This window comes from Tauraco erythrolophus, chromosome 3 (assembly GCF_009769465.1).
Source record: "Tauraco erythrolophus isolate bTauEry1 chromosome 3, bTauEry1.pri, whole genome shotgun sequence".
Taxonomy (NCBI): Eukaryota; Metazoa; Chordata; class Aves; order Musophagiformes; family Musophagidae; genus Tauraco; species Tauraco erythrolophus.
Genome location: NC_141467.1, coordinates 77,205,804 through 77,327,699, shown reverse-complemented (window position 1 = coordinate 77,327,699; position 121,896 = coordinate 77,205,804). Strand labels below are relative to the sequence as shown.

Genomic DNA, 121,896 nt, shown 5'->3' with positions numbered 1-121,896 from the left:
AGAAGACAGCAGCATTTAGTAACAATTGTTTATTAACGTAAGACTAAAACTTTTCACAAATATTTAGTTATACCAATCAAGACACGTTTTTTGGGACAGTTTGGACTGAGTATCCACATTAAACAGTTTAGCATAGGTGTCTTATTTCAGCTTTTAGAATGCATCATTTCACTGATCTAGTCACAAGAAGAGAAGGCAATAAATGTGCAGTTTTCCATATTTTAAAATGGAAAAGATAACATCCATAATAACAAACAGTATCATATCATAAATTCATAACCCAGCGCACCTCTACACTGCCATATGAATGTTCTTGTAGTGAAAAACAATGCAACATTAACATGACTTGGAACCACAGCTTCTAGTTGTTATTGAGGACCCACCACGATGCTGAAAGAGAGGAGATTTATTTGTTAACATAAGCTGTGTTTCTTTTTCTACCACTTGTAAAAATGCTAAATAAAATAGCTGTAATGTATATAAAGAAAAATTAATTTATATATGCAGCTAATACTGCTTTATTTGAAAGCTGCACACTTTCAAGGACAAAACCTATCCAAGCAGGGGAAGAATACTTAAAATACTAGGAGGGCCGAGTATAACTGGTGAGGGGGTGGCTTTAGCACAAGAATTTATATCTCTTTTGATAACAATCCAAAGAAGCATTAATGTGTCATAGGTGTGGTTGCATAGAATTAAGCACTCAGATCCCAGAGAGCAAACCACATAAATCCTCACTCCTGTTCTGCTGCACGTGTCAGCATTTTAGCTAAGCACTGTGTCCCCTGGGTAGCTGTGCTGCCTCTAATGACTTTCTATCCCAGTGACATTATTCAAACCTGATGTTCTTTTTACACAGCTCTAGGAATTAGAGCGTTTTGCCCCAAAGTAAGAGAAGTGATGGACTTGTAAAATGTCATTCCCTTAGAAGATCTGTAATCACCAGATTATAGACAGGGCTGGAGTAAAACACATTTGTACTTCTTCCCCTTTGTCATTTGAAATGAACCTTATGCAGAGAGGACCCCAAGATCTACGGAGAGACAGAGGAAGGAAGGGAAGGAATGTGACTGTATCTGAGTTGCCAACTCGCCTTAGCAGAGGGGTGTTTCTAGGTTCAGTAGGTTTTATACCACACAATTTGAGGATTAAATTTATTAACAACGCTTGTTACTGTGAATGTGTCCATCAATCCTTCAATTTATGGCATTTTTCTGAAAAAATGTTTTCTTGAAGAGTATTGAGAAGATACTTAAGAATCTTACCTGAATTTGGGCTATGAAACCTAACAGTCTCTGACACATCAGTGGATTAATGAATTTTGCCAAAAAATTGCCAATTTAACAGTTTATTTCATAGATTATAATGTTGTAATTGGTTCAACTGTTTCCCCTAGCTTTTGTTTTCTTCACCAAAAGGTTCTCCAGTGTCCTCAAGTCCAGATCTTTTATATAAAGATGAGGCATTCACTGAAGCTGAACTGAGTGATTGATGCCACCCTGGTAGATCGGCCTGAAGCAACTTGGTGGTTTAACAGATGTGCAAGTGATTATAATAGGTTGTGGTTCCTATTAACTCATGGTAAATGAACTTACTTTTAAGAATACACTGGATGTAACAGTCCTGAAATGCCATGTCTTCCTGAATCATTCTAGCCAGGTGAGTGTATCCTTACTAATTTTAGTTAACCTGCTGAGTGAAGACTCTTGGGTTGTAATCTTTGAATCAGATTCAGATGAGCGATTTAGAATTGTTTCAGCTCTTATTTAACTATATGTGTAAAAAACTGTAGGTTTGTCTGAGCTAGGGTAGATTTGTTTTTAAAATAGAGCCTATGTATGTGCTAGGTGCAGAAAGGGTTAGGTTTTTCTCTGATTTTACAGCGATATCACTTTACAGTGTCTAAAATTGTTTTGTAAAGTATACTGGTAGCATGGCAGCCATCATATTTACTTCATGAACATTTTCTGTCTTTCAAATACAAATCTGATTGAATAGATCAAACATGGGAAATACTTTCTGTGGACAAAAGTTCAAATCTCTGCACGGATTTCTAAATTACAGATAATCTATAAAAGTGTAAATATATCTGTGAATGCGTTACTTCCCGTTGCTCCCCGCCCCCTGCCCCAGCAAGGACTGCACAGCTGAGAAATGTTGTTTTCTATAGCAACTGTCTGCCAGGATAGAGTGCTGCAGACTGAAATCCTTCTTAGCAGGCAGAGCAGATGCTTTAACGAGCAGTTTGAATCCAGTTTCAGACACTTCTATATTTAGGTGTTATGAATGGTGTTTACATGTTATTTTATGTAGTTGTACTTCAGCTGTGAGGTAAACCACCCCTGGAACACTCTGGGTCATACCCAGCCTAGCTCTTGGACACAAAGTTTGTGAAAAGGCCATGTTGTTTCCTACAGCCAAGTTGTCTTAAATCCAGTAATTTCCAGGAAGACAGAAGATTTGAAGGGATTCTTGGTTAATTAAGTGCAATCTCCTGATACTGCGGGATCTCTGGCATATAATTGCATGTTCAGATCAGGCTCCTGAAGTCTCTGAAAATGTCTTGGCTGGTTTCTTTTAAGGAGAAGCTCCAGGTATAGGACTATTTTTTTTTTTTTTTTTTTTTCCTACTAGATGGGGTTTTAATATTTTAAATTTAGTCTGTACTCAGACATAGAGGAAATTAGGGTTTCATTGTAATAGATTTGTGTTGCCTAAAATGAAAATGTTGCTGTCCTCCCTCTGTAAATATGGGAGCAGCACTTGCTTTGCTTCATCCTGCACTATCTCTTCTAACTGGTTTCTCTGAGAAAGAAGATGTTGCATGCTCATTAGTTTGAACTAGAAATAGTAACTTGGAATCATTAACATCTTGCTTTTTTGAAGCCGTTTGTTTTTTCCCTATTCTAACATGGCAGGAAGCATATACAATAAATTGGTTAGTAAATAGGTTAGTAAATATCAATTATTAGTAATTAAGACTCGTGTCAGTCGGTGTAAATATGATTACATTGAAGTCCTCCTCAGCAAGCAAGTTTTTGCCTGGAAATCTTGAACACGTCTATTTACTATTCACAAGTAGTCTTGTTTATTCTACACAGTTTCTTAAATAGTATACGCTAGCATGACTTTGTACCATATAAAATAAAGCGTTCTGGGTCTTATTCTTGCTGATGCAGTTTACATTTTTGTGCTTAAAACAAAAACATTTGGAGCCCCTTTCTCCTCCATACTTTACCAAAGAAGATCTGACTAAGGGTGATATTATGCAGTGGTCCTGTGTATGGCATACACTAAATATAGCAGAACTCTTCACATGGAACAAACAACATACTGTGAAAAATTGGTATTTACCAGGGACTAGCATTGTTGTGATGAGCTCTGGAGTTTCCAAGAAGTCCACATTACTTCTTTGGAAGGTCTTGCTGTAATTCATTTGAAGGTGACTAAATAATTGTGAAAAATAAGAATATATTAAGTTTTTTAAAGGGGCTAATTTTTTTTTATGAGCGTCAGAAATTGTAATTACAAGCAATGCTGTAACAGAGATTTTGTGCTTCAAAACTTGTGCAACGATGATAGTGAGAGAGGAGACTTGATAAGCTGTGAAGTGCTTGCATGTTATATTAAACATAGATTTTTTTCTGTATGGCTAACTGTTCCTCTGATGCTCATCTCTTGGCTGTCACTAAGCATAGTGTTAACATGTGTTACAAGTGTTCTTGAGTCTTTCTGAAAGTAAACTTTGAACTGGCGTTTTGTTCAAAGGGAAAGAAGCTGAGCTTCAAGAGGCTTCTCCATCTTCCTTCAGAATGGTTTCTGTCTATAGATTTAGGGTCATTGTAGGGTTTTTTTAGTTGGTTTTTTTTTTTTTTTTTTTTTAATAGTAAATGCAGCTAAGGAAAATGTTTTTGTCTCTACTCAGTCTCTTAGCCATCTGCCTGCTGCAGGCTAGAATTCAGCTGGTAGGACTTCTGATGAGTGTAACTTCTATTTTGGACCCAAAGGAGACATTCTGGGAATCTGTTGGGTGTGGTTTTGTGATGTGGATTTGAAAAGCTTTGGGAGAGCTCTCCATGACTGCATGCATGCTTAAGTGTGTTGCTGGATGACACACCTCCTGTCTCACTCATTGCCTCCTTTTGTTTCTTTCATTATCATTAAACTGGGATAATAATCCCGTTTCCCTATTCTTTTGTCTCTAATCAACTGACATCCATCTGATGCCATACCTTTCTGTACTCACTTTCAGACTTTTTATGTTCTGTTCGAATTAGCCTTGTCTTTCTGACATTTTTATTTATACGTTTCAGTATATTTTAGTCTTTAGCAATTGAAGTATTGTTCTGAAGCATTGTGATATATTTAGCAAGAGATCGATTAGCATTATTTAAAGTAATTTGTATTCAGTCTTTCTACACAACTGCTTTCTAACCTTCAAACCTTTCTGTGTTACACAACAAAAAACGAACAAACCAAAAACCTGAAACTTACCTATTCCAGGCATTGCTGTTCTCCCAGAACTCATAAACAATGAAGCGGGAATCACTTGGAAGCTTCTGTATGGAAACACTAAGAATTGTAGGATAGAACTAATTTGATCAAACATGACAAAGTTACTGGACATACACATCTTCTTCCAAGTTACTTATGAGTAGGAACAAAATGCAGTGATTTTTGAAAAAAAACAAGCTAAAACAAAAAAACGACCCAAATAATACATTTAACAAATAAGTGATCACATACTACAAATTATCTGAACTTTTTTTTTTTTAAAACAAACTCTTGAAGTATTTTGATGGCTTTTTATTTATTAATATTTTATATTACTACAGTTATGATGGACTCTTATTTATGAAACTAATTATTCATATTTCTCAATGTCATTTATCTAAAGAAATTATAATCAGTAATACAGAAAATCAATCAAACAACTGTGGCTCGGGGAAAATCGGCTGATACAGCATATTGCACATAGAGAACAAGTTTATAGAGTAGTTTGTACTGTTTCATTGAAGAATTACACTGTGAGAAGTCATCCTTTTGTATGACAGATGTATCAAAGTGGCATAGAGTTTAGGTGCTTTGAGAGAAAATATGATGAAGTATAAAGCCAGACAGGCTGATATCTGCAGCAGATACACTTTAAAAATAATACTTTTAGGTACTATTTATTTGTCTGTATGCCATTCAGCTAGGATTTATCCTGAGTGAAAAATGACCACAGAGTATCTGCTGATCCTCTGTGCAGAATCGCCCTGCTTATTATCCTGAGCGTAACGGCTCTGTGGCATGTAGGGTACTTATGCATTTGGGTACTCAAATTGATGTTTAGATGTATAGCACAAAAACAATATATCCCTAGTTTCTCTCAGTGCCCAAGGGTTAGATGCTGATCTTACTGCTGACGTGCTTGCTGTAATAAGCAATAAGTCATATGATTTATTGGTTTTCTCCTGCTGTATGTGAAGGTACATTGTAAAATAGCAAAATATCAAGAACTGTTGGAAAAGACAAGTCAACGTCATAAACAGCTACAGTAAAAACCACCGGTAGGTGGCATCAGAGACTTACCAAATGCCTGTAAACTTGGGAAAGAAACTTTTTGCCATTGTTTGTTAAGTTGCATTCTGAAGTCATGTGGGCCCTGTCCCCCGGCAAGGTTGCAGTCACTGCAGCGTTCTGCTGGACGTTTGTTTTTGGCATTGCGCTGGGGGGCTTCTCTTCTTTGTTTGTTTGGTTTTTTTCCCCAGGTCTTGACCCACAGGAGAATTTTATTTTCCTCATCAGTCTGCCTTTTCAAGTGAACCACTGCAAAAAAGTCACTCTCTCCTTCTTCCAGCTTAATTTACTTTTTCTGGTCTGTGTGACCGCTATTGATATGATCATAAGAGTGACGATCTCATAGCAATAAGATTGATAAATTAGGGATGTGATGGGCAGTCTTTGAAGTCTTTGAATATTAGGAAGATCCTGTATTTGTACACATTATACAAATATTTCTGTGTGGTAGTAGCTTTCTCAAGTATGTTAAATTAAGAATCAGTACAATGGTGAGTCACTAAAATGTATTCTTAACCCAGTTCTAGTGTTTTATTTAATTCTAAAAGACCAAAACGGCAATATACTGTTTCACTGAAATTTTGCTTTTTAATTTTCCCCATTCTTTATTAAGACTGAAAATTTTAAAATTAAATCCTGCAGGGAAGATTTTGAAAGATTTCAAGCAGAGAAACTGGCAAACCAGTTGATAAGTTGCTCACTTGCCAGGTGAGCACAAATGAAGGATGGTAAGAGGATTTCCCTGCCCATGGCAGGGGGTTGGAACTAGATGATCTTTGAGGTCCCTTCCAACCCTAACCATTCTATGATTCTATGTGTTTTCCAATAGTGTCAGCCTAGGAGCATTCAGAAGCCATGAATTGATGACCTGCAGAGCTGAGAAGCCTTGAAAGATTGTTTGTCATCTTTGGGATAGCCTGTATTGTCATTTTGTGATACTACTTAAAGTCTGCACATATACTTTGACATCTCTTTCTGGTTTGAGTTGTCTTTGAAAAGCTCTGTCTTACACACGTGCATAACCAGCCAGAAAAGATGTTGTTACAGGTTCTCTCTTCATAATAATCCAGCCTCCACTTAAAAGTTATTAAAGAAATTAGACTACGTTCCTTCCTTCAGCCCAAAGACAACAGCATTTTACTTACTGCAAGCAGCCTCCCTGAGCAGAAGCAGATTCCACATACTGCTTCAGAGCAAGCCGGAATCCCTCAATTTCTTCTTCTATCACAGACATTTGACGTTGAACAATCATTATGTGCTGTTACAAAAACATGATAATATTACTGCCATATCATCCTCTGAATTCCTCGTTTAAACTCAGAAAAGTCTATCATAAAACAACAAAAACCTCAATCATGAAAGAAAACCCACAGAAGTTCCTTCGAAGTTTGCCATCCCCATTTTTGTGCTGTGGAATGGAGAAGTAAGTAGAAATGCTCAAGTGTGGATTTTATGTCTAGGCAGGCTGAGGCATAGAATGGAAACACCGAAAATGAGTGTTCATCTTAGACAAAGTGAGAGTTATCGGAAGCCAGGATGAGAGAGTCTTTTTGGGAGAGTGTGAAGCAAATTTTGATCTTGGAAATGTTCAGTAATAAAAGTCAGTGTGTTTCCTTGGATGAATTTGTATGTGAGCCGGTGCGAGGTTTGAGATAAGAGCATATTCCTCCAATCTGCACTGAATGCAGTGTTTTATTTGATTGAGGTCCTCTCGTGGCCTTTTACCTTTAGGAGCTCAGACTCACACCTGAATGAGATGCTTAAGGTAGCCCATGTTAAATGAGAAATAGAGAGGGGTTTTTTTCCTACACCTTTCTGCAAAAAATAAACAACCTTTATAAACAAGTCTACAGAAACACTTGGCAGTACAGAAGACCTATTTATCCTGAATTATTCCGATTATCATTTTAGCTAATGTAGGTAGTTTACATATTGATGCATCCATTGAAGCTTGTCAACTTTACTAATGCAATATTTAAAGAAACACCATATGCTTCTTAATTAATACAAATTAATCTCTTGTACAGGTTTTTGACTCATTTCTGCCTTGATTATTGATATTATTATCTCATGGATTATCCCTCCATCATAAGTAGCCTGTCTAGCAGTGTTGTATAATCTCATTTAAAAAAAAGAAAAAAAATCTAATGAAATTCCTGTGCTGAAATAAGGAATTTGATGGATCATCTATTTGGGTTATTTTTTAATGTGTATTTGATTTGGATTTTGTTAGATTGAAAGCCCTGAATTTAGGAATGCTAGTGTATTTGAAAAATTGAGCTCAATCTTGGGACGTAAACTTACTTAACAGTACGTGTATTTCTGGTCATGATTTTGTTTTTTTTTAAGTTGTAATATTGATTATTGCTTAGCACTAGATGCTCTCCCAGCAGTTTTGGGAGGGAGGGGGAGGGAGGCTGTACAACTATGATTTAAAGCATGCATGCAACATTAGGGGATTGGGAGCAGAGAAGCTACCACCTCATGAACATTGCTGCCAAATTTGGTAAATCTATTAATGACACCTTTTCCTCCTTATATGAGTTGAGTTTTTGGCTCACTTTATCCTTTGAAAACAATGCAAAAATTAATATACAAGTTTTGCCCACATATTCTAAGTTTTGTTTTGTTGCTTCTTGCACAATGGATTCTCCTAACTAAAACTGATTCTCGTCACTGGAAAAAGGATTTTTTAAATTATTTTTTAACAAAAGAGGTCAGGTGAGATTGTTGTCTCAATAACTGGCATTCAAAATCAGATGTCAAAATCATTATCTTGAAAAGCACTTACAGATCTTGCGTTTTCTTCCAAAACTTCCTCTTTAAATGGCTCAAGCTTTAAGTCCTTTGAGGCAGTAGAAAAGAAAACAGAAATATAAAAGGCAATATTACAGCTGTATTCTGCTTTTATCTTTTTGACAAAGTATTCCAATAGGTAGTTTCTGTTTTATCTCCAGAAGTTATAATTCAATTGCTTCTTTATTAGCTGTAAGTCAAGTCAAACACAAGCATCGTTTGCAGAATCTTGCACGTTTTGGGGGTTAAGTCCAACCCAGGCTGTTCTGTAAAGTTTTATTTGTAATGCTGAGCAGGTTATTTTTCATTTGTAACAAATCTGCTTGTTCACAAATATGTTGGACTTAAAAGGCAGGTAACCTTCTCAAATTGTCACGTGGACTATGGAGATAAGCAAGGATGGTAATTTGAAATGAACTATTAGCTACTATTATGCAATCATAGAACTTTACACAGAATAAACTTGTCTAGGGGGGGTTATGGTTGCAAGGGACTGTTCTCTAGCATTGAAAAAGCTGTGCATCATGTTCAAGTCAGGTTTCTGAAATGATGCACTTGCTTCTGAGGACAGGCTGGGCAGCAGCAAAGAGATGCATCTGTGAGGCAGCAGTGCGCTTGCTTGGCACGCAAACTAGATGTGCACTTCGTGAATCGGTGATTCATGCAAGCACCATCTAGTAATGCACACAAAATTATCGTTTACGTGCTAGGCACATGCAGTACCTTCTAACCCAGTGCCATATGGATGTTCTGAAAAATACTCATATGCCTAAAAAAAAGCAAATCAATTTGCAAAAAGCAGCTGGAGCAAAACGCGCCCTTCGTTAGTGATGCTTCGCTTCTCATTGCACACAATTCTTGTGTAACAAAGATAAAAAAAATTTCTTCTACTTGCAACTGGCTGAGAATTGATTAAGCTCAGGTAGTAGGTGTTTTACCAGCACAAATACTGAACTCTCTGAAAAGCCAACAAGAGGTGTGCAGGCAGAATTCAAATGAGGAGGGGAGCTCCACCAGCCGCAGGTCGCAGAGCAGAGCGGCGATGAAGCAGCAGGAGCGCAGTCACTGCTGCGTAGCTGCACCTCTCCTGCAGACTGCGCGGAGAAAGGCGTGAGATGGTATGTGGGGGACGGAACTCCCAGCTTTAATAGCTCATTTGTCAGTGCAGACACTTCAGATAAAAACCCTGAGGAAAAGGCATATTCCTGTGATTCTCCTATACTTTCAGTGCAATTTTTTTCTAGGGAAATGTGTGGAAAAAGAGAGGAAAGAAATGACTCAAGTTGTATTGCAAACTTTCTCTTAAGGTAGCAAGAAAATAATTCTACTTTTTACAGTAAATATAACTTTAGAATTTGAGGAAAAAAAAAAAAAGACAGTTTATGAGATTGATTCCTGGTTAAATTCACCTTTGACAGAAGACAGCAGAAGAGTTAGACAACACTAAATCAACCATTCACCAGGTGGTTTCCCAATAGGAACCACTGACAGATAACTTGCTGGCCCCCTCAAGAAGTTAAAAACAATTGATACAAGTTCTTCAGTAATATTACGTCCTTAGACAGGGCATGACTACACAGATGAGGTAAGCCTACACAGACTGCTTGCTGTGACCTCGGAGCATGCAAGCACTGGCACATAGTCCTCATCCATGTGGAAAGAGCGCTCAGGCATTGGCTGGCTCAACATGGAGCATGGGTGAAGTAGCCCAGCATGGAGATGAGAGCTCCTGCCAGACAGTAACCATGCAGCCTGGAAATGAAAACTGACCAAGACTGCAGCTCAGAGCTGAGGCTTTCCCATGCCACCTCAGTCCTACCTCACCTCAGCTGAGGCATGGTAGCTTCTGAAATCGCCTCTTAGTGTGATTGTGTGATTCTTCTCGTCTGCTTCAGGGCAAAGTCAAAAAGAAGAGCTTTGGTAGCTGCTGAAACACAGCAGCTGGATTGGATGTGGTGAGTTAACCTGGAACATCATCTGGGCTAAAAACGATTAAGTTACTGCTGAGAGACGGCGTATGTAGCGGCCTCATCCCAGGTGGGAAGTGGTGACCAAGTGGTCACTTGACGTTTCTGTCTAATTCATTTCAGTCTGAACTCAATGGTCATTCAAGCGATCAGCTTTGCTTTTTCTTGACTTTGCTTTGGAACAGAGTAGATGGGCTCACAGTCTCCTCACCCTCCAGTAAGAGGGACCGACATCCTTTTTGCTATATGTGCCTGTCCCAGTCATGACCCAGACACTCTTTTGCTAGATGCTATTTAAACATGGATCACAGGGAGCTCCTCCTACTCTAATGAAGTGTAAGATCTAATAAATGGAAGACGAGGGAATGTCATTAATGCAAAAGAATTCTCACAATTTTTTTTATATGCCTTAGAATACTTTACAGGACCAGAAGTTTTATGATTTCTAAGTTACATGCCTAGTAAATTGGGTTTTTTAGTTCATAGAGGCCAGAAAGAAGTGCCAAGAGAAGAACAATGAAAGTAAGTGGTCCTGGAGAAGCTGCAGAAATGGTAAACTTCTCACCTCTAGGCTCAGTTAGACCTAGCTGTGAGATACAAAGTCAAGCAGATGCGAAGTCAGGCAAAGGTGGATATAGTCTGTCTATTGGCAAAAGTAGGTTTGTCCAATTGCTATGTTTTATTAATCAAGTTTTATATTGGTAAGGAGGTAACTAGGAAGGTCTGAGCCCTGCCACTGTTTCCCTTTGGCATTGAGCTTCTTTCAAACTGAGGTTCTCTGTCATTTATCTATAGCAGATTTGAACATTTTATAACATCCTTTTTGTAAGTTTATTTACTACAAAATGGTCGTCTGTTTTCTGTAATATTCACATTGCATTATTGCTGTCTGCCAGATTTCTTTTTTCAGTAACATTCCTTTAATGTTAAGTTTCCTTAAACTCCTCTTGGCAGTCCTCAGTCCGTGTCGGGACGTCACTGTGGCATGCTAGCGAGCTGCTGCTTCCAAAGCAGAGCTGAGAGTAAAGCTGGCCCAAAAGCAAGAGTTACATTTCATGACGGACTTCGACATTTCAAAATCCAATTTATAGCTATTCAGAAAAAAATCAAGTTGCTACTAAAATGTCATTAACGTGGCAACTGCTGTGTAATTGCTTTTCTCATGCAGAAATGACCTCTAGGAGGAAGCTGTTGTGCGCAGGCAGATGAGTATGCCCTGGCCGGAGGCTTAATGGACTGAGCAGACCATGAGGAGCTGCTGAGCATAGCAAGGAACAGAGTGAGAAGCTGACAGAAGTTACAGACAGTGCCACAAGGAATGGCAGAATTTCACAGCTGGTTAAGGAGAAGCGATTGCGAGAGACTGTCAGACCTCAGGAATAACCTAAGGGAGTAGTGGGCTCCTTTTTGGGAGCAGAGTCTTGCAAGGTCAGCAGCACTGGGGGCGACTGTATCGGTAACGCAGCTGATCAGTAATAAGACTGAGATAACAGAAGTACCAAATTTTGGTCCCAAACTAGGACCGAAGGGGAAAAGTAATTAGGGATGTTTTGTTCATTTGGGAGGGAGCACTGGCACAGAAGCGACAGCATGCTTGTCTTGCTGAGCCTTGTGCCGAATCACCACCGTTTGTCTTCTTGTTAAATCTCTTAAATATTTTCTAGGTACATGATTTGCTACTGAACTCAAGTTGGACTAGCGGGTGAGTAGGAGGAGACACTTGTCTGCCAGGATCCAAGGTCTGAGCCAATGCCTAGGTATGGGACTTCGGCCCAGACACAAATTCTAGGTGGACTTGAAGCCCATGATAACATTCATGGGGGAACGTCCATCCTGATCAGCTAGAAAGAAGGAATAGGATTAGGCTGTTGCATGTTCATGTTTCCATGCGTGCTGCCTGTCTTTTTGCAGGTGCTGATGAAAGCACTCATGCTGGTGTGTGTGAACTCTCGTCTTGGAGAACATGCACAGCCTCACCACCGCGTGAACACTGAGCTGCAGGGAGGGACAGCAGCAGCTGCACTGGGACTGGGGCAACTCCTGAGTCTCACAGTGCTTCAGCCAAAAAACCTCGCCTCTAGTGGACGAGGAAGATGAAATCCTCATCTGGAAGTCCCCAAATCCGCTTAACTCAGCCCCACTTCCTTAGCACCTATCTGAAATTGTCTTGTTTGTCCTTCAATAGGGACACTTTATGTAGAGAACAACACAGGAATTTATACCTTCCTTTTTCTTCTGCTCTTCCTTCTCAAAAAAAAAAAAACCAACATAGCACACACAGACATAAAGCAACTTTTAAAACCTAGGATATCAATAAATATGATTGGAAAAAAAAATATTTTCTGTACAGACAGATGTTACTGAGGTTTTTGCAAGCCGTGGGAAGCCTTGGTATTGTTGGATCAGACTCCATTTGTCACCCTCCCGGGGGTTGTGCTTTGGTGTGGGAACCACAGTCTCAGGGCTGTGAAGGCTGGTGCAGTCCTGGAGCTGGAGCAGCTCTCACAGCTCCCAGGAGGGATGGTGGGATTTGCATCAGCTTTTGGTTGAACTATACTTACTAGGAAAGCAAGTAGTAATCTTTATAAATCAGTGTTCTCTGATGGGGAAGGAGGAAACAAAACTTTCTGTCAAGCTTTAGTGGGAAAGTTTGGAGAGGCAGAGAAAAAAATCAGATCCTAAAAAGAGGGGCTTGTTCCATGGTCCCCAAAACAAGCATAAGTACATACAGTAACATCCTCCAGTCGTAGAATAACATGACTTTTCCAATCTTAATGAAAAGTAGAATCTGTAGTGATGGGAAGGGGAAAAGAGATCTTGGGAAAACCATGTCATGCTCTCATGAAATGGGAAAGAAGGTGATGAAAGTAGTATGTAGGCATTTAATGAGTGTTAGCTCTCTTAGATGATGTTGAAGTTTCACTCATTACTGATTGGAAAGACTGAGACTGGGACATTGAAAGCATTTGTGGTTTAAGGATTGCTTTACTGAAAATGAGAGAACAACAGGTGAAAAGGAATACACACCTTCTTTTCCAGCCTGTCAATCAGCTTTTGGAGTCTGTTTATCTGGGTCATCCACTGGCTGTCTTCCTCAGTCCAACCTTTGGAAAACATAAATAATGAACATTTATTAAATGTTGCTAAATGCTGGAACATAGTGTATTCATTTATTGTATAAAAAAGTTTAGCTTAGCTTGCAATTGATTTTGCTTCTTGAAGCTTGTGCTGCAACTAGTTTGATGTTATTTAGGAGTAACTAAAGGAAAGCACAATTTGACTATATGAATTACTTCCTTTCTTTCAAAGACAGAATAGAAATTCAATACAGAATGAAGCTACATTCTAGATGAATGCCAGTGCTTTTGAAATCATGCTAATACCTGAAGAAAGAAATGTTCTCCTCTGCAGATGGAACCAGCTCATAAACTGAGCACCTTCTGCTCAAACGCAAAATCAGCTTGGGAGGGTGTGTATGTGTATGTGTATGTTAAAGCTTTCTCTGTCTTAATATTCTTCTTAGTTTGCCATTTCCTAATCTTCTTTATGTGAAAGTTTCTGTCAGAGTATGAGTCAGTTCTGCTGCGTAGCAAGCCTGTCTTTGGGATTCCTTTCAAATACATCCCATGGAGGGACCATGTGCTGTGTCTTTTCTGCAGTTCCTCTTTCCCTTGAGGGCACTGGTCAAGGTGAAAGAAATGCAGTCAAGACTGTCTTAAATATCCTGGCATGACCAATACAGCTTAGGCAACAAGATCTTTTTTTCTCCTGCAGAGAGGAAAGCCGACCTGCCGTAGGGCGCCGACTACAAGGGCATTGCTGTGGTCGACCTGTTGCTGTTCTTAGGGTCCTGACATGGTGCTTCCATCAGAATTCCAGGATTATTCAAAGGTTAAGAGTATATATATTCCTTTCCAATAAAAAAAACACATTCTTATCAACAACAGAAAGGAACTAATTGTGTGTTGTGTGCAGCTAAATTATCTAGGTTTCTGGCATGGCATGTTGAGGAATCCTGATACTGAGGGTTTCCTGAAGAAGCCTCCTAACATAGTCATAGAATATCTCATATGCATTGGGAATAAGGGGCTTTCTCTTCATTTGGAAAAGGTTCATTTAGCTGTAACAGCTGTTTTTATACTTACACTCTGAGGGATTTTCAGCTTTGTACACTCATCTGCAATAAGCTGTCTTAGAGGTTTTCGTGTGTTTGTCCACTAATTATGGATATAATCTTACAGTGGACTCTGTAGCTGATTTAATAATGTTAACTGGGTGTCCTTTGCAGCTAATGATCCTTCTTTACCTTTCCAACCAAACAGCATTCCTAGGTGCTTGACAAATGCAGCAATATGGTTATTAGGATTGATCTGTCCTACACTAGATTTTTCTAGAATGAGATTTTGATTTTGAGATGTGTAATTTATGCCTGTGATGACCGCAAATTTTGACCAATTCAAGATGGATTATGTTTCATCATAATAACTTTCCTGTATTTATTTTTTCTCCCAAGTCATGGAATTCAGCAGCAGAGGAAAACCGGATGTTAATCGTGTCTTGTCTCTTTATATGGATAGGACATGACCCTGTCAGAAGACTTCCTGGCTCTCCATCTCTACTGCAGTCATACTCGTGACTGTATAATGACCTGACGTCATATAGCAAAGGCGAAGCTAGAAAATGTTTTCTACAAAGGCACAAGCATCTCTGAGCCTCTCTAAAGTCTCTGGAAAATTTTGCTTTGCTAAAGTCTCCAGGAAATTGCCTATCAGATAGAAAGGATAACACTCAAGGAAACAGATACATTCATTATGAGAGCAGTTCCTGGCATCACTGACAGTGTGAATGTGTATGTAAGTGATTGCTCTAGGGAGAGAGGAATGTTGTTTATCAGAAACTGAAGATTTTTCAACACATGCTCTTGATACGTGCATTCATTCACCTGCTCATTTTCCAGATGAGAGTTCTTGTGGCACTTGGACTATATTCTGACCAAACAAGGTGTGATGGTTTGATGTAAAGGGGTTCTGGTGGCAGGAGAGGGGATTTGCTCCCTGTGACTTCGCTGGTTTTTGGAACTGGGTCAAACCCAGTTCTGGCCACCAGATCGGACACCCATCCTCCTCAGGGTTCAGCCAATTGGCGCCTCTGCAAATTGCCCTATTTAAGTTGGGACAAAGGAACTGGAAAGGTGTGCCTTTTGCCCAGGAGCGAGGAGAGGGGAGGAGGGCACTGCCCCCGCTCCCTGGCTCCCGGCCGGGCGGCGGCCTGCGCCAGGCCGGCGCCACCCACTGAGGATGGCGGTGGCGGAGCCGCTTGGGGAACTCGGGGAGCGCCCCACTCCCAGGGTGCCCGCTGGGCCGAGTTCACCCAGAGAGGACTGAGATCTGAGAGAAACGGCCACACCGACACCAGGTCAGTGAGATGGAACGGGACGAGGTGAGTTTCCCCTGCAACCAGTGGTGAGACGGCAGGCGGCCCCCTGCAGCCAGGACAGACTCAGTGGAGCAGAGACCCACTTGCAGCCCGTGGAGAAGCCACGTTGGAGAAGAGATGCCTGAGCCTGAGGACGGTCGTGGAGCACGGGACGCACGACAAGGTAGAGAGGCATCTAGAGTCCAGGGAGTGGCAACAACTCCCTAAGAATCTGTGACTGTGGTAAAAGCCCGCATGGGAGCAATCTGATGGGGAAGGATTGCATCCTGTGGGTAGGACTCACGCTGGAGAAGTCTGTGGATTTTTCCTCGTGAGTAGGGGATCCACTGGAGCACGGGAAAAGGGTGTAAGGAGTCCTCTTCCTTTAAGAAAAGGAGTGTCAGTAACAACATGAGATGAACTGACCTGCACTCCCCCATTCCCTGGGGTAGGAGGTAGAGCCAGGAAGAAAAGGAAAGGGGGGTGGGGAGGTGTTGTTTTTTAAGATCTGGCTTTGTTTCTTTTTATCCTCTCAAGTAACTGGTTTTGTTTCCCTTTATCCTTTTAAGTAACTGTTAATAAAATTAATTGCTTTATTCCCAAGCCAAGTCTGTTTTGCCCGGGACCATGGTTGGTGGGTGCTCCCCCTCTGTTCTTATCTCGACCCTCAGTCCTTTTATTTTTTTTTTTTTTTTTTTCTCCTCTCCACTTCACTGGGGAAGGAGTGAGAGAGCGGCTGTGTGGAGTTTAGTTGCCGGATCGGCCTAAACCACGACACAAGGAAATCCTAATGCCAGAGACGTACCACAGATGTGATATATACAGGAGGCAGCGTGTGGCTTTACCTGAACAAGTACAAAGGCGAATGAAGCGCTGGCTTGAGCGTTGAGTGCATATAGACCTACACTGTTACTGTGCATGTGGGCAGCAGGCAGCAAGGAGGAAGATCAAGTGCCAAGACAAACACAGATCTTGTCTAGGAAATTAGACAGCTGTTAGATAGCTCTTAGAATAACTGTGGAGAAAGATGTTAATTAATATTATTAATACAGTAAGTGGATACAGCTTGCATATGTTTGGGTTCCTTCTGAACTCTGTGAACTAGAAGTGTGTCAACAACGCTATGTGACCTTCCTTGTTACGAACACCAGCAACTCACAGCAAGGGACCAAACACCATCCTGCATCATTGCGCTGGATGAACAGCATCATCTGGTGAGTGGCAGAAAGTGAGTCATGAATGTGAGTGACAGAAGGGTCGTCAAAAGAGGGTTAAAAAGGAAGAAGTAAGCATGTGGCAGCAAGCAGAGAGATCTGCATGACTGGTCAAGAAGTGGGCTTGACCCATCATGTACTTTGGTGTTTCAGTCATCTTCAAGCCTTGATCTAAGAGATATCACTAAGCCTGGAGATTCCTTCATTGCAGCCTCATGCTTAATGCCACTGCTTCCAAAGAATCCAAAGTTTACCAAAGTACCCTCTCACATTTTCCAAAACAGAAATGCTCTTTCTTTTTTTTTTTGTATCATCTTAAAGGGAATACTTTTTCCCTTCAGCTTTTGTATTATCCCTTTCTATTTCTTGTTTGTTTCCCTCAGATGGTATGTAAATCACGACAGAGAACTTGGTTTCTGTGTAAGTTACAGCCTTCACCTTTTCATTCTTATCTGCAGGCTACAAATATTACCTAAGAAAAGTTGAATCAACCCACAGCCTCAAAACAATTCTTTTATTATTTATTATTTTTTTATCAATTCAGATCTATGGGTGCATATTTATTTCCTTACAGTTTGAACTAATACCTTCTATATTAAATTGAAGATGAATTTCTGTCAGTAAAGTATCTTAGTTACCATGTCTAAGTTAAATTTTTGAGAGGAAGATAAATGTATATTTTTCTGTATAAATATGTGTATGCCCATGTTTTGAATACTTTTGAAATATGAAATACCATACCTGTGCTAAAATGAGGGCTATTAGGCAACAGACTGTTGTTCCTCTGAAGCCTTCGAGCTGAGCGTTTTCCTGGCCATTGAATTGAGAGCACTTCTGGTTTTGTTGGGCCTTGTCTGCATAGAAACACAGAGACTTCGTAAGGTAAAACATGTAAGAGAGCTCTCCTCTCTCTGTTCTCAAAATACGTGCTTGTATGTTGCCTTTTGAATTATAAAAGGAGATACATCTATTGAGACCACTGAGTTATTTTCCAGATTTTCACTATTACTAATAAGTTGTGTTTAGGTTGCTAGTAAACTTGTCTTTTAAGGAGAGAAAGCTCAAGGTCAGCAGCAGTCTGTGATACGGTTCTGACCTGGTTTAAGGAACCATTCAACCATTCACATCGTTTCTTCATTCACAGGAGTTTCGTAGCATCTCTGCAGGGGAGCTGGGGTCACAAGAACAGCTAAAAGTGAGAGATGAACTTTAAATATTGACCCCTTCAGCTTAAAGACTGAAAAGATAAACAGCAACATGTACCTGTTAATCAGGAAGGAAAACGGATGAGAATTAGCTAATATTGGTTGGAGGACAGATACACCTCTGGGACCAGTATTGAAACATAGCAGATACAGGAATGACTTATGTGTGTACTGTGATGACAGAGTCATTGAAGCTTGAGAGTTTGTGTGAGGACTGAAGACTGTCTCTACATGGTTCTTCTTCATCATCCGGCTAGAGGGCAGTGAAGGACCAGAACTATGTTTAGTTTTGAACAGTTAGTTGGATGAGTGGTTGCAAAGAATATTAAACAGTAGTTTAAAACAGTTCAGTAAATAATTCCCAGGTCACTGCTTTGGAAAGCTCTCTGGTCTCCTGAAGCAAGGAATGAAGGCTCATCAAAAGCTCATACACTATGTTAAGGAGATGTTTTAGGATGGTATTTTCTGCAGCATAAAATCCCTTCACAGTAAGCCAAATTATGGCAGTTCCCTACTGTGAGCGCTCTTGAATTAGTTAGGAGTGTCTTAATGGGATTCTGATTCAGACAGTTCACCCCTGAGTTAAGTTAAACATAAATGAAGATGATTTTACCTAGGGACTGAGGCATCTGCACTAGGAACTAACTCTTTTTCTCCAAAATAGCTATAGTAAAAGTACTGAGTTTTCCTGGCTTTTCCCTTGCTACCTCAGAAAATGGTGAAGATGGTATTTGGCCAAACAGTGTTGCACCTCTTTCAATTTCTTTGCCATAAACCAAATTCACAATCCAAGTGGATATTTCTGAACAGCTGTATGATAAAACTGGAGAAAGAGGTCTCCCACAATGCCCTACCAGACAGTCAATGCAGAGGAGAAAGCTGGCAGCAAAAGGGATGTTTATATCACCCAATTCTACACACCCAAGCGAGTAGTTTGAGTTACTCAGATGGTCTTTCTAGACCATAATTCTAGAGAGGCTGTCCTAAAAGGAAAGTCAGAGAAGAAGTCAATGATTACTCCAGAGGATGTAAGAGCACCTAAGTTAGGCTCCAGCTCTGAACAGGCCATGCAAGACTTATGCATGAATGGAGGAGTATATATACTGTGCATACTCAGCACACCCTCAGCCTTTCCAAACCCGCTTGATTCCTGTGGTCAAGCTGCTGGCACAAACCCCCAGTGTATTATTGATGTATTTCAGAGATCTCAAAGCCAACAGCAAACAAACAAGAAAATGACATTTCCAAAAGAAGAATGATAAAGCAATGCATTTCAAAACACACGAAGTGTTGAGATCTTCTTTGTCCATGAAACACAACAGCTTGTATTTTGCTTTCCCTAATAACATAGAGGAAAACGAATCCATAAAGCCAGGTACCTTTTCAAAAACGTTTTGATCCTTGATCTTACAAACTCTCATCTCCAAGGTCATGGTATTAAATTCAGCTAAACCCCTTGGACAGATATAGGTTACTCAGGTGATTGAGAGTTTATGGAGTTAGTTGTTAAACAAAACTATGGCCTTATGTTCTAGGAAGAAGTTGTAACGAATAAGAGCCTGGCTATTTCTCCTCTTAACATTGGCATCATTGTGCAACCAAGAACGAAAAAAAAAATCATTAAGCTGGAAGAAAGAAGCAAGGAGACAGTCAATGGTCTTAGTAACTATTTCAGAGCTCTTTACATTGCAGTGGTCTGGTTTCTGTATTTTATATTAAATAGTCCGTGGATTTAAAAAGAATTCAAAGGAGCAGAGCCTAGGATGTAACAAAATGGTCCTCCTACATGCAACCCACCACTGGATCAGATTGGAACCTGCTTGTATTCAATTTCAGGAAAACTCCTATTAGTGAGTTCCTATATGGAATAAAAAGTGTATCCTTACTTCTCCTCTAATTCCCTACATCAGGTTGTTGGGTGAAATGTAAAATGGTCTTGGAGGTTCACTATGATCCCACTCCTCACCCCCTTCACTGCAGCTGGGCAGAAGGTTTGCTCACCTCTCCTGCCGAGTCTGCTCCTCTGTGGTTTCCATGGCACACTCCAGGGAGCTCTGGAGGGACTGAAGCTGGTTCAGTGTTTCCTTCAAAAGAAAGCGAGTCACAAACTGCTCCAAATTAGAAGCTTCTTGATAGTCCTAAAATTTACATGAGAAAAAAAGGGTAAGGGTTTGCCTGCTAGGTTAGAAATATGAGAGGGAAGATTCAGACTTAATTCAGAAAAGAAGCGGTGTGGGTGTTTTTGTGCTTATACATGCAAACGACATAAGCAACCTTTATGTTTCTGGACAAAAAGACCTCTGAATTTCCAGGTATAGACACTGATCACACCCAGGCTGAGAGAGGCCCAGGTACACAGTGGCACAGCATAGTTTCTACTCAAAAAGCCCCTTTTCCTTACGTTTCTTAACTCCAGTTGATGGCAGTACCATATTACTTCCGAAGTATGGAAAAGCCAAGATACGATTGACAACAGCAGAAATGAATTTAAAGTTTTTATTCAGATCCACTCTTGGGAAAAGATGTTTATCCAGCCCACTGGCCTCTCTCTGACATCGATTATGGGAATAGTCTTTGAGCAAGGCACATACTTAGTGATACTGCCCTGGAAAATTCCACCAGCAGTTTGGCTGAAGGACTGCCTGTACCAGAGAGGTTGCCTTCTGAATTTAACTGTCTTCAACTGATTTTTGTTCCTTTAATTTGTTTAATTGCTTTTGAAACCATACATCTATATATTTCACAATTACATGAAATGCATCTAAATATTCTTTGAGTTAGAGCTTGGTTATTAGAAAGGTTTGCACCTATAGTTAGCAGTCTGTAATGGTTCTTTGTGCAATGACATTTCCAATATATTTCATGTGTTAAAAAATATTTATGCCTATCTTGTGTAGATAATTTCAGAAATATATTCTTATACCTTCTCTCTCCCTGGCCCAATGAATCATATTTCCATGGATGGGGTCAACTTTAATGTTTCTGGCAAGCCCAGATCTGCAAAACCCAGTTCTGCAGTGACATGCAAGTAATGCTGTGTGAGGAGAGTCACCCATACAATAATATAAACACCCTCCCTGTTGTTTTGTCATTAATAAATGTAATAGGGAGGACAGAGCAGACCCCTAGAGCTTCTGCTTACCATGTAGAGCTCTCATCAGGAACAGAGAAGGAAAATAGACTTCTATCTCTTAAACTCTGAATGAATGTTGGCTCCTACTCTGATGAAAGTGCACTGGTATCCATTTTTCGTATGCCCTAAGTCTGCCTATCTGTTCAGAAAACCCACTCAGCTGCTCTCGAAAGCCTTTGGGGTTTTGTAAAATATGAGGTGCATTGAATGAAGGATTTCTTTAGTCTCCACATCTGAAGATAGATGATGGTGTGTTATTTCCAGGCTTTAAAGAAAACTTGTCATTTGCATGGTGTTAACTCCTACTCTAGCTAAAAAACCATTTGAGTATTTTTGGCAATGCATATCAATATTTTTAAGTTGTTGCCTGTTGTTCCCAATGTGAATTACAGCTGAAATGCCCTTTCGACTTTCAGACTTCTCTTAGAATTTTTGCATGCACATGTTTGTAATTAGAATACAAATACGTGATGCTTTTAAATTTAAATGTAAAATAAAAGATTGTAAGATAATAGCTTTGAATTTATTTTGCTCTCAAATGAGAGCAATCTATTCACAATATAGAAGTTAATTCTTGTTAGAAGACTTCTACTACAGAAATCTCAGATGTTAAACCACCCATGAATCATCAGAAGTTACTTATGTAGCCAGGAGCTTCACAGTCTTCTATATTTACTTCTTCTGTCTTCAGATTAATCAGGTGTGAGCCACTCTCCAGCAGATAATTTCTTATTTATACATTTTTAAAATAGATAGCAAATAATTTCTTATTTATACATTTTAAAAATAGATACTGATGGGAGATTGTCTGTCTACATTTTGAGTGAATACCTGAGACTCACATCAGTCCTATAAATAACATTTATGGCAACCTTTGTGAATACTAAGTCTTATGCAATAGGAAAGCTGATTTGTTTTTTCTTCCTCTAACTTGTCTGCACTGTAAATGATGTAACACTTTGGTGCACCTGACAGAGATAATTTAATTTCTAAAAATTTTGATTCTCTGTGGCATGTTAGAACAACGTGTGTGAATCTGAGTAGCGTGGGCAGCTAAATAAAACCCTGCAGCAGAAATCCAGGATATGTGTTCATTTTTCAGCTTTTGCCAGTGCTCTTGGAAATAAGTGAACAAAACATGACAGAATTGACCATTTCTTCTAAGTTTTTGGATACTAAAGTGATCTCACAAGAGGAGGATAATAAAAGTGTTTTAAAATTCTGGGCATCCAAAAAGTAAACACTACAGATACCTCCATATAGCTTTCTGCTCATAGTCATGGTAAATCTGATACTGGCATGCTGAATTACAACTTAAAATGTGCATCAATACTGTTTCATTTTGCAAACTGTTCAGGTGGGCTCTCGCTGGTGGGGGATCATATAAACATTAACTATGTAATACTTGCTACTGTCTGAGGCTGACTGCTTTTTGACTCCTTCAGAAATGCTTTCCTGCATCTGAAAGTTATTAAGTTGTTGTTTGTTTGTTTGTTTGTTTTTTTTTTTTTATCAGAACTACTGCAGGTTTGTGCACTGCACCAGGATTTAGAATTTTTTCTACCTGTTCTGTTGTCCCCTAAGTCCTATAAAGTCTTCCCTGTGGAAAAGATTCTTGTGATCTTTAAATATGTCTTAGAGCTACCTTATCAGGTACACAGAGCTTTTTTGTAAAGATGGGCAAGCCAGGCAGGATGATAACATCATCTAGGAGAGCCTAGAATTACCAAAGACTCTTTCCTTACATATATTTTACCCAAATATAGATGCTTACAATTGTTCTGTGAGGAATTATTAGTTCTCTTAATACACTCAGTTGGGCAAATGGCTACTCAATTTTTTTTTCTTAAATAATGGCTCTGAGGCCAGCAATTCTGAGCTCACAGCAATGTTGAATTGCCCGCTGAAAAATAACTACTACTCGTCCTTCTAAAATTATTTGAAGATCACAGAAGAAGGTATTCTGCATATATAAATTATGATCATTATTTTAATTTAAGTCATGGAGGGAAAAAGATTGTCCGTTACAGTTCAATTTAAACTTCAATTCCAGCTCTCAGCAATGAGGTATTACCAGCCACTTTGTTATTGTTCCAGCAGTCTACTGCCTACAGAAAAGTGTCTTCATTTGCATTTTGCTAAAGGCACATTAGTACAAGACTTCACTTGAAGAAAGAAAATGTTAATTCTGAATTAAGAATAATGTGTATCAATTTATTAAGTGCATATTGTGGTAGAATCAGCTTAACAGTTGTGTCCAGCATTTGTATTGTCAGTATACTGCAGCATCAATTAATAATGGGACCCACTGATGGCATCTGTACATAAACTAGAAAAATGTCCTGTTTCTTGAATGTCATTAGCTTTAAATTACCATTCATTAGCATATACATTATACTGCACAGCAATTTGGGCAGTCCAGATGAAATAAGTCTATGTTAACATATCATTCTGCTTGTTAGTTTTACTGATTGTGAGTGAATGAGGGTAATTTTCCACATCTTCCTCATCAAGAGACAACTGCGACCTTTGTGAGCAGCTAAGATTTGAATTTCCATTAATGCAACTGAAAGTACACGTAATTAGTGATTTCCCCGTGGAAAAGGTCACTGTGGTCTTAAACTGTCTTATGGCTATCTTAAAAGGTGCAGAGGAGGTTCTCCTTTTATAGAGGTGGAGGAGGCAGGGCTTAGTTATCTCCTACAAGAGTCCATATCTCATGCTACCACAGGTTCAGCCACTCTCTTGATCCTTTCGAGCCCTGATGCCAGCCCTGATCCTCTCCCTTTGGGGCACCTGACACCGTGTTAATCCACTTATCAGAAGAGCAGCTCCTTGAGATGAGGAAGGAGGGAGATACCTGTGTTCACTTGCTTGGGGCAAGAAAACTAAACCTGACTGGGACAAAAAATAACTCAGAAATCTCTCAGAAGGGCTGGGAGCTTAGGGAAGAGCTCCATGAGAATCAAGACCCCTACTTACTGTAATGGAAGGAGATACAATATATGTCCAATTAAACTAGTGCAATAGAGTTAACTGTCATTAAGAGACAGCCTGAAGCAATCAAATACACAGGAAGAATTAACCATATGCAGTTAAGAAATATATTAGATTTCAGTACTTTTGTCAGTTGGCTTACAATATTAAGTATCAATCATTGCATACTGTAGTATGTACCTCTGGTGCTGTTTATCTCTTGAACTTCATCTGTCTGCCTTCAGTGTTTTATGTAATCTTCATCCTGAAGAGATTTCTATTTCTTTATAAGGAATAATAAATGAAAAACTCCTTTTTGTTCTGGCTTTTAATTTCCAGTGGAATCTGGATATTTTGTCCACTTTAAAACATCAAGATGGGAGATGGCTATGGTATTTTCGACTGATGATGACCTGAAAAACACTTAGTGATGAATTGCAAGGAATAAATGGACTGGATTCAAAGCCAATGCATGAAAATTAATAATCAGGATAGACTGAGTAATTCTTTGGCAGCAGCTATTCATTACACTCATTCTGCAAAAGGTGGATTGTAAAGGTGCGATTTCAAACAGAACAAAACTAGAATCTGTGGAAACTGTTAATAAACTCTAATCATGTGCAAAAGGTTGTGCTAGCCAATTTAACACTAATTTTGAGAAAACAACAACAAAAACGTAATTTAAAGCTTCATTTTTGCTCAAATAGAATGTTAGTTGTGGAACTCTGATGTTGACATATGCTTGTCTAGCTTTTTTTTCAGTTATTTTGTTTTGCAATATAATTTACATAATCACTACTGTTGCTATTACTCAAATACGCAATTAAAAAAAATTAGATATTCTGGTTTATAATGAGAATCAACCTTCCAGAGTGCAGTGATTTACATAATTACTATAAATGCACCATCAGTAACTAAATCACATGTCCCTGTGTTCCTCTTTCAGCTCCCGTATTCTTCTCTCTTATTTTGACTGGCTCCTATTTTTAGGAGCTATTCAAGAAGTTTTCCAGTAATAACAAGGCTGCATTGACTTCACTTAGCTTTGGGTTTGTTTTTTTTTTTAGCAAAGCAGAAAAATGAATGATTTCTTAGGAGCAAAGAATTAGACATGCTGTGTCAGTCACTGAATCCAGCATGTTGCTGATGCACACCACGTGCTCCCCTTTCCATGTCTTTGCAACCAACATGTAAAAAGCAGTTAGGCTTTTTTAGCTCCTGAATGCTTGGAAGGGTATTCCAGAACTTGATTGCTCTATTGAATACGAATTATCTTTCGTTTCCATCCTAAACTTACTGTGTTTATGTTTTGTGTATTTAAATGCTGGGTATAAACCAGTCGTGGTTACTGCTGCTTAAGTAGTGTTTGCTAGCTCACCAAGTATGGTCCCAGCTATCACAGACAGATCATTTGACGTTCCTCATAAAATAGTTGCAAAGGAGGGAAGAAAGTCCCTCCAAAGCAAAGAACATGAGACTTTACAGAGTTTGAAAAGGAGAAATCTTGCAGTGTCCCATCCGTCATTTCCCATGTTTGCCTGACATTCTTCTCCATGGAAGTGTACAGTATTTTTGTCTCCAAAAGAAGAACTGTGCCCCTCTATTTACAGGAGAACCGTGAACTCAGAGGTCATCTCTCTCTTGATTCAATTTTGAAAAAAAGTGTACATTAACTATTTTAGTCGAAGCACTTTCTGGCTTTCATCTACAGAAGTGGGATTGAGTGCACCCTCAGCAAGTTTGCAGATGACACCAAGTTGTGTGGTGTTGTGGACACACTGGAGGGAAGGGGTGCCATCCAGAGGGACCTTGACAGGCTGGAGAGATGGGCCTGTGAGAACCTAATGAAGTTCAACAAGGCCAAGTGCAAGGTCCTGCACGTGGGTCGGGGCAATCCCATGCACAAGTACAGCCTGGGCGGAGAATGGATTGAGAGCAGCCCTGAGGAAAAGGACTTGGGAGTGCTGGTGGATGAGAAGCTCAACATGAGCTGGCAATGTGTGCTGGCAGCCCAGAAAGCCAACCGTATCCTGGGCTATATCAAAAGGAGTGTGGCCAGCAGGTCGAGGGAGATGATTCTGCCCCTCTACTCTGCTCTCATGAGACCCCACCTGGAATACTGCATTCAGCTCTGGAGTCCCCAACAAAAGAAGGACATGGAGCTACTGGAACGAGTCCAGAGGAGGGCCACGAAGATGATCCGAGGGCTGGAGCACCTCTGCTATGAAGACAGGCTGAGAGAGTTGGGGCTGTTCAGCCTGGAGAAGAGAAGGCTCCGGGAAGACCTTCTAGCAGCCTTCCAGTACCTAAAGGGGGCCTACAGGAAAGCTGGAGAGGGACTTTTTACAAGGTCGTGTAGTGATAGGACAAGGGGCAATGGCTTTAAACTGAGAGAGGGCAGATTTAGATTAGATATAAGAAAAAAATTCTTTACATTGAGGGTGGTGAGGTACTGGAACAGGTTGCCCAGAGAAGTTGTGGATGCCTCATCCCTGGAAGTGTTCAAGGCCAGGTTGGATGAGGCTTTGGGTAACCTGGTGTAGTGGAAGATTTCCCTGCCAATGGCAGGGGGATTGGAACTAGATGATCTTTGAGGTCCCTTCCAACCCTACCCATTCTATGATTCTATGATTCTATGAAGAAAGATCTTGCTGTACTTTTGAGGAAGAAGAGATGTGAGGAAATGGAATGAGAACAATGAAATAAGGATGATGAATAGATGACATAGAGGAACAGATTAAGGGAGGATCTTCAATATTTGTTTAAACAATATCCTACTGTGCTGACAGTCCTTGGTTATTTTGATGTTCCCTTTAGATTTAGATTTCTCATTTTGCTCTTCATAAATGCTTTCTATTGGCTGCACAAAAGTCCTACTCAGGTCCATCCAGGAGGCTGCTGTTGTGTTATAGTTATTGGATTTATGCTTCAGATATAAAGTTATATAGGGTCATGCTCCACTCTTACTCAGTGATCAAAGTTTCTTCTTATAAGCACTGTTAACTATAAAAGCGAGTTTCATTTTACTTTTTTCAAACAAAAAAGAATAGAATCTTTTGCATTATTTCCTCTTGAAATTAAGATATATGATCTAATAAATATAATCAATGCAACCTAAGAAGAAAATTAGATTTGAAGCTTTTCTGTTGCCGCAGTTCAGATCACTTTTGTAACAGGTATGGTGGTCTTGAGTCACTTTTGAGACAGCTCACAGGGTGGCCTCCATTTGCAAGGAAAAAGAAACAACTTCATGGGCCCTTGATGCCATTCTCCTGAGGGAGCATCTGTGCCAGGCTCAGTTGCTCTCAGCCAATCCCAATTCCCATCATTTCGCCGATGTGCCAGCTCAAAAAGTCTGAATTTTAGTTGTCGCTCCAGTAAGAGTAACGTAGGCTCTATGTCAAGACCATTGTCAGCTCTGTGACAGTCTAATGGTCCAGGTGAGCCTCAACCCAACAGTCACTGAAACCATGGAGAGAGCAGGAAGCATGGCCCATCCTGAAATCTCCCTGGCACCATCACTTGGCCACCAGCCAGCTGTGGTTAGACTTTCCCCAACGCTGCAGCATAAACTGCCCTGGGATGCAGGGGATTTAAAATAATCCGAAATGGTCCCTGCTTCCCTCCCAGCCCTCTGCCGTCAGCTTTCACTCTGTGGGTGCCAGTGATGGTGCCGGTGGGGACACGTGAGGATCAGTCCTGGCTGGAAAATGACACCGTGCTGTTGGCAAAAGGGAAGGCAAGAGGCAGGAGGAGAGGGGAGTGCTATGGCTTTGATAAGAGGCACTGTCGGATCAGAGTAAGCCATTGCCAACTCTTCCTCTGTGAGACTGTTCCTTGGGAAAAACCTTTCAGAGACCTCAGAACTATTCAGGTACCTAAACTGAAGTCTGGTGCCCTACAGAGACCCAGCTGGTTTCCAACTTCTGCCCCAGAAGCGGGGGGTCTCCTCCTGCCCCTGGGTCTCCTGGAGGTCCTATGGGCTATCTGTCAGGCCTATGCAGACATCTTGGACATCCTTGAACACTCCAGGTTTTCTAAAATACCACTAGATGCCTCTTTAAACCCCTGAATACTTCTGTATTGCCAACCTCTTTTCATATGAAGATTACATTTTTGGTGATTAAACGAGTTTTTGAAAGTTTACTGGGTACAGAATAGTTCACCACCACGAGCAGGTTGTATCTGCAATAAACTATAGCAATACCAGAAATAAAAATGATAGACCAAAACTTGTTCTTACTGAATGGCTGACAAATTTTACGGCTTGATAACTTACGGAAGACATGTTCTTTAGTCTGTAAACAGTTTCTGATTTTCAGTATTTACAAGTCAATAGAACCAAGATGTCAATCACCTTAAAAAACCTCATCTATTTTTATCTATCTATATCATTACTCAGTGACATTTTATTTTCTGTGCTGCAGGTTGCAAAGTTTCTCCTCGTTGTATTTATATGTGACTATGAGCTACAGAATGTAATAAAAATGCAGCTTGCTGAAAATGTTATGTTTATTTGGGTAATAAAAAAGTTAAGATTAAATATTCTAATGAAATGTGCTTCTGTGTTTCGTTATAAAAGATGTCAGGGAGAAGAAACAAGCCTTCTGATACATTTGTAAAGTTTTGTTGAGTCTTGAATTTTTAATGCTTCTTGTATATAAGGTGAAGAAGAAACAAGATAAACAGAACTATCCCAGCTTGTACTTTGATTAGGAAAATATCAACCTGGCAGGTACAAGAAAAACAACTGACATCAATGAATTATCTGTCCTAACCATTCCTGTAAAAGCAGCTCGTGCAGATTCTCCATCCTAAAGATAGAAATTATCAGATAGCAAATGCCACAAGTCCCTCTAAAAGTCCTCAGATATGTGTTTCCCATCCTTGTTTATGGATACAACACAAGAGTCCAGCACCAAAACAGAAGGGCTGTAGCTTCCCCAGCATCCTTTGGTAAGATGTCTTTTGTATAAAAACTATGTTGCTCGCAAATGCAACTCAGTCTTTTCCCTGCTGAACGATGTTCCTTGCTATAATCTATTTTTCTGTATTTTTAGCTCGGCACCTTCCCTTCAAGCAACAGAGCATGAACCACTCCTACACCACTGAGGGCTTTCTCAGTTCAGGAAAGCTGTACTGGCAGCCCTTTCAAACCACAAAGGGCAATAAAAGACACAGAAATTATGCTGCAATTAACTTGCAGAAGTCAGTTAACTGCTAATCTGTTGGGTTAAAAATATCTACATGTGGAAATAATTTGGAGTGATGGAGACAATTTGGTTGATCTTGATTTAAATCTAGGAGTATGTTGCCAAGCCAAACTCCAGTAGCTCTGGATGAGAGATCTTTCTGACTGCAGGATGAACAGGTTTGGAACATTTGTAAACAAAACTCAAGGTATTTTTTCATTAATGCATGTGATTTTCAAAACTGAAACAAGATAGCACGAAGAGTCAAATCTATTTCATGTACAAAAGCTACTTGGGGCACACTTTTGTACTAGATTTACAGATATGAGTCAAATAATGCCACACACTTTGGTGTTATCCAACTTAGATTGATGTACACCAAAAAGTAAAGGAAAGTACATTAAACTAAATTTAGGGGGTTTTAGATTTCTGGTTGTGTTTATATCTGGGATAAGGAAGGTTTACAGATTAGGTATTTAGATTTTTCAGACATTTTGATCCACTGTTCAGCTTTTCGTTGAAGATTGACATTTCTTCCCTCTCTGAGGTTTCCTTGGAAACTGAAGCTGAACAATTTTTCTAGGACTCCAATTCCGCAGCTGCCTCTCATGCAAAGTACCTACCGAACATGGGCAGCATGAATTGGTAGGAAAGCAGGGATTTTCTATAGGAAGAACTGAGTGGTGATTGTTTATCTGACTCTAAACTGGATAAATAAAATGAGTGGAGTACCAAGTTGCTCCTTTTCCCACCCAAATATCTAAGATTGAATGAGCTGCCTACCTGAAGTGGCATGCACTCTGGCAAAGTTTAGCAGAGACTGATAGTTAGAGGCCCTGAGTTTTCTTAAATCCACAAAAAGTTAGAGAGGATGGAAAGCTCACAGCAACTCTGAGGACTGGGTCCGTAATGAGCCCCATGCTCTGCAGAGTAGAGTTCAGGTTCAATCTGAGAATCTTTTACTTTCGTTTTTTAACAGAAGAATCTGGTCCTTGGAAATTTGGTCCTGGTCATTGGAAGCTGGCTCAGCCACTGTAGATACACCATGTCTTTGTAGCTGTCAAAGTGTAGGTCTTCAATTCTGAGCTTTTTTTCTCTATATATGAATTTTCCAACTAGATGATGGCTTGGGAGATAGTAATAAATGCTCCCATTACTCAGTGACTACTCAAGGGACCAGGTGGCTGCAAAGGCAGAGCAGTGACAAAGTTTTATTCCGTACTAGGAGGAGAAACCCAAGCCTTGCTCTGCATACATGCTAAAGGCGATTCATAACCAGACCATCTTTTCTGAGTACTTGCTTATTTGAGCTGAGGAGTCAAATTGAGCTAGGAGTTACATCACATCTAGTGTGTGTCACTGGCAATGAACATCATTCATCCATGCTGTCTCAAACTCTAACTAGCTTTTCCTGCACCCCCAGCTCTGAATTTAGGTGGATATATTCCACATTTTAGACTTCAGTAAAGCTTGGACTATCTAAGATGGAAATTCTACTGTTTGCACTCCAAGGATTTGTCAGGTAGTCAGGTCACATAACCCATCTGTTTCCTGAGAACTGAGCTCCTGTTGCGAAAAATCCCAAGTTTGAATTGAGAATTTGATTTCCATACAAAGCTGTAGTTGCTGGGCATACCCTGGTAGAACGCTCTATTTCAGAATACTTAAGGACACATTTTTGTTTGACTGCATTCACACAGTGTGTATATTAATTGGAACTAAAAGTATTTTTTCCAGTGTTAGCCTTGCTCTAGTTCTGCCACCTCTAACGAATAATAAGCTGTGATATTCCTGAAAGAGAGAAAATCCATTAAGCTTGAATCTTGACCACGACACAGTGGAGTTCAAGATCCATGGGGCAGCAAGGAAACCATTCAGCAAGCTCTGTACCCTAGACTTCAAGAAGGCGGACTTCGACCTCTTCAAGGACCTGATGGGCAAAGTGCCGTGGGAGGCGGCCCTGGAGGGACTAGGGGCCCAGGAAAGTTGGTCTACATTCAAGGAGCACCTCCTCCAAGCTCAGCAGAGGTGCATCCCGACGAAGAACAAGTCGGGCAAAAAGACCAGGAAGCCCGCGTGGATGAGCAAGGAGCTCCTGGACCAACTGAAAATGAAGAGGTTAGCCTATAGAGGGTGGAAGCGGAGACAGATAGCCTGGGAGGAATACAGAGAAGCTGTATGAGTGACCAGGGATCAGGTGAGGAAGGCTAAAGCCCTGAAGGAATTGAATTTGGCAAGGGATATAAAAAGCAATAAGAAATGCTTCTATAGGTATGTAGGGGACAAAAGGAAGTCCAAAGAGAATGTAGGCCCCCTCCGGAAGGATACTGGTGCTCTGGTTACCTGGGACCTAGAGAAGGCTGAGGTACTCAATGAATTTTTTGCCTCAGTCTTCACTGATAAAGCCTCTTGTCTTACCACCCAAGCTGTGGAAAGAACTAGCAGGGACTGTGAGGATGAACCACCGCCCACTGTACTTGAAGAGCAGGTTCGGGAACATCTGAGGAACTTGAAGGTGCACAAGTCCTGATGGGACCTGATGAGATCCATCCGCGGGTCCTGAAGGAACTGGCGGATGAAGTTGCCAAGCCGCTGGCCATTGTATTTGAGAAGTCGTGGCGGTCTGGCGAGGTCCCCGATGACTGGAAGAGAGGGAACATAACCCCCATTTTTAAAAAGGGAAACAAGGAGGACCCGGGCAACTACAGGCCGGTCAGCCTCACCTCTGTGCCTGGCAAGGTCATGGAGCAGATTCTCCTGGGAACCATGCTAAGGCACATGGAGAGCAAGGAGGTGGTGGGTGACAGCCAACATGGCTTCACCAAAGGCAGATCGTGCCTGACCAACTTGGTGGCCTTTTACGATGGGGTGACAGCATCGGTGGACAAGGGTCGACCAACAGATATCATCTACCTGGACTTGTGCAAAGCTTTTGACACTGTCCTGCACGACATTCTTCTCTCTAGAGAGGCATGGGTTTGATGGATGGACCACTCGATGGATAAGGAATTGGCTCAATGGCCGCACTCAGAGAGTAGTGGTCAACGGCTCGATGTCCAAGTGGAGACCGGTCACGAGTGGCGTCCCTCAGGGGTCCGTGTTGGGCCCGGCCCTCTTCAACATCTTTGTCAGTGACGTGGACAGTGGCATGGAGTGCACCCTCAGCAAGTTTGCCGATGACACCAAGCTGTGTGGTGCTGTCGACACGCTGGAAGGGAGGGATGCCATCCAGAGGGACCTCGACAGGCTGGAGAGGTGGGCCCGTACCAACCTCATGAAGTTTAACCAGGCCAAGTGCAAGGTCCTACATCTGGGTCATGGCAATCCCAGGCACAAATACAGACTGGGCGGAGAATGGATCGAGAGCAGCCCTGAGGAGAAGGACTTGGGAGTACTGGTGGACGAGAAGCTCAATATGAGCCAGCAATGTGCTCTTGTGGCCCAGAAGGCCAACCGCGTCCTGGGCTGCATCAAGAGGAGCGTGGCCAGCAGGTCGAGGGAGGTGATTCTCCCCCTCTACTCTGCCCTCGTGAGACCTCACTTGGAGTATTGCGTCCAGTTCTGGAGTCCCCAACATAAGAAGGACATGGACCAATTGGAGAGGGTCCAGAGGAGGGCCACGAAGATGATAAGAGGGCTGGAGCACCTTTCCTATGAGGACAGGCTGAAAGAGTTGGGGCTGTTCAGCCTGGAGAAAAGGAGGCTCCGGGGTGACCTTATAGCGGTCTTCCAGTACCTCAAGGGGGCCTACAAGAAAGATGGGGAGAGGCTGTTCAGGAGGGCCAGTTGTGATAGGGCAAGGGGTAATGGTTTTAAAATAGAGGGAGGTAGATTCAGGTTGGATATTAGGAAAAATTTTTTTACCACGAGAGTTGTAGAACACTGGAACAGGTTGCCCAGAGAGGTGGTGGATGCTCCATCCCTGGAGACGTTCAAGGCCAGGTTGGATGAGGCCCTGAGCAACCTGATCTAGTTGGAGATATCCCTGTTCCTTGCAGGGGGGTTGGACTAGATGACCTTTGAAGGTCCCTTCCAGCCCTAACGATTCTATGATTCTATGATCTTCAGTCAGAAAAATAAGACTCAAAGAAATCGTGGGAGGTTTTTTTGTTTGTTTTTGGGTGGGGGTTTTTTTTTAGATGGCTTCTTCAAGCAGACAAATGAAACACTTAATAATATTCCAGATTTTCTTATCCATTTTCTAGTCAGGCCAATGCTTCCTTCTCACAACTCTGATTAGTTTACTGGGATTCCTCTTCTGTAATTAACTTCTGAAGTAATTCTTAAATGTTGTGTTCTATTTACATCTGGTAGTTATCAGACAACATGTCCTGCCCTTTAGCAGTAGTTTATACACATGGCTATTTTTTTTTTAAATTATGCATAGCTAGAATAAATGAATCTGTTGCTTTTCAGCATCCAGCCCAATGAGGCAGTGAGTCAGTGCACATTCACTTCATTAGGAGTGGAAGATGCACAGCATGAACAGAGAAACATTCAGCTTACTGGCTCAGGCTCTAAATAAATAAGCTACACTTTCAGGTTCTTATTTTGGCAGTTTATGTAAGACGTATAAGTATTGCACTCTTGGAAACACCTGAATGCCAAATATAACAGCTTCGCTAGGGAAGAACAGCTTTCTCCCCATTGATTGACTGAAAAAATCAGGTTTTCCCCCCCACAGGATCTCACTAAATACTTCTGGCTGAAATTTCCATTGTTGATGGCTCGCCTTCCGGTGAAGAGCCTTGTGGTATGGGACAGGAGCTGAGTTTGGAGGATCTAGGTTCACCTCCATCCCTGGTTTGTGCTTTCCCTTTTGAAGCTGTTCCACCTTACACTGAATATTTAACTGCACAGCCAGGGATAAGGGGCATATCACCCAGTGTCTTGATGCACTTTTGATCAGACATCTAGCTAGGATGGGGGATGAACAAGCAGGTCTGAACATCCAAGCAGGTATGACCATAATGAATCGAGTGCCAAGTGGGCTCTCCACCTGACATGTCCTGAAGCACGGTTACATCCCCTTGTCAGACAGATAGATGGAGAAACTGAGCTTCTCCTCCTGAGAAACCTCTCCTCCCTCCAGAGTGAATGTCCTCCACTTGCTGCGCTGGTGGGCAACAGCCCAAACACCTCCTCTTCACTGACTCTGTGGGCACTGCTTTTGTTTAAAATGCCTGAAAAGGAAATGAAATCTTCTCGGTCAGGAGGTTTCAGTCAACCCAAATTTCTATGTCTTCTATTGTTACTATCAGAAATATTTCCAAGTGATTTACATTGGCCAGCTATATTTTGGGACTAAGTAGTTGGGTCACACTGCTGCTGCCTACAGGATGGTTTTATAATCATGAAAGTACTGGGGTTCAGCTTCAGGGAACATGGGGAGAGATATTACAGCCCTTTTTCATCTTTTTAAACTATCCTGGAATCTACATTTAGCAATAACATAAAGACAACTCCCCAGTATGTCTCCAGATGACTCTTGCCTACCTAATTTAATGGTTGTCATTAATATAGTTTAAGTCATTAGCATCTTTTACTAACACGTTTTCTACTTCAAAAACTCAGATTATTTTTTCAAAGTCAGACTATTTCCAAATGTTGATATAATGATAATACTTACGGATGTTTGGCATGGGACATGGAACCCTCTCTTGGTACGACAATATGAAGAACATTTTTCAGATCATTTTAAAGGACAATTTTGGTTATATCCAAATTGTAATACTTTGCAGACAGAAATTTACCACTTCGATACTCAAACATTTTGACAAGACTTTTCCTACTGGACTATTGCTACAATCATGTATGTGTGGAATAACTTAAATATGAATCAATAACTCTAGATAAGAAAAATTATGGATACATGTTCAAACAAACAAAATATACAATGTAAAGAAAATGACAATATTTTTACATACTTTCTTTGTTTTGTCCATTGCCTTCAGTATGGTTATGTTTAAGTCTTCCAAGACAGATAGAACATTTTCATACTCTCCCAAGTGCTGGGAAAAATATTCTAAAAGAAGAAAAAAACCCATGTCACCCGTTAACGACCTGGAAAATCAATATTTCATTAAATATAATTTTTATCGAGTCTGAATTCAGTTATGGTATGATTAACTATCTAAATATATAAAATGAACAAGAGTTATAATGAGAAGGATTCTTTTATTTTAAAATTTTGTATTATTTCCCTTCAAAATCATTCCTGGAGAACTTAAAATAGCAATTCAAAACATTTTCTTTCACTAAATGATTTGCCAAATTGACAAAAATTTAAAATATCAGTTTGAGATCTGAAACATGTATTTTCAAATCATCTACAATTTTTTTCCAAACTGGATTTTCAGTGTAATGGTTTACTGTACAGGTACTAGCAGGAAATGAAGTTTTTATGTGTATATACTAAATCTGATTATATTGATACAAAAATGAATGATTCTGGTAAAGCCCTCATAGGAGATAAGATCAAGCGGGGACTAGTGTGAGTCAGGGTCAGCTGAGACCAGTTATTTCTCTCTGAGAAATGATGAGACCATGAGTTGGCCAGATAAACTTCTAGTCCCAGGTACTGTGATTATATTTTCGGCAAATGCAATGCATGCAAAATACTTTTAACAAAAATCATGGAAATAACATCAACTGCAGTATGTCCTTGCTCAAAGCAAAGGATGTTTTAACAGAAAGAGCTGCTGTAAAATCAGGGGGCATAACTCAATCGGAGGGATTACAGCGAGAGGAGGAGACAAACCTGGAAAACCGTGACCAAAGAAAGAAAGAAAGAAAGAGATTATGTTAAAGTTAGAGACTGTGTTAGACAAGACATTTAGACATCAGATCACTTGAAAAACAACATCTAAATGGCAGACAGGAAGAACAAGATTAGATAGGAGCTTTTTGAAATAATAAATAGCAATACTCTGAGGCTTTTAAGAGGTCAGCATGAACTTCTCAGAGCAATCATGAAAGCCTAAGGTTTCTGGAGCACTGAGACATAACCTGGTGCGGTGAGAGGCTGAGTGAAATGTTTTAGAATGAAAATATATTGTTAATTAGTATCCTGGAAGTGAAGCATCTTTTCTGAGGAGAACTGAGATAACTCAGAAATAGCTGTATAATCACAAGCTTAAACATGTGTCGAGTAAACTCAGTATCAGATTCACTGATGAGAAACACATTAGCAGCAATGTATGAAAGATTTCAAAGGCAGCTGAAGCAGCCCATGTCTAATCAAAACAGATTGTAAACAGAGCCAGTCCTGGGCTGAGACCCCCTCAGCCCTCTGGCTAGCCTGAGATGACTGGTGGGTGAGCAACCCTGTAAGCCTCCAGTGCAACACCAACAGCACTAAATCCTTTGTGGAACAAAATCCTCTGTCTTCCTTGGCCAGTTTTCGATAATTTTGGCCAGATTCTCAACTAGCCCAATTCACTTCAGCTGAGTGTCTTGTCATGTATTTATAAGCCACAGTGGGCTCTTAGCCTGCAGGTGAATAAATGAGCTGGCATTCAAGTTGGTAGTATTTTAAGCTTTTATAGGTCTTCAGCATTGTTGACCATTGGAAAATTTATCAGGCTACTATCTTTCCCTCAGAAATAGGCTGGTTTTGACAAGCATAACTGTTTTTTGACATTTTGTGGGAGGATTTGCATAAATTTTCTGTGGGTTGTTTTCTGCTGCAAGCAGTGCTCCTAAATGAGGTGCTGTAAGATCAGCTGGAGAGCAAACACGGTTTTGGGGAAATGACTCACAGCTCAGAATGGGGCACAGAAATGGGTAACTGGGCCAAACTTTAGGCCTTGCAGGAGTTTTTTTTGTGATGAAGGATGACAGAACTTGTCAAACTACTGTTCTTGCTGGATCAAGTTAGAGCCAAGTAATGAACTTTCCTCCAGTGGTATACCAAAATTACAATCTTTTTCAAAATTGCCAGAACACTCCTACCTTTGAAAGTGATGAACTAGCTAGAAAAAATATATCTCACATGAAAGGGAAATAAGATAAAAGTTATCTATCTTTACATCAGAACAGATTTTGAAGCTCACAGAATGTGAAGTATTGATGAGGAAAAATATTTTCAAAGTAATTTCTGCATGTAATGTATGTCAGAGTCTGAAAAGATTATAAGCCATCTGCATTCTCCCAAGAGTTCTTTCAATGGAAATTCTTTTCTGTTTGAGCTACAAAGATTAAACAGGAAAAAAAAAATCATATCACACAATATGTTCGCTTGCACAGGGCTGCTGCAGGCATAGATTATATTCTTGCCCAAAAAGGAACTTACCGCAGAGTTCTTCTGTGTCAAGATTGCTGGAAAGATAAGAGGATAGAAGGTTAGTGAGCTTAGTTATGCTTTCTGTTGGATAGTAGGACTCAAAGGTTAGCCTGCCTGGGCTCTGAAGACTCCCTGGTGGGGCTGTAGCAGGAGTTGTGAGTGCCTGGCCCTCGCTGGCCTTACTCTGCTGCCCGAGCGACCCTTCTCCTAAGTCAAAGGCCGTAGCTGTGCCACAGCCTTGCTGCAGGTCACTGCAGGAACAGCCTCCCTTCCGAATCATGTTCCCACCGACACCTTCCTACTGACTGAAAGCCCCCTTCGAAGCTCCTTGCCTAGCCTTTGTGCATCGTGATGCAGTCATTGCTCCTCAGGCTTTAGATGCTTGTTTCTAGCACTGGCAGAAACCATCTAAACACCAGAAATTGGTTTTTCCCACCTTTCTGCCTGTGTTCCTCTTCTGTGGCTGTCATGCTGGATAGCATGGCTCAGACTGCTCAGCTCTCCACAGTAAATGAGTGGAAAACCCCAAAAGATTTCTCCTGTTTGCAATCTGCGCCAGGCAGTAGTACTCCATAGGAGAGACAGTACAGCAGGAGAATAAAACCAGACATAGACATTAGCATAAATGAGTTCTAAGTCTTTCTGGCCATACAAACAGTTTCACAAGTACTAACTTCAGTAAAATTAGTGGCATGAAAAGAATAGCTGTGTTGCTGTACTCCCATGCAAATATTACATAAATACATAAGTGTCTGCAAGTATTCTATACAATTAAAAATTGATCGTTTCAAACAGATTTCATCTCGATCAACTCTTGAGCAACATTTTCCCTCCAAGGTTTTAATATTCAGAAGACAAACCATTTGACCTACAGCTCAATTCTGAAAGTTAGCATATTGACTTCCTTCCAAGGAGGAGAAGAAACTGATTATTAAGGAAACTTAAAAGCATGAATGTCCTTTTTGAATCTTGCTGAGGGGTGAATATTGAATGGCTGATTGCACTTCGGATTTTTTCACTTATCTTTTTAATGGGCTTTTTTAATTGACCTTTTAATAAAATGATGACACAGTATTACCTTAAAGTCACTTTCACCAATGTTAACTTCCATATGTCTGGCTTTTATTTCATGAGAGTGAGAGGCAGACAGAAATTTTGTGCCATAGTCATCAAGGGTATTTGCCCTTATCAGGATGCTCCCTGAAAAATGCAGATAAATGGAAGCATAATAAAATAAAATCACTCTCATGCAGACACGTGGTACACATGAGGAAATCCAAAGCCATAGGAATGAGTCTTTGGCTCTGAAACGAGTCTTTGACTCTGGCTTAAAAATTTGTGTGAAGGCCCTTAATCTGCTAAACAAATTCCTATGGTGTTCTAAGAAGAACGGGATTCATTTTACCAGGATTAGGTAGACTGCATGCATTGTATTTGTTCAAGATCATACTTGTTTCTCAGTCTTTGCCACTGATTTTAAGAAACCTGTAGAAGTTAAAATGTTACACTTATTTCTTCTGTACACAGTACCTACTTATTTAGCAGTATTTCTGTAACCTTCTGCTTTGAATTTATAGAATATAAGTACTTTTGACAAATTATGGAAATATGGGAAATCAGGGAAATAATGAAAGTCATCTCTTCTTTTCTTATGATAAGAGATAACCTGTTTATATTGGTGCTTCTCTTGTGTTGTCTGATATAGACAGCAATATTCTGTTTCTCTATTTTTGTTGCATCCTAGTACCAAGAGCTTCAACACTGGATGGTTAGCTGGATGGTTTAGGATGGCCTTGGGATTAGGAATGCAATTCCTTGCTTCCATTTTGTGCTGGCTTAAATCTAATGATTCTGGGGAGGTCATGCCTGATTTACGGAAACATAAGTGAGATCAGAGCTAAAAAACAAATTCACAGAGTTATTTAGGCATTTATTCCTAGGAGATATATTCCTCTGTTTATATGAATTAGGTGCCTATGTGAATGCTTTCAGAACTGCAGAGATCAGATCTACAAGAAAATTCCTAACTGCAGGCATTTCATGGCTCCATGTAATCACACAGGCAATACTGCTCATGAAAAGTACTTCACACACCTTTACAAAAAACAACCAAGCTCTTAAGACAGCAAAGAAATGTGGTCCTGCATATAGAGTGTATGTTTAAATGCCTTGAAATAAGCAACAGTTTGAATAGTTAATATCTGAATTAATTTAATTGTTGATTTTTTTACAAAAAATATTTGTATGTTGGCTAATGAAAACCTAGAAAATTTTAAAAAACTTCTCTGTTTATCATCCTGAAAGATGTTAATAAATGATCATAAACTCACATACATGTTCCCTAGCATACACTTGTACAATATTGATCAGATTTCAGACTTCAATTGATTTCTTTTTTCACAATTTCTGGAAAAGTTGAAATGGTTTAATAATTCCACCTAGATTGGAGATAGGCAAAATTTGCAAGGAGAGAGAATATACTGGTTAGACTAGCCGATAAGGGTGGAAAAAAATCGACAAGCTTCCAAGCACTCAAGGCCTTCAGAGAGGCTCCTTCAGAAGAATGAATTTTGAGATGGTTCCCAAAAAAGCCCTCATCTGGACTTCCAGGCCTTCTGCTGCAAGGACAGTTGTCGTGTCAATGGCCAGCATCATGCCTGGTCATCGGCAGGCCTCCAGGGTGATGAGCTTGGGCTCAGGACAGTGTTTGGGGCTGATGATACACAACTGTCATGAGAACTGGGTGTTAGTGGAAGAGGAGCAGTAGAAGCTGAGGAAGAGGGGAACAGGGAGGGGTGCGATGCTGTGACACAGATATCCAAGGGAGAAAAAGCCATAGGAGAGTCAGTTTCAGAAATAACTGGCCAAGGGGAAAGGCCTGCTTAGAGCTAACTGGGCTAATGGGTGAGTCCTAAAGTAATAAGGTGATGGCCAAATTCATGTGTCAGAGGAACAAGGCTGCTAATATCTTACTGTGAGTTGGTGTCTGGATGTTTACGAAGTAGGTGAAATACAAAATCACGGCGTGTTGGTTTTTTTCCCTGTGGGAGGTAAAAAACCCCAGAGACACAATGGAGTTTGGCATTGGATGAAATAAGATCCTGTTACACGGCGCCTACCTGGGAGCAAGGCTGTGATAGCATCTTAATACTTATTGCTCCACTGTATGCAGTTGAGAAAAGCAATCCTTGACTTACTGTGCTCTTGCTCCTTGTAAACAGAATCACAACCCACACCATGATTGATACGTGATGTCTTCATAACCTCTTAGCAAGAGCAATAAACAGCCTCTCCTCAGAACCTTGTCTACGCCAGGAATACTCCAATTTAAAAACCACTAGCTTAGTAACACCCTCCTAACTAACAGTAAATGGGAGATCTGCTGTGAATAATTGCTGATGGCCAGAAAGAAAATAAAAAGGAAATTCATTCTCTTCTTCAGTCTTAGAATCAGAGAATGGCTGAGGTTGGAAGGGACCTCTGAAGGTCATCTGGTCCAAACCCTCCTGCTCAAGCAGGACCACCTGGACCCAGTTGCCCAGGACCATGTCCGGATGGCTTTTCAATATTTCCAAGGATGGAGACTCCATGATCTCTCTGGGCTACCTGTGGCAGTGCTCAGTCACGGTGAAAAAGTGTTTCCTGATGCTCAGAAAGAACCTCTTGTGTTTCAGTTTGTGCCCATTGCCCCTGATCCTGTCACTGGGCATAACTGAAAAAAGCCTGGTTCTGTCCTCTTTGCATGTTGAACTTGGTATCTACCAGAACCCCTGTGTCCTTTTCTGCCAAGCTGCTTTCCAGCTGGGTGGGCCCCAGTACATATTTGTGCATGGGATTGTTCTTCCCCAGGTGCAGGACTTTGCACCTTTTGTTGAAATTCATGAAGCTCATGTTAGCTCATTTCCCCAGTTTACTCTGGATGGCAGCATGACCTTCAGACACTCCTTCCAGTTTTGTGTCATCAGTAAACTTGCTGAGGCACACTGTGCCACATCATCCACATCATTAATGAAGATGTTAAGTAGGACTGGACCCAGCATTGACTCCCGGGGTACAGCACTAGTTACTGGCCTCCAACTAGACTTCGTGTCACTGATCACCACACTCTGGGACTGGCCTCATCCAGTTTTCTATCCACCTTAATGAATGTAGATAAGGAAAAGCTAGCTTAAGAGAGCACGCAATGGCACAAGTTTGGCTCTATTGAAAGCAGCAAGTAAGGTTCTTCACACTCTCGACCTGTGGCCTTGTTAAGCCCAACTGTAATGAGGATGTCCAAAGAGCCTAAGTGACAACATCAACACAATTACCATACCAGAACCAGACAGGATGACTTTTTCTGCAATTTGCTCTGATTGCTTCATTTACTTTTTCCCTGCTCAGCATCTTCTCCAAGTGTTCGTCTCAGGCAGTGAATGAGTGAAGAGGAGTCATGAATTGAGGATCTCGTATTTAAGCCTCAAGAAAGCCACAGACTTTTCCTTACTAGCCTGGGTGGGGAACAGAGAAGGTATCCAGTTTCCACCCTATGTTCTCAGTACTCAAATCATATTTATTAGAACATGCAGGTATTTCTACAAGGTTTAGAAACACTTCGCTTGTACAGTTTAGCACCATTTCACAGAGTCTAGCTTCCGTGAAGCAGCTTTCTTCTTAGATTTGTTTTCTAAAGTCAACCTGATGTCTTTTTTTCCATTCTCAGATACAGAAAGCAGCACTCTGATTGTAAGAAGAGGACACTTACTCAGTATTGTGTGTATCAATCGTGTGAAAAAGTTCATGCAGCTCTTCTCCACTCAGAACTCCATCAGCAAAGTAAGCTTTGAATTCATCAAAGGACAGTTTTCCATCATCTGAAACAATGAAGAAATGAAAATGACTTAGTTTCATTCATGGTTTTGCATGTTTACTTCACACAGTAGAAGAGGATACTATTAAAAAACCCTAGCTCTTCAGATTAAATGTAGAAACTTTACATACTTGATCAAGACATGTAAAAAACATGATGTCAAATGCATCAGCTGTTATATCGGAGTTCTCAGTTTGCCTGGTGACTGTTATTCTTCCTTCTTCTCATCTTTCAAGCCAAGATAGTTTGCATTTGGTAAGTTTCTATTACAAATACATCAATACAATCCTGTCTTTGCTCTGACTTCATTCACTGCAGCTTCTTCCTGTAGTGCCCCACGCTCCTCCTACTTGCTCCCTGCTCATGTCCTCACCTCTGCATGGAAGATCAGTGACCCTGAGACTGAGGGGTACAGAGAAAATCCAGGGAAATGCAAAACCAAACATTTGTTGAAGGAACACATTGATTCAATGAAAATGTCTTCAGCTATCTAAAGCCATCTTCTCATTTCCCTTTCCTTTTCCTCCTCTTTCTTTCCTCTGCTCCCTGCCTCCTACATGGGAGACTGATGTTCAGGTGCACAATTCAACAGCAGCAGGGGTCTGACACTGGCTCCCTTCTAAGGACACGAATCAATATATTGCACTGGTTTGCAGCATTTTGATTCTCTCTTTCTTTATAAAACACATCTTTCTCAAAAGGTCTATATTTGGTGTGGAATTAACAAAATAAGTTTTAAAAAGTTCAACTTTCATGGACTAGCTAGACAGCTTTGTGTCCTCTTCCACTGGAAAGAATTTCAGTTCATTTTCTTACCACAGAAAATAATGCATTTCTGTTTGCCCGCATGTAATTTGTCTGGAGATTACACCAAAATTTAGCAACAAGAAAACTGTTTTGGACATATACAAGAGGTCAGCCAAAATTCGCAGATGGATTTTCAGATGGAGTTTGAATTGGCCATGCAATATATAGTGAAGCCTACTATGAAGAATTTGACTTTTTATTTTCTAAGTATCTGGTCTTCTCATTTGTTTAAGACAAAAACAATCATCACCACATGCATCCTGATCTTCATCAATAACATGCCCATGTAGTTAGGAAGTGTCTACAGGACTAATGGACTCAGAGGGAGGGTAAGTACCATATGATAACATTTAAAAGAACAGTAATGAGACGTACATTAATTCAAGAGTAGAGAGTCCTTAATACAATCTCTGATACATTATTTAATGGAGTCTGTTTCATCTGTTTCTTAATTTAGCTTTAATGGTAGCAAGCCCTTGACTACCTGAGGCAAAATCCTTGAGCTGAGATGTGTTATGCAGAGACTAATTAATCTGGTATTTTCAGGGTGTTACTACCTCAAATTGAGGCTCTGCTCTCCTTTTGCTAGATCAAACTCTGCAAAACTACGAATGCTTTCTAAAGGGTATTCCAGTAAAGACTACAGCATTTTGTTGAAGCAGGGATCGTATTTGTATCTCGCCTCATTTACGTGTGTCTGAAAATCCCAGAGAAGGTGCTATACTGCAGATTTTCTGTGCTTTTTGGGGGGGATTAGTGATGTCAGAAATGGATAAAATGTGTCACAGTTGGGACAGCCTGTCCCACCCACGGGATAGTCGTGGCTGCAGTGACAGCAGTAGCAGACCGAAGCTGTCTTTTTAAAAACCAGGACTCTGAGTTGCAAGGAGTATTAGACTCTCTTAACTCTGGCCTCTGATCACATCACAGTGACGATTTAAATGACATATGATGATCAGCACAACTAATTTTTTCACAAGTATATGATTCAAAGCTGAGGAGAGGAATCAATTAAAGGAAGACATGTAGGATAATTCTGGTTGCTGAAATGAACTAGATCCTTGCTGGAGCTTTGAATGACGTTGTATAGAAGGTGATGCAAGAAACCAATCAATGTCAAAAAAGTGAAAGAAAAGTTTATAAATGGAAAGCTGACCCCACAGAAGTCTGTGAGATTTCATCAGGGTTCCCTCAGCAGCAGCTGACATTTGCATCTGTCCTGGAGAATAGGTTTCCTCTTTTCTTTGCTGTACAGGCATGACTTCAGAAGAAGTGCATGGGTCAGGATAAGGCACATCCATAACTCCCTTAAAACAATTATAGCAACTTGCTCCTCATTGACTAGTGTATTTGAGTGAGTTTTAAATGCAAGATTGATAATCAGCAAAGAAAAGCCAAAGAAAGTAGATCCACCTCTTGTTTTTACTTAGAAGAAGCTGGAATGATTAAACAGTAGTTAAGTAATAATTCAGCTAAATTGATGGAGGCTTTGCACGACGCATAGAGAATATTTTCAGAGATTGACACTTTTCAACTCTGTTTTGGGTAGCACTAAATTTAAGTACACGTGGCTCTTTCTCCTCCTTCAGTAACATACTGAATCACTCCTAGGATACTAAACAACTGTAAAAGGTAAGACTAAGATGTCCTAAGCACCAGACAAATCTACAACATAGTGCCACCTAATTTCATAGTGGTGAGGAATCTATTATAAAGGCAGTATATGAATCCTGTAACGACATGTTGTACTACAGCATGTAGATTTGAAGAGTAGAGCTGAGGAGTTTTCTTACTCTTTTATGTGCTCTTATTTCATAATTTCTTTGACTTGAATATGTCTTCAAATATGTAATCTTCAAGAGTTTTCAAAATTGGACAAATTGAATGTCTGCTTCAACAAAAACATTTTGAAACATTTAATAAGAAAAGACAGATTGTAGCTGGAGATAATCATCATTACAATCAAAATAAAATGTCAGCATGTACTAAAAACCAAGATGGCACAATACTGTGTTGAAGGTAGGCAATTTTCTTTGACAGAACATGATTCTATGATTCTATGATTCTAACTGCCATGATTATCTAATTGAGAATCTAAATACATCTGCCATTTGGCACTGGTTACAGAGAAGGAATATCAAATATCGAGTGTGTTGAAACAAGCTTCTTTTCACAGCTGTTTCCTTTGGCTCATATAGATCATATAGATACAATATCATATAGATACAATAGATTGTTTAATCGAACTGCCGCTGCAGCTTTAACCTTTGCTGGGAGGGTGATTTGCATGCAAGTTATACACATACTCGAGAAACTAGTGATTTTTGGCAACTTTTCTGAGATAAACATATTATGAGTTTACTCATAGAACAGTCTAGGTAGGACACAAAACTTGAAACATCTGTCCATTTATCTCTGTTCTTCAGGATCATTTGTTTTACATCAATCTGGAAAATCAATGATCTGCCAACAGCCAGATTGGGCACTTTAGCTATTTTCTTTAAATTTTATCATCCAAGAGCAGACATTGCTTTTTACTTCATCGCTATTTATTCTCCATAACATTTTGAATGCTATTGACATTGACTGACACATCACTGAGCTTGTTGCTGGCAAAACCCAAGCAAGTTTGAAACTATTCGGTTACTTATAGACTTCATACAGTTATGTTTACTGGAAAAAGTTCTGATTTTCCAGGGCATTTCTCTGACTTTGTATGAGCGTAACTGCTTTGCTAGTGCAGCTGGGGACTCAGACACTCCTGTGCTTCCTCAGTGCCCAGGTGAAGCTCAGATCCAACCCCTAACAAGTGCTCCTTGTGCTCTTTAATTGAAGACATGTTTGCCTAGCCAGTTGTTTTTTTTTCAAGTGTCAAGAATGGGTTTTATTTTAAAGGCTGCATTATGTTATCTTCAGCAGTGCCTCCCTGGGGCACACCTCACTGCCCTCGGAGTGCCCAGGTAGATACTGCCTGGTTTAAGTGCTTCAGAGCAGCTGAGCAGAAGCTTTTATGATAGACGCTTCAATCCTCGTCACTGGCAAAGCAACAGGGGCTGGATGATTCACGAAAGAGAAACTTCTCTGAAGCCGTACATCCCTCAGACAAATCAACCTTCAGCAGCGTTTGCCTTGGCAACGTTATCTCAAAGAAGCTGTTCTGCAAGCCTTGCTTGCTTTTGTGTATTTTCTCTGATGTCTTTCAAAAGCAGGGTTTCTTCAAAACCAGGCGCAGTTGCCTGTCCTCCTTGGAGCCAAAACACTCCTGACTGGCAGACAAAAATATAAATAATAAAATGAATCTTCCCATGTAGCACTTGCACATTTAGAAATACATTTACATGGTGTTTTAGAGAAGCCTTCCTTCAGGTGACAATTGCATTCCTACATTTATGCCAGTAAAATTCACCTCTCTATTGAATAAATGGTTTTTATGTGTAAAATAGGCCCAAGGGATATCCCCCAGCCCGTTCGCTCCAAAAACACTAGTAATCTCCAGGATACATTTTGGATAACTTATGACTTCAATAGACAACAGCATATCTGATGAAGGAAAGCCACACACATACCCTCTTTTTGAGTTGAATAGTTACTTCAGTGAGTGAAAAGATATCACATAAATAGTGAACAATGACACGTATATATTCGGAGCCTACATGCCCAAAGACAATGGCAAATGGTGAGTCTGCAGCCTGTGAAAGAAGTTGCTGTGATGCAGAAGAGGAGCATGTCTTGCAGAGTTGCCAGCAAATGCTGGAGGGCAACAAAAGAGCTTCCACTCCCACCAATTTCAGGCTTCTTGTTAGGACTGTGAGCCTTTCCTAGCAGTTAAACATGCCTGTGGGCTCCATGGAGGAACACCAAAGCAGTCTTTCCATAGCAGGAGCCACATCAGATGGAGTTTGTACATCTGAATGGCTGCCCTAGGGCTTACGGCAATCGGAAGAGTCACAGGGAAGAGCTTATAGCAATAGGAGGGAAAAACCCCATTGGGCTAAAGCTCATCCCTGTGTTCACCTTGGTGAGATGGGATTTGGAAAGCAGAGCCCATGGCACTGTCCCAGCCCAACCAGACAGTGCCTAGCCTAGCCTCTGGGCTGGCAACGTGCACACTGCCAGGGCACTCGGGTTATTTAGGGTCTGGGGCTCTACAAGCACAGTCTTCTGCCCTTGTAGGGCAAAAATTAGCAAAGGAAGAACAAATGAAACTAATAAATGGAAAAATCCCCTGTGACAGAAAGTGTCTTTCCAAAGGAAGGTACAACAGGGACTAGGAAATGATGATCAAAATGAAGCAGTCACTTCTGCCATGGGAAATGCAAAGGCCAAATCCACAACCCTCTCCAGGCCCTCACAGTTCTCAATGGGAGCTGACTTCCTAAATCTCTCATGGGAGCTGTGACAGCCCTTTAAGGCTTTTAGAAATCTGGCTGCCTTTGAGGAACTGAAAGCCTTAAAGTGCCTCAGTCAGTCCACAGTCCCCTGCATGGCTGAAGCAAACACAGCGGGAAGGTAGCGTGAACATGGGTCCTCCTCCCAGCTCACTTGCTCCTGGGGACCTGCGGTATGACTTAACTTTTTGGAAGTAATTTATAGTCCATGCCTGCTGTTTACAGGTTCAGATCAGAGCACATGAGTGCTAAAAGAGAGGAGGAGGTAGTGGGGGGACACATGATGACAGACACGAATTAACTGAAACAGATGCAAAAAGCTGAAAAACATCTGATACATTGACATACAGCACATAGGCTGGAATCAGAGCAAGGAGGAGCTGCCAAAATAATACATTTCAGTCTGCCAAAGTGTATGCTGATAATATCCACTAGGTCTCAGGCGTAAGGGGTTGCATCAGAAAAAGCACAGACATAGGATGAACCTTTAAAGATTTTGGGCAAAAGCATTAAGCTTTCATTGAATCTGATCTGTATCAAGTGTTGATATAACCAGAAATAATGATTTTGAGCCATTATTCCAGCTGTTATGCTGGAAAAGCGTAGCACATGTAACCAAGTGGTCTCAAGGGGACTAGGCTAACAGGGAGAGGATTTTGGTTTAAAAGTAGGTATTTTGTCTTTATAGAAATAATGTTTGGAATATGTAGCACAGAGTGCAGCCCTGCAGCACCTGAAGGACCCAGGGAGGTGGGAATCCCACTCCAGGTAGAGCCTAGGCTCTGAAACAGGAGCAAGGGCGGTGTCTAGAGTGGATCCAGATGGTCAGGAAGCAACCAGCAGTGTGGTGAGAGTCTCTGGAGGCTGTGCTACAAGGGCTTTGCCTTACAAATCTGTTTTACTGGTACCAATTCAATAATTTGGGAGCTCACATTGGTGATGCTGCAGTTCAGAGAATTTCTGTGCTCTGGCTCCCATTCAGAATAAATATTCTGTAAAGTCATCCAGTAAATGTAGAGCTCGAACGCGGTCACTACGGTCACTGAAACCTGGCCCTCCTGGGTACCATGGCACATAGAGCTTCCCCAAGGGATTCCTGCACGTAGCTGTTTTTGTCAAGGAAGGGCACACAAGAGATGGGTCACCCTGTCATGCTGTGACGTATCTGGCCAGTCCATGTGTACAGAGGGGAGAGCCCTTGCACTGCTGCAGCTGCCACCAAGCAGCGCTGCTGTGACCAGTCTCTGGGCTAGCTGAAGACCTCATGAGGTGCCAGGATGTTGTGGCCCCAGAATAGGAGATAGTGGCCTAGGAAAAAATGCTGAATTCAGGGACTTGGTATGACTTCCTTTGGCATAACTATAAAATTTCCTTGAAAAATACTTTAATCCTCTAAGTGGCAATCTTCAGAGAGCCTCCAGGCCAACTCTGACAGTTCACTTTGAAGTGATTCAACAGATCCCCTTCCTGAGGTGCTTCCCCTGCCTCTTGCAGACACATTCACTCAGTCCTCTGAGACGGCACAAATTAGCACTCTGGGCTACAAGCTGAAGCCACTGAGAAGTAACTGTCTGAGGATTGCTGTAGTGAGGCAGATATTATCCTGCCAGAGCTCACCAGGAGACACATGAGCAGATGCAGCTGGTAGAAGACTCACCTCAAAGTCAGTGTTTGCCCTGCAATGGTGCTATCAATAAATAATGAATATAAACCCACCTATTTTGATCTTTGCGAAACTGATTCTAGAGCCTTTGTTGTGAGATTTCCTCTGGATCATCGTACAGGTGCAGCTCAGAGGCTTTTTGGTTGTTCTATGGAAATCTTGTTGGGTGACTCAAAAGCGTATGTTCTATGAATCAGTCCCTTTTGTCATTATCACCAGTTGAAGATACAGGATGCTGCACTCTGCTGCCTTATTTTAAAGAGTCCTTTGTTTATGACCCACAGTTTTTTGTCAGGCTAATCATAGAATTGTAGAATGGTTAGCATTGGAAGGGACCTTGAAGATCATCTAGTTCCAACCCCTCTGCCATGGGCAGGGACACCCTCCACTACACCAGATTGCCCAAAGCCTCATCCAACCTGGCTTTGAACACTTCCAGAGATGGGGCATCTACAACTTCTCTGGGCAACCCGTTCCAGTGCCTCACCACCCTCAGAGTGAAAAACTTCTTCCTTATATCTAATCTAAATCTACCCTCTTTCAGTTTAAAGCCATTGCCCCTTGTCTTGTCACTACGTGCCCTTGTAAAAAGTCCCTCTCCAGCTTTCCTGTAGGCCCCCTTGAAGTACTGGAAGGCTGCAATAAGATCACTACGGAACCTTCTCTTTTCCAGGTTGAACAGCCCCAACTCTCTCAGCCTGTCTTCATAGGAGAGGTGCTCCAGCCCTCGGATCATCTCCGTGGCCCTCCTCTGGACTTGCTTCAGCAGCTCCATGTCCTTGTTCGCATGGTTTTAGAGCTGGGCTGGAATCCGCAGGCCACTGCCATCCACCACCATTTTGCTTCTGCTGGAGTGCTGTGTGTTTTACAGAGGGCACTGGGGGACTTCTCATATATAATTTCTTACGTTAAAGGAAGGTGAGAAGATACTGTTAGTATTACCATGCTATTTTCCACAGTTTTAGAATTCTAGGTTTAAAAATAAGTTGTCCCTATTCTGTACCATGGACATCAGGAGGTACTGAATGAAGACATATGACAGAGTGAGAAGATTAGTCTCATCTGACTGTATTTTCCATTTTTCAGATTCCAGTTCAATGACATTATAAAAAATGCATTTTGAGGGGAATAAAAAAAGCTTTCAGCGAGTGCTTGTTTGAAATGTCAGAGAAAAATATTAAATCAGACATAAATGTGCTGGTTCTGACATTAATAACATTTTATTGCTGGGTGCTTGATGTTCAGGTTTGGCCATCTCTGGAGCTCTAGTATCACTTTGTTTAGTCCATTTTTAAATTTTCCCTCATTTGGTTGCAGTCATCCTTGACTACCTGCAGCATACTCTTTACTGTGCTCCTATGGTTAAGGCTGTTTGTGATCGGATTTCTTGAATACACTCTATACTTGAATTTCCATTCCTCTGCTAACAGCAGGAAATTACAGCATGAGGCTATGCTGATAGGGCACATCTCTATACCGCATGGTCAGGAAAGGCCCCATGGTGACCTTTACCAACAACTGATATTGTTTCATTTGATTGCAAATCCCTGCAAGGCTCATGGGGTGCCCCATGTCCCTCTTAGCATATCAGAAGGTAAGAGAAATACCTCATGCAGCCAGGCAGGAGGATAAGCACATATAGGTGCTGCAGTCACGTGTGTGTGGGGCAACCACTGTTCCCTGTGAGATGAGGGAAGTAAAAAATTTTCTTCGTTAGGAACAACTGCATTTGGCAGTTTCAGTTTCCCATCCCTCTTTACTCCCTGCTCTGCAGGTTAGGGACAAGATTTTACTTCTTGAGAGGAATTTAATGAGTTGCATTTTGTTTTAACTAGCAAAAGGAATGAAATGAATGAAGAACATTCATTTTAGCTGGAATTTTTACTAATTAGTTCTGTGTTGAATCCAAATGCTTTCCTTTAAACACATGGAGTTTTGTAAGGTAAACCTGACCAAAACTTCATTTCGACATGTAAACATGAAACTTTTCCTTTCCAAAAAGGTCAATGTGCAATATCTCACCTTTATGAAATTGCTTTTTTTTTCCTCAGGGTTTTCCATTGCTTTTGTCAACATTATGAACCATATATTTCTTAGAAACATGATGTTCCTTCCTTATGCCTTGCTCTCCCTCTAAGAAAATCACATGACCTTTTCAGTTACAGGAAGAGTGTGGATTTCATCCAAGCAGATGGAAGCTGCTCAGCCATGAAATAAGAACTAGAGATAGAGTTTATGAAGCTGATCCTCTTGTGGAATCTGGGCATTGCTGATATTTCCAGAAACGAGAGGGTGACAGAATATGCATCTGGGCTAGCAAAGAAAGTCACCACCACGAAAGAAACAACATTTGTATGGCTTCGTTTGAATTGGGGAATGACTGTTTGACAAAGGAGTTTCTCAGTTAAATCCAGCTGTCATAAATCATTGTAGTATTTTTCATAGAATCATAGAACGATTTTGGTTGGAAGGGATGAGGCTTTGAGCTAGCTGATCTAGGGGAAGGTGTCCCAGCCCATGGCAGGGGGCTGCAACTAGATGATTTTTGAGGTCCCCTCCAATCCAAACCATTCTATGATTCTATGATTCATACATAGGTATGAAATTCAGTGACCAAAATGTCTAGGGCTGATGTGGCTTTGTATTGTTCTGGAACAAGCAAGTTTGCCACTGATCATGTGAGCTGTTTCCTCTATTTTAATAGTGGTGTGGATCCACCAGGGCTTGGACAAAGCATGAGTTCATGGTCCAGGACAAGGACATGAAGCTGCAGGGGCTCTTTTTGTCTCCAGGGGAATGATGACTGCTGCTCTGCACCTTGCCCTCTGACTCTCATCAGTCTTCAGGGTAGACACATAAACATCTATTGCAAACACCGCAAGGAGGTCTGTGGGGGATGGCAGCAGAGCTTGGCTGTGGTTGGCATGCAGCTAAGCTGGAAAGGCATTGCTGAAGGGGAAGGTCCTTCTCCTCCCCATCCCAGTCCTCATCTTGGGGTTCAACTCGCACCGTCACCGCCCTTGCAAGCCACTGGCAAACTGACCAAGGGAGATAACAAAACCACTACCAAAACAGTCTCAGTGATGGATTTTGTGGTCTCTGAGCTCTCTGAAGGAGCCTGCCATGGTTTTGTGGGAAGTGCCAGTTGCACACACAAGCTGGGTCAGGAATAGCAGACGGAGGTGGGCTGTAGGGTGAGGTTGCCCTCTCAGCAACAGTAAATGGCTATTCAATAGGCTCAGTTATATGCCCAAGCTGTACAGTAGCCCCTTTCTGTCAAATAGTCCTTCCTTGAAAGTTATGTTGCCTGATTTTCTCATTTGCCTACAGGTACACTTCATCAAACCTGCACAATACCTGCTTTCTGAGGATTGAGTGGGAATTGCTTGTCAGGGTTAAACCTGTCTGAACCGTGGGTTTGGCACAGTTCAATGCTTTCAGGAAAAGACCAGAGCCTGGCCTGTGCTTCTGCAAGAAGTTGCATTTCCCTTCTTCCTGTACTTTGGTATTACAGTGCTAAATAATTGCGAGCTTGTGTTGCCTTCTCATCCTGTAAGACCTAACTTTGGTTGTCTGAGTTGTGTATAAATACTGTTGTGTATACATACTGTTATGTATAAATACAAAGAGCTACAGAAGCTCTTCACAGCCTCAAACATACGAATCTCACACTCTGTGACGCAGGGATGTCGTAGTGGCTTCATTTCTCTGCTGGGGTATGTGGCATAAAAACAGCAATGTGACTTGTTCAAAATTGTGCAGCAATTCTGAGATGGGAAAAGGAGTTAAAGTCAGGTTCAAGACCATGACTGTGTATACCAGCAAAAACATCCAGTGACTACCCTTGTGGCCTTTGTAGCAAAGCCCTTCCCCTGATGCAGCCAAAATGGGAGTGTTTGTGAAGCCTCGCAGTGTTATGCTCCAACTTACTGAATTTAAACATAGGAAAAAATATGGGTGAGAGGAAAATCAGGCAGTAGCATGATAGCAAAATTTTTGATTAAGAACATAACAAAAACCTCATAACTTTTGTGTTATAAATATATGAAATGGATTTAAGGCTTTATTCTGCCTACTGACATGCTGAACAAATACAAAACTTAAAAATGTAGGAAACAAGTCTGATTGTTTGATATAGCCTGTGGTGTTTTTAAAAAGTAATACAATGGAGCTACTAACAAGTATTCCAAAGCTTCTTGTGAGCATAATGTCACTAAGAGAACACCCACGTGCCCCCAAAGTGCAAATCAAACACACATGCCAAATTGTGAAAGCACAAGATCTGCCCCTAACTAACCTGTAGGGAGGATCAGCGCACAACAAAATACATTGCATTGAACATGCAGAAAACATGTAGAAAATGACATGAGGGATGGCTGGTTTTCCTATTAGGATGCTTAAAGTATGAGTTAAAATGCTGAATACACAATGGATTTTTTTTTCCAAAGGGAGGAAGGGGAAAGACACGTAACTGGTCTTACCATTCTTGTCCGCTCTTCTTAATATCTACACAAAAAGAGAGAGAGAGAACAGAATTACTCTTTTTTTTTTTTTTAAATGGGTTAATGGCACACAACGATGTATTCAGTGGGTATTTACAGTTTGAGCTGTAAATCATTTCACAAGGCTACATAAAATGGAAAAGCCTTTAGTGTGCCTCTATCCTTCCCTCAGAGCATTGCTTCATTTAACTCCTCCTGTGTTAAGGAGGAGTTAATGGCCAAGACCATAATAAGAACCAGCTTTATTTTCTAGTTTGTGCATGTCTCATAAGGATGATGCTCAGGCAAAAAACCTGATACTGTATGGCTACCATGATATCGGATTTGGGGTTGAGAGAAGTGGTTTAAAGAAGCAGTGCAAGGATGATAGCTGAGAGGATGTTCTGAGCAGCTGAGATGGTGAGAAAGACTCAGGGTTTGTGTGGGTGGAGGAAGCAAAGGGATAAGTCAGGAGAGAAGCCAGGTAGCATGGAGGGATCAGGCTGGGTGTGGGAGGCAGTGAGATCAGGCGTGTGGGAGCAAATTTGAGGATTGTTCTGATAGCAAGGAGAAACCAGATACAGAAGAAAGGGGAGAGGCAAAGATAGAGGTTTATAGGCTGGGGAGGCAAGGGCAGCGCAAAGTGCCTGCTGCAGGTCCTTCGCTGCAACACTTGTGCCGTGCAACTTGTACGTGACTCCAGCTCACCCTCACAGTGTAGGTCTTCCTTTTCTCCCCGCTGTGAATGGCACCTACTGGAGAAGCTGTTTAAATACAGAGAGTCTGTAACTCCTTGTGTAAAGTCTGAGAAGAGGATCCCTGGGGGTGCATCCCATGAGGAGAGTTGGCAGAGCCTTCCAGGACCAGCCCTGCCATCAGTGGGAAGACACAGCACCAACCTACCTGGGGCTGTATGCGGGTGCACTGGTCCTGTCTTACCACCAGTGACACGCTGGTGTGATCATCTGTCCCTGCTGGAGTCCCACCACAGGTACCACCATGTTAGTCCACGGTTTGGAGATGGGATCAGGGACAGGGTGTGGAGGCCACAGAGGGGGTCTCCTCCAGGTTCTTTGCTCCCTGCTCTCCAGATGAGGTGGTTTCGCTGTGGCATGGGTCGCCATATGACACTTCAGTTAAGTGCAATTGCCATCCATTGTGACCCTGCTACGTTTCCAGACATAGTCCTCATCACTCCTGCAGCCTGAGCAGCAACAAGGAGTCGTCTGGGCAACATTATAAAGAATTTTAGACAAGGGAAGAAAGCACATCTTCCAAATACAGTTTCTGTTGCTGCTATGAATATCATTAAAGGAAAGAGCTTCAAAATAGGCACATACATTTTTGAGAGCTGAAGGCAATGGAAATATTCTCCAGTTTGATAAACTGACAGTACTCTTTCAAGAGCTTCTCCAGCACGAGCCTTAACTGCTCTGCTCCTAAAGGTGAAACTGAACGAGAAACCCCAGGATGCAGGTGCCAAGCTCTGTCAGAGCATCTTCGTGACTGTATTCTGTTGCATGGGGTTGCCAGGGAGCTAACAAAATTGTGACCCACGTCCAGGACATTACTTATGGTCTCTAAGTTGAACTTTGCATTGGATCAAGCTTACAGCACATGAAGCATGAAATAAACTTAGTAAGATGACATATTCCCTCCCTATATATCCAAATAAATCATATATTGCAACTCAATTTTCAGTATGAGGATTAGACTGTTTAGAGGGTTTAAATTTTTACTCTTAAACTGGGAATTTTCTCCTAAAGAGAACCAAAAGACTAAATGCAGAGCAAAGGAAAGATCACTAAAAGCATTATTAGAATAAAATAAAAACTCTTTATACAATTCTTAACAGGTAAACTACAGTCCTAGATTCCTGGCAGGTTTGGCTGGATTTTTCAGAGAACTGTTATTAGTCTTTCTCCTATCTCACTGGCAAGTAGCCTTGTTTCCTTTCTGTGTCACCTGAAGGAACAGTCAGCCTGCTTGTCGAGGTACCCACCACCCTGCTGCCTGTAGGACCTGCTGCTCTGGAGTTAGTAACTACACATTAACAGAGATGGCAAAGCCAGCGTGCCAAAAGGTTTTGCAGATTTTCATCTGGAAACTGAGAGATTTTTAAAATTTGAGGATGGTAGAGAAACACGATGCTTTGAGATCCATTGGCTTTCTTCTGCCCAGCTTCACCTGAGAAAAGGGAGCCGTGGGTGCCCTCAAGCAGACACATACCAAAGGGGCTAGTGCTGAAACCCCCTCCTCGCCTCGCAGGTGCCGAGGGTGTCCGATGGCAAACAGCAAGGTGTGCTTTGGCGAGGCGGCAAACATGCCCAGTATGGACCCAAGCAGTATTAACAGATGACAGTGACTTGTGCCACGAGCAGCAGGAGCCCGTGCAGAGCCACACGCGTGCTACAGCCCACCCCTTGTGCGAGACTTCTATGCGAGCAAGAGCGCCGGCTGCTCAGGCTTGGCTTATGGATGTATAGGAGGGGGACAGCTGTAGTAGGGGAGTTTCAATCAACCAGAAATGCCCTGTAAATAAGGCACAAGGGCAGCAAAAGTTTCTGCATAAGTAATTTTTCTTTTTTTCTTTTGAAACTAATTTAAATTAACTTTAAGCGTTTGTTTTTTTTTTTTCTTAATTAATTTCATTTACTAAAAAACAAACAAGCACTAACCTTAAGGAAATGTTAAAATCCTTTGGACACTTGATAGGACTTCAACACAAAACCAGGGAGGAGGTTGCATTAGAAATCGTGTCTCACTCACACTAGGTCTCTGCCTGTCCCCCAGTGGGACCAGGACCCCAGTGCCTGCCCTTTCTGTGCAGCCTTACAGCCAGGCTCTTGCTGCCTGGTCTCATCTACAGTTAAGCGTTTATACAAGTGGAGGTACTTCGCTGAGGGGTAACCACAGAGCTGCACACTCCCAAATATCTATTGCATGAGTGTACTCTCACAGGAGGAAGGGCCCCCAGGGTCCAGCCCCTGTGTTGAAGCAGGCAGAGACTAGATTTTAATTTAAGGTTTTCCTCCGGATGTAAGAGCAGAAGTACAGCAGCAGCCCCCTCTCCCTCCTCTTCACCAGTTTTGTGAAAGGTGTCTGCTTTTCTGTAAATATGAACCTGACACTGGTTTAAGAAATTGCTGAAAATAAAACAAATAATTTTCATTTGAATAATTTTTCTTTTTTTACTTTGGGTGGAATCAGAAGTTTTCAGTTTATCAGATATTTTTACCATGTGCAGTTTCCTAAGCCATTGTGCTGAGTCAAATTGGGAAGTTGACTCCATTTAATAATATTTAACACTTCCCTGGCAACTTATGTTTCTCTTCTGTCTTTGTGATGTATGCCTGCAATTCTCCTGTTTCTCTTATAAGTGGTATTTATAAGACAAAAAAAGCTGCATTTTCATTATACACTTGAATGGAAATAATAAAAGTCAACAAAAAGTCTAATTTAAATGATTTCTCATGGAGGCTAGAGAAATCAGGAGATGAGCAGATGGAGGCTGCTTGTAATAATTTAGGGAAAAGGTTTGGGAATTTAATGTGGGCACATTAGAGAAAACATCTAGATAAAGGGTCTTTTAATACAGAACATGTAATTTCCAGATGATATTGTGGACTAACTGGGGTATAAGAGTTGGTCTGAAGTGGATCAGAGTTGGCAGCAGAGTTGGTCTGAAGATTCGTAGGTCTCATCAAGGACGGGATATTTTGGAGATATTTGGATGGGAGTTTGCCTTTTATCAGGACTTTTCTCAGACCAAAGAAACGCTCTGTGCTGGGCAAGTTTAGATAAAAAACTTTACAACTGCCATCTGGTGAGATGCTGAGCCCTTGGTGATGGTCTAGCACAGCACCCCTGAGGGGCAGGATGGCTGAGCGCTCAGGAGGGGGCTGAGGGGCTCAGGGTTGCTCTGCACGTCACCTCCGGGCACCTCAAACCCATCAAGGTCTAATGGGATGGGAGGGAGCCTGCACACTTTGGGAAAAAAACTTTTGCAGGGTGAGAAACTCTTCAGTGAAAAGCCCGGAAAAAAAAAATAAAATAATGAAAATCCAAGCAATGTGTTTTGAAAAGTGTCAGCGTTCTCACTCAACACTTCTCCTAACCACCCCCAGCTGCTAAACTGCTTTCCTTGCACATGCACACCATTGCAAGCAAACTAATTCCTCTCATTAACATTTTAAACGGTAAAAATATTTTAAAAGAAAGGAAAGGGGAAGGGGGAGAGAAAAGCAAAGGAGAACAAAAAGGGAAGGGAAAAGGAAAGAGGAAAGAGGGAAAGGAAAGAGGGAAAGGAAAGAGGGAAAGGAAAGAGGGAAAGGAGAAAAGAAAGGGGAAAGGGGAAAAGGAAAAGAGGAAGGGAAAAGAGGAAGGGAAAAGAGAAAGGGAAAAGAGAAAGGGAAAAGAGAAAGGGAAAAGAGAAAGGGAAAAGAGAAAGGGAAAAGAGAAAGGGAAAACAGAAAGGGAAAACAGAAAGGGAAAACAGAAAGGCAAAGGGGAAAAAAGGGAAAAGAGAAAGGGAAAAGGGAAAGGGAAAAGAGGGAAAGGGGAAAAAAGGGAAAAGGGAAACGGAAAAGGGAAAGGGAAAAGGGAAAGGGAAAAGGGAAAGGGAAAGGGAAAAGGGAAAGGGAAAAGGGAAAGGGAAAAGGGAAAGGGAAAAGGGAAAGGGAAAGGGAAAAGGGAAAGGGAAAGGGAAAGGGAAAGGGAAAAAGGGAAGGGAAAGGAAAGGGAAAGGGAAAGGGAAAAGGGGAAAAAGGGAAAGGGGAAAAAAGGGAAAAGGGAAAAAGGGAAAAGGGAAAAAGGGAAAAGGGAAAGGGAAAAGGGAAAGGGAAAGGGAAAAGGGAAAGGGAAAGAGGAAAGGGAAAGGGAGAAAAGGGAAAGGGAAAAGGAAAGGGAAAAGGGAAAGGGAAAGGGAAAAGGGAAAAAACCCTTTGCAATTGCTTGCCTGTGCTGGAGGGACGGGTTCGCGTCAAGGATGCCGCGTACTCACATCGCGGAAGATGCGCAGCCCCGCTCCCGGCTCCGCCGCCATCCGCCCGTCGCAGCCGCCGATACCGCCCGGAGCGGGGGGCGGTGGCGGGGCCGGGGGGCGGATGGCGGCGGAGCCGGCGGGTCGGACCGCCCCCCACCCCGGCCCCGCCGCCATCCGCACCCCGGCCCCCGGCATGATTGCTTTGCCTGAGGGCTGAGCTTCCTCTCCGGGAAAGAAACTTGTGGGGTTTTTTGCAATCTGTGGGGTTTTTTTTGTTTGTTTGTTTTGGTTTGTTTTTTTTTAAGGTGGTTTTCCTCACCATTTTGGCTGCTTCCCCCTTCCATAAGGTCACCTGAGAGGGGCACAGAGAGAGAGGATTGCCCAGAAAGGAAAGACAAGGCATTTCACAGGGTGAGAAATTTTTATCTCACTTCCTAAAGATGGCTTGCAAAAGAGATGGAAAATAATCTCTAGGCTAATTTTGCTTTTTCGTAATACTGAAAGGCTTTTGTTTCATCTGATTTTTATGATGGAAGTTTGGGGATGTAGTTCTTTCCAGAGAGCGAAAAGAAGAAAAAACTCCACAAGGTTGTCTCAAGAGCCAGGATAGTGAGGGAAGATAAGGAAAAACTTCTTTAGACTGTACAGGGGCTTGTTTTTGTTAACCCTTATAAGGATAACAACAATAAATTACATATTTAACTTTATTTACTACTTACTGTCTTGGAATGAAAAGACTTTCGTTGAAGAGCCAATATCTTTCTCCTTTGATTAGTCTTAACATTCACTGTGAATATTTTAAGTTTGTCTTGAGAAATCTTCTTTAAAAACAGTGAGAAAGAAATGTGTAATCCTGGTATTTTTAGGGCAAAAATTAAAGCATAAGAAGCAAAAATAACTCATAGGCCTTTTATTATATAAGGAAACATTATTGCCATTATTAAAAAGCTTACTTGCAAATCACCTTTGCATGACAAAGAAAGGGGAAAGTACTGCTTAAGCAATCATTTTTAGAAAGTTTGGTTTTCAGGTTTAGATGAGCAAGCAAACCTGTGAGTAGAGTAGGTGCGTAACTTACTGGTGATATTTTTTATACCACTTCAAAATTTTCTGAAATAATATCTGAATCTTAACAACATGAGCTGGATGAAAGCTGTGAATTTTACCAGTTTCCCTATTCATTGGACGATTTCCCTCTGTCTCTAAGCAAGAGGTGGTGACGGGGAGGAGAAGAGAACGCAGCTATGTGGTTCCCTGTGACATGGGAATACAGGTATGGTACTGGCTGCCTTAATGGGAGGATGACAGCTTTGTGAAACGCCCAGGTGAGGTTAGCAGAGGTCAGCACACAGCGACACGCTCACTTCTGCAGCCACAGAGCTCTGCTGCTCATAACCAGGGTGATCTTATAGCAGTCTTCCAGTATCTGAAGGTACCTACAAGAAAGCTGGAAAGGGACTTTTTACAAGGGTATATGGCGATAAAACAAGAGAAAATGGCTTTAAACTGAAAGAGGGGAGATTTCGATTAGATATATAAGAAGCTCAGCATGAGCCGGCAATGTGCACTTGCAGCCCAGAAAGCCAGCCGTATCCTGGGGTGCATCAAAAGAAGCGTGGCCAGCAGGTAAAGGGAGGTGATTCTGCCCCTCTGCTCTGCTCTCGTGAGACCCCACCTGGAATACTGCATTCAGCTCTGGAGTCCCCAACACAAGAAGGACATGGAGCTGCTGGAGCGAGTCCAGAGGAGGGCAACAGAGATGATCCGAGGGCTGGAGCACCTCTGCTATGAGGACAGGCTGAGAGGGATGGGGCTGTTCAGCCTGGAGAAGAGAAGGCTCTGGGGTGATCTTATTGCAGCCTTCCAGTACTTCAAGGGGGCCTACAGGAAAGCTGGAGGTGGACTTTTTACAAGGGCATGTAGTGATAAGACAAGGGGCCATGGCTTTAAACTGAAAGAGGGTAGATTTAGGTTAGATATAAGGAAGAAATTCTTCACTCAGAGGGTGGTGAGGCACTGGAACAGGTTCCTAGAGAAGCTGCGAATGCCCCATCCCTGGAAGTGTTCAAGGCCAGGTTGGATGAGGCTTTGGGAAACCTGGTGTAGTGGAGGGTGTCCCTGCCCGTGGCAGGGGGGTTGGAACTAGATGATCTTTGAGATCCCTTCCAACCCAAACCATTCTATGATTCTATGATAACCTATTACAAGAAATAAAGTTGTTTCCTGTGCAAGTGAGGATAAAACCTAAACCTTCCTGTGCTTTTTCTTGCTGTGTGTCACATCATGAAACTTTTCTTTAGAAAGCAGTCTACTGTACCAACATCTTCGCTCAAGTGAAATTAAGTGGTCAGCCAGTATTTAATGATTTTGCCCTTTTATCCGGGAAAAACAAAGAAATGAAAACTGTTGGCAACAGCTACCTTACCTTCACTGTGCAGCGGGCTGCGCAACAAGAGCCACCAGCGCTGAACTAGACAGACAGCAAAGCTTTCCTTTTACTGAGGCAAGCTGCCTAGCTGTCTAATCAAGTTTCTAAATCACTCCATGATGGGCAGCAATGTGTGGGGCCTCTAAATGACAGGAAAAACACTATCCAATGCTTATGTCAAAATATAACCTTTCCAGCAGGAGTTTGCACACTCATGTACCCCATGATCTGTAGTGAAAAGTACTATTTGCCATTGGCTAAGGAAATGGATCTGCTTTATCGTCCTTTTTTGGCCACAAGAGTGGATTGGTACCTATCTAAAGCATTGAGATCACATAATAAGATGTCTCTCTTCAGCTCTCAAAACATGTAGTTTTGTCTCGGTTTGAATATCTGCTCTGGTTGCTCTGCAGGCCAACCCCAAAACTGCCTGTGGTTTGAGTACCCAAGCGCCGTCCCCTGTAACAGCTCCCTCATTACTTTTCTTGATCATAAGCTGCAACAACAGAGAAATTTCAGACTTGGTATGTGTGTGGCCATGGCTTGTTATATGAGCAGTTACATGTTGCTAGAGGTCATGGTTTTTTTCCCTTACCTTGTGTCTTGCACATGGAGTAATCTGACCTGAGGCAGTATCTTTACACCTCCATGTTTCCATGAATGGGACTGTGAGGATGGAAAAGTGAGTCCCCTTCCATATGGTATCTGTGCCAGTGACAGCAAGGACAGATGTACTAAATCCCAAAAGGAGTGATGGTATGCCTGGAAAAACATTAGGTTAACCACCTACATCTAGTTCATCGGATGAAAACCACCTCAAAGTTCCCAGCTCCGGAAGCTCACTTCACCATCAGCCTGGTTCCTCCTGGGGCACGACTGAAGGCTGCCCCCATGCCCTTTCCTTCTGGTCCCATACCCACTCTTTGGTGGAAAAGAAACCCAGACACAGGTTGGACTGGAGCCACGGCACGCTCCAACAGCAATCCAGCACAGATGACATGGATGTGGGTTGTACATCAGCAGGTGAACCTGGTTGCAGTCTGTGGGTACTGGAGCTCTTTTCTAAATCATCAGGAAAAGACATGTAAGGTAAAGCCATAATTACACATGAGGAATTCAGGGAGATGCTGGTGTCTATGTTGGCAAGAGTTGCCACAGGAGGAAACCATACAGCTTGCACTACAATATGATTTTGTTCTATTTATTTGCATGCTGTTCCTAGAAATATTTGGGAAAAACAGCTGAAGACCTACTTATTCAATCCAATTTTCATGTAGGTTCCCAAGCCTGATTTTTCTTAATAATTTGGTGCCTTTGACAGACCCTCCCCAGCCAGTGGGGAATGCCAGGCCTGGGCTCTCCTGGCATCTAAGACAGGCTTTAGACCAGCAGCTATGAACCTCAGTCTCTCTTTACCAGTCCCCTTTCTGTCTGTAGGGAACACATATTGCTCCTGGGATAGAAAAGTATCATTGTAAAGACATAGTAAAGATGGAGCAGTTCTGGGTCAGTAATGCAGAGCGTTGCATTAGAAGGGCCTCAGTAAACTACATGCACATCACTGTACATGGAATATCAGTTGTTCCTTGCAAGACGTAAGACACGTTTTTTTACATGCTCTTTCACGCAGATCCAGACAATTCGGTAGATTTTAGGACAACATTTCAGGGACATGTGAAATGCATAAGATGTGTGATGATAATTAATATACTGTGTAGACTCTCCTATGCACACCAGCGCTGCAGGAGCATTTGGAAGCAAGCACTGTAATAAAAATGACTGTAATGGGACATCCAGCGGAGACTGTGGTCATGTTGAGAAAAAGCCTGCTGTGTGGCTGGAGGGCTGTGCCAGCTTTGTGTGGTGGGGTTTTGGCAGCAAGGAAGGGGCTACAGGGATATCCCCTGTAAGGAGCTACAAGAAGCTTCCTGGGCTTCAAGTCAGAACCCTGGCTGGCTGGGGCCAATCAGCACCTCTGTGAATGACATGTTTAAGAAAGGGACAAAGGAACCCACATCGTGCAGGACCTGCAGTGAAGAGCAGGAGGAGGCAGGAGGGCCCTGATCCCTCAGCCTTCCAGGTGGGTGGCTGCCTGTGCTGGGCCAGCACCACTCAACTGGAGATCGTCATGGTGGTGTGGCCTGAAGAGCTTTGAAGTGCCCTGCTCCTGAGGTGCCCGCTGGGCAGATTTTGTTCCTGCCGGGACCAACGAGGTTCGTCGGGCTGGTTGGGCTCAGCATGGCTGCAGCAGAGAGAGGACTGAGACCTGAGAGAAACGGCCACACAGACACCAGGTCAGTACAGATGGAGCGGGAGGAGGTGTGCCAGAGCTGAGATTCCCCTGCAGCCCATGGTGAAACAGCGGCGGCCACCCTGCCGCCCGTGGACATTAATGGTGGAGCAGAGATCCACCCGTAGCCCATGGAGCAGAGATGCCTGTGCCAGAAGGGGTTTGTAGGGGACTGTCTCAGTGGGAAAGGACCCCATACTGCTGGAGATTAATGGAGGAGCAGAGATGGATCTGCAGCCCATGGAGGACCCCACGTTGGTGCAGTTGGCTGCATCCTAAGAAGCCGTGACTCCGTGGGAAATCCTGCACTGGACCAGTTTGTGTAAGGATTGCATCCTGTGGGAAGGACTCATGTTGGAGAAGTTCACGGAGAACTGTCTCCCACGGGAAGGGCCCCAAGTTGGAGCAGGGGAAGCACATGAGGAGTCCTCCCCCTGAAGAGGAAGGAGCAGCAGAAACAGCATGTGACGAACTGACCTGCAGCCCCCATTCCCCATCCCCCTGTGCTGCTGGAGGGAGGAGGTAGAGCCGGGAAGAGGGGAGGGGTGGGAGGAAGGTATTTTTTAAGATCTGACTTTGTTTTCTCATTATCCTCTCTAATATGAGTAGTAATGAATTAAATTGATTTGTTCCCAAGTCAAGTCTGTTTTGCCCGTGACCATAATTAGTGACCTCTCCCTGTCCTTGTCTCACCTCTCGAGCCTATTGTTATATTTTTCTCCTCTCCATCCCACTGGAGGGGAGGAGAGAGTGAGCAGCTGCGTGGTGCTTAGTTACCAGCTGGGGCTAAACCATGACAATGACTAATTCAGATATTTACTTATAAGATCTAAGAAAAGAAGCAAAGGAAAAGATCAAAACATGACAGAACCAGAAGTCTAACAACATTAAAGCACAGTTAAAGAGAAGTATTTTAATTCCTTGCATTTGCAACATTTCCAGAAAAAAAGGTAGAAGGAAATAGCTATTGTTAGTCTGCAACTAAAAATAATTTTGCATTTAATCCCAACCCAAAGAGGTCCAGTTCACAGTACCCGTCAGACTCAGATATAACCAATGGTCCTGAGCAGTCCACACGCCCCAGCTCCTTTCCCCTTCAGAAGGGCGATCATAAAGTTATTTGTATTGCAAAGCTTTAGTTGCTAATTATTTGTCAAATATTTATCAGACTGGGAGAACAGGGTTCCATACAGCTGAAGAAGGGAGTGAGGCTCCACCAAAGATTAAGTCCAGTCTTTAGGGTCCTGGTCTAGATTTGCTCTGAAGAAGCCATTGAGTACAGAGTAATTTTAGGAGCCTAGTTAGTTACTTAAGCGTTTGAGGCTTGTTGGAGTGTGTAAATAATTACTGTTTCCTTCCTCTTCCACGTCTATGTACCCTCACACCAAGGCCAACCTATAAGTAACATGTTTTGAATTAAAAAGTGTTTGAGGACTGCCATTGAGAAAAATGCCAAAGGCTTTCTGTCTCTCAACTGAGCCAGAAGTAAGCACCTGTATACATTTAATAGACAGTACAGCAATCTGGGAGAGTATCTGAGACCTACGACATGGAGTCATGGTTTTGGACTTTGGCAAAGTTTCGATGCTTAAGCTCTGCTTTAGGTGCCCAAATATTTTTGCAGGCCATCACCCTTCTTATGGAATAAGGATTTAATTATATGAATCCAATAACAAGATCATGGATCTGAGTATATCAAATTCATTTCAATGGCTGGATTTGAGAAAATAGGAAATATTTTTAGAAAAATTGTATTATTCCAATGGTTTTGTGAAATGAAGAATTTTCACTCTATGCTTTCCAGGCTGCCGCTGCTCCTGAGGTACCCAGCTCCTATGAAATAGTACCTGATGTGATGATGCCAGCTCTTTTCCTTGCTTTTAAGTTTGAAAACCCTTGGCAGTTGTTGAAATTCTTCTCTCAGAAACAGGCACCTGCCTTATTCCATCTCAGTGATTTAACCACTTACAGCCACGCTGACAGCTCAGAGTCTGCGGGCAACCCCCTGTTCCCACGATGAGCAACACTCACAGCCTGGTGGCACATCTTCTAGTACTGCTTACCTGATGGAAAGCCAAGGGCTCTTTGATGTCTTTTTGACTGATGTTTGTGATCATACCCTTACAACTGACGCTCAGTTTTGCTTTCAGAGGATCTTTTTTTGAGGACCGAGCTCTTGCAGAAAAAGCAGATAAGGAGCCATCTTATTTTAAAAAAACCTCTGGCAACTTTATACTGCCAGAGCATTCAGTGACAGGCACTCTGCCCCTCAGCTGTTACCATGTTCAGTCCTAGGCTAAGGAGAACAAGGTCACAAAAATGCAAAAAAATTAATGGGGGAATTAGGATGTGATGTTCTCTGTTATTGGTTTTAACAATAATCAATACAATTAATATGTCAATAATTAATATCATTAATGGGAGTCTACTTGAAATAAAAAATCAGTTCTGCTAAATGACAGAACCAAAATCTTTAATCGAAACAAAGTGCAGCTTTGGAGAAATTTCTATCCAAATGCAATTCTGTACTAGAAATTTAGATAATTTCCAGTAATGAAAGTTTTGGCCTGCTTCTGAATATTATGCTTCTTTGGAGAAATTCTACATAAAATTTTCCCAGAGAAGTTCTGCTTACAGATGGGATTTGAGATTGAGAATAGCAGTAAGTGATTTGGACAAATGCATGCCACTGATGCTGTAGTGGTCCTGGAGCCAGGCCTGTGAAGGTTGATTCAACACCACAGTGCTAGCCCTATCGCAAGACAACAAGGTTAAATTCCTGGTCATACTGTAGACTTTCTGTAGGGTCCTAGACAAATACTTTAGTAGCACTGGTGTGTCTAGGAGCCCCCGGATCCATTCATTACCTGCAAACTTGCTGAGGGTACACCCGGTCCCATCATCCTTGTCATTAATGAAGATGTCATATAGTACTGGTCCCAGTATCAGCCCCTGTGGTGTATCACTAGTGACTAGCCTTCAACTGGCCTGGAAAAGCTGAGAGAGCTGGGGCTGTTAAGACTGGAGAAGAGAAGGCTCGAGGGGACCTCATCAGTATGTATAAATAAATAGACGCATAGGGACAAGAAAACAGAATTCTACAGATAGGCATATGATCTCAAAATGTGCTCACTCACTAGCAAGCAGGGAACAGTAAAAGAGATTTTAGGATGTGTATTCTCTACAAAGGCCAAAATACACAAGCTTCATCATCAAAGGATGCAATAAAACAACAGGGACATTGTATGCATTGCACTGTAAGAGGCATTTTGAGCATTCAGGGACTGATTGTACAACTCATATTAAAACTCATGGGAATGGCAAGACTGAGTTTTCTACATGGGATACTTACTCTCTGTGAAATTTTAAAGACTCTTTATTACCCTCAGTTAAAAAATAATTAGACAGTTTATCCTTCTTTGATCTGTTCCTGTGCTGAGTAATACTAATATAAAAAAAGAATAATTGTATTTTTTGGTGTCAGTTTGTTGACACTCTGGAGAGCACCCTGAAGCAATACTGCCAGTGTGAGTGGGGGATCTAACAGTATGAGATAAGAAGTTGACTTCTTTCATTTGAGTTAGCATGGGAGCTGTAGGAATCAATCACCATTTCTTCTCTCCTTTTTCTTTTTTTTTCCTTTTCCTCTTTTCCTTTTCCTTTTTCTTTTTCTACAGAGTTCTAAGTGTCCATTCCTTCCCTGGGAAAGATTTTAATCTGAAGACTCACCCCCCTCATCATCACAGGCTTCCTGAAACTGCATTCTGTGTTTGGTTGATTGAGCCCTGAAGTAGACACAATACTGCAGTGGATGATAATGACAGAAATGGGAAATATTTCAACAGTATTATTATTTCAGAAGTATAACAATAGTATGGGAAGAAATAGAGGGGGAAGAACATTATGTGTTCAAATCCCTCAGGTCATTTTGAAAATCGTATCCATGATTATTAGTGAATGTCGGTGATGTCGAATCATAGAATTGTTTAGGTTGGAAAAGATCTTGAAGATCATGAAGTCCAACCATTAACCTAACACTACCAAGTCCACCACTAAACCATGTCTTTAAGCACTACATTTACATGGGTTTTAAATGCCTTCAGGGATGGCAACTCCGCTACTTCACTTGGCAGCCTATTCTACTGCTTGACAACCCTTTTGGTGAAGAAATTTTTCTTAATATCCAATCTAAATCTTCTCTAGTGCAACTTGAGGCCATTTTTTCTTGTTCTATTGCTTATTACTTGGGAGAAGAGACAACACCCACCTCGCTACAACCTCCTTTCAGGTAGTTGTAGAGAGCAATAAGGTCTCCCCTGAACCTCCTTCTCTCCAGGCTAAACAACCTCAGTTCCCTCAGCTGCTCCTCATTAGACTTGTGCTCCAGACCCTTCACCAGTTTCATTGCCCTTCTTTGGACACACACTTAAATTCTTACTTACTAGGACATTCCTTATAACTGTTATACTGGGCATAGCAAGAACAGTAACAGCCATTTCTCAGTTAAAATAAAGAAGTCTGACAACCCAAATAAAAAACTTGCTAATTAAAGTTTCAGATCTCATTTTTAAAAATGCAGGCTTTCATCAATTTCCTCGCTCTCCAAGAGAACAGTTTGTCCGGATGAAATGTAGCAAATTTGGAAAGGCCAGTTTTTCATTTGGATGCTAATCAGAAATTCTGTTTTTCTACAGGAGGACCTGACTAATACAGTTATTATTTTCCTCCCTTTTGGATATTGATTAGATGACTAGATATAGATATTTCCAATGGACATGTATTTAGACGAGTTTAGATTTGGATTTTTATTATTCTGCCGTAATGGGACCCGTCCAAATCTCTGTTATTTGTGAAAATCATTGGTGAATATGGCAGTACATAAACAGATGGAAAGCTAATATTTTTATTGCAGACATTCCTAGAAATCTCAATCATGCATCATCACCCTGTTATGCTAGATGCTGAACAGCTGCAGGACAAATGACAAAACTCACTGGTAAATGATACAAATCAGATAAATTTTGTTAAAAAAAAACACAACACAAACATAATGAAATTCCGTGTCCCTGCATGGTCCTCATTATACGTCTTCTTCTCTTTACCTTAAATCATCTCCTCAGTAGTCAGGAGATAATAAAAGCAAATATCCTGGAGACAATAAACCTATATTGTCCAGTTCCTTCTGATACACTGCCAGAGTAATGATTGGGTTAAATTTCCATGATATTTTCTGGATCATTCACAGCAGTGAATCTGAATCCCATAAATCCATATTACTAGCACGTTGTCTCATAGAGTGCATTCATTGCCTTGTGGATTATATCGTTAAAAGACTATTTTCAAAAGGTCATTGGTATCTGACATCTGATTAGGGATTGTTCTCAAATTCATTTGCTATTCAAAAATTGAAAGTGGTTGCAAATGGAATTATCTGTGGGATAGAGAGAGTTTGTTGGTATTATTTTCCAGCTTAAAAGAAAAAAATCTAAAAACTGTTCCATAATCATTATAACGTTTGACTGAAAATAGTCTAGTCACAGGATTCTATTGTGTCTCAGACAAAACTGTTTTCCTTCTTCAAAAGTCATTTCTGCTTTGAAATGTTTGTGGGTTTTTTTAAATATACAAACAGTTGTTTATTGAAAACAAAAGATTTCAACATTATCTATTGTTCATAGGCTCAGAAAACACTGCCCCTCAATTAGAAGTAAGAGCTTTTTCACCAGAATAGGATATTTTTTACTCATTCCCTCCATCTTTAATTGATATTAAATACTATGTTAATTTTTATTTTTAATCTTTTCATGCCGGGCTGCCTTATCCAGTTCATATAGCTACTACAGCTGTGCCATCTTGTGGTCTGCACAAAGCTTGTAATGTTTGCTAGCCTGGAAATTAATGGGAAGTGTAACAACTTGCCATCAGCCACAGCCAAAGTGGCACGAATTGAATGGCTCCCCCCTAAGAGATAGTCCAAGCACTCTGCTAAGCAGAGGATGCTTCACAGACGGATACATGCCCAAACCAAAGCTTCAGGTCAGCAGGCTCCTGGCTTGACAGGCAGGGAGAGCAAGGGCTGTCATTGTGGTAATGTCCAGAGGTCTTTTCACCTCCAAAATGTACACATGTCCTTCCTGGAGTCTCAATAACTCACAGCAAAAGCATATGTAACCTTTTCTGTAAGGTCATGCGTTTTTTTCCAAAGCAGAGGATTTATAACTAACCCTCTGCTGTTGCAGTTCAGTTTCAACTGTGGATCTAAATTTTGGTTGAAGATACTTATTGTGGGCTTGTTGCTTGTCTTGTTGCCTGCCTTTGTTTTTGGGAGCGGTGGCAGATGAGTCTACATGGGTGAGGAAGAGTTAATTGTAGTTTCATTTATAACTCCAGAGCAAAGAAATTGCTTGTTCTGGTGCAGGACTGGCCTTTTAATCCCAGTGTTAATAACGTGTGCTTAGAGAGCATTTTCTCTTGTTGAGAGGAGAAGAGGTGGCTTTACTTACTGCCATGCAATTTGGTATCCCTTGGGCTTCTGTATGTCCAGCTCCAAATCAGAAATGCCTTACAGCTTCTTCTTCCTGCTGTAGGATGGCAGTGTTCAAGGTGGCCCTTCCATATGCTGATTAGGCGCTGTCCTAAAATTGCATACACTTTTTTTCATCTCTACTGGCAGACATCTTCTCCCTGATAGTTAAAAATCTTTTCCTATTTTCCAGCCTAAACATATTCATGAGCAGTTTGCTCACATGTATTACTGTGTCAGTGAAACAATCATTTTCCTTCCCTGAGGTTTGGTCTTGATAGTTTTACAGAGAATAATTGCTTCCTCTTTCAGCTTCGGTTTCGCTAGACTAACTAAACCAAACTCAACTCAGCTCTACTCAACTCAACTCAACTCAACTCAACTCAACTCAACTCAACTCAACTCTTTAGTGTTCCTTTCATTAACAGAAGCTGTCAGATCCTTCGTCATGTCTTTCTCTGCACTGGTTCATGTTTACTCCTCTTTTTCAAAGCAAGGGACAAGGATTTTATGCCATCTTCCAGAAGCAGCTCAAAAGGAAAGTGTAATTATATGTTTCTTTGCTAAAAGTAGCTCAAACAATACTTTCTATGTATCTTTTCATCGTTGACAATACATCCTCGGTCCACTGTCTTCCCAGATGATGAAATCCTAGTCTATAACACAAATCTTGTTGTAGGTCCAAAGGGTATAGCCTTACAATATGTTTGATGGAAGCTCATTGCACTTCTGTGACTCCATGTCCTAAGGTCCTCTAGTTCTTCCTGAATGATATTGTAGTCTTCTGCTTTGTCACATCTGTCATTTTAATTAAAAATTAAGATTAAGAATGAAAGCTCTGTGTTCATGATTTGCTTCCAACCAACACAGGAACACAGTTGAAAGATGACCTGGCAGTGCTATCAACTGGACTTGAGCCCAGAAGTTTTGTGTGGCCCTGCAGAGCTCTTCTGAAAGTGTCCATGCTTGAGGAAAGTGGAAGGCATGGAAATCCCTGCACTTGCTGGGTACTGAAGCCCTCCCTGGAGAAAACATTTGCAGCACAGGTGAGAATTTCCCAAGGAGGAAGGGATGAGGTTTGCAACATGGGCTCCCACCAGCCAGGTGACACAGCTCAGGGTCCAGAGCAGCATTGCATTCATTTACTAAGCAACCCTGAAGCATCTCCTGAAAAAAACTCTCAGGAACCTACAGGGTTGGGGGAGGAGGAACAGTGTAAGTACTGCTACAGAAGATGACCAAATCCACCACAAATCCTCAAGGATCTCTGCTAGTAACCTCCTTCCAACATATTTTCCTTTCAACAGAATCAGATTGTCAGCATCTGCCCTGTTCCAAACCTCATGCACTTTTATAGTTCTTTTATGAGTTCCTTTCTCATTCATCTAACAGATACAGTCCCAAGTGGCAGCACATTAAATGTTTTCCTGAAGTTCAAATAGATGAGATCTGCATTTCCAATCCAGATCAGTTAGCACATCAAAGAAGCTTAGTCTGGCATGATCTACCATTGGTAAACACATGCTGCCTTTGATCTCATTTTCTATTAACCTCTGTGAGCTAAAATTATAATAGATCTGCAGTGTTTCTAATGAGAAATCAGAGTTCCCATGAACCTCATTTTTATTTCTACTTTAATGGTTTCCTTTTGTTCCCTTCACATTTGCTTTTACATTCATGAGTATCAACAGGAGTATAAATAAATATACATATCATGTTCCTGAAAAGCAGGAGATTAACAGCTGGGCTTGCTGAACTCCATTAATCTACAGATCAGGTACAGCTCAGGCTACAGCCTTAGGAAATGCTGTGCTCACATCTGTCACAGACTGCACTGGAGAAGTCAGGACAGAAATATCATATGCAAAGGGTCTAGAATCAGGGTGCTCCGTGTACCAGCTGGGCTGCCTGGGCACAGCCACGAGCTGTCCTCCAGCCACAGATGGATGGATGCTCTGCCTCCAATGGGCTCGTCCATTGAGTCTCTGAATAGCACATGGCTCTCAGTTTTCTATTTCAAATAGTCTACTCTTGTCTTAACTCTCAGAGATTTGATATTTCTCACTTCTTATCAGTTGCAATTTTGCCATAAAAAGCATCAAAAACCCAAACTGTTTTCACTTTTTGAGCAAAATGACGCAGGCTGCAATCACGCTCTGCTCTCCCATCTGAACTCTAATCTGCTATGAGAGAAGCACTCCTCCTTTAATTTAGATTTTCTTTTTTACACTGCAGCCTAATACTGTCTAGCCAAAAGCTTTAGGGAATTTTCTCCAGTCTCTCCTAATTAAAGTGCTAGAACAGCGTATTTTCAGCAAATGTGCCTTCTTCTGGCTCTCAATCAGAGTTGGTTGAATAGAACAGTAATATTTGAATAATCTTTCTGACTTTCCCCATTAAAGTGTTTCCTCAGAACTAAACAAGTAAATCAAACACAAGTAAACTCAAACATACTTGTGAATAATGCATTTGGCAAAAGTTGTAAAACATTGAATTGACATTGACAAATACTCAGATCATTCTCTCTTAAAATATAAAAGGAACAGGAAATTTTTGTAACCTTTTCAGAAAATAGAGTTTATAAATCTCTAATTTATATTTTGAAGTATAAACATGGCGCCTATATTAATCTGAACTAATTTTGAGCTTATTATATTTAAATAAAAATCAGAATTCTGATCTGATGAAACAGTATGAAAGTGGTTTGAAAAATGTTAACTTCTTTGTTTTATTGGCTTTGTCAGTTCCAGTGAGTTTCTGAAACTGAACACTTTAGAAATTCTGAATCTTGCTTACGAAGTCAGGAAAACAAGAGATTTAAAGCTGTACAAGGCTACTCTCCTACTCCCCTTTGCATGACATTCAGCAATTTTATTTAGTCTTTAGAAAGCTGTCGTGCATGGAAAGAGATTTACCAGTCACATTAGGTTCCCATCTTATATTCTTTTATTTCTCTTCATTTTACATTGAAATTTCTACAACTGAAAAGATATGAACAGGTTAAATGAGAGCAGCAGAAACAAAATGCAAACATGCACAAACTCCACCTGCACAAAGAGCATTGCCCACACTAAGCCTTCCTCACTGATAAGAATTTGGGAATTAACCAAGGGTTAGTGGCATTTGTGGTGCTTTTGATTAAGACATGAGAGCAGTTAACAGGATGATGACCTAAGATACCTACTAATGGACTGTCAAACAATTTCTTCAAACCACAAATTAAAGCAGGGGAAGTGCTGATACTGAGAGCACTCTCCCCTTTGGCCATATGATGACAAGCATGTGCACTGGTTGCAGAAGCTGGCATGATCTGTTGGTTGCTCCTCTCTCCTTAGTAGCTCTGTGTGTTTAACCAGATCATCCTTAATAACTCAAAGCTGAGTTTCAAAAACTCATCCTAATAACTCAAAGCTGAGTTGAGCTGAGACTCAAAGTCTGTCTGTGTTCAGCACTTGATTTGTTAATGTGAATGTTCTTAGACAATTCCAGTTTCTTGGCTGAGAGGGGATTTAATGTCTGAAACCCTTGTACAAATGAGAAAGTTTATGGAGATTCATAGCAGCTGTATTTTTACCCTTTTACTTTTTTTTTTTTAACATTCACAGGATTCCAGCTGATGTCTCTTTTATCTATAGCAGACAAGATCCTCATAGCCCCAGGGCCTTGGTCCAGAGGAGTCTCTCCCTTCAGCTGCCTCTGCAGTCATGTTATCCCCATGCTAGCTTCCTTCCCATGAACTGTCTTGCTTCGTGCTGTGCAAAGTATTGTATGGACCATCCTGGTCCTGACCATCCTGCCTACCTGCTCAGCAGATGCATGTGGAAAACAGGATCCTGCCCGGGAGGTGGCATTCACCAGAGGAACATCTACACTGAATTTAAGGATAGCTGGCAGATGAGTGTTAGAAACTATCCTTGCACATTTTGTGGAGAATACTAAAACGGTCTGTGTTGTGCTCCTTGGTTCTTGCATGTGGCAATAAAATGGCCATTTATGGCAGAGACCTGAAGTCTTGGCATAGCCTTAGTTAACAGCTGAGATTTACCATCCCTTTTTGCTTTATGTTGCCAACAATGAGGAATGTACAGGCAGTTGAACAGCAAACGTAAGTACTTATCAGGTGGATCTCACTTGAAAAGGATGCAAATTATATCTGAGACATTTTTAAGCCCCTAAAGCAGCCCTTAGCAAAACAACATCACTGCTGCCCATGGGAGCCTGGGAATAACTCCTCTGCTAACTCTGGACTACCTAAAGTAAGGGCAAAGATGTGTCTGCAGAAGATTAAGACCCTGGGCTTGCAGAAGAGGCTGTGGCCAGATCTTATATGTCTCACTGACAGAGCTGCAGAGAGGATGTGTGCCCTCTCCTCCTCCCGAGGACAACGCGCATTATTTGCTGCGCAGGTGACAGGTGCACAGAAGGTGTTGGTCTCCGCTTTGTAACCGCAGGGTACTTGAGCCGCTGCTGCTTCCGGCATCCTCCTTCGGTGGGAAAGCTGCAGTGTGCTTACTCTGTCTAACCGTGTCTTCTTGCCAAAGGTCAGATTTCCATATGTGTGCTCGGTAATAAATGCTGGTAATCTCTGGCAAATAAGCCTTGATTCTTGTGTTGGTATTTGGTTTACACTTGTTTTTTTTCCTGTCCCTCAGAACAGGACAGTTGAGTCTGAATCTACGAAAACAGCCTGGCAAATATTTGTCAGTGGTTACCGCTCACAGTTTCCCACCCACAAATCTTTTGCTTCCACTCCCTTTGGCCCTGCTGTGTCCTGCCTGTACGTATAGCTCAGCACTATTTCTTAGATTTTTTTTCCCCTGTCTTTGGGAAAATGGATGTCCGGCTAAAGCAGATCTCCATCCACGTCATTTGTAAGAGCAGACAGGGAAATTACATAACAGGTCTGCAATGGGACTCCATCCTCTCTCTAATTCCCTATTACCCTAAAGAGAACCAATTAATTTTTTCACCATGCTGCAAGTACATCCGTTCTTTGGAAAGCTTTTTCCTGTTAATTGAGATACTGTCTGTATATTTTGCAACTTACAGCCTTATTCCTCCCTCCTAATTTTTTTAGCTAAGCTTCTTTTCCTAATCTACGCGTTTCTCTGATCACCTCTTAAAAAGCAGAAGGGCCTCGTTTAGCTAGTGCTCACTTCAAACATACAAAACCCGAATTAAAGCTGGGGTGCACTGTAGATTTACAGCATTTACTGGTGTGGCTTGGTATCAATATTTAACCCTTAGACAATCTTCAAACTATTAAATGCCGTATACGTAGAGCTGTAATGTCTTTGTTGTAATACACTTTTGTACAGGCAGATGGAGTAAGAGATTCATACCTAGAAAGGGTGGTAGGGGTGGGGGCACAAGTGTCTGGAGCATTTGTATAATCGTGTTTCAGATGAAGGGAGTATATTAAAAACTGGATAAAATTTTTAAAAGTAGGAAATTTACCTAGGAAAACTTCTCCTTTGGGAAACGAAGCTTCATCAAAAACTGAACCATCTGGAAAATGCATTTGTTTCATGAAATTCTATGATGAAGTGTTGAAAAGCATTTTAACAAAGTCAGTGTGATTAATTTTTTATCTTTTTCAGAATAAATTGTCATGTTTGAAACTCAAAGCTCTTTACTAGTTAATTATCTTAGGATAATGCATTTCAAATTTCCTGAAACAGCATCTCCTCCAGAAACTTGTGTTTTAAGAAACTATAAATTTCCATTCAGAATTTGAAAGAGTCAGAATTTTTCTGCAAATTCTAATTGCTGAGCAGCTGAAAATAATTGGAATTACATTATAGCAAAAGTAATTTGAGAGTCTCAATGGAGACAATAATAAAGTGTAGAAATTAATTTGAAGGCTGGTGAATTAATAGCAACATTCTCCCATCACTTCTGTCAATGTAAAATCTTGTGGGAAAGGTACATAAAAAAGTTTTTTTTTGTCTAGGTCTTTCCAGAAAAATTCAAGTGCTCTTAGTGTCTCATTGCCTTGCTGATGTAAATTTAATACTGATGTTAATCTAGATCTCTATTGTTGTAAGTGATGACTGAACGTGACTGTATGGTCTTAATTTTAATGCTAGGGACCTTCAGGACATCTCCCAGATATGTGCTGTTGCAAAATGGTAAATACTCACCAGTGGAACACCTCACTGGGACACACGTCGGCGCTAGTTATTTTGTTGTTAATCTTACAACCCACAAGTCACTTCTGTCCCTTGCATCAGCACCAGTTAAAGTTCTGCACCTGGAAATCTGCTGATTCTGGGAACTTCACTAATAGGTCATGAGGCAGAGTAAAACGCTGGCTAGTTCTGCTGCCTATACAGTTTTAACAAATGAAGTTAAAGCTTTGCTTTGTTTCCAAATGAGCAAATTCAAGCAAACCTATAGAGAAGAAGGGTATGATTAGTCTCTGATGATATTTGCACAAATTTCAATCGAGTTGACATCTCCATTTACATTACAACCATGAAGGAAGACAATTACCTTTCAATCATCACGATGGTGACTGATTATTCATTATTATATGTTATATAGCATTTATTAGTGTTAGTGGGAACTGCATTGCTCAGATAATGTTTTCCTATTGCTCTGCTCACATCACCTCACCATCGTTTGTTAAATCCATGACAACACAGGCCTCCTCTCTTCTCTGCATAAGTTTGAAATTGCTTTTGTCTGGGTGCCGTGGCTCTGCTCTGCTTCATTCCCACAACTTTTCTACTGTTATTCCTGTTAATATCCACTCAGATCAATACACTTATTTGGAATGAAACAGTTGAGCTTTGTGTGCTTTTTCCCCGCAGAAGAGTTTTTGCACTTGGGCAGTGTGCAACAGTCTTTGATTCTCCCTTTTGTTGGAGACTTTCTCTCTCCTTCACTCAATGACCCGTTCCTTCTACTCACTTCACTGAGTAACTCACCTGAGACAACAGCAGTAAAATGGAGAATACTGCTGAGTGAAAAAGTTTCCTAAGATGGCCTAATTATTTGGCAGCTGTACTGGTTTTAGCCAGGCTTACGAATCCAAATGCCAGTCTTTGCTTTGGTTTTGTGCTTCAGAAATAGTAACCAGAGATGTCCTTGGTGCTTATGAAGTGGTTTCCACAAATCAACTCTCTCTTTTCCTTCATTCTCTTCCTTCTCTCTTCCTTTCCCAGATTCCACTGGCAAGTCCTTCGTGTAACTATAACACCTGTATGAATATAATTAGTACTAATTAACACCTCCATCTTTGGTTGGAAGGATGAAAGTGATTTTTGATGGCAGAAGGAAAAGAATATGATGAAAGATCATTACATTCAGAAGATTGTGTCTAAAGTTGGAGCTGAGAGAACATCTATACTCAGATACAGGACAGGCTATATAAGCTGGTTTGGAAAAGCCAGCTTCAGAACAAAAAGGACAGCACTCCAATTCATCAGCAAAATCCCTTGCAGTTAAGTCACTGCATTTTTGAAATACTGGCGTTTAGCACAGTATGGGTTTGGCAGCTGTTGAATCTTAAAAGAAAAGAATAAAAGAATCTGTACTTTCTTGTCATACAGACAATTTTGCCATCAAAGCAGGCAAGAGATTTTTATTCCTCTCTTTCCTTTGCTTTTGTGTGTATATTGCAGGAACTACAGTTTATATACTCTCGAACAGTCTGTAAACACTGGAAAAAAATTGATTGCATGGTTTGGCAGAAGTTCTGAGCAAAAAAGCAGGAGTAGAAAGGCATTTGATGCACATTTATTGGCACAGCAGTAAATATGAACAGAACTATGCATGGAAATATCTTCTGTGAGCAGGAAAACAGCATGAAGACACTCTGTTTCCTTTAGAATTTCATACTTAATCAGTGACAAAATTACAGAGTTATTAATTTTGGCCCTTGCTAAGGATCCTGGTCTCTCGTAGGATTCAGGTGGACTTAGAAATGCTAACAAACCCACTGCCGAGTATTCTGAGCACTTCTCAAAGTCTGCTCTCCTGTTTTTTAATCCATGGCTTCCCTTTCCAGTGTCCTTTATCATGAAGAAGGCTTAATCTTATTTTTGGCAAACAGTAAAGAGAATGTTCCAGGTGCTGAATGACCTGAACTAATCAGATTATTTTAAACATAAATGGCAACAGAACCTAAATAAAACACAAGCACATCTTTTATTGGATGGGCTGTATTTACACTGCTCTTTCCCTCGGAGTCTCCAGCTTTGAGTATTCTTATTCTCTTTTTCTTCAGTCCTCAGCACTAAAGCTGCCAGTATAAAGCTATACAGTCTATACAAAGCTTAGACTGGGTAAACTTTTTAGAAAGTGTCTAGAGATAGGCAAGAAGCTAAGGGTTTGTATCAAGGTCTCATTCACGGCTTTCTCTGCTCACCATGGCTGAAATCTCTCTGGATAATGCAATTAGAGCTGCTAATTCCTGGGGCTTTTCCCGAGAGGGAGCTTGGCCTAATTCAGAGAGTGACTGAGCTCCAGAGAGAGAATCGTGATCCTATCTCCATCCGCTGCAGCATATGGATCTGATTGTGTGCCTGAAACTGGCGCAGAGTTGGTCATACAAAAGCCACTGTAGTTGGTGTAATTTACTCTTATTTCTGTATAGTTAATATAATTTTCATTCTCCTTCTTCCCATATGGTAAAGGAACTCACAAAGCACATTTTTGCAGTCTCAGAAGACCCCACATTGCTGGGCTGTGGGAGATCTATAGACGACTAGTCCTTGACAGGATCCTGGGCTCATACTGTATGCAATACAGCTAAACCAAGCAATTTATAAAGTGCAAAGATTAATAATATGCTCTCTGGGAAAATATGATTGGCATGTTGATATTCTGGACATTAGATGAGGACAGACAGAATAAATTATTGTGGCATACAATGGCTCTAGCAGGTCAGATTCACTTTGAGCCTCTCCTAAAAGGTACGTGGCATCTTTAGATAGACTGACGTAATATTTTTAAATGAGCCTTACTGCATGCTGAAGAGAGTCTATCATGAGACCTGCAGATGAGATGGCCTTTATCTTTTGATCATTGTCCAATTGCCAAATAAGTGCTTTTTCAGGAGTTGGCCTGCACTGGCTAGCTAATAAAAGCTCAGGAATGAAAACAGAAGTATAATTTCCTGCTTTAATTTTAACCTGCCTCATTACTTAATATCTTAACGATGATGCATGATAACATAATCTTCGTTTTCTTTATTTTTGATTACAAAGTTGGGCTGAAAAGTAAACGCTGGGAATAATCCCTTTACAATTTCTCCCATTTTCTAGAGCTGCAAGAGCAGTGGAGGCTCTCTTGCACAACTGCTAAAGCAGCCTTGCAGCCTCCAGCCAAGTTTTACAAGAAAAGATATCCCTGTATCTCAGGGCATTTATTTCAGCATTAGATTCTGCTGTCACAGTAGAGAGCTTTGTGTTCACCATCAGGCAATTTTGTGCATATTTGTTGACAGCAGTATTGCCAAAGCACTTGCAGCATCCAAGACATGAGGCTTCTGAAATATTCCAAAAGAGCTCCTGTGTGGCAGTCCCTTGAGAAGCCATAGGGTTCAACTGTAAGTTTAAGTCACCTTGGTGCAGTAGCGATTTTGGTTTGCTCTGCACTGAAACAGGACTATTTGGTTCAGTTCAGAAGGCTGATGAGATTATTTCCTTTACAGAAGGCTCTTCTGTCTTAAAATCAGGCTCGTTCTTTAAATTTTAATTCCCCTGTTGCAGAAATATAGGAAATAAAGCTTAACTGCTGTGGTAGTAACACTAGTTGTGTTAATACAATGTATGCTTAAATTTAATTCCAAAAAATCTGAAAGTGGAGCATCATATTTGCGTGGTAATCTGTGCCTTAAATGGTAAGACTTAATGCGGTACCACCCGTATACGTCAGCAGTGAGGAAGAATCAGAAAGTTCACCCGTTTCCTGAGTTGCTCTGAAAGCAAACGTTTTCAAGAGACAGGCTGGTTGGCTTCCCTCTAGTGTGGCTTTCTTCTACTGCTTATGCATACTTGTCCTCTCCTTTCTGAGATCTTGGTACCAAGTGTCTCCATCATTCCTTGCCACACTTATGCCTTGCTTGAGCTCTGAGAAAGAAGAAACCCCTTGGCTCTCTAGTTTATCCCCTCAGTTGACCAGATTTTCCTTCTTTTCTGATCATCCTAAAGCAGAGACGCTGTTCCAAACCACAAAGCGGAGATCTTTGTCACAGATGCGGTGAATCTGCAAGCGACCCATCATGGCAGGACGACCTTTTGCTCTTCTGCAGGACAGCAGGCACAGCAGGCTCTTGTCACACTGAACGTTTCCCCCATGTTGTGCTACTTTGAAATCACAGCTTCCCTCTTCGGTTCTGCTTCCAAACCACAGAGACTGTTACAGTCTGTGCAAGGGCAGGAAACAGGTGGGGAAATATTTTGAGGCTTTTTTTCACATGTGCTTTGCTCTGATCTAAATCCTGGCATGTGGAGGAGCAGTTTATTGTCCGGTCATACATGGTATGCACCCACTTTAGCCAACCACGGGTAAGCTACTCTAGGCTTTTCTTAAGAAACAGCTTAAAAGCAGCTGGGTTTACCTTATCAGAAGGAACTACAGGCTACATACGTGAATCTACTTTCTTAGGAGTGAACTGAGTGAACTGTGAATCCTACAGTTGTTTCCAGGGGTGGCAAGCACTTCCTTTTCACTTTCACACAGAAAAAAAAGGGCCTTCTGCACTCTGAAAATAACCAAGTCAAAATTGCGCAGATCAAAGTGTAAAATGAAGATGTTGTGTGCTCTCGTTAAAAAAAAAAAAAAGGAAAAACTGGAACACTTCTCTTCAAAAAACTCCTTTTGCTGAAGTTTCTTTCTGCTATGTGCTTCCTTGGGACTTCTCATTATTTTCCCACCACCAGTCAATCATACTCTGCAGTGAATAGGCTTATCCACTCATCTTCAGCTCCCTGCAATTTCCCAACGAGGTTGGCAACAGCAAATTGCTGTAATGTTAAGTAATAAAAACCAACCTTTTTACGACCTGGCTGTTGCTTACTTTACTCTAGTGGATACCAATAAAATGGAAAGAGCTCCCTTGAGCAGCACATCTGAGAAGCTGGAATGCTTTTAAGTGCGACAGGTTAGAAGAGGTCTTTAGAGATAATCTCCAGTACTCTTTAAAATGAACTCCTTGGAGGAAATCCTAAATAACTCTTCGTAATTAGAAACTTCGTAATTGGCTGCAGCAGAGTTACAACTACTTTATTGCCTCTGTTGTTGCAGCAGCCTTCTGTTACACGAAGACCAGGTAAGCCTGACTGCTTTTGTGTTTCCCTGCTTTTCTGCTCATGCAAAACCTCTGACGTCAGGAGGATAACTTGTCCTAGAGCTATTGTAATGTTCTGTTGAATCAGATCAAGTCTTCAGCTGTGCGACTACATGTTGTATAGAGTTTTTATTAATCTCCCTCCTCCAGTTTGTTATCTGTTTACAGAAATAGCTCCTAATAAGAGGACAATACCCTGCAGGAAGAGACAGAGTGGCAGGGAGGGAGGGGAGGGAGGTAACATGTTCCCTTAACCTTCCCCTTCTCCCTGTCCATCCTTCTTTAGCCTCTTCCAGTGTGGCACACGGATTCAGACACACGGTGTGAAGGCTCACACACAGTACAGTCCCCACGTCTGGATCAGGGTTGGATCCAGCCCTGCTTGTGTTTGCTATGGTGACATTTTGCCATTGGTGACATTCAGTGCTCATAGTATGTGTACTGTACCGTATAATATGTGGTGAGAATCGTGTAGCAGCAATAAAAATATATTCTGATTAAATATTTTCTGCATGTTATCTAAAAGATACACAGTGCAAATAAAGTCTTCTGAGAACATGAAAGAGATGAAGATGTCTGGGAACAGTCAGCATGGATTTACCAAGGGAAAACCATGCCCGAGCAACCTGGCTACATTTGATGGACTCCATTTCCATTTGTAGTTTCTGAGATAAAGAAATAACAACGAAGATGGAAAAGGGCTGCTCAAATTTAGCCAAGTAAAATGCTAATTAAAAATCAAGATAATAAAAAATAAACAAACGCTTCATGGATTCCAAATACCAGTGCAATGAATTGTTCCTGTATTTGCTGTATCTGTAAAGGGTAACTTTGCAAAATGCTTCCTGTATCTTTAGGAAGCTACTGGAATTGTGCTTTATCACTACACACCAAGTTTATGATCAGTTGTCTTAATTCTGAAGCCATCGCCAAAGATATTGCCTAAGAAACGTAGTCTGCTTTCTGCCCAGAAAGTTTTGGCCAAACAAGCAAGTGGAGGAGTAGCTGATATTGAAGTAACATGAAGCATCTGAAGGGTTGAAAGTTTAAAGTGCGTGACAATTTTTGAAGCAAGGGGCAACTCGGAAACAGGAAGGTGAAATCACAATGACTGAAGATCTTACACAGACCCAAGATACTTGATCTCTCCTTTCAATAGAAGCTCAACACCTCACATCCAGTTTTCTTGCCAGTTTTCTGATTTCTTTAAGGAACTGCTTTATGAGACTTCATTTCTACCTCCATGAAAGAAAGAAAGAAAGAAAAAATCCAGAAGAGATAATAATAGCTACTGCAAAACAAAACAAACATAGAAACAAAAAAAAGCCACACTCAAAACCTTTTTAATGTCATGGATGCAAATAAGAAAGATGTGATCCTCCTCTATACTTGTCAACCTCTATTAGCACATTAACCATATGGCATAAGCCAGACAAGTAGCTTGCATTCATAACACAATTTTCCTTAGAATTAGCAAAATAAATGATATTACCTACACTGAACTGGATCTTCACAGTTTGGGATATTTACACATTTGATGTCAGTGCTCTTGAGGGTAGTACAGGTCTTGAGAGACAGTAAATACAGTTTGTCCGTGAATTCAGACTAGAGGTAATTTATGTCTCTGTCATTACTGGAGTGTGTGTCTATGATACAATCGATGAAGGCGATCTAGAAAGAAACAGTTTAAAACATCTGCTTTGTGAGGAAGTAAAGGCTTTTGCAGGAATACAGCAGCTCTCTTTTGGCACCCTGGATCAAGGTATGTGTCACAGGAAAAGTCATAGGCCAAGAAAAAAAGCAGCATGGCCTCTCTCTTATGATGGCAACAAGCTACTGTGGAATGGACAGGCTCATAATAGAGCACGCCATGGTCTTAGTCCAGCCATAATTAGCAAATAGTGTATTAGTTCCTACAAACTGTATAGTGCACTTGAGAATATAATGAAAGTACATATATTGGGTTTAGCAGTGTAACTTGGTTTGCTTTTTATGCTGAAGGATAGTGTTGACGTCACACACTGTAACCCTTTGCTCAAGTTATTAAATACCAAAGTCAATTCCAAATGTATTTTAATGATTTTTGTCTTCCCCCCCCCCCCCCCCGGAAATAAGTATTTTATGGAAAATTTTTGTGCACTTTAGAGGATGTGAGGTAGACTTTACACTTTAAAATTTAACTGTTTCATAGCAAAAAAAAATATTATTCTTCTATGTTTTGCTAGATGTGAGACTAATCTGGCAGGCCTTGATTCGTAAAGAAGAAAATTAGAAATCTTCAGATTAAGGCAAATTTTGTGCTGTAGTGGTGTGGAGTTGCATTCAGAACTCATTAAAAAACAATATGTACATGTCTACATAATAAATCTTCAGTATTTCCTTTTGTACAAAATTAGTCCTATCTTCTTGACAAATATTTATAACACACATAAATAAGAATGAAACTAGATTTTAATGAAAAAATGTAGCTGTTTTGGTTATTTAGTTTCCAGTACGGTGTTTTAACCATGCTGCTGCTGTAAGGATGGAATGGTATCTCGGCTGGTCCTAGCTCCAGACTGGTGCCGGCTGCCCATCTGGCAGTAAAGTGATAAAGCAGCAACAGCTGTTAAGGGGCATGGAGAAGTTAATTTGAAGAGATATGTGTGCCTGAAGTAACTGGTGTAACTGCTTGAAGAAATGATATACACTTGCTACCCCATGGCCGTAGGCAGAATGCCAGAAAAGAGACAGAGAAAGAAGGAAAACAGAGGTGAACCTCCCACCGCTATAGACTGGAAAGAAGAAATAAAGGATGACATTCAGTCTTACCACTGGGACTGTATATCGTGATGAAAGCTAACATTTTCCTAAAGATAGAGCAGTACAAGGTGTCTGTATACTAATAAAACGTGTTATTTCATGAAGGAATACAAACTGCATTGAAACAGTGATTTCAGAATACGTTAAAGAAACTGAAAATCATGAAGCAAATTTTGAGAACTTCTTCTGTTGCACAAACTTACTTAAAAAAAAAGATTCTCTTTACATTTTTTAAGTGAGAAGAACTCACAAAAATCTAAATTTGTTTAATAGGAGCAAAGAACTGATTTCAAATCTCAGATTTGGTACTAACTCCCTTTGTGTCTAACTTAACCCTTCTGCCTTATTTCTGATCACAAGAAGTAAACAAGCAAGCAAACATTACACAGAGGTTTTATACAGATAGTCGGTTCAATGTTGGAGAAAGTTTTTAAGATGCTCTTTCAATGAAGAAGAAATTCTCTACCTGAGTTAGGACTTGCTACAATGGTTCACATAATAATCTCTGTTACTTTGGGACCAATAATAGGAAGAAACTGTATTTCAAGGCTGAGAACATTCTCCTGGGGTATCTTTGATATGTTGCTTCTGTGTTTATTTTCTAAGGGGATCTCTGGGTTGACTTGGAAAGCACTTTAGAGCAGATTCATTTAAACGTACTATGTGTTTGATTTAATGTATGCATATTTTATAAAGGTAATTTTAAGTGCTTCAAGGGACAGATGGAGGCAATAAAACCAACACAAAATGCTTAGAATAGTGTTTTGAGGATGCAAAATACAGGAGAGCCAGACAGTTGAAAAAATCGTTGTAGCGCCGTGAAAACTGTGGAAATTGAAACTGTTATAGTAAAAACTGAACAGCAACGGTATATAGATGGCTGAAAACCTCAAACTGCCATCCTCACAAACAAACTCTAACTCCAGGTAAAGTTCTGAGCTAAAAAAGAGATGAGCTGTAGAGCATATCAACAGAAACTTCTGGATGCTTTCAGGTTTTGTGGCTGTCTTTGCCTGTCTACCAGTGACGTGTAACTTTTCTGCGTGTTTAATAATGCTGTATGCAACAGTTTACAATATTTGTTTGGCTTTTATTGGCTGCAGAAAGCACAATTTTGTCCAGGATACAGTCAAAAGAGGGCAGACCAAAGTGTCTACTTAAATAACTAAAACCCATGTGTTGCTATGTCTTTCCAAGATCAGGTTTGGAAAACTTTTTCTGATTTTATCTAACAATATTACTTGAATCAGGTTTACTAAATAACTTCAGTTTAAACATGTGCTTTTGGGTATCAATGTGTGAGCAGTTTAAGTCAGTCTCAAAGTCAACAAATAGTTTCAACATGTCTAAATATTTTTAACACAGCTACTCTGGCTCTGTTGAACCCGGTAAGAGGTGCAATATGGGAATGTTTGTTTCCAAAAGTCCAAATTGCCATGCACCTGGACTCCTACTTGCCTAAGCTGTGTGCTCTATAGAGATCTGCTCCGTACGCAGGCTTCATGTTTAGCAAACACACTAATCTTGATTACTGTGTGCAAAGTTGTCTCTTACAGCATTAGAGGTTCCTCCTTTGTGTTAAGGAGAAGCTGCCCTCAAGTGCAGAAAAGGGTGCCTGGAGGTTGCCTTGGATTGAGTGGTTTTGGGGCCGGAGAAAGCAGGCTCTTTCATGCACAGACTCTGTCCCTCTACCTGTTTCTTGTACCTTCTCCTATACAACTCTATTTAAGTAGTACTAAAAGGCATTTTTATGTTTACAGCACCTCTTGTGACTGGAGGAGAGGGGGAACAGGACTGAAAAGAACACATTGCGCTTTTTTCTGTGGTTTCTTATCAACAATAACATTCTTTAAGTCCTGTCAGTCCTCACTATCTCATCTGATCATTCATATATTTGTATTCTGTGTCTATCTCTTAAGTTGCTTTATGTGGAGCGGCTCTGATGGGTTCCTGAGTGCCATCTAAGCCTACTGAGGACTACTGAATGCTTCAAAAGAAAGAGAGGACGCTCCAAGTGTTTGGCAAAATCTTTATTGCAAACCTAATGGATTGCTGCTCTTCCAACCACATTGTGTCCTTGATCTCAGCTGCTGGAGTAGCAGTGCAGACACCAGAGCCTAGAAAAAGAAGTCAAGAAGGGGAGTTTCCATTTTGCAGCTTTAGCATGTAAGAGATGAGACCATTAAGAAGAGACTGGGAACTCAGGGAACTCTTTTCCAAACTCAGTCATAACCTTCCGCTCCTTTAAACTGCACAGTGGAGGAGAACCAGGCTGCCTACTCAACTCTGACATTTGGGGCTTCTACTTAAGATGCTCTTTTGCCTGGGGTTAGGGCCATAACAAAGAGAACGGGAGGCAAATTGGGCTTGAAATCACATTATCACCAGTGTTTAATGTAAAAGGTGAACGTGCCCTCAGAGGAGGTCTGTAACTCACCAGTTAGTCTAGCTGGAAACTAAAAAAAAATAATTTAGTACATATACTACAACAAGGATTGTAAACATGTAGACCCATGTAATTGTGCTTTCTTGCAGCAATGGTGCCCGATATAGTGTAACACTCAGACAAGGGTTCTGCCATTGATTTTAGAAGCTGGGATTTTTTCAATCCTCATCCTTCTACAGAGCCATAAAACCTGCTACGTTCAATGCCTGCCGGCAGTTACCACATCGTGGTTTCTCAGATAAAGCAGTAACAACAAAGGTGGAAAAGGGCTGCTAAAACTTTGCTAAGTAAAAGCTAATTATAAACCAAGATGGCACAGAAAAATAAATCCATGAGCTTCTTTCTGATCTTAGACGGCTGTAACTGAGATCAGTGGCCTGCTTTATACCAGCAAACTTAAATACGTGCTTGTTTATCCAATTCACAAACTCAAATACAATGTTCTGCTTCAGTGCTGACTTGAAGCCAACCTTAAAGCTGCTTGATAAAGCTTAATAGTAAAACTCAGTCAAATATTATGGTCCTGTTAAAACAGAATCTTTGGATCTTGGGTTAACCTTTAATGTTAAACACTTTTACAAAAATCACTGATCCAAAAATATTAGGAGAAACTGACCTCCAATCCATAACCTCCTAGGACTATGCCCTTGCCATAAAATTAGTGAAAATGCAGTCTATTTTTCTTTGCTTTGCAACTTAGTCTAGTATACTTTAAAAGTACATATATATAAAAAAGGAGATAGATACAGCTTTTACATACGAGATTGGATAAAAAGTGTTGCAGATGTATCGAAAGGAATGTGATAGCTTGTTAAAGAATACCAAAGTATATTGCTAGAAAGACACAGATGCGTGGGAACTGATGAAAACATGGCACTAAGGGTATGCTAACATTCCAATTTTCCTAAAACCCTCACATTAAAAGTGCTCTGAGCATGGTATATATTTAGGTACACTTCTTCTTTTAGTCACTTTTAAGTTGAGTACAATCTGTATGTAAACAACCTCAACCAACTACTTTACTGAGAGTTTCCGATTCCTCGGATACGATTTGCTCACTGTATCGAATTTCATGATACCTAAAAACCATTTTGAAAGCACACCTTCCAAATGTTGGTGCTCTCAAGAACTGCCTCAAGTGTTCTGTCACATGAAAATGTAGATTCCTAGTTTATGGCCCTGATAGAAGTAATTACACAGTTAACCTTTCGTTTTCTAATTTTCTAGATTCTGTAATCTAATGTTTGCACAGTGCAATTCAGGAGGACACTATGAATATAATAAACTTGGTCTTTCTTCTGTACCTTACCATTTCCTAGGGCTGCCAGTGCTACTCTAGTCCTCATGAGCAGTTTCGTGACTTCCAAACTTTAGGCTAACTACCCCGCGTTACACCCACAGCCCCTGTCTAATGCTGTCTTTTGGTAACAAAGCGGTCATTTCATGGAATGGAAAATTGGCGGAAGTTTCTTCTGTCAACCTAAGGATATCCTTTTGCAAGGAAGAATCCCATGTGAGTCTTTAAGATAAATTAGCTTAAGTTTTCCATTACTGCAACAGCTGAAAGCAGCTATAGATGTACCAAGTATATTGCTGTATTTTTGCCATATCTGTAAGGATGTTTAAAGGTTTCTCATTTGCTGTTTCTGGGCTAGGACACTCTAAGGAATATCATGCAGGTCATTAAAAATACTCAGTTCTACCGAAATGGACTTGTTCTAGGTGTGTCACTATTTATATAATAACTAATACCAGAGTAATATCGCAGAATCTTCCCTTCAATGTAAATATTTCAGCACATTGCTTATTGTATTTAATTTTTGTTCACGCCTTACATATAGCTGTAATAAAATCTGCTTGAAATGTTTCTTGTAAAATCATTTTATTAACCATATTTTTTATGTACAAACATGTATGAAAACAAATACATGCATTTTCTGAATTATTTGAGTTTATGATAGTATATCAAAGCATTCAATGTTTTTAACATGATTGTATGGCACCTATCTGGGAGGCTGGGACTATAAACAAAGTTTTTAATTCTGTATGTAGACACCTAATCAATCAAGCTGCAAAATAACAGGGTCTGGATTCCCACTCTAAGACTTAAAAAGTATTAATCTCTAATGGATACATTCATTGACTTTTATGGGCATTTCATTTTTTATGTTGGTATCTTTTATTTAAAGACCTTTTCTGATCTAGATAGCTCCAGGTGAAAGCAATGCAAGCTCTATTACATCTTGATCAATATTTATTCAAAAAATTAAAACACTGGATGATCTTAAGTTTCTAACAGTGCCATTTCTCCTTTTACACCTCCTGTTCCTGAAGCAGCAATTTCAGAACTATCACCTTTCACTAGGAATTAAACCAATCTCATTGGAAAGAATGGGAAAAAAACCCCACATGGCAAAATTTCTTCAATATCCACTACAATTTACATCATTATGAGAGCATCTTTCAATAGAAACACCTTTTCTTGAAGCAGAACAGTCCTCTGGCTGTTACTCTGTGCCTCTCACGTTTTAAACTGATTCGCTGATAAATTTTAAAATTAAATATAAAGACAGGTAAGAAATCAGCTCAAATGATATATGAGTTTAATGAGAATCTAAGTAACTCAGCCTGAGGAAGTATAGGAGCAGTTTCAGTTGATGTAATGTAATAAATTAAACCATATGTACTAAACCTGTAATTTTTATTCCTATTACTTCAAATAACTTCTGAAGCTAATCGGGCCCAGCAGTGCCTTTTTAAAGAACAGGTTAGACAACATTTGTTGGAAATTATTCACTAAATCAACTAACCTACCTGGAAAAATAAAAAAAAAGCACTATCTTTTGGAGCACAAAGTGTTTGCCCAGGAGCTGTGTGCTCAAGGGCTGGTCTGGATTTCTAAGTGTAGTGATTGGTCTAGTAAAAGATAACTCCTTTTCCCTACAGATTTTTTCTGGCTCATATCATCAGACCATTGCAACTGCATCATCCATAGTATGGGAATATTTTATGATTCACTAATTAGTAAGCCTGAAAGGCAGACCATTTCGTCCAGCATTGTGTCCAGCAATGTGCCAATCTGGCACATTTTCAAGGGTGTGTGAGGTTGTTTTTTTTCCCCTTCGGACGGTAAGAGTGCGCTGGGAAGACTCGCTGGAGCCAGCTGACGCTGCCTCTCAGCTCTGTAGCTGTATCCACTCTGCGTGCGGGAGAGGCTCCCAGCTCCACCCGAGACCTGCTGAGTTCCTGTGGTCTCGCTTGGATGTTTATCCAAAGATACTTCAGCTCTTGCTCCATGACCATGCTATGTCTCACTCAAAATGTGACTGTACGTTGTCTTTCCTTCCTGAGCTATCGCTCCAAGGATCTGTACAAGGCCAGGATTAGCCATTTTAGGAGTGCCAGGCGATGGATGAGGTCAAGGAGTTTCAGCCTGCATATTCTTAGGGAGTGGAGAAGCATCTCCACTAACTACCTAGTTAAAATATTTGTAGAGTTTGGAGTGTAGTGTCAGGACTGTCACTTAGGTAGATCATTATGTTCCTCATATCCTTTCGTGTCCCTTTTCAAGTACGTTTTCTGTGATTATAATTACAGAAGCCTGTAGCTTTTAGGAGTGGCAGCAGGAGATTCATTCCAGCTCTGAGCACAAGGCTATGCACTTTAAATGTAGAAATGCAGGGGCAACGTAAAGCATGTAACTCTGTCAGACATTTCCACTCAGGCCTATCCGTATTCTATGAAAGCAACCGTACTGAACAAAAACACACACAAGCTGAATCCACATCAAAGACATGCACTCTTTGTATAAAACCAGAAATTAATATTTTGCTTTCTTGTTTTTCTACTGAACTTCCAGCCGTCTCCACTTTGCTGAGATGCCTTAGTGAATGTACAAGTATGCCCATCATCCTTTACAACCCATAATACAGGGCTTTCTTGCCATTATTATTATTATTACTATGGATGTAGGCTCTGCTTGTGTTTGCACTGTAAGTGAAGGGCACACACAAAATGAAATACTTGCATTTGTATACAGGTAACAGCAAGAAAGTAGATCATTCTGGAGATATTTATCTGCAACTTCCCTGTTGTAGAGTCTCCCAGGATTGTTTTATTCTGCTGTGGTGCTCAAAGGCATCTGCTATTTTCTTAGGCTGATTTGTTGGACAGCTCAGGTCATATAGTTTCTAACGGTATATTTTGCAAGTGAACTTACTTGCAGTACAGTCTCCAAGACAGGTTTTTCATTTTGAGATTCGGGGTGGTTTTTTTTGTTTGTTTTTTGTTTTTTTTTTCCCAATCACCCTTTAACCTTTACAACACCCACACACATTCTCGTTTTATATATGCTTGCAAATTTCCCAGTAGAGGAATATAACTCCACTGGAACACGATGTACATTCAAGAGCTGTAAAGAAAACAAAACCCTTTCCCCACTACTCGTCTCCTGTGGCTAGTAACGCCACAGCAACGGCGACCTACGAAGCTGTCGAGCCTCGGTGAGGCTCCTGAGGAAAACACTCCTCTACATCAAGCCCTTGCTGCGCATTCGGGCTGTTTCCTTCTGCCTAGCAATGGCTCAACAGTCAAGCTCAAAGCATCCAGAAGCGTGTCTGAGCCTTCAGGCATGTGAGCCAAGCAGTCCGGCGAGCCAAGCCATCCCGATGCGGAGATGCTGGGAGGATCGTGCAGCAACCGCGGCTGCCCAGGGCGCGGACGAGGCGGGAGGGCGTCGGCGCGGCGCTCCCGGGGCGGGGCAGAGAAGCGCGGGGGGCGGGCCGAGCCCCGCGGCGGGGCAGGGCGTTGCTGCCGCCGGAGCCAAGCCTCCTCCCCTCTCCGCTGCGAGCGGCGCTCGGGCTGCCACATCGGCACCGCCGCTCCGAGAAGGGGCTTCCCAGAGCGGAGCGGGAGCTCAGCGCGCCGGGAGATGGAGCCCCGCTGCCGCGGTTGCTGCTGCCGCTGCCGTCGCTGCCGCCCCCCGGGACTCGCGCTCCGTCAGGGCCGCCGCTGCCACTGCCGGGACGGAGAGCGCGGTGCCGCCGCCTAACGCCGCAGCCTCGGCGGCGCGGCCGAGGCGGGAGGCAGCGCGGAGGCCGCCGCGGCCCCTCCGTCCCCGGGCCCGCGCGGCGGCGGTGAAGAAGAAGCGCGGCCCCCTCCTCCCCGCCCTCCCCGCTGCTGCTACCCCGCCCCCGCCCGGCCCTCGGCGGGGCCCCGCCGCCGGGAGCCGGGCCATGGCGGGGCGATGAGGGAGCGGCCGCCGCTGCCCGCAGGCTGCGTTGGGAGGCGGGGAGCGACGAGGCCGGGCGGCTCGGCGGCGCTAGAGCCGGGCTGCGGGGCGGGGGGATGTGGGGCGCGGGGGCCGCGGCGCTGCAGCTCCTCTCCCGGGCCGTGAAGCAGGCGGCGGCGCAGGGAGTCCGGCAGGATCTGGGCCGCTGGCTGTCCCGAGCGGCCGGCACGGCGGCAGGAGGCGGCGGGGACCCCGTCGGCTTCGTCCCGGCGGAGGCGGCGGGGGCCGGCGGGCTGCTGCTGGGGCCCTACGCGGAGCAGGGCGGGCTGCCGCCGGCGGAGCTGCTGCTCTGCCAGCTGCCCGAGGCGGGCGGCGGCGGGCCCGGGCTGGCCGAGGCCCGCGGCTGGCGCTGCTCCTGCTGCCTCCTGGGCACCTGCTGGTGCAAGAGCTGCCTCAGCGTGTGCGTCCTGGCGGCCCTCTGCTTCGCGTCGCTGGCGCTGGTGCGCCAGTACCTGCGGGAGCTGCTGCTCTGGGCCGAGAGCCTGGACAGCCTGGCCGGCGTGCTGCTCTTCACCGTGGGCTTCATCGTCGTGTCCTTCCCCTGCAGCTGGGGCTACATCCTGCTCAACGTGGCCGCCGGCTACCTCTACGGCTTCGTGCTGGGCATGGGGCTGATGGTGCTCGGCGTCCTCGTCGGCACCTTCGTCGCCCACGTGGCCTGCAAGCGGCTGCTGGCCCGGTGGGCGCGGGCCAGGATCCAGGGCAGCGAGACGCTCAGTGCCGTGGTCCGTGTCGTGGAGGGCGGCAGCGGTCTCAAGGTGGTGGCTCTGGCGCGGCTGACGCCGATCCCCTTCGGGCTGCAGAACGCCGTCTTCGCGGTGAGTCCCCGGCGCGGGCCGTGTGGCCAAGGCAGAAGCTCTGGGTGAAAGAATGACTTGCAGCACAGCAGCCAGTGTCACTGGTGGAGGTTGCCTCCTTTCCCAGGAAGAAACCTTGATTTCTTTCTTGTGTAACAACAGTAGAAGCAACCTCCTGCCTGCTTTTGCTTGAGGCTCTTCCGTGCTTGCGGAGGAACAGCAGGCAGGTTCTCAAGGCGCCTTGTTCAGTGGCGTTACGTTAGAGTTGCTCTGTGGCTTTCGGGACTAAGTTCTGGTGTTAGAAAGACGCACCAAGGTGCTGTGTAGCCAAATCTGTCGAGAGCTCGACAGTTCTAAAGTGCCTCTGTTTTTAAAATGATCCGAGTGGGAGGAAAGTTGTATTTTTAAGCAGTCTTGCCAGATTTCCCTAAACTACTTGATACAGATAATCATATTGGAAAGAAAGAAGTGGACAAATTAAAGTTTTTGCTCAGTTTGGTTGATGTTTGTAGCATACATCTGGCAGATCGATACCGTATGTTAAGTCCATCCACACAAGAGAGGTCGAGTATTTTGCGCAGAGCAGTGAGGTGTAGGCTCAGAGCTACACCAGAGTGGTACTGAAAGTTACTTTAAACTTCAGTTTGGAAAAGGGTTAGTCTTGCTTTTCTTTCTTTTAGATGAAGACTGGTACATTCTTTTAGAATAATTATTTAAAATTTTATAATGTTTTTCTCTTTGATCATCGTAAGGGAGAATGTAAAGAAGAATTTCAGACCCTGATCTTCTCCTGTGTGCTTTTGTCTGAAGGATCTGGTTTTGGCTGTGTGTTACGCCTCGGTTGTGTCTCTGCTAACTCCATGAAATCAAGACAGAGCAAACCAGATTGTGAAGTATTTTAAATGTTTAACAGTAACTGTATGTTCTTTAATGTACGAGACCCTCTAAACAAGTGTTTCGGTCTCCCACTTTCCTATAGCATGTGCTCTCCTTCCCTTACCTGCAGTCCTGATCCTGTACCCTTCTGAAGTGCTCACTTAATTTTGACAGAATCGTCTGATTGAAATGAGTAGGTCACTGAATTTGTTGTTTAAGAAAAAATTAATCCACACAATTTTTAGGGTTTAGCACCCACATCAAATATTTAAAATCGCTATATGTAAAAGCTGCAATCTCTGCTTGTAAAAGCTCCAGTAACTTACCGTTTCTTTTTAAGCAGATCCTTTAACCATTTCCTTGTTCTGAATGAGAGGAACCTCAGCTCTTTTATTTATTTACCTATATTACTGCAGGATTGAGGAAGTTTAGACCCGTGCGACTGAGAGCAGAATTTCCCTGGAGCGCAAGGTCCTGGTGTAGCAGACAAAGCTTCTGCTACAGTGTGACCCTCCTAAAGCGGGGAGAGCTGTTGTGCTTCGGTTGTTCACAGCTTCTGGGTGTCACTTGGAAGTAGTCAGCAGCTGTCATAGGGTGGTATTGGATCTGAAGAACTGACCAGAGAATTACCGAGTTAAAATGATTTCCTTCCTGGCATAACCATTTTGTTGGAAACACGATTCAGCAGAGTATTGAGGCCAGTGCAATATTAAAATGATGCTGTAAATCAATGTTTTGTATTCTGTAAGTACTGCAAGCTAAATCATTTTCTTTCCAAGTGGAAGGTTTCATTGTTAAAACAACAGGTATGAAATTAGATGAAACCAGGTGCTTGAGTATGCCAAATAACTTGGATGTTGCCTGCTAAAATTAGTTTGGGTTGCGTTTATTACTGCAGATCTATTACTTTGCAGCACACACAGATAAAACTCTGTGTGCTACATTTTTAACTAAGAACGTTTAAAATGAACTACTAGATTACTGAAAAATAAAACTGTTGCATGCAAATCTGGGAATTCGAGAGTTTCTCACTGCGAGTCAAGTTTAAGCTAGGTATAGAATACAAAATTCTACCTACACAGACCAAGCTGTAATTTCTTTGAAATCTAAGTTACTTCAAAATGTAATGTTCCACTGAAGTTCAAAATGCAAGGGAATTTGGAGTGCCCTGACCATCCATCCGTTCCCCGTGCTAGCAACTTTAGTGAATTTGAAAAGGATTGCTCTTAACAGTAGAGGAAAGAACAGTGAACTTAAGAAAAACTACACATCTTTATTTTTCCAGCAGTCTGGTCTATGCGTGTTTTCTATGTGCCTGTTTATAAATAAACTGTAAATACTGAGAATACATAATTGAGAGGGAAGGGAGGAAGTGACACATGAGGTCCAGGGCAAGGCATAACCTTGAGGTGAGAGGAGTTGTCTGCAGGACTGGGATTAATGGGTTTCTACAAGCACCTGTTTGGTGGCATATACCATCTGCTGAGGGTTTTAGGGAGGCTGAATTGCAGGGGAACGTGCAGAAGGAAGGAAGAGCTTCCTAGCATTTGATTAGCGATGGGGTCATATTATTTCAAACAGCATGAGAAGAAAACTATCGTGAATTTCTTAGTTTTTCACCAACCAGACGTGAACATCTTGGTTCTTAAGGTCATTCTCTTGTTCTTTGGGAGAGCACTGATAGTAGGAGCAGTGGGGTAATGTGTTTACTTGCCTTTCTGGAAGATGTAGAAACTTCTTAACTGAAAGCATGTTTGTATTTCTCTTTGAGTGGCTTTTGCTTAATTGTCACTCCTGTGGTGCCAGGGTGGCCTGGGCTGCTGGGGTCAGCTGGCAGCTCTTGTTGAAGTGTTTGCCCACACACAGCCCTCTCCCCTTGGCAACTCTGAGCGTTCTGAAGGCAGGTCTGGAAGGACGCCTGGTATGCAGGTTATCACCTCCTTCCCACTACTGGGTCCTTGGAGCTAGATTTGTGCAGGCTGATCATTTGTAGTGCCAGGTGTAGCTTAGATCAGAATTCATGTTTCTTCTTTCTCCTCTGAGAGGAGTATTGTATGGAATAAATAATCTGTCCAAGCATGTGCATTTTTGGTTCCAGAAATGCACGCAGTGAAATCAGAGTTTAAGAAATGGTAACTGCTTTGCAGAAACATGCAGGCTGCTTACTCTGCTTGTTGGAAAGTTCAAGCTGTTTTTTTCGTTCCTGATCTGGTTGGTTTGAGATTTTTTAGAGAAAGTAAAGAGCCATCAGAATTGTCCTTTGCTCTCAGTTGCTAAGCCTACCTGATCTGAAACACGGGATTTCATAAGTTGAGGGGAGAGAAATCTGCTGCAATCCCCAAAGGCATGTGAGCCTCCGACAAAGTCCTGATACAAGTGTTTATTCTCTGACAGGACTAAACCAAAGGTGTCAGCTGCAAAGAATACACTGAAGTTTTACTGGATAAAGCCTGTCCAAGGTTTAGTGGGAGAATTTCTGGCTAACCTTCTTGTTACCAGAGTGTTTAGGTAGTTCTTAATTTTATTTTAATACATTGGTATGGCCTGTAACAATCGCATCCATGTTTGCATTGGGATTTCACTGTTAATTTTTGCTGTCTTGAGCTTTCTGTAGAAACAGTGTCCTGGTAGTCTCTGTTTGGCAGGTTGGCCATGCAGACCCTAGTCTGACAGGTTTCTGGAACAGGTTAAAGTTTTGTAAGAGGAATGACGTGGAAAGCTCTAAGTTTTATTTTGCAGGTTCCCTAGATAGGGATGCCATCCGCTTCCTGTGCCTTCTGGGGAAAGGGTACTACTGTAGATCTAAACCCTGCAAACCAGGAGTTAAAAGGGCACCTGCAAATTACACGCACACACACACACCCCCCGCCATTAACTCTCATTTTAGTGGGAAGCACAAGTGTCAGTCCAGCACGACCGCTGCCAGCCTCCCCTTCGTTTGGAAGCAGGCTCTCTCATGGCCCAGGAGGTCCAGTCGCTTCAGGTCAGATCCAGATGTGCAGACGTGTTGCTTTGCAACCAGAGTGTCCTTAAGACATATACAGAAATGAAAGAGGTGTCTGGGAGTGGTAAAACAATCTTTGGGAAGTGTCCCAGCTCCATTAGATTTAATGACAGTGTCCTTCTTAGCCAATCTTGCCTCAGTGTTAGTATTTCAGAGACTTTTAATAGCAACTCCTTCATTCCCATGGCAATATGGGAAGTTTCAGTTGTTCGTTCTTATTACATGGCCCAGATTACTATAATGTTTTTTTTTTTTTAAAAAAGTCTTTTCAAAGCATTGGACAAATGTGAAGTTCTGACATAATTATGTACTGCTTTTTCATTATAAATCTAAATTAATCTTGCATAGAGAGGGAAGTGTATTGTTTGTGTTGCTGGTAGATAATTCAGTCTGTGAAAAGTATAATTTGCAGTGTGAAGTTTGGAATTGGCTTATTGGATCTTGTTCCAGTGAATTATTCTTAATCGTTGTGCTTCATTGCATTCTCCTTCTCCATTGCCCTTCCTTCCTCCCATAAACTTTCCACTGATGGTGCTTAGAGTTCTGAGAATTCAGCACTGTGACTTTCATAGTAACCAAAGTTTATTTTAAGAACAGCATGATGAAATGAGTAACTTTGCTGCTATTCTCTTGTCTTCAATGTTGTACAAAACTGTCAAGGTCAATAATTTCCATGTAGGCTCCCAGTGTTAGCGGCTGTTCTTAATTAGTTTTGTTACTATGTGATCAACTGAATTGTCTGGAAAATTCCTTAGACTGCGTGTTTCAAAATTGCCCTTTTCATACTAATTTTTAACCCATAAAAATGTTTTCTTTTTTCATGCATAAATATCTTTTGTCCTCCTGGCTCTTGCATTTAATATTTCCCAATGGCTGCTGATACTAATTCAGCTGGTACTGTGTATTTTGTTCCCATGTAAACTGTCCACATACTTACTCAGAACAGAAATTCCCCAGCAAAGAGAGGAAAATATCTTGAAATATTTTAGTGTTTTAGTTTCCAGCGAAACTAACAAAAGCTATGGTGGTGTGTGCACACTAATTAAAGTGTGATATAAAATGTCTTTGGTAGAGAATCTTAATGATACCCACGTACGTCACTGATACAGATGGATATTGCTGCTGGAGATCACTGATAAAGGTCTCTTAATGAGTATATAACTTCCCTTGCAGAGGCAAATTGTATCTGCCGTTCTGTTTACCGAGATCATATTTAATCCAGTGACATTTTGAACAATTACCTCTTTTATTAGTTGCCATACATTTAAAAAGCAAAGCAAAGAGATTTTTGCTTTTGACCTTCACGTTTGATAAAGTAATGTGTTCCCGTGAGCAAATTCTCATAAGTTGCGTGGCTCCGCTTACCATGCAGAAATAAACATCTTCAATGAACAGTGTAATTGCATCCTTAGTTAATGACTTTTGCACAGAGATGTTGCGTAACGTAAGATGAAATGAAATAAAACCTGGTAACTTCAAAAAGGCTGGATGAAAACTAGCCACATACTGTTTTATTGTGTTATCTTAGATTCACGCACAGTGGAAGGTTTCAGCGAAGGAATGCAAGAAATTCTTTCATTATTTTGCACGGATATTTGTGGAAGCGGCAGTCTGGTTGGTTGTGCATATAGATTGTGTTGCAACTGTGCGTGATTTCTTACACAGTCTTTTACTCAGATTACAGATTTGTCACTACCCAACTACCTGATGGCTTCTTCAGTTGGGCTGCTACCTACTCAGCTCCTGAACTCATACTTGGGCACTACCTTGCGCACCATGGAAGATGTGATTGCAGAACAGAGTGTTAGTGGCTATTTTATATTCGGTTTACAGGTAAGTTAAAAGATTGCTTTCTTAGACTTTGGTAACAGCAGCGTCAGTCTCTTTGTGACTGCTTGGGTAAGCAATTACTCTTGGAAACAGTCGTCTTCTTGTGTTTAAGTTTATTTCTTTATCTCCCTGATTTCTTGCTCATCTGCTGTACCAGCGGCATTCAAGACAGGACTTTGCTTCTGGAGACAGTAGGCAAGTTTCCTTCCTGCAGCTTTGTCTCTTCAAGTCATTGAATCTTCACTTTGGAAACTGCATGCCTGTAGGAATATGTGTGAGATATAGAGAGGTTCAGCATTGCCGATTTCTCTTTCAGACTGCACTTGGAAAAGGGGTGGGCTGCAGGGGGCTTGGGAGAATGCACGTCTCGGTTAAGAGCTGCTCTCTGTTGGCATAACAGCTCCCTAGTCCTGAGGCAGCTGACCTCTTACAGGCTGAAGGCCAAGCAAGTATGGCATGTGGTATTGAAAACTAGCAGGTTTTAAAAAGTGTTCAGTTTATAACTCCGTTATTGGTATTTTCAGTAGATTGTGTAAAACTGAGCTGACATTTTTTTCATAGGCTTATGACTGCTAGATACCCAGAGAAATGGGTTTCCAGTGTACTGTTTTCTTTTGTTGCTTTCTTCTCTTAAAAAAGTTAAATTCTCTCATATCTCATGTGACACAAGGCAGAACTTACTCAGTGTTCTCTTTTTCTGTTCCTGCCACAGTTTTTCTTCTCTTGCTCTCTGTGGTAATCTACTGCTGAATTTTAGACTTGTCAAGCCCTGTGCCGCTAGCTGTGAAATCGTGTGCTCAGGGTGCTTAGACCCAGCACCTGTGCAGTGTTCCCTGTTAGCACTGAACACTCCTGATTTTGCATAGGTATTCAGGATGAAAAGTGCTGTAGAAATACCGTTTTGCTAAAGCCTAAATCAGAATATCCTAATTTTGCAAGTGGGTAAATTAATGACAAGTATATAGTACCTTTACATCAGCTTAGCCGATGAAATAACTTCTCAATAAATCTTGGGGGTTAGCCTTAAGTCTGAAACCATTACAAGCATAGAAATCATGAGTATTTCAGAATCATATTATGTATTAACACCTCCTCTGACAGCATCGGTGCTTCAGGCTGTGTTTGAACAGCAGTTACCGTGGTTTGCAGACTTTCAGTTGGTACTGCAGTCATCTGTCTTCCTCAGTTTTTGCAATCATAAAGCTGATGTTTAACAATGCTAAGATACAAAACTAAGTGTAGGACCATTTTAAACCTTCCCCCACCTGAAACGTGTGTGTTCTTAAACGGAACGTGTAATTTATAGGCTTCATAGAACAGGTTTATGAGTATGAGAAATGCCTTTGTAAATGTGTGGGGTAAATAGCCTCAGTAGATAAAGAGAAAGTAGATGGTTACTTCATCAGCTTTCATTTTAATAATGAAATGTTATTTCTAGGGTGGTAGTTTTTAGTGGTCTTTTTTTTTTTTCCCCACTATTTTTTTTTTTTTTTCTAAATGACATTGACTCTCCTTTGTAGATTATATAGGTTGTAACATAACTGTCACTCAGGTAAGCGCCAGCTGGAGAGGCTGAATGCTTGAATAGGAGTGCTTACCTCCTTGAGAGCAATCCTTGGGACCTGACTAAGTCAAGGGGAGCCTGTTAGTAGAGGAATTATTTGTGGTGTTCTGCTGTCAGGCATCTGCCTGGTGCTTTGCCTGGCTGGGCTTTGCTGAGACTTTGATTTAGTAAATAGCTCTAAAAAGCCTTCACTTTTCGTGGTTGCCTGCATGTATATATTTTTTAAAGGGAACTAGGCTACTGGTAGTAATATTTCTAAAACTAGTAAAATTTAAATATCTGGGTAAGCTTTTAGAATAGGATTATTCCTGTATATTCAGAACTTGGTGTCCATAGTTTCTTTTTGACTCTTACATTGGCCAGCTTTTGAAATATATAACTTGAATTTACAGTAAAGAACATCTTTTTCACTGCAATGATAGTCAAGCAGGTTGCCCAAAAAGGTGGTGAAATCTCTAGACCTGACTGGACAAAAGCCCTGAGCGACTTGGTCTTGTCTTGCAGCCAGCCCTGCTCTGAGCCGTAGGTCAGGCTAGAGACTGCCAGGGATGCTTTCCAGCTGCAATTATCCTGTGGTCATACTTGTCTATCGTCTTACTCGGTGATATTTTATCATCTTTTATGCCATGCTGACAGATGTTTTAAGTGATAGTGTTAAAGAAAACATAGCCCTACCAATTAATAATGAAGTTCAGATTTTGGACTCAAAACTTTAGGTTCTGTTCTAAGCAATATAAACTTCTTGGTTTTTTGAAAGGAAGGTGCATATTCCAGGTAGTTGCCTAAAACATTCTTAAAAAAGGTAGAGGAATTTACTTCTTTCAAAGGGACTCACACTGTGAGACAGCTTGATTTTTTTTTATTTGAAGATTTATTTTTGTTTTAAGGAGGATCTCAGCTGAAAACTGGACTGGTATTTTATTGAAACCAAAGGCCACCTCTGGGGAGTGCAGTGCATGCCAATGTCATTGAATGAGGAATTTCTAAGCAAAAATTGTCCAGGTTTATGTCCTGGTGTCAGCTGGGACAGAATTCGTTTTTCTTTTTAGTGCTGGCTGCGCTAAACCACGACAGTTTATTACTGATAATTTTTGTGGTGAAAGTTTAAAAATTCTTAGCAATAAAATTCAGAGTGAAAACTTCAACTAAAACTCTAGTTTTGGACAATATTTCCTCCTTCAAATAAGCAAACAAAAACCCCATGCCGTCCTGTTCCCTCCTCAAGCCATCCTTCAGAAACCAAATTCTTCCCATACAGACTACTGTAAGTCGCTCAGAAACACTGATTCTGTCCTGTTTAATCCTGATACCCAAGAAGCACAGTGACACTGCTGCTCTCTACTGTCTTCCATGGTAGAGGGGCAAGAACAGTAAGTTTTATTTCCTTTACTCTGCATCATCCTGTGTCTCTGCTGTTTGGCAAGTTGCAGATGCCCAATACAATTTCAACCTATTATTCGCTCGGTACCTTTCGACTTACAAGAAATACACCATATCGTTTCTCTGTGGGAACGTTTTTGCCAAGAGAGAAAGTAAAAGGATTCCTTTTTAACAAGTATGTGGATGGCAATGGAAAGAAGGAAAATATCTTTTCATATCGGTGTTTTAAGTTCTGCGTAATGTCTATGTTGTGATATGCTGGTTACGTTGTTAGCCTACGCAGGTTTAGAGCCACTTACTGGTTAAGTTCATGTCCCTTCAAATGTCTTCCCTGTGAAGCATTGAGTCAACAGATGCCTCCATGAATCTTTGTCTGGACAGCTTTTTGGTTTGTTTAGAGCAATTGCTTTGTAGTCATGCTTACGACTTTTATAGCCTACAACACTCTTCTGTTTTATTTGCAGATTGTCATAAGCATAGGACTCATGTTTTATGTCGTTCACCGAGCTCAAGTGGAACTGAATGCGGCTATTGCAGCGTGTGAAATGGAAATGAAGACGTCGTTTGTTAAAGACAGTCAGCCAAGCATCAGTGGTTCAACCACATACTGCAACAAAAGGACAGTGGCATTCTCTGGAGGAGGTGTCAATATTGTGTGATTTCAAGTATTAATAACGCAAGGTTTTGTGAACCTAAGCTATTGCCTGGAAATATCTATGGACAATTCAACTAGTATTAAAAAAAATTACAAGTGGTTACAGGTTGTACTGTGGCACAAACCAACCGACCAGCTCTTCAATTGCACACGGGGTGACTTCTAGCAAGAAAAGAAAGATGGTGAAGTAACTTAAGATGTAAATGCAAATTTGGCTGCACCTTTGGTCGTTTATTATGCCTGTCATGGTCTGTAGTCTGCACTTTAGGTTTTTTTCCTTTGCTCCTATAAACTGAGAAATGCTTCTATAAACTGAGAAAAGTAGCACAGAGGTAAATATTTTTCTGCTTAGCATTATTTATAAGGCTGAATAATTATATGCAGTAGAATTTTATTACTGATAAAGATGAATGAGAAAGTATGCAATTCAACTATGTTATTCTTGAATGTGCTTTTGCTTTCGAATTGCTTCCAGAACTTGGAGTGTATTATTTAGCTAATCATGGGACCATTTGGCTTTTCCTTAATTTTTGATTTTTTTTTTTTTAAAAAAGAGAACCCTTTATAAAGTTTTGATTGAATGTATTTTTGTAAGTCATTAAAAAATGTTGCAGAGCCATGCATATGTATTCACACAAGCTTAAATCCTACATTGTGGGACTGAAGTGCTCTTAAATAACATTTTAAGTTACACTGTGTAATATGCAAAGTAAAAGGGATAATACAGAAGTTATAATAGATTGCAGTGACTATTTGAGGGAGACTTCATGACTTAACTGTTGCATTGGTTTTACCACCTGGTGATTGTAACAAAGGGCTGTTCCACATTAGTCCTATTTATAATATTTTTAATTGTTAAAAGGATGGATTTCTTCAACTCACATGACTGCATGTAATAAGGCTTCCAGAACAGGGAGCTAAATCTCTCCTTTAAACAAAATGATAGGATAACGGTAGTACTAATTTTATGTGAAGGTGGCCTTTATTTTGTAAGTGAATTCCCCCTCCCTTTAAAAAGCTTTAACAATTTGCTTTGGTTGGCATGTTTTTTTCTAAAAGTTTTACATTTTTTGAAGAGATGCAATCTATTATAAATTTCATCAGAGTGAAGAAATGAAAACTAGAGGTTCTCCTTGGAAAAATAAATAATCCAGTAATGGAGGAGGACAGTAATGTCTCTGAGACTCAGGAATTCTGACTCCATTTTTGCAAGAAAACACTGTATTGGATAACGTTCCTTTTACGTGTGCTGTGGACTGTTTTTCACTACGTTGGAATAGACAGGATAACCCGATAGTAATGCGTGTGTGTAAAAGGAAAACAACAATAATGCCTGAACACGATGTCTTGTATATGTGAGTTTCATGTAGATATACGTACCAATGATCAATTGCTCAAACACGTGCAAGTCATCTGATACAAAAATAATATAATGTAGTGCTTATTTTGTAGTTATTTTGTGTAAGTTTTTAAGGATGCTTTCAGTCTTCAAGATTTTGTGTTATTCTCGATCAGTGTGACTGTGCCTCCTTTTTGTAAGGCTGTTTGTCGGGTTCAAGCGTTTTTGTCTTGTTGAGAATAGCAGATCTTCAAGGTCGTTGGGAAGCAGAGATTTGATAGCCTCCAGCAGTCTTACTATGAGGATGTACGGTACGCGCATAACGTGACATCTACGCATTCCGTGGAAGTGGAAGTTCAATTTTGTTCTTTAAATATATATCCTTTGCAGACCGCTGTTCTTGGGTCCTGTGACCGAAGGAACTGAACGAGTTAAATAACAAAGTTCAGATTGCCTCCTTTTTGTTGTTTTGGGTTTTTTTTTGTTTATTTGGGTTTTTTTTGAAAGGCAATCTGTATATACCTGAAGTGTTCATTTACACGTCTCTGCCTCTGACAGCTCCTGTGTGAAAACAAGAGAGCCAGATAACTTTTTGATGGCGTTATTTGTCATCTTAGGATAATTGAGCCCTTTCTTAACTAAAGGTTGTTTATTGTTTTTTTTGTCTCTTGGAAAGAACTATCCTTCAATAAATGAACTGTTCTTAACTTTGCTCCATCTTGCCAAATCAACAATAGTGTTTGAAGAGGGTATCTCTTTTGTTGGCATTTTTTAACTAACTTAAGGTTGTGTTCGAGAGGATTATTCGAGGATTATTCGAGAACATTTCCCAAATATGTATTTTGAAGTGCTTTTATTTCCATGACATTTTGTAACCAGAGTAACTTCACTATGTGAACACTTTTGTAGTATGGAATTAGTTCTTAAGACTTTTGCATTTTGCTTGATACTTGTAATATTTGTGTACAAGTTAATGGGAAATGTGCATTAAAAGGAACTTTTCTGTACCATGCCAATCATAATTTTATACAATAAATTCACTCAGATTTCTTTAAAGGAATATGTATTGAATGTTTTGATTGCTATGAAGCGGTTGGAAAGAAGGTGCGGTGGAGTGTCATCTTTCCATATGCGTGCAAAGATAGTTGTACATTAAAGGAGTAACAAGTAAGGATTTAAGGATGAATTCCACAGGTGGGCAGTTACTGACAAGGGAAAGACACTTGATTTTTATTTTTTAAAAAATTAAAATTAAATGCATGTTTAATTCTGTTAAATATGTTGAAAGCTAGGTGTTTGTAGCTGCCTTTGGATAGAAGAATAAGCGTACGTGTGCTTATGAGAAATGTGCTCCTGATCCAAAAGAGGATTGATGTCTTTGAATGTAAAAGTAATGTGATAGTCTCCCTACCTAGTACAACTAAAAAATAAAAGGGTATAAATCCAGTTTAAATAATACGTGGCAAGTCACCTTCATGAATATTTTCTGAGTTGCCATGATGGTGAAATTTCTGCATTTTTTTTATATGAAACGTACCTGAATCGCAGGTCATATAGAAGAAGGAATCTCTTTCAGCCGTGTGGCACCAGTTTTCCTTCCTCCTCCTCCTTGTGGTAAGTACAACTGTGTAATAAATTTGACAAAATTTAACTTTATACTAAGCACCTGTGAGGAAACCCCTTTTTTTTGTCTAAGAACTTTATATACTATTTTTGTACTGATTTTTGCACAATAGCTTCAACAAGCGTTGTCGAGGTCAAGTTCAAAGGACGCGAAAACTGTTGTTGGTGCGTGGCTAGTGTTACGTATTGGATCTTTTGTGTTCATTTTCAGCTCTCTACCTGAGACTGGCAACGGTTTGGATTTTGACTGACCCAAGACTGCTGGAGTCATCAGTGGCCCTGCAAATATCTGGGATACGATGCTTAAGATGAAAGATCATATATGTGCTCCCATTCACTCTGTGGTCGTTCTTAATGAGAGAAGCAGATGGCTCGAGTAGCTCTGTGACAGGCTTCCTTACTATAATAAATTCAAAGTCAGTGCCAGTCCTGTCTACATAAGAAGATGATGGATTTGGGCATGAGGGAATAGAAAATGAAGTGCAGAGGGCAAGCTGATGCAAATTCTGCCTTTGCTGGGGAAAGCAGCTCGTCCCTGTCCTCTCCAGTTGTACAGAATTAGTGATGTGCCTGGCACCACAGGGGTAATGGGTCTAACATTTCCTTTCTTCATGGACATTAGCATTTGTCTCATGCTATCCTGCTGTATTGATTTTTTTTTTTAAAGTTTCTATAAATTTATTAGTGATAAGTAGCAAGAAATAACTGAGTGCAGTTTCAATCCTGTCCCTTTCCCCCTTCAATAGATTTTTCTGGTGTATTGCTAAACTTAAAACTACATTTTAATGAAGTCTTGTGTTCATTAATATAAGTTAAGTCCTCCTTGCTAGCCAAGTGACTAATATGTAGTTGGTGGCATCTGCATTCTCGATTTCGTCTGGAAAATTAGCTGGGCAAGATTGGCTGTCGTAAGCGTGCAAAGTCCTCTAACTTTCCTTCTAATTATTTAGGACTTCAGATACATTGTGAAAGAAATTAGCACAACAGGTTTATTGTACAGGGGATTTCGTTTCTTTTCTATTAGGAGAAAAAGGTTATTAGCAAGATAGCAGAAGAAGGGTTTGTTCTGCCTTGATCCTGAAACTTGAATGCTGGGTGTCATCCTTTTTGGAAGACGAGAAAGTTGGCAAGATGTAGCACACGTAAGCTAAGGTGAGTCAAGGTGATTAGATGCCCGCTTTGGTGAAGAGGATGCAAACCCTGTATCTTCAGGTCAGCATGGCAAATCTTTTTTTTATCATGCAGTCCACAGACCCGCACAGTTTAGCATTGGTGGCTGCAGTGCATTGCTTCCCATCCCTCCTCATCTGCAGGAGGAGGAATGTAGAGAGCTACAAGTCTTTCAAGCTGAAGGAGAGGAAACAATAGTCTGAGCACAGCGGACACAGTTTGAGAAGGTTAAATCAACCTTAATGTTCCCAGAACTGTGAATACATGTAAGTGCCTTGTTTTCTTAACTGCCAAATCCTTTGACAGCTTCTGCTTCTTTCTACAGGAAGGCAGCTGGGTCGCCTCTCCTAGAGGTAGGTCAGCATTTTCTCTTCTGGAGAACTTTAGAATGCTTTGACTTTTGGACCTCTTAACTTGTGAAATAGTCTTTTGAGAAATTTTGTTGACGTTTCTCTAATTAGAACAGTTTGGTTTGTCCCGGTAACAGGGCAAGATCATCTAGGGTGCAAACATGTATGTACCAAGTGGTGGTCATGCATGTGCACCTGGCCCAAGAAGGAGCTTCTGCAGGGCGATGTGCACAAGCTCAGTTTGCAGAACGTGAGGTGTTTCCCCCTGTTCCCAGCCAGCTATAACTGTTTCTCTTAAAGGTCGTGGGTGGGTGGAACGAAGGAAGGAAGGAAACGCCTGTGGTGATGGACTATTCTAACAGCAAATTTTCGCTCTCTGACTTAGAAACTTGATTGCTTAAGATCAAATATTCTCCATTTAATGTGAGAAATGGTAGGTGGTGAGGGAATAGACTAATGAATTCTCTGACTATGATTTTTGTGAGGGAGTAACAATTTGCTTCAGTACGCTATGAAGTGCCCAGATGGTGGAGGGGTGGGGACTTTTTTGTTGGATTTTGGGGGATGGGGGTGGTACTACTGGAAGCAAATAAAGATGAAATGGCAACGATATGAAATTAATGCTGATTATTTTGAACCTTGACTTAGTATGACTGTTTCAGATGCCTTTTACATCTATGGGGAATAGTGTCTCAGAAGCAGCTGGAGTAAGAGCTCTAAGAGCGAGCATCTCGGCTTCTGGAGGGCTGCTGAATACATACCTTGCCTCTAGGGCCTGCTTTTAGAACCTAGGCTAGCAAAGTCCAAACAAGAAGCAGTGGATCGCTCTCATCAGAAGAGGAACATTTGTTGTCACCCTTTTGATATCTTACGCAGCTGGCATAAGAGAGATGCAGATGGTTTACCATAGATGGCAGGTGGTTTGCCTGCCTGAAAGGCTTTGGTTTTGCCTTGCTCTACTTTGTCTGGCTCAGGTGGTGCCTGGATGAGGAAGAGCAGTGCACTCACCGTTCGCAGAAATTGTTGAGTTGAAGTCAGAGGTTGCTCTGTTTTTGTTCTCAAACCACTTTCTGAGTAGCTTCCTTTCCCTATGCTCTAAAAAATCTCAAACCCCCCAAAAACTACTCAACAAAAAAAACGCCACCACCCCCCAAAAAACCTTCAGGATTGGTAAAACTCATACTAGCAAATGAATATCCTATATATTCTCCCGTGGATGTAAGATGAGATAGAAGACGGTGTTCTGTGTTCAGCCAGCTCAGCGGCTCCTGCGCTGAATGAAGTTCTCCAGCCGCTGGGCTCGCTGGGGTGCCGTATCATGGTGGCCATGAAGAGATTTGTCCCTGCAGCTTATGCTGTACTGAATCACAGATTTCCAGTCACATTAACGTTACACTGCATTTTAGGGTCTCACAACTGTGAGAACAATAACTGCATGTGTGTGTCCAGCTCCAGTGTCACACAAATTGGTACTTCACAGGCTTTTTGTGTTACGTCTGTTGCGTTTTGTGGGAAGGCTGCCCTGGTTGTAATGTAATGTGTGTCTTGTCCTGGTTTGGCAAGAGTACAATTATTTGGTTTTGTTTTGGTGCAGTGAGTTGAACTGGATTTCAGTAGATGCAGCATGCCTCTTACCCACCCTCCCTGGCCATGTCAGCCACAGTGGTTTACCAGATGTTGCATGGTTATTGCTTAATTTGCAGTCAGACAGAAGACTCTGCTTTGTGTATGTGCTGGTCCAGCTTTGAACAGGTCTTTTCCTGTGACTGGCTCCTTTCAGCTAAGGAATCTGTCTTTTTTTCCAGCTACATCAGTCAGTCTAGTGAAAGACAGTCTCTCTCCTTGCAAACAATGCTTCTTTGGATTAAGGTAGTTATGGCGATGCTATAGCTTCTTTCGAACAAGTTTTGAGGTGGGAAAATAGCAAGGTCTGAAGGAAGACCCCTGGGCTCCCCAGAGCCCATGGCATCTGCACTGGAGAAGAGAGACTTGTGGTAATGAGTTTTAAAAATATTTCTGTAAAGAAGCAGTTTGAAACTGGAACTGAAAAATTAGAGGGGGAGGGGAAAAGTTGCAATTAATGCAAGAGTATTTAGTATATTTACCAGGAGGTAAAAATCCTGGCAGCTATAATTAGATGAGGTTATTCTCCCCTTTTCAATGAGTCATTCCTTAGAGAATGGATTAAATGTAATTTTTTTTTTCTTAAATCCTTTTCACTTGTTAAAACACAAGTAGAAAAAGGAGAGGGAGTCACAGAAGAATGTATTAACAATGTAGAAAATGCATTCTTAAAGATACTGAATATTAACCTTGAGGCGAGGCAGAAATTTGCTTTTATAAGTGGCAGGTGTGTTGGTACAAATCTACTTTTCTTCATTTTATCTGCTCTGATAAACAGTAAAGGAAAAGTAGCCATGCAGTGAAGCATGGATAGACTTGTATCATGTGGATCATATTCCCTTGGGGAAAAGTCCTTAGGGTTTCATTTTTTTTGGAGTTGCCTGTGGTGCAGAAGTACCTGGCGTCCTGTTCCTGTGCTCCATGCTGGCTGTGTATGAGCCACTTTGGTGTCTCAGAATCAGCCAGGCGTATGGCTGTGATAACATGGCGTGAGCCTGAGCAAATAATCCCTCCCTCTTATCAGCACCTCTTACCAGCTTGGAATTTGAATAAAGGAAAGCTGGGAAATGCACCTGTATTTTCCGATAACCGATAGCATTCTTTTTAATGATATTTGTAATATTTCAGATATCTTTGATGGAAGCTGGTGTAATGTGTGATTGCATTTGCCTAAGCAAGAACTGTGTTTTCTCCTAAAATAACCCATTTCACCTAATATTTAAACATAGTCTAATCCATGTTGGGAACTTCTGTCTCAAATGGGTAAGATCATATTGATCAGCTGAAGCTCCTCTGAAAAGCAGTTTGTCTCCAGGTCATTACAGAGTGATGAAGATTGGAAGGGATGTCAACCAGTCCAGCCCCTGCTCAGATTATGCCCAGTTAGATCAAGTTGCCTGAGGGCTACATCTAGTTGAGGCTTGAATATCTTCAAGGCTGAGGGATCCATAAGCCTGGGTGAACTCATCTGACCTCATGGTGAAAGAATGGTTCCTCATACTTGGTCAGAATTTCTCACATTGCAGGTTGTGCCCGTTGCCTCCCCTCCTGTTACCAAGAACCTCCAAGAAGACCCTGGCTCTGACTTCTCTCACCTGCCCTTTAGGTAGTCAAAGACAGCAGTGGAACAGGAGCTGGGAGCCACAACTCCTGCAGAGGCGCTTCTCCTGCTTTGCTTCTGCCTTGCCCTGGCCTGCAAGAGCCCAGTTGGAACAAGCAGAAGATGCTGGTGCTGGGAGGTTGGTGCCATGACAGGGAAACTTGGCTGGGCAGACAGCAGGGGTGTGAAAGATCGTGTTCATACACGCAGCCCAGGGGGTCAAAAATGCACAGTTCCTTGGATTTGTTGTCTCTCTGCGGCTGACATTACATGGGTGCTCGGTTTGCGTATTTTCTTTGCAAAACAGTTCTTTGTGCAAAAGATCATGGATGAGGAGAAAGGCGTCTCTGAATGCTGACCTGGCTATGTTACAGCTAGAGAACAACAACAACAAAAAGAAATCCCAAGTGACATCTCAGACTAATTTTGTTTTCATTCTACTACTGAATATGCATTTTTGCCATTTCATGAAGTAACTGCTTAAACATGTCCCCAGAACTTGAATTTTTGAATTGTTATATCTAATTGCTTAAACAAAATATCTACATCATATATTATTTCATTCCAAAGTTTTCTTATAAATGTCATTAAAATTATTAAACTGTTCTTTTTAAAGTATGAGCTTAAAGTAATATCAGGTAAAAATAATACCAGAATATGAGCTATTCAGAGTAGAGGGTTTTTCTTCATAGAGTTAAGTGTCTACAATAGTGACAATTAATGCAGATGTCTAAACACTTGCAAATATATGTTTTAAGTACTGTGAAATCCGTGTGAGGCATTTACAGGCCTGTGCAGTCCCAGCAACTGCTTTATCTCTTCTATTTTTTAATGGAAGTAGATATTTAACAGTAGCATAACAAGAGAAGAAAATTATTTGTTGGAACTTCTCAAAGGACACTGGAAGTCCTGTTATGCATAATAAGTATCAGATACCCAGAGACCAATTTTCCCGAAGTGCTTTGGTGCCTAAAGGATGCTTGAAGCCGTGTACCAAGGGTCTCCAAAGCACTTCAGCACCCAGTACTGCTGAGCGTTTCTGACATTTACCAGTGTTGTTCAGGGGTGATGCATGTGTTTGCCTTCTGACCTATTAGCATCTGTATTGCTCTGTCTTGCCCCGCGTTCAGTGAGGCACAAGACTTTTCCTGAAATCTTGCCAAACCTTAATCTACCTAGACATCATTATTTAAATGCAGGCTGCAGAACAAGCTCAGAAGTATACTGAATTTAGGATAAATCACAAGTAAAGGCTGGGACTATATTGAGACACTGGACAGTGAACCAGACCTGCTCCCTACTAAGATCTTAAATTGTCCAACCTAAATAATGTGGGGCTTGTGAGCTGGTGCTGCAATGTAATGCAAAGCAAAAGTGCTGCTTGCTATATATGGTCTCGCTTTGCTCTAGAGATCTCTCGGCATACATCTGAGATGATCCTGAAGAAAGCAGTGCTGACACATTTTGCTTGTACTCTCTGTACTATGCACAGGAAGAGAGAGGAGGCGTGAAACAAAGAGGTTAGGAAATCGGTTATTCATATATATATATATAGATATATGAGACTGCAGATTAATCAGGCTCACAGCCTTGTGATCTCAGGCGTACAGGCATTTTGGACTTCAAAGTACATTTCTTCTTGATCTGACCAAAGAAACTTAGCAGTAGTACAATTTGAATCTGTAAAACTGTTTTGCATAAGGGGTTTTGTGGGACACTGTGTCTGTGGGCTTACAAGTCAAAATGCTCTCCTCAAATTCCTGGCCTTGCAAAAATCAACCTGAAAGTCGGGCCCCTGGGAGTGCTTCTGTGAAACTCGCTCTGAGATGCTGCACTTGCATCTTTGCAGGGAGGAAGAAAATGCCAACTCAGGCTTGCAATTGTGTTCAGTAGCATCCTAGTTTTACCCCTCAACATGTTTGTCTTTCTAAGGATGTTTCTGATTCACAGCAGGTGAAGGGAAGCACTCATTGTCGAAGGCCACACCATTAGTTGCCAAAGACTGGCTTCTACATTGGCTTGGGGTAAAGTTTTATACCATTTGGACATAATTCCTTTCAGTAGTCTACAGTAGGCACGATCAGTCTTCAGCTGCTATTTGGAAAGGCTGAAATTTTGCAATAAGATAGTAGTAGCATTAAGCAATAAGAAAGCTTTATTATCTTGTGTCAACATTCTTACTTTATTAACTTTGCATGGATTTCAAGAACTCTCTGTTATATTTAGATTTGTGTCCTCTGATGTAGACTTAACAGTTTGGGGATTTAATAATAAATTAAAATACAGATGGTGCCCACTCTGGAACTAGCTGGATTATCTCATTGTAAGAGACTGGAGCACGAGCAAATAAAAGTTAAACCAGTTGTATTTTATAATTTAAGTATAATTTAATCTTATATAAATTTAAGGTTACTTTATCAGTACGTTTATATGTAGATGCATTAAATCTCTAGCTACTGCTTAAAGCTTAAGAAAATGCTTGCATGAAAATGCAGTATGCTAAATATTCAAAACTGGAGGGATGAGAGGGAACTCCCCCACTGTATCTGACATCCTTTCCTTGTTCTGGGTAACCGAAAAAAACCCCTCATTTTTCAAGTTTCTTCAGGTGTTCAAAGGTTTTAGATATTACAAATCTAACAGGATGCAGGAACATTTCTTAAAACATTCTGTTTACGTTCATCTTCAGAGATGGCAAGCAAATTCAACAAATATTTAGTAAATATTAATAATTAATAAAAAAGAATAACAGAAAAGAACAGCTACCTCTCTCTTCATTCCTCCTCCTCTTTGAATATATGGATGAAGTTCCAAGCAGCATTTCTGGAAAATGTCAAAGTTTGGACTTAACATAATTAAAGTCTGAACCCAGCAGAGAGGTCTGTACAGCAGGGTAAGTTAATGAGTCTTTGCAGAGCAATGGCTTAATAAAGTAGTGCAATATCCCACAAAGAAAAGTCTTGTGTTATGCTGTATTAAATGAAATATTTTTGTTTCACTATCTAAATACCAGTCCTTTAATAATCAGAATAATATCAGTGGAGAGAAATTGCATAAGATATAATAAAAACGTATGTTGATTCATTGTGAACTGTAGAAGGTGAATCTCTCTATCTACCTCGTGTAGAACAATATGTTACAGTCTAGGTCAGAATGAATTTAAAAAAAAACACTGTTCGCTAAAAATCTAAGGAAGTTTTTGGGTGGGTAGGTAGGCTACATGAAGGCAGACAGGCAGCTTTTTGTACAGTGCTCGTTTTGAGCATCTTCCTCCCCCATTTCCTACTCTCACAATGGATTTTTTGTATTGACAAGGTCAATATCTGTTAAAGACTTTTGTTATTTTTGGGTTTTTTTGAAAGGGATGGGGATTTCTGAGTATTAGGAATCTTTTCAACTCCCATGGCAGCAGGACTTGTTCCTGTCTCTTCAGTGGAGCTGCTTCTCCTTTCGCAGTTTATTTTGCCTTGGTAATGCTGTCTGCCTGACTTTTCACTTGCAGCAGAAGAGAAGGCAAAGACCTAGTCAGCTGCCACATGCACCCCAAATTTGCCTATAGTAAAAACCCAAATTGATGCAAGACTGACCATGATTTTTCTTCAAGAAGGATACTTTGGAATAGAAAATTACTTTGTATTCTGTTTGCTGACTTGACCTATTTGTGTGTACATCAGTAATCAGCTCTCTTTAGAAATAAAAAAAAACAGCCCTCTGGGTCTTATTAGGAGCTTCCTTATGTTGATAACCAAGTTCAGCTAATTAAAGGGAGAGATCGATTAGTGTGGTCAGGAGGGGGAGTTCTGATCCGCAGTTTGTAATCTCCCTGACCACCTCTTCACAAACAGGGATTTGTGCAGGAAAAAAAGGACTATTGATCTTAGTAACCTTGTGGTCTGTGGTGGATGCAAGAAGCAAGGGGAATCACGGAAAAAGGTTTTTTTCTTGTCTTTGATCTTTCTCTTCCATTAATGATTTATTTCCACTGGAGGTATCTGAGGAGTAGCTGTACAGTTTGGCAAGTAGGTTGACAGGCCACAATTAACAGAGAGCTAAACTGTGACTGTACAAATAAATTATGTCTGGGACTGTTCACTGGCATTGAGACATCGTGTTGTTTAACAATCTGTACAGCTAAACCCTCTTGTCCTCTTCAACAGGGTGGAGATGCCCAAACTGAATGAATTCCCCAGCCACACTACCTCCCAAAGCCAACTGGGAAGCTTTTTAGGAGGGTGTCCAGGGACCTTGCTGGGCACTGTGTTAGTAATTCAGCAATACAGTTGAGAGAGTAGGTGCTCAAAGATACTCCCTGTCACTTCTTAACTTTTGTATTTTGAAAACCAGTGTATTGCTTGCTTTACGGGAGTGCAGGGGTGCTCCTACAAGGGCCGTTTCCATTACTGTGTGGCATGTGAACCTGCAGACCTTGGACATGCTGAGGCAGATAAAGCTAGAATGAAGGAAACATCTGCCAGGCAAGGAGATCCTTATCCAGCTGTGGAGTGATTGTGAGAAAACTCTCCTGCTCTCTGGAGTTACCAGGTTTTCCTTGCCAGGTCTTACAGTCCTTTCTTCCTTCAGGCTGAACATCTCAGCCCCAGCCTTTAGCCATCTCAGATGGCCCCGGTTGTCCTGATGGAATATAGACTCCTTCCTCTGGGGACAAAGAGCACTCTCTGAGAAACTGATTGAAAAGAGACAGATCCAAAGTGAAGCCTGGTCAAATCACCTCTGAAAGAGCTGACAGCTTGTGTACTCTGCCTGAGAGAGCATGCTAGACAAGAAACAAGCGCAGTTTCCTCCTGCAGCTGTTGTGGGCTGTCATCACATGTAATCACAGACGAGTGGTACCACCACATCCGTGGTAACTCTCATGTTAAAGCCACACTCGGATACTCTCTCTCCTACTGAATAACTCTTTGTGTCTCAGACAGTTTCTTGGCTTCGTGGACTTCAAAAATTCAGGTACACACAAAACTAAGATGTGTTTATTTACAAGCAAAGCAGCCTGTCCTTCTGGGAAAAGAAGGGCAGACCCACGGTAATAACGCTGCACTGAAAGCAGGAAATTTGAGGTTGAGTCTCCTGTGTTTTGGGGGAAGTGTCTCTCAGCTTTTGTTCCTCATCTATAAATACAGATTGTTTCAATTTTTGTAAGTGCTTATGTTGTGTGGTTGTGACAGCGTGGGCTTGCTCACTGTGCAATTAGCTACAGACCTACTTTGGGGCAGCCATATAGCTGCGGGAGGACTCTAGGCATTGTGAGAATTATGAAAAATAATAACCAGGTATACATAGCTCTCTAGATGATGGCGATTTGGGGATTTGCAATTCCTCAGAATATATAGAAAACTCTCCCTGGAGGAATAAGGATTGTATTTATGTTTCACTCCTGCAGTGTGCGAGGAACCTTCTCTGGTTTTAAGCAAGGAAGGAATTGATGGTAGAAGTTACCGTATGACACAACTGCTTGTGAGAGCAGGGGACCAAAGTCAAGTAAAAGGATGGGGGAAGCCGTGGTTAGTCCAGCATGACTGTGATTTGACCGTGTGTTTGTACGTAGAATTTAACCACTTGTCTACAGCTATCCAGCACTGAAATCCTGCACAAATACAGTATCTGTATCGCCTCCAAAAGGAGAAGCTAGCTGTAAATGAAATATTCAGCATGCCTTCCTGCTGCAGAGAGCTTGAAAGGCATGCTGCTAATGTTGGTGTAACAGTGTCTCATTTGGTTTCCCACTCAATACGGTCTGTGCTAGATGAGGATGCCACACAGACAGCTGATGTCTGTCAGTAGCTGGCTTGGGGACTGAGAGTGGTGAGTAAAGGTAATTGAAAGAGTAATTAGATTCCAATTAGTAGCTGGTAAGGCATCTGCCTTCTCTAGCTTGTTTTTCCTTGCAGGATTATGCAGCCTTCCTGGGTGACAACCCACAAACAGATTTAATAAGCACTGTATGTTTCAGATGACTTGAAGCCTCAGGCTTCCACATTTTGTTGACTTCTTGCAAACTAAAGTATTTAGAGATTTGGCTGTGACACAAGAAGCACATAATGAATCATGTCAGATGCGTGTAAAGCAGAATACACCTATATTGATAGCACCATCTTCTCTCATGTTGTGCTATTGTCTTAAATAGCCACAGGAATATGAAGAGAAAATGTAAACTGCTGCCCCAGCCTCCCTGTTTCCTGCAGTCAAAACTTACGATGCATGCTCATGGGCACAAGATGTATTTGTTACTATCTGCAGGACTAGTCCTGTATTTTTTTACCTCTCCAGGCCTTTTCTGACCCTTTGTCACGGTTTAACCCCAGCCAGCAACTAAGCCCCACTCAGCCATTCGCTCACTCCCCACCCCGGTGGGATGAGGGAAAGAATTGGAAGGGTAGAAGTGAGAAAAGTCATGGGTTGTGATAAAGACAGTTTAATAGCGAAAGCAAAAGCTGCCCGCATGAGCAAAGCAAAACCAGGAATCCATTCACCACTTCCCATGGGCAGGCAGGTGTTCAGCCATTTCCAGGAAGGAAGGGCTCCATCACGCATAACGGTTAGTTGGGAAGACAAATGCCATCACTCTGAACATCATTCCCTTCCCCCAGCTTTACATGCAGAGCATGACGTCATATGGTGTGGCATATCCCATTGGACAGTTTGGGTCAGTTGCTCTGGCCATGCTCCCTCCCAGCTTCTTGTGCACCTGCACACTAGCAAAGCATGAAAGTTGAAAAGTCCTTGATTTCCTTAGCAACAAGTAGAAACATCAGCATGTTATCAACATTCTTCTCATACCAAATCCCATACCAAATCCAAAACACAGCACTACTCTAGCTACTAAGAAGAAAATTAACTCTATCCCAGCTGAAAACAGGACACCTTTCTATAGATGCCATGGCAGTATCTGACCAACCGGCCTGAACTAGTGCAAGATATGGAGTGGTTTCAGCTACCTCTAGAGTCAAGGGAGAGTAAAGTGACCATTCTAGGAGGTCAGCTCCACAGTTACAGTGTTACCTGAGCATGTGTGTGTAGTTACATTGCAAACTCCAGTGCCTGAAAGGGGATGTCTTTGTGCTCGTATGTATGGAATCTTTTATATAAAAACACATAGAATCATAGAATGGTTTGGGTTGGAAGGGATCTCAAAGATCATCTAGTTCCAACCCCCCTGCCATGGGCAGTGAAACCCTCCACTACACCAGGTTGCCCAAAGCCTCATCCAGCCTGGCTTTGAACACCTCCAGGGACAGGGCATCTACAACTTCTCTGGGCAACCTGTTCCACTGCTTCACCACCCTCAGAGTGAAAAATTTCTTCCTTATATCCAGTCTAAATCTGCCCTCTTTCAGTTTAAATCCATTGCCCCTTGTCCTATCATTACATGCCCTTGTAAAAAGTCCCTCTCCAGCTTTCCTGTAGGCCCCCTTTAAGTACTGGAAGGCTGCAATAAGATCACCCCGGAGCCTTCTCTTCTCCAGGCTGAACAACCCCAGCTCTCTCAGCCTGTCTTCACAGCAGAGGTGCTCCAGCCCTCGGATCATCTTTATGGCCTTTCATAAAGCTGTGAATACTTTCGTTTTCAAAAAGTCTGAAACTGTTTTAAGTCTTGCAGCTTCCAGAGCCCACACTGATTGACAGGGTACTCTGAAGCCCTCAGGATTATCAGCAGCCAAATACCTTTTCTTACTGCAGGTTAGGGCCTTTAGGTTAGTACCAGTTAAACCAGGTGTGTGCCAAGAGGGGATCTGCCTAACCCTCGTATTATTTCTGGGCAATACAGAGCATGCTCTAATATCCGACGTGTTGCATGGAATTCAGCTGTGCTCATGTATATATGTGTATGCCCTCCGTGAGCGTTCGCTGCAATGACCCTCAAACCAGTTACTCTGGCTGAGCTCACCTAACTCACCTAAGTGTCTGGTTGTTTTAGTTCTCACCAGAGTCAGTAGCAACTAAAGTACAATTGACCTGATCATATAAAAGGTGTCTGCTTCAGGATGAAATGAACTGTTGTTGCTGTTCCTGCCCAACTCCCTGCTCTCTGCATGACTATGGGAGGATCCTATGGTGACTTGGCTGAGATGTATGCTAGGCATAACCCACACCTGATCCAATGAATCCCATCCTTTGCTGTTTGGAGCTTTGAGATCTGGAGAGTAAACTTTCTAATTAACATCAAAGACATGAGATCATGTTTCTGGGCTCAGCTGAAGACAGCACAGGGTAAATGTGTCACTGGAAGTAGGACTGGTCCTTTTTCCTCTTTAATTTGATTCAACCTAGTTTTTACCTACATCCCTGAACCCTATCTTTTCTGCTAACAGCCTTCAGCAAGCCAAAAGAAAATACTAGGCTCTGCCATCATCACAAGCAGGACCTCTTCAATGTTCTAAGTAAATGCATTGTGCTATTTATATTTCACTAGTCTCTACTCTAAATAGGCCTGTGTCCCTAACATAGCAAGCTGTCTGGAAACTTTGCTCATGCAGATATACTGCTGGCTTGTCAACCAGCCGTTTTGTGGGCTCAGACCTTCCATTCACTCAGGGATAGAGATTGCCCAAGAATTAAGCACATATGGAACAAAAGCTCTCAGATGTAATGGGGAGAGTGGCAATAGTAATATAATTATTTAACAAAAATTGTATTTTTCTAACCACTTTCAAGGGGATTGTGATGCTTTTCCTCCATGTGATAAATATTCAATTTATTTTCTGATTATTAGGAGACTTTATTTTCCCCTTCTTTTTCCAACAATACAGTCTTAGTCTGCTGCCATTTAGCTGGAGTGAGAAAATAAATATTGTAGCTAAATGTGTGGTTTGCCAAGGAAGTTGCTCTTGAAGAAGAAAACGCTTTGTAGAGTCTCTTCAGGACTCCTCCATCACTCGGACAGCTTATCAGTTCATATGCTGCTGTTGTTTATCAACTACTTCTAAAGCTCTGCAGGTCACATTCTTGTAATAATTTTAGCTTCAGGTGCCTACAACCTGGAATATTTGGCTATGTCGGTATTTATAAACTAAACAAGTCTGGAACTGTTTTCCAGCAATAAGACCAACTGGCACAGAATAGCTCACATCCAACTGTTAAACTAGTTTAGCCTCCAAAAAAGGATGACTGCATCCAAGCTGCCTGCAGGGAATAGTCACGATGTGAGCTAGCTCTTGACTCGTGCCCGTAAGTTGTTTGTGAAGGTGCTAACTAGTCCAGGTCAAAATAATGTTAGGGACTTTTCTAATAGTTAAACATACAGAAAATTGAGTTGTGGTACCTGGGAAATTTTCTTCATACTGTTTAATATTTACCGGTAGACATATAGCTTTTGTTACTGTCAGTTTCATCAGGTTTTTGAAACTTTAGCAATTTTTCTGTCCACTAGCAAAGTGGTGTTGAATCTAAACTCAAAATTTTTGTTCGTTTACACACCTAAGTTTGGCCTGGGGTTTTTTATGTTTTGTTGTTGTTTTTTTTAACCTTAACAATAGATTGGATATTGTTTTGAATGCTATTGTAAGAGTCTTTCCCAGTGAGGTCAACAGTATTTCTGGCTCTGTTCTGTTTTTGTTTTGTTTTGTTTTTGTTATTGTTGTTTGGTTTTTTTAATTTTTTTTAAGGTTACTTTTAGCACTTCTGATTCAAACTGGTGTAGGTTAAATCAATATCAAGCCTCTTTGTTATCTTGTGTTTACATATGACTTACGTACTTTTAAAGGCATGAGAGAACTTTCACCATGAGTTAAACCAACGTGTCAGATCTTAATTTCAAACTCATGAGACTTAATCCCACAAAAATCTCACGCGTGAATATTTTTACACACTGCAGAAATCCAATGCCCTGCTTTGGACAGTTCACATTTTGTCCATGTCAGTGATTTAATGTTTTCTCAAATTCAGTCCTTAGGCATGTGATTTTACTCCTTGCTCTTTTACTTCAGGATATAACTTTATAATTCCATTTTCCTGCTCTAAATCTCTCCTGTTCAGCTCTTGTGAGACTCCAGCAAGTACAGCTTCACTGTTCACATTCTCCAGTCAGCATAAATTTCAGCAAGGCTATTACAGTGCTTTTAGGATACATATCAAATATGGAGAAGCATGACAAGGAGCAGTGAAACAAAGTAATGCTTCTGTCTTGTTTTGATGACTTTGTGTGGCTTTAAAGTAGAAATACCTGTGAGTACTTTTCAGTATGGATAAGCCAGATGGTTGGGAGAAATCCAGAAGGCTCAAGAGAAAACCATGGTAGATTTAAGCAGAGCGGGGATTAGGGAGTTCAATGATGAATATATTTGTATCTATGTACATCAGGCAAGTGAAATTTTTCAAGTAATGATTCGGAGATCCATTGTTTCTGTCAAACTCTGAATCTGTAATCGATACATTTTTACCTCAACATTTTCAGAGTAGTGATTTTTAGTCTAAAAATATTTGGACCTCCAAGTAGTGAATTTAAACATAAATTGCCTTCTCTTAATTAAAGGTCAGGCATCCTCTAGAATACTTATTGGATGTTGCAGTGTGAAAAACATTGTTTCGGCTTATTGCCTCCTGGCACTTTTGAAATCAGGATGTTAGTACAGATGTATTTTTATCTGATCATTCTGGTCCAGCTTCTTTAAACTGATGACCATGCAACTTGTAAAAGCAGTTCCAGTCTGTAAAACAACTTTTCAGGTGTGTTATATGTTTTCCTTATGGTTTGTGGTATATTGGTCAATTTAGGACACCCAGAGAGACAGGGATGTGACAGCTTCTTTTCTAATCTTCTGCAATAAGTCTTTAGGAAGTCTAAAATAGGTGTATGAGCTAAGAGTATTTTTAAAGTCCTTTAGATTTTACTGAGGAGAGCAAAAATATTTTCTTTCTTGAACTCCAGTGGGAATGTGCTGACTTTTAAATCTGTACTGCACTTGGTTTTGTCCCATCTTAGTATTAAAGCCTGAGAGAACAGTAAGATAAGCGCTGGACAAAACGAATTTCCTATTGGGCATTTTCATCATACACAGAAATAAATTAACTAATTAGTGGGACAAGGCACCCAACTAAAATTAAACATATTGTGTTTGCAGGATCAGAACCTAATACAGACTTCTGGAATGCACTATTTCATTAAAGAGTGGAAAACATCAGGCAAAACAAGAGAGTAGCTTGCTAAGACTCTACGTGTTTGTTTTTGTTTGTTGGTTGTTTTTTTTTAATTTCATTTCTCTGCTGATATATATTTATGCAAGTATTTATATAGCAGCATTCTCTATTCTGCTGCATGAACGAATCTGGGCAATATTACACTTTAAACCAATCATTGATATCTTCCCTGACAGAATAACTGCATATTTGAGAACAGTTTGTGCTGCCTATATATTCTGTGGAATTAAAGCTTAAAGCTATTGTCTATATATTAATCCCCACAAAATGGAAATACAGGCCTAAAATGAGGAGAGAATTAGGATAGCTAGGAAGCTGTCAATAAGAATTATTTTGTCATTTTGTCATTTCCTCTGCACTTGCCATTGTTTGAGAACTTTAATGTACATTTGTTGTTTCCAGTAAGAGATAGTAAATTAAATTTATCAGTGTGAAGGTTTTGTAGGCAAAATTGCAAGGTTTGCTTTCAAACTAGTTTCACAGTCCAGTGAGTTGAAGAAGAACATTTACATTGCATGGCACTTAACACTGATGCTAGAGAAACGCGCTGAAGCATTACCTGGTTGACATTTCTATGAATTGTACTCCTATTTGTTTTTTCAGGTCAAGTTCCCTGCTGTCAGCTCAAAGAAATAAGGAAAAATGGGAGCTGTATAGTGACAAACATGTCTTCTTACCTTTGCAAGGAAGGTCTCTCAGTGATCAACAAAAATGAGAAGTTGAAGGTCACCGTCTAGCAGTCCATGTTGGATCGTACAAATTGACAGTAATTAGCACAATAATGATACTACAACTGGGATGTAAAATTGGACTAAGTATTGCTTTGCTTGATTGCCATATTCATTCTGACCTGCCTGATGGAACGTGTTCTACAATAAATTAAATCTCACCTGGAATGAAATCTTCAGCTTAATTTAGGACACCTCTTTGATTCTATTCA

The 121,896-nt window shown here is 41.3% G+C and overlaps 2 protein-coding genes across 2 annotated transcripts; one reads left to right on the top strand and one right to left on the bottom strand.

The window, feature by feature from the left end:
- Positions 1–361: 361 nt before the first annotated feature.
- On the bottom strand, positions 362–59,111 carry NECAB1 (N-terminal EF-hand calcium binding protein 1). Its single transcript, XM_086609328.1, has 13 exons — positions 58,935–59,111; positions 53,933–53,957; positions 42,489–42,597; positions 37,754–37,779; positions 35,388–35,485; positions 20,161–20,297; positions 17,696–17,808; positions 13,353–13,429; positions 8,354–8,407; positions 6,708–6,820; positions 4,495–4,572; positions 3,355–3,446; positions 362–390 (listed from the first exon to the last, which is right to left on the bottom strand). Exons 1-13 carry the CDS (start codon positions 59,109–59,111, stop codon positions 362–364), a joined length of 1,128 nt encoding a protein of 375 aa, XP_086465454.1.
- Positions 59,112–92,050: 32,939 nt separating this feature from the next.
- Positions 92,051–103,317, top strand: TMEM64 (transmembrane protein 64). The gene is made up of 3 exons (XM_086609450.1): positions 92,051–92,812; positions 98,349–98,504; positions 101,910–103,317. Exons 1-3 carry the CDS (start codon positions 92,051–92,053, stop codon positions 102,102–102,104), a joined length of 1,113 nt encoding a protein of 370 aa, XP_086465576.1. The 3' UTR covers positions 102,105–103,317.
- Positions 103,318–121,896: the final 18,579 nt, after the last annotated feature.

What these genes read in the sequence shown, in the direction of transcription:
- NECAB1 (XM_086609328.1), bottom strand. Translation starts at nt 59,111, where the DNA reads ATGCCGGGGGCCGGGGTGCGGATGGCGGCGGGGCCGGGGTGGGGGGCG. An exon ending in GGCTGCGCATCTTCCGCGAT is followed by an intron (nt 53,958 to 58,934) that starts GTGAGTACGCGG and finishes CTTTTTGTGTAG; the next exon opens with ATATTAAGAAGAGCGGACAA. An exon ending in AAGAAGAGCGGACAAGAATG is followed by an intron (nt 42,598 to 53,932) that starts GTAAGACCAGTT and finishes TCATTGTTTCAG; the next exon opens with ATGATGGAAAACTGTCCTTT.
- TMEM64 (XM_086609450.1), top strand. Translation starts at nt 92,051, where the DNA reads ATGTGGGGCGCGGGGGCCGCGGCGCTGCAGCTCCTCTCCCGGGCCGTG. An exon ending in TGCAGAACGCCGTCTTCGCG is followed by an intron (nt 92,813 to 98,348) that starts GTGAGTCCCCGG and finishes TCTTTTACTCAG; the next exon opens with ATTACAGATTTGTCACTACC. An exon ending in ATTTTATATTCGGTTTACAG is followed by an intron (nt 98,505 to 101,909) that starts GTAAGTTAAAAG and finishes TTTTATTTGCAG; the next exon opens with ATTGTCATAAGCATAGGACT.